This window comes from Acomys russatus, chromosome 19 (assembly GCF_903995435.1).
Source record: "Acomys russatus chromosome 19, mAcoRus1.1, whole genome shotgun sequence".
Classification (NCBI taxonomy): Eukaryota; Metazoa; Chordata; class Mammalia; order Rodentia; family Muridae; genus Acomys; species Acomys russatus.
In genome coordinates, this window is record NC_067155.1 from 41111090 (window position 1) to 41253093 (window position 142004).

At 49.3% G+C, this 142004-nt stretch overlaps 4 protein-coding genes across 6 annotated transcripts in view; 2 read left to right on the forward strand and 2 right to left on the reverse strand.

The window, feature by feature from the left end:
* Positions 1–10482: 10482 nt before the first annotated feature.
* Srrm3 (serine/arginine repetitive matrix 3) lies at positions 10483–79296 on the reverse strand. Its single transcript, XM_051161312.1, has 15 exons — positions 79096–79296; positions 47886–48141; positions 44184–44285; positions 29964–30092; positions 29805–29885; positions 29376–29405; positions 28107–28169; positions 27977–28012; positions 26491–26541; positions 26033–26140; positions 25401–25578; positions 13971–14317; positions 13443–13667; positions 13197–13334; positions 10483–10803 (listed from the first exon to the last, which is right to left on the reverse strand). The coding sequence occupies exons 2-15, from the start codon at positions 48116–48118 to the stop codon at positions 10566–10568; spliced, it is 1959 nt and encodes a 652-aa protein (XP_051017269.1). The 5' UTR covers positions 48119–48141; positions 79096–79296; the 3' UTR covers positions 10483–10565.
* Positions 79297–92006: 12710 nt separating this feature from the next.
* Positions 92007–105411, reverse strand: Mdh2 (malate dehydrogenase 2). The gene is made up of 9 exons (XM_051161286.1): positions 105231–105411; positions 99873–100041; positions 98725–98808; positions 96762–96871; positions 96452–96577; positions 94870–94947; positions 93025–93124; positions 92553–92704; positions 92007–92165 (listed from the first exon to the last, which is right to left on the reverse strand). The coding sequence occupies exons 1-9, from the start codon at positions 105294–105296 to the stop codon at positions 92034–92036; spliced, it is 1017 nt and encodes a 338-aa protein (XP_051017243.1). The 5' UTR covers positions 105297–105411; the 3' UTR covers positions 92007–92033.
* A 287-nt stretch (positions 105412–105698) lies between these two features.
* Positions 105699–138106, forward strand: Styxl1 (serine/threonine/tyrosine interacting like 1). 3 transcript variants are annotated; one of them, XM_051161295.1, is made up of 9 exons: positions 105699–105988; positions 113431–113537; positions 115520–115581; positions 118148–118304; positions 126044–126189; positions 127905–128050; positions 129854–129951; positions 131303–131415; positions 137621–138106. In XM_051161295.1, exons 2-9 carry the CDS (start codon positions 113435–113437, stop codon positions 137750–137752), a joined length of 957 nt encoding a protein of 318 aa, XP_051017252.1. In that variant the 5' UTR covers positions 105699–105988; positions 113431–113434; the 3' UTR covers positions 137753–138106. The 3 variants fall into 3 exon arrangements, with proteins under 3 accessions (XP_051017252.1, XP_051017250.1, XP_051017251.1); XM_051161293.1 differs by lacking the exons at positions 115520–115581; positions 118148–118304; XM_051161294.1 differs by lacking the exons at positions 105699–105988; positions 115520–115581.
* Positions 138107–141459: 3353 nt separating this feature from the next.
* Tmem120a (transmembrane protein 120A) overlaps positions 141460–142004 on the forward strand; it is an 8208-nt gene continuing 7663 nt past the window's right edge. The window contains exon 1 of the mRNA XM_051161285.1: positions 141460–141666. Coding sequence (XP_051017242.1) covers positions 141586–141666 — 81 coding nt within the window. The 5' untranslated portion in view covers positions 141460–141585. The remainder of the gene's footprint in view (positions 141667–142004) is intronic.

Genomic DNA, 142004 nt, shown 5'->3' on the forward strand with positions numbered 1-142004 from the left:
GGAGGTGGGGGCTGCCAGCTCTTGTAGTTGCAAGCTTCCTTCATCTTACTTTAAACCAGGCCAGGGAGTAGTTAGTTATGCTTGATGTCCAGGCCAAGGCAGGTTGTGCAATGTGGGGCCAGCATCTCAGTCACTGTGCCTCATCATCCGGAATCCGAAATACTGAGCCGCCCCTTTCCCCTTCTGCTCCTCCCCGCCCCCTTTATTTTTTTGTAAATTTTGAGACTGGGTCTTATCTAGCCCAGGCTGGCAAATACAGAGTATCAGAGACCGTTCTTTTTCTTTTTCTTTTGGTTGTTTTTACAAGACAGGTTTCTCTGTGTAGCATTGGCTGTCCTGGACTCGCTTTGTAGACCAACCAGGCTGGCCTCGAACTCACAGATATCTACCTGCCTGGGCCTCCCCGGGTACTGGGATTAAAGGCGCGTGCCGCTGCCACCACTGGCTCAGAGACTGGGTTGCTGTTGTTGTTGTTTTTGTTTTTTTTTTGAGACAGGTTTTCTTTGTGTAGCCCTGGCTGTCCTAGACTTGTTTTGTAGACCAGGCTGGCCTCGAATTCACAGAGACCCTCCTGCTTCTGCCTCCCTGAGTGCTGGGATTAAAGGCGTGCGCCACCACCTCCAGCTCTTAATCTTCCTACCGTCCCTTCCTACTCGCTGGGATTGTAGTCATGAACCACCACACCCAGCTTTCTTCTTTAGCAGAGAAACCGTTCCCACCAGTTGTCCTCTCTGTCCCTCCCCCCACACCCCCTCCCATATCCCTGTCCTTCACAAAGGCACCATGGCTTACACACCCACACGTACACACCCAAACACAAGTAAATGTCAAAAGCAAAACTTTAATTATTATTAAGTATATGTATGATTTGTAAGTATGATAGGCCCAGTGTGGAGATTAGAGAACCACTTTAATTAGTAAATCAGTTCTTTCCTCCCACCACCTTTTTTGTTTAATTTGTGTTGGGCTTTTTTTTTTTTTTTTTTTTTTTTTTTTTTTCCCTGTTGTGGTTTTAGAATTTTGTCTATTGCTTGTTTTGGAGACAATTATCTCACTCTATAGCCCTGTATGGCCTGGAATTTGTTATGTAGAACAGGCCGGACTCAAACTCACAGAGTCTGGTTGGGAACTGCCTCCTGAGTTCTGGGATTAAAGGAATGTGCCAGTCAGCACTGGTCACTGGGAGGGGTCTCTCTGCCTCGGTTTCTCTCCCTACCTGTGTCTGGGGCATCCCCTTCATCCATCTCTCACCTCCCTCTCCTGGGTCCCTCTCAGTTGCTCTCTCACTGTCTGTCTGTCTCTACCCTCATGGCTCCCTCAGGCATTAACTCCTCTGCCCTTCCCTTCCTCCATATAATAAATCTCTTCGCACAGACCTGTTGTGTGGTATCTCTCTATAATTTTTATATTACAACAGTGCCAACACGCCAGGCTTTTCTTAACTTTTTTTTTTTTTTTTCAAGACTGGGTTTCTCTGTAGATTTTGCTGTCCTGGACTCACTTTGTAGACCAGACTGGCCTCAAACTCACAGTGATCCTCCTGCCTCTGTCTCCTGAGTGCTGGGATTATAGGCATGTGCCACTGCCCTGGCTTTTAAAAAAATATTTCTTGGACTAGAGAGATGGCTCAGAGCTTAAGAGCAGGGGCTCTCTTCTAAAGGTCCTGAGTTCAGTTCCCAGCAACCACATGGTGGCTCACAACCATCTATAGTGAGATCTGGTGCCCTCTTCTGGCCTGCAGGCATATATGAAGGTGAAAAACTGTATACTTAAATAAATCTTACAGAAAGAAAGAAAGAAAGAAAGAAAGAAAGAAAGAAAGAAAGAAAATGCAAGACACAAGGAAGGAGAGCAAGTTTAATTGATCAAACTTTCAAACTTTATTAGTCGGGCAGCAGCTTTTATAAGGCAGAAGGCAGGGGAGCATATTGCTATAGCAACCCAGCTGCAGGCTTTTCTCAAAACACAGGGAATTCCAGGCAGGGTCACAATGTCCTGCCACACAGGGTATCTGGCTTTGTCTTCATCTAGCTTTAGTCTAACTGTTGACTCACAACAGGGTCGCTCCATCCCTATCTGTCTTTAGTCTAACTGCTGACTCACAACGGGGTCAGCTAGTTTCTGGTGAAAGGCAAGCTCTGGGAAAGACAGAGACTTAAAGGTACAGACTTGGACAGGATGGCTGAACATTGGCCATATGGCCTATTGTCTCCAACAGCAGAGGAGGCGGATTGCTGTGAGTTGGAGGCCAGCCTGGTCTATAAAGTGAGTGCAGGACAGCCAAGGCTACACAGAGAAGCCCTGTCTCAAACAAAACAAAAAACCAAATCAAAACAGCTGACTTATCTCTTGACTCCTCTCTTTTCTTTTCTGAGGCAGTGTGTCCTTACATAGCCCAGGCCAGCCCGGACTTCACCTGGTGTCTAATGTGTTCACCTTTCTGCCTCAGCGTCCTCAGTGCTGGGGTGACTAGTGGCCGTCGGTGTGTCTGTATGTCGGACTTCCAACTCATCTTCAACAGACGAGTTTTACGAGCAACCTGCCCCATCCCAAGGGTGAGGCTCTGGCAGCTCTGTGAAGTCTGAGATGAGAGATAGGTGGGGGAAAAACTGGGTTTTGGGGTCAGACAGGCAGGGCTGGGCTTGAAACTGGGTACTGGTCTGATGGCCTCTTAAACCTACATTTCATGATCTGAAAACTAGGGCTAATTCATTTGCCTATTAAAAAAAAATCTTTTAAATAATTTACCTGTGCCTGTTTGGGGGTGGGGGTGGGGGACACAGATGCCATGGTCCATGTTTGAAAGCCTCAAGTTTTGGCCCTTGACAGGACTCTGCCAGCTGCACCCCAGTCAGCCCCTCCCCTTCTGGCCCAGCCTCAAAGAATTCTCTGGAGTCTTCGGGGAGCTGCCAGGCAGAGAGGCCTGACAGCTGATGGATTGCACCAGTCACCCGCTTTACTGGGCACCCGAAATAAGCATAGTCATCCACATAGCACTCGTGACTTGGGGGTGTCTGGGGTCTTTCCCAGAACATCTCAGTGTGTGGTGTGGCTCTCTGGGAGTCTGTTTCCAAAATGCTGCCTCCAGCCTAGGCCCAGGCCTCTGGTTTCCAGCTGGCCTGGAGGTCATCTACCCCCATGGTAACTGGAAGTGGATCAAGAAGGGGACAGGTGACAGGGCTGGGGAGCCATCCTCTAGGCCCAACTGTTCTTGGCTGTGTGGCAAAATCATGTCTAGCTCAGGAGTCTGGGGACCTGAATGCTTTTTGACCTTGGCCAGAGGCCAGCAAATGTGACTCATTTTCTTCCTATGCACAGTGAGGCCATTGGACTGGATGTTCTGGAAGGCTCCAGGGCTCTGAATCAAGTTCCTCCTCTGCTAGTCCCTCCCCCGCCCCCTGTGCTGCCTGCGCCTTCCCTGCTCTGTAAAGGCTAGAAGGACCGCATGTGATTATGTATATGGGGGGGGGGGGGAGGCGCTGAAAAAAGAGACTGCTTGACCAAACTTGGACTTTTCCTAGGCTTTGTTTTACAGTCCCTTGTCAAATTCAGTTTTAGCAAAAACATACCAAGTGAGTTTTGTGTGGCCCCAGAGCCCCCTCACCTCCCACTGAGAGCTTCACCCTCCACTGCCCGGAGGCTCTCAGGAGCATCTCAGCCTGACTTTAAGCAGGATTCCAGGTAAGGGGCCACTGAGATGGCTCAGGAGGTAAGCACACTGGCCGCGCTGAGCCTGGTGGTGATCTGAGTTCGAGCCCTGGGCCTCGGGAGAAGAGACTCCTACAAGTTGTCCTCTGACTTTTATACGTATGGTATACCCACACACTCACACACATGCACACACAAATAAATATATGTAATAAAAGTAAATTACGCTTTCCTCTTCCTCTATCTTTCTCTCCTCCTGCATGGCAGCTGAAAGCTGCTTCCAATAAACCTGCATTTATATACTTAAAAAATTTAGCATCCTTCTAGGTTAGTTTAGCTCAAATCCCCTTCATTAGTTGGGCGTTTTGGCGCACGCCTTTAATCCCAGCACTCTGGAGACATAGACAGGTGGATCTCTGTGAGTTCCAGGCCAGCCTGGTTTACAAAGGGAGTCTAAGATAATACAAAGAAACCCTGTCTTGAAAAACCAGAAAACAAATAAAATAATAAAATAAAGTAATCCCCTTCATCATCCTGATGTTTCTTTCCTTCTCCCCTGTTTTTATTCCAGCCCAGCCTTGAACTTCCTGTGTAGCCGAGAATGAGCTTGAATTTCTGGACCCCTTGCCTCTACCTCCTGAGTGCTGGATTGAGAGAGACACATTCTACCACGTACCTGCCCCCTGCCCCCCACTCCTGTCTTCTTCTTCTCCTTCTTCTCCTTCTTCTTCTTCTTCTTCTTCTTCTTCTTCTTCTTCTTCTTCTTCTTCTGTGACAGGGTTTCTCTGTGTAGCCCTGGTTGTCCTGGAATTCTGTAGATCAGGCTGGCCTCAAACTCACACAGATCCGCCTGCCTCCGCCTCCTGAGTACTGGGACTAAAGGCATGCGCCACTATGCCCAGTGGTGGTGTGTTTTGTTTAAATGTGTATGTTTTTTCTGGGTGTATGTAAGTGCATTCTGTTCACTTCATGCCAGAAGAGGGTACTATTGGTGCCTCTACACTTGGAGCTACAGACCCTTGTATGCCACCTTATGGGGACTGGGAACTGAATTCTGGGCCTGTGCAAGAGCAAATGCTCTTAGCTACTTCTCTAGCCCCCACCCCTCCCCCCCTTTTAAAATAGAGTCTCTTGTAGCCCAGGCTAGCCTAGCTTGGAACTCAACTCTGTAGCAGATTAAAGGTGTACATTGTCATGCCTGGTGACCTTGAATTTTAATCCTCCTGTTTCCACTTGGGATTATAAGTATGTACCACGACACATAGTTTTCTCTGGTGCTGGGGATCAAAGCCAGGACTTCAGGCATGCTAGACAAGCCCTGTATTAACTGAACTGTATTTCCTGCCCGTTTCTTTCTTTCTTTCTTTCTTTCTTTTTTTTTTTTTTTTTGGTTTTGTTTTGTTTTTTGAGGCAGGGTTTCTCTGTGTAGCCTTGGCTGTCCTGGACTCCTTTTGTAGACCAAGCTGGCCTTGAACTCACAGGGATCCGCCTGCCTCTGCCTCCTGAGTGCTGGGATTAAAGGCGTGCGCCACCATGCCTGGCTTCCTCCTGCCCTTTTCACCTTCAAGTTTGTTCTGAAGCCTTTCCCATCGCTTACTCCAGACCTTGCTCCTTGGCCCATTTGCCTGAATAGTCAAGCTGAGCCTCGTCCCCTACTGCTGTGATGCTATGTGCATCCAGACGACACATTATCCACAGATAGCTATCATGATGTCATATGTTCACCTGACCTCTTCAGGTAGCAGAGGAGGTCTGACCTCCTCTATACACACATGGTCTACAGACATATACACAGGCAAAGCACTCAGACATATAAAATAAGATAAATCTTAAAACATAATAAAAATAAATCTAGCCAGGTGGTGGTGGTTCAGCATCTGGGATTATAGACAGAGGCAGTCAGATCTCTGAGTTCGAGGCTAGTGTGGTCTACATCGTCGGTTCCAGGCCAGCAGGGCTACCTAGTGAGACCCTGCTTAAAATAATATCAGTGACTCTAAGGTCAAGAGAAGAAGGGTGTGGCGGGAGCTCCCCATACCCGCGAGATCAGCAGTCCTCTCTTGAGGTAGACTTGGGTGTCCCCCAAGGCAGCCCTAAAAAGTAACCAGGCAGCAGTTGCCCTGAGCCTGGGACATAGAATAGAGTAGAGGGCAAGCCAATCCTCATTTGGGGGTTTGCTAAGTATATGCTGACTAGAGGCAAGTTTATTGAATGAGTATACTTTGTTTTGTTGTTTTACATTTTATTTTACTTTGTTCGTTTTTTCTTTCTTTCTATCTATCTATCTATCTATCTATCTATCTGAGACATGGTTTCTCTGTGTAGCCCTGGCTGTCCTGGAACTCACTCTGTAAACCAGGCTAACCTCAAACTCAGAGATCCATCTGCCTCTGCCTCTGCCTCCTGAGTGCTGGGATTAAAGTTATGAGCCACCACTGCCTGGCTGAATACAGTTTTTGATGACAGAAGTGGGCTTGGGAAAGGTTGGGATGGGGGTGGGGTCTGCTTCTGGAAGTATCTCAGAGAGACAAGGATTAGGGATAACAGTGGACTCAACCTGATTTGTGCACTGTGATAGTCACCCTAAGGGCTTTGGTTGTAGGAGACTGATTAAAGTCACAGGGACCTGGGGAGACAGCTTGTGTGGGTAAAGTGCTATTTTTGCAAATATGAAGACCTGAGTTCAGATTCTTAGTACCTATGGGAAAAGAAGCCAGGCTTGATGACGTATGTTTGTAATTCCAGCGGTGGGGAGGTAGAGACAGAATACCTGGGTCTTGCAAGGCCAACCGAGGCTCTAGGCCAGTGAAAGGCTCTCTCTCAAAAACTAAAGAGGGCCAGGAGATGGGAGCGCATGGCTTTAGTCCCAGGAGGTGGAGGCAGGCAGATCTACAGACGTTCCAGGACAGTCAGGGCTACACAGAGAAACCCTGTCTTGAAAAAACAAAAACAAACACCTCTGAAATACAACGAGGATGTTATCTGAGGAACGACACCCAAGACTGTCCTCTAGTCTCCTAGGCATATGTAGATGTAGATGCCTCTCCACATACACATATATTTGCAACCCCTCCCCCAACGAACACACACACACACACACACACACACACACACACACACACTCACACTCACGAGGGAGGGGGTCTGGTCTTTTGCTGTGGTGTGTTTGGATAGAAACCACGCGATGCTTCGTGTGAGCCCCATCAGATAGAGGCTGACCAATACCGGAGTGAGTGGCTACACCGTCAAATCCTAAGAGCTAGTTCCAAGCTCCAGAGCCTGGAGTGCCAAACACGCCGACATCCTGGGGAAGGACGGTCCCTCCCATTCTCCTGGCAACGGAGGCCGGGATCGATGTTTCCTGTTTTCGTGCCCTGATCCTGGTCGCGTTTTCTGGGTTCCGCAAGGAATAGAGCAGAGGGCAAGCTAATCCTCAGTCTCGGGCTTAAGAGGCTGTGTTTTCTCGTCATGCAAAAAGCCAAGGCAGGCTCCGAGGGCTTTCCCCGCTCTCTGTCGCCCTCTAGTGCCCTTAGGCTGCAAACAACCTTGTCTTTGATCCCTGGCTTCTGATTGCTCGTGGGTTTTGTTTTGTTTTTTGTTTTTGTTTGTCTTTCATTCGTTTACTCATTCAAAAAGCATCTCAAAGGTACCAGTGACGAGGGTAGCATATGCCTTTAACCCCAGCACTCGGGGAGGCAGACGTAGGCCGCGGATCTCTGTGAGTTCGAGGCCAGCTTGGTCTACAAAGCCAAAGGCTATACACAAAGAAACCCTGCCTCGAAAAAACAAAAAGCAAAACAAACAAACAAAAAAAGGTGAGGGGATCAGCAAACAAACCAATAGCTGGGGGGTGCATTTCGGAAATAACAGTGTAACAATGAGGGGGGCATTTCCTGTTTCCTGTGGCTGTTTGGTCTGGCAATCTGGCAGGATGAAGGTCTCGGTGCTTTCACACAAATTGTGGTAGGGGCGGTAGGGATGGCTCAGCAGCAGGTGAAGGCACTTGCCAAAGCAGGCTTTCACAACCTGAGTTTGATGCTGGGAAGCCATGTATGGGTGGAAGGACAGAACTGAGTCCACGAAGCTTGTCCTTTGGCCTCTGCATGTGCACGGTGGCATGTCCCCATTACACACATACAAACAAAAGGTTAAAACAGAAAACAGGGGTTGGAGAGATGGCTCAGAGGTTAAAAGCACGTACTGCTTTTGCAGAGGACTGGGGTTTAATTGCCAGCACCCATACTGTGGCTTATAACTCGAATTTCAGGGGCTCTGACTCCATGGCCACAAAGCATGTGGTGCACATACATGCGTGCAGCCTAAACACCCTCCTACGGGGAATACAATACATTAAAAAAAATAAATAAATAAAAGAAAGAAAGAAAAAGGGAAAAGAAATAGTAGGAGATAAACGTGTGTGTCTGTGTGTGATTCTTTTTGTTTGTTCATTTTGAAACAGTCTCTATGTGTGTCTTGACTGCCCTGAAACTATGTAGCGCAGGCTGGCCTCGAACTCAGAGATCCGCCTGCCTCTGCCTCCTTGAGTGCTGGGATTACAAGTGTGTGCCACCATGGCCGGCTGTGCTGGGCTTTTAAAGCATGCCTAGCCCATACATGTGATTTTGTTTTGGTTTGGTTTTAGAGACACGGTTTTTCTTGTGTAAAGGATTCCTGGCTGTCCCGGACTTGATTTGTAGACTGGCTGGCTTTGAACTCACAGAGATCCATCTGCCTCTGCTTCCCTAGTGGTGGGATTAAAGGTGTGTGTCACCATCACTGGGCTTTGATTCTTTTTCTGTTTTGTTTTTCTTTTTCCAGACAGTTTGTCTGTGTATTCCTGGCTATCCTGGAACTCGAGCTGTAGACCAGGCTGGCCTTAAACTCATATATTTTTTTGCTTGTGTCTGCTTCTCCAGTGCTGGGATCAAAGGTGTGCGCTGCCACCTTTGTAATTTGTTTTAAAAGATAGCTTTGCTATGTAAACCTCAAATTGGGTTCCCACTCTTACTCCTTTTGTCTCTGCCTTCTGAGAGCAGGGATTATAGGTCTGCATCACCACACCCAGCTGGACCAATGTTCTTGATTAGGGGGCCTTGAAACCCTTCTGAGTGTCCGTGAGATCCAATAAGACCTGCCTGCCACGTGTGGACTAGGGCCTGTTCTGCTGAGACGTCCTCACTCCATCACAGTCCCAGGAAATGCTTGACTCAACACCCACTTACAGTCTGAGGAGTCCGCTCCATTGGTAAAGTGCCCGCTGAGCAAGCACGAGGCCCTGGGTTCAGATCTCTGGGTTCCATATGCTTCTCCACTTGAGTTGCAGAAGGCTAGCTATGCAGTCTCTTGCTCAGAGGCAGAGGGCTGGACATGATGGAACCTGGTTCCTTGATGCCACCTCTTTTCACTGGGCTCCTCAGGAGGAATGTGAACCTCACTCAGCCCTCACAGGGAAGGACCCCAGTCCTCTTCCCTCCTCCCCAATCCTCCCTTGATGGTCGCACTCACAGAGACCCAGTCTACCCGGGCACCTAGTGTATTTATTACAGTCCAATTGTTTTCCCCGCACTGCGGAGAAAGGGAAGGGGAAGCTGAGAGAGGGTGGGAACCCGGATCAGACCCCAGACTCCTCCCCCCACCAGAGCCCAGGGCATCTGCCCTATTGGGCCAAGGAAGACTTTGAGATCCCTGAGGGCCCCAGCAAGGGGGGGGGCAGGGCTGGGTGGCGCAGAAGAGGGCTGGAGGGGTGGCCACCGCTTCTCCAGTATGCTCCAGGCTGAGGGCTTTGGCTGGAACCTGCCACCCCAGTTCTGAAAGCCTTAACCAAACCTGTCCCATCAAAGCCTGGTTGGGAGGCCTCTCCTTGGGCAGACTCTGACTCTGTGCTGGTGACCATGAGCTGTCATGTAGCCCATGACCCAGACAGCAGCTGGTAACTGTCTCCCAGTGTCCCTTGACCTGCTTGGTCATCTGACTGCACTGATTGAGCCCATGCTTAAAAAAATTTTTTTTCTGTTTTCTACCCGTGTTCTTTTTTGTCTTCTGACCTGAATCCCTAGTGTCTCTGTCTCTGTCTCTCTTTTGAGACAGGGTCTCCTCTACTCCAGGCTGGATTCAAACTCACTATGTGGCCTAAGATGACCTTGAACTCCTGGTCCTCCTGCCTCTAATTCCAGAGTGCTGGGATTACAGGCATGCACTAAGCATGCTCGGTTTTAGGCTTGATTTGGGGATGGGACCAAGGACTTCATGCATGCTAGGCAAGCGTTCTACCCACTGAGCTATGTTGCCCTCAGCCCTTGAATCTTGCCATCTTTAACCTCAGGGTTCGGTGCAGATGTGGTATCTGCTACCTTTTGTGCTGACGAAGGCCTGGATGGGTGTGGGCAAGGCAGAGAGATGGGGGCAAGTGTGAACATCTCCTCTTGCCTGGCAATACACCAAGAGTTAGGTGGTCCTTCCTTCCCTCTTAGATCTGGCCAGCTCTGCCATTTTCAGATCCACCCCGTGGGAGATAGAGGTCCCAGGCTTGGCACCTTCCAAGCTGTGCAGGGGTCCACTGAGCTCAGGTAAAGTGACTGACAGCCAACAGTAGACTCTTGTGCCATACACAGGCAATGGGCCCCAGGCTGGTAAGCTGGCCTCCAGCAGGAGGGCATGGTGATCTGATCCTTGTGTTCGCAAAGGCTCTTTGTTCCCTGGACACGTGGGTGGGCAGGGCGTGGGGATGAGCGCACTTTAGGGACAGGAGAATTTGATTCCTTCCTTAGTCCCACCTGCCCACGCGCTGTCCCCCCACCTCGGGACCTCTGTAGCAGTGTGTGTGTGGGGGGGGGTTCAGATCTCTCTTCCCCAGGTCTCAGGGCCCCAGCCTCTCTCTGTGCCAGGGCCTTCCAAGCCCAGATGGGTCCCGTCTGGGCTTAGAAGCCCCCACTCTCAGAGCTGCTGCGGCTGTGGTAGCTGGGACTGCGGCTCCTGGAGGCGCTGCACGAGCGGCTGCGAGTCCCATGAGTCCCATGACTGCGGCTGCTGTAGCTTCCGTGGCTGTGGCCCGGGCTCGGGCTCCTGCTGTGGCTCCGGCTAGAGTAGTCACTGCTCAAGCGGCTGGAAGAAGAGGAAGGGCTGGGCCGGTAGTAGGGGATGGGACGCTTTCGGGCACTGTAAGAGAGGGGAAAAAAAATCGATCCTAGCCCACCCAGAGCCCCAAGCTCTGCCCATTTGTTGGCCTCACTCAAGCCTCAGGCCCCATCCTAGCAGTGGCAAGAGCTTCCCGCCTAAATTTCCCCTGAGTCTTGGCTTTAGGGATAACCCCATTTCCAAAGTTCTGTGTCCTCTGCCAAACTCTTTATATATAATCCCTTATCTGCTTGCAGGGCAAAAAGCCCAAGTTCTCTCCTACCACCCCACAACACAGGGTTTCTCTGTGTAGCCCTGGCTGTCTCCGAGCATGCTTTGTAACCCAGGCTGCCCTCCAACTCACAGAGACCAGCCTGCCTCTGCCTCCCCAGTGCTGGGATAAAAGGCATGGGCCACTACAGCTGGCTGGTTTTTTATTTTTTGGTATTTTGAGACAGGGGTTCTCTGGGTAGTCTTGGCTGTCCCTTGTAGACCAGGCTGGCCTCGAACTCACAGAGCTCCGCCTGCCTCTGCCTCCCAAGTGCTGGGATTACAGGGATGCACCACCACACCCAGCAAAGATGTATATGTTTAAGGCCACTCAAAGGGAACAAGGAGGAGACCCCTGGCCACTGCCGTCTCTGTTTCAGCTTATCCCCCTCTCCCACCTGCACCCCAACCCTTCACTCAGCTACCTCCCGCTGGCCCGGAGTTAGTTTGAAGGCAGGAAGCTATGATCCAGACAAAAGAAAAGAAAGTGGTTAAGGGGGCTATAGTGCCCCAGCACAAAGGTTATTTCTGAGGAAGAAAAACAGGTGTGCATTAATATGGGAGGAGGAAGCAGCCAGAGGACAGAGGAGCTGAGGTGGGTGACCAGTGGAAGATGTGAGGTTCTGGCCATTTTTGGACCCTGGGTATCAATGCAGTAGCAAGGAAGGCTGAGAACTAATTTGAGAATTGAGAGTATGTTGAGGTTTAAAAAGATTCTTACGAATTTCAGCTAATTATGCACATCAGGCCACTGGGGTCCAGAGAGATACATCAGTCTCCCCCAGGTGCCTCAGCGAGGTAGGACATTATGGGGCTTGGACTCTGGCAATGATAATCTATTCATACTGGAGTAATGCTGGGCTTCAGGGTCATGGTTTTGGTTTTTTGTTTGTTTTTGTTTTGTTTTGGTTTATTTGAGACAGGGTTTCTCTGTGTAGTCATGGCTGTTCTGGACTCCTTTGCCCACAGAAATACTCCTGCCTATGCCTCCCTGAATGCTGGGATTACAGGCGTGTGCCACCGCACCTGGCTTCAGGCTCCTGTTTTTTATTTGTTGGTACTAGGGATTGAATCTAGGACCTCACACATACTAGGCAGGTGTTGTACCATGCAGCCCGGTCCCCAGTTACTCACCAGGTCATTCTAGGCAGGTGCTCTACCACTGAGCCACACCCCAGCCCCTCACTGGGGGATTCTAGGCAGGTGCTCTACCACTGAGCCACACCCCAGCCCCTCACTGGGGGATTCTAGGCAGGTGCTCTACCACTGAGCCACACCCCAGCCCCTCACTGGGGGATTCTAGGCAGGTGCTCTACCACTGAGCCACTCCCCCAGCCCCTCACTGGGGGATTCTAGGCCAACATTCTATCAGTCTTTTTCTTTCAAGGCAAGGTCTTGGCCAAGTTCTGAAGGCTGGCCTTGAATTTCCCACCCGCTCTGCTTCAGCCTGTCTACAAGTTAGGAGGAGAGGCTGGAGCCACCAGTCCCAGCTTTTGGGTGAGTTCATCTGCAGACTCAGAGCCCTCTTAGTCTTGCATCAAGTCAGCCACACTCCTCAGTCTGCATGGAGCTCCTCAGACAGCTGCCCCAGATACTAGGACGCTCTGCTCCCTCCACCAATTGCCCAGGGTGCTGGGAGGTTAGTGAGAAAAAAGGAGACGGAGACGACGGACGAAAGCTGCCCACCAGACTAGCTCACATGGGTATCACTTGGGTTGCCTGTGGAGCCCGGTCCACACGGCCCCCAGGCTGGCCACAGGCCACGCAGCAGGAGGTTCCTTGAGATGAAGGAGAAAAGTACACATCACTGAGGGTGTGAGACACAGGGTAGGAAGGAGGAGCTCCCGATGGATGGATGGAATCTTCCAGAGCTGAACTCCATGCCTGTGGCTGGCCACCCACACACCCAAACCAGGTACCTATTCCCTCCCTCATTTCTCCCCAACTCTTTGATGACCCCTGAATCCTCTAGTTTCCTTCACCCAACCCATCTCTCCTTTAGCTCCACCCCCTCCTTGGCAAGCCCCTCCCCTTTTCCTCGGGATCAGAATCATCAGCCCATTCTAGAAGGACCCTAGGCCTGTGAACCTTGACTCCCTGACATCCCTGACCACCAACTAGAGTCAGCAGCCCTAGTCCCGCCTCACCCTCAGTCCCCTTTGTACCTGGTGATGCGTCTCGGTTCCATGAAACTGGGAGAGTCACGGCGGCGCTTTCGGATTGGGGAGTAGCTGCGGGAGCGACGCCGGGTGCGGGCGGCCTCAGCCTCGGCATGCCTCGCACGGCCTTCGCTGTCTTTTTCCCTGTGGGACCCGCTCGTGGTGAGGGATCCCGCCATCTGGGCCATAAGTCCGGGTTCTACGCCATCCGCCCCTTCCTTCCCGCCACCCGGCTCGGGTCGGGGCATTTACCGGCCAAGAGGTTTCTTGGGCGACGGCGAAAGGCTGGGGCTGCGTGTTCTTTTGTCTGGGGAGCGCGAGCGGGATTTGGAGGGCGAGCGGCTGGAGCTCCAGGACCCAGGGTGGGGACCGGGGCTGCGAGATGAGCTGTTCCCCTCCGGGCCGCCTCGACGGCCGTGCGCCCCCGGAGATGGCGAGGTGCTTGCGGGTCGCGGGCGCGGGGGTCGCTCCTTTGCCCTATGGGAGGAAATGTGGGGCTCAGTGGTCTGGGTTGAGAGCCAGGAGAGACAGAGGTTGTGTGTGGGTGGCAGTAGGGATCCCTGAGCCCAGCCCCAGAGGAGATGGGGCGTCGAAGGACGAATTAGGGATTCCATGTGGAGTCATTAACAAGTGGGGGCTCCTCTGGAAGTGATGAGTGGGAGAGATGTATGTGGAATGTTGAGAGAGGAACCCTATGTGGAGTGATCAGTGAGGGGGTTCCATTTAGGGGTGGCCAGTGAAGGGGTATTCCTGTGTAGTGCAGGCAGGAGGTCGGCTCACCTTTTCCCGTGTCCGCCGTGGCCTCGGTCGGAGACCGGTTCCGGTCCAGGGCCCGGGGCGCCGCCGCCAGAATCGCTGCTGGAGTGCGCCCCGCTGAGCGAGCGGGACGAGCCCCGGGGCGGCACGGGCTTTGCGCGCCGGCGCCCCCTGCGGCGGGGCGCATTGGCCGAGGATCGTGATCGTCGTCTCCTCCTCCGCCGGCGCCGGCGCCTGGCAGCCCCTCCCGCGGCGCGGCCCCCGCGGCCTTGCGACGACGGCGCGGAGCGCGGACTCTGGCTGTCCTTCCCACGCGCGGGCGGCGTGGGCGCCGCAGCCGCCTTGTCGCAGGCCCGGGGCGAGCTGGGCTTCTGACGGGGAGAGAGGCAGAGAAGGGCACGGAGGGGCGGAGAGGGGACGAGAGAGGCCGGGAGGGATGCAGAGGGGACCGGAGCAGAGGGAGTTGCAGGTGCAGAGAACAGACGTGGGGGGGGGGGGGGGGGGGAACGACATTGAAGAAGCAGAAGAGGGGTGAGTGAAAACGGAACGGAGAGATGGAGAGAAAAAGAGGAGGGATGGGGATGGGGTGGAGGGGGATGTGAGAGGGCAGTGGGGTAGGGGGAGAAAAGGAGAGAGGGCTTTCACCGGGCCTAGGCCGCGGGCTGTAGCCCCGGAGCATCGCACACACGGTTCCCGCGCCTGCCCTGCCTCTACCTCTCCTGAGTGTTCACCTTCTGGCCTCAACATAGCAGACCATGCAAGGTTCTCGGCATGCATAACACAAGAGGGACGGAGCGGTGGGAATGGGGGCTGCAGGGCAGGGGGGAGCTCCAGGATAGGGCACCAGAGGGGCTGGCATTGTCCCCGCGTAGGGGACAGACGATTTCCCCCCCAGTAGAGAGAAGAGAGGTACGACACTGGTAGGTCAAGCCAGGGCCAGCCCACCAGGGCCAGGCTCCCCCAACCAGGGTAAAGGGCATGGGGGAGGGAGGGTGTCACACGGCACACAGATGGGGGAGGGGCAAGATAACTGAACTCAAAATTCAACCGAAGAAAAGGAGTCAAAAACAGAAATCAAAAAAGAAAACCAAAATAATAAATAATAACGGAAACAAAAACCACAAATGTCATTATATACCCAAATAAAAATGATCTGCTGGGGAGCCTGACTTTATTATTATTATTTTCTGTTAATATTTGACTTTGTTTTTGCGACCCTGCCAAGAGCTCAGGGGTGTTCAGTAGCTGACCGACTGTCTTTCTGTTTCTCTTTTTCTTTTTCTTTCTTTTTTTTCATTTCATTTCTTTCTTTCCTTTTTTATTTTTATTTTTTTAACGTTCTGATTTTTTTTTTTTAAGTCCCTCTTGGTTAACGTCCACTTACCAATAAAGTGGCACTTCCTCCTTTAGTAGGTGAGTTGTGTAAGAGAAGGGAAAAGTGTGGTAGCATAAGTTCATCATTAGAGTCACAAAAATGCAAGAGAGACAGAGAGAGAGAGAGAGAAACGCAACCACCCCAACTCTAGGCCCGAGAGGAGGCCGATTCACCTCTACAGGACCAGCAATGACCAGCTCCTTGGGCCTCAGCCAGTGCCCTTGGCTGGCATCTGCATAGGGCTGTTAATTTAGTTTTTCCAAGAGTGAGTTAGGACCAGAGAGGGAACCTGACATGATCCAAGGTCCTGGCCGGGAGCTAAGAATCGAGCCTGCCACTACCTCAGTACCACGGGGGTGGGGGGTGGGGAGTGGGGGGTGGATGGGGCGCAGACAAGTTAATTTGCCCAGTCTAGACCTTGGTTTTCCCATCCGCACAAAGAGGATTTGTTTTGTTTTGTTGTTGTTTGTTTCATGTTTTTGCTTCCCAATGTCTCTTCCAGGGTAAATAGTCCAGGATTCTCTGGTTGTGCCCTCCCTAACCTCCCCACCCTTACCGGCACATAAGGACCCTCCTGGCCTTGGGCCCCAACCTTGGAAGAGCAGATGCTGCTGTTGTTCTTGCTATTCTGTTCCCAGGTCTATCCCTGACACTTCCACCGTCATTACCCAGCTGGATCTGCTGTCTGTAACCTCAGGTTTGCTTTTTAAAGACAAGACTCTCGATATGTAGTCTTGGCTAACCTTGAGATCCACTTGCTTCTGCCTCCCAGTGCTAGGATTAAAGGTATGCACAATCATGCCAGCACACATTCTTTTATTCTTTCTTTTTTTCTAATTAAAAAAAAAAAAAAAAAAAAAAAGATTATTTATACAGTGTTCTGCCTGCATGTACACCTGCATACCAGAAGAGGGCACCAGGTCTCATTATGCATGGTTGTGAGCCACCGTGTGGTTGCTAGGAAAAGCAGTCAGTGCTCTTAACCTCTGAGGCATCTCTTCAGCCCTTCCCCCACCCCCCCACACACACTTTATTTTTGAGACAGGGTCTCTCTGTGTAGCCCTGGCTGTCCTGGAACTTTCTCTATAGACCAGGCTGGCCTCAAAGGTATGTGCCACCACCGTCCAGCTTGTTTTATTTTTCATAAAAGGTCTTACTGTGTAGCTTTGAACATGAATCCTCTTCCCTCAGTCTCCTGAATGCTGGGATTACAGGCGTGTACCATCACTGTTGGGCATAATCTCAAGTTTCAGCCTAAAACAAGACACTTAAGTCCTTAATACTATTGGCTGAGGAAGGAAGAATGGCTCTACTAAGGGCCAGTCAGACAGTTCCAGGTGCTAGAGGGGTCTGAACTGAGTCCATTCAGCTGCCTTGTCTCCTTCAGGGGATCCTGCATGGTTTCCTTGGCCTGGCCCTCGATGTTTCCGGCGGAGGAGCTCAGGGGCTCAGACCTCCTCAGGGCTCCATGGAGCCCAGCAAAGTGCTAGAGCCAAGAACTGGGCCTCGGTGCTGGTAATGCACAGCCAATTTGTGATAGGTGGCTGAAAAAAACAAGAAGCACTAGCCATAGCAGGTGAGCACGAGCACGCTGTGGGAGCCAATGAGGCCATGAAGGCTTCTCCCAGGAGAGATGGTCTTTCTCCAAAAGCAGCGGCAAGCACAGGTGACTAGACTGGGTATGACCCCACTGAGTGGTCTTCACTTCCAGATCCACTCCGGGTAGGCAAACCGGAGGCTGGTTTTGTTTTATTGTAGACAAGGTCTCATGTAGCTGAAGCTGGCCTGGAACTCTGAACTCTTTCATCTAGTTGAAGTTCTGAGTTTCTCTGTGTAGCCTTGGCTGTTCTGGACTCACTTTGTAGACAAGGCTGGCCTTGAACTCCCAGCCATCTACCTGCCTCTGCCTCCCGAGTGCTGGGATTATAGGCGCATGCCACCGCACCTAGCTGATTAGAGGTGTTTTTAGGCAGTGCTGGGAATCAAATCCAGGGCTTCATGCATGCATGCTTGGCAAGCAGTCTACTGAGTACCCTATTTAAAAAAAAAATCAGACAGGGACTCATGTAGCCTAGGCTAGCCTCAAATTCTCTATGTAACCAAAGATGGCCTAGAACTCCTGAAGATTCCTGCCGCTGCATCCCAAATGCTGAATTACATGTCCAGATTATGCCATGCCCAGTCTGAGGCTGGTTGTTGTAAAGATACTTTCATTCTCAAAATGGTATCCCCAGGAGAATCCTCAGCTCGTCTCCCCACCCCCAACAGACAAGGAACAACGTCTCACAGTCCCAGGCTGTACCAGGGGGTCTCTCACTGAACTTCCTTTTAGGAGGCAAGTGAGAAAGACGTCTCTAGGATCTTCAAATGCATCCTACGCCCAGGGCAGTCAGCTTGTCAAGTAAGCAGAGATATCTGGTAAGGGAGCCTTAGGAACAAATGCATGGTAACTCACAGCCCAGGGTCACCATGGACCCCTCCTTTAAGGCTACTCTGGTCAGGGAAGACAGCAAGACCAGTGGTGATGGACTGCCTACTGGCATGGGAACCACAGTCTGTATCTCAGCCAGAGAGCTGACTCAAGGCAAGGAACAAGGGTCAAGGAAGAAGATAAGTCAGACACGTGGGCAACCCCTCCCACCCTTTTTCCCTGTCAGTACTAGGGATTGAACCCAGGGCCTCATGTGTGCTAGGCAAGTTGCTCTACCACTGAGCTACAGTCCCAGTTCCTCCCTCATCACTTTTAACAGGGTTTCATGTAGGCCAGTTAGGACTCAACATATAGCTAAAGTTGACTTTGAACTTTAAAAAAAATTTTTTTTAAACTAAAAAGGTGGTTGCTTACCCCAGTAACAGTCATGTCACCATTGTGTCGGTGGCCACATTTTGCCAGACACTGAACTTCTGTTCCTCCTGCATCCCACCTCTATCACTGCCGGGATTACAGACATGAACCATCATGCCTTGTTTATGAGTTGTTTGGCTTATAACCCAATGCTTCATGCACACTAGGCAAACACTGGCAGCTGAGCTACATCCCCAGGTCCATGCAGAGCCACCTTGACTTCCCACTGTCTCAAATTGGAAGTGGGGTAGACTATTAGAAATAGGAAGGGTCTGGATTAGATAGCTGAATAACCCCCAATAAGCTTCTGTCCCCAGCCACTGAGGTCCAAGCCAAGACGGTGGCTCCCTACCTTGTAAGTCTTGAAGGCTCATCTTTCCATCATATTCCTCTGATTCCTTTTGAGCCTACTGACCTCAACCCCCACCCCACCCCCACCCAGGAAGAACCCCTTGAAGGGATTCAAGTTAATGCTGGGAACTTATGCTAAGTCTCATACCAGGTGGGTGCTAGAAACCTTGTTGGGTTGACCTATAAAGGAGTTGGTCTGTATGCCTTCCCCCCTGCCCCCCAGACTAAAAAGATCAGAGTAGGAGAAGTCCTGGGGTCAGATGGAGAGGGTCCCCTGCAGCCCAAGGACTCCTTGAAGGCGGCCAGTCCACTTATCCCTCCAGAAGCTTCCAAGAAAAGGTCACCATGATCCTGCCAGAGGTTCTGCCTCATCCTCAGCTTGGCTGGGTCTTATTCTTCCTGGGGGTGGAGTGAAAGCCAGAGTTTATGGGCTTCCTTCCTTCTTTCTTTCCTTCCTTCTTTCTCTCTCTCTCTTTCCTGTGTGTGTGTGTGTGTGTGTGTGTGTGTGTGTGTGTAGAGGGCTACTCGAGGAGGCTGGTTTTCTCTTTCTACTGTGTGAGCCCCAGGAATTAAACTCAGGCAATTAGGGTTGGTGGCAAGCAAGCATCTTTACCCACAGAGCTATTTCAAGGATCCAGGGCTAGTCAATTAAGCCAGGCTGGCTGACTAGCAAACCCCAGGAATTGTTCTGCCTCTGCCTTCCCAGATCTAGGATTAGAAGCACAAGCCACCATCATTGGCTTTCTTTCTTTCTTTCTTTTTTTTTTCTTCCAGAGCTGAGGACCAAAATCAGGGCCTCACGCTTGCTAGACAAGCGCTCTACCACTGAGCTAAATCCCCAACCCCATCATTGGCTTTCTAACGTGGGATCTTGGGGCTTGAACTCTGGTCGTCATGCTTGCAAAGCAAGCACTTTACACACTAAGTTATTTTCTTGGCTGTACTAGTGACATCTCCCCCCCACTTTTATAAGAAAAATTTGAGGGTCAAAGGGGAATAAACATCTAAAGGATAGAGAAGGGACAAAGGTAAGAAAACACCTGGATGATTTGCCTTTGGTCCTCCACGCAGCCCGGGACAGATGGCCTCTATCTTACTCTGTTTGCCCTTTGTTGAGATGCAGGGGACCTTGAAGGCAGGAGCCTCACAAGTCCTCCTCCGCCTGGGACACTTCTCCATTTCAGACTCTCAGCACTCATCCCCCTCGTGAAGACTGACACTGTCATCTCCCACCCAGCAAGCACAGTTTAAGACAGCTAGAGTGTTCTGAGGCATGAGCTGTCCTGACCCTTCCTGGCATAAACATGGGAGAAGCATCTAACCCTTCTCTCTGCAACGCTGAACACGGAGGGTTATGGAGATCTCGCAATGGCTACTGGGAGCTCAAACTTCTGTGACTACTTTCAGGCAGAACCGGGAACTGCTGGAGGAAGGGTGGGGGCAGTGGGGGTCCCTAGGGACCCACTTCTGACTCTGTCACTTTCCATGCAGCTAGCTGGCCACTGGAGTGGCGATCATAAGTCTCATGTGCTATAATGTTCCTTCTACCTCGAGTCACTCTGGCCATTAGCGATTGTGTCTTCTAGGTCACTCTGCATCAAGGGGATACCATTAAACTTCTCCAACTTGGAAACTCAGAAGAAGAAAGGACACAGGAGACTTGGCGGAGCCCCTGTTCTGGGGGTAGGTAAGCTAAGATGTTGTACCATTCTGAAAATCACCCCCAGAGAGTCTTGGCCAAGTAGGTTCTCAACATCCAGTGCCTGCCTGACCTCTGAAGTCACTCCATGGCCACATGTAAGTCACAGAGCTGTGACTTAGTCCCAGTGGTATTAATGCCCATTGGTATCCCAGACCCCTGAAGCTTGCACCTCTGCACTCCACTGTGCTGTGGTAATAGTACTTGGCCTTAGTCTAGATTTCATCCCGTATAGTCAGCCCCAAAGTGTGCAATGGGACTTAACTTTGAACTTGACCCTCAGCTAGAACTTCCTTCCAGATGTGGAGGGCAACAGGCCCTCACAGCCTACTTTTCCACTGCTTACTGTCTAGGTGGGCCCTGGAGGACTAGAGTATGTGTGACCCAAGTCCCTAACTAGAAGCTAGCAAGGATGAAGGGTGAGAGGTTCAGCAACCATTCAAGGCAGTAGTAATCAAATCGGCCCCCCTGTAAGCACACAGTACAGGCAGAGACACGAAGGTTGAATGTTAAACCACATACAGGTGTGCTCAGCCAACGAGATGAGAATGAAGGGGCCGTGGGGGATGGGATCAGGAGGTGGAGAGGAAGAAGCAGAGGTGGGGGAGATGAGAGGGAGAGGATGAACCTGCAAAGTCATCAGGGCTGAGGGCGGGAGAGTGAAAGAAACCAAACCGCAGGCCAGGGCACTGCAGTTCAGTGGTGGCTCGGTTTGGAGAAATGGTTAGTTAGAGAAAGACAGACAGGCAAGAGAAAATAAAAATCAAATCAACTTAGAGCTAAGTGGAGTTGAGAGAGAGAGAGAGAGAGAGAGAGAGAGAGAGAGAGAGAGAGAGAGAGAGGGATTTAAACTAAGCAGAATGGCCAGACTTTTCTGAGATGAGAGCCAGGGAACGAGTGCACAGCTGAGCTGGGATACCTACCTTCTCAGTGGTCAGGGACAGGGATGCAACAATAAAAAAAAAAAAAAAAAGGAAAGAAAAGAAAGTCTCTGCACAGGGAATGCAGGACAATGGTGACTTCAAATGGACCCCTGCTTTGAGCCAGCAGAGGGAGAAACAGCCTGCCCTATGGCTTCTGGGTGCCACCTCAGGGATGGAGAGGGTCACTTGTCAGCCATCTCTATTGGGTTCCTTATTTGTTTGTTTATTTAAAAATCTTTAACCATAGGCTCCAATAGCCAAGCTTTCCTTAATTCTTTACATAACAAACTCCCCAGAGGGCATGCATGCAGCAGCTGAGGATTGCAGAAACCACAGGGTGGATAGAGAAGGGGCAGGTAGCTTGGGAGAGAGGCCCAAATCAGGAGGAGAGAGATGGAAAGGGAAAATAGGGACACACACACACACACACACACACACACACACACACAGAGAGAGAGAGAGAGAGAGAGAGAGAGAGAGAGAGAGAGAGAGAGAGAGAGAGAACAGAAAGGCCAGAGGAAGGCTGGTTAAATGAAGCCACTGGGAAGGATGGAGCGGGAGAGGGAGGAACTGCATATTTAAAAGGAAAAACAACCACCAGTTCAACTTGGAAGAGAATCTTGCCTCTCAGGCTTCTCTCTAATCTTATTTTAATTATTTGCTTTTTTAAGACAGAGACTCACATAGCTCAGGCTAGCCTTGAACCTCCTATGTAGTTGAGGCTGGCCTTTAATACCCAATTCTCCTGCCATCTACCACTCAAGTGCATGGATTCCAAGTGAGCATCAGTACTCCTGAATTTCATGTGGTGCTAGAGGTCGAATCCAAGGCGTCATGCATATTAGGCAGACACTACCAACTAAGCTCCACCCATCTCTCTCTTCCTTTCCTCCTATATTGCTAGGGCTTGAACTCAGGACCTGGCACATGGCAGGTAAGCACTCTGCTACTGAGCTACATCCGAAGCTCTCTTTTTGCTTTTGATTTTTTCTTTCTTTCTTTCTTTCTTTCTTTCTTTCTTTCTTTCTTTCTTTCTTTCTTTCTCAGCTGAATTACCAAGAGAGACCTTAACTGGCCTTGATCTTGTGATTCTCTTTTGTCAGTCTTCCAAGTGCTAGGATTGCAGGTGGGCACCACCAGGCCTGGCTGTTTTTCATATGGAGGATTTCTTTTCTTTTTTCTTCTTCTTCATCTTCCTCCTCCTCATTATTATTTGGCAAGGACACGAATGGCTCATTGCCAAACCAGAACAACATTTTTCTCTAGCCTACAATGCCTAGCTTGGAAAAATTTACCTGAGTTAAATTTGTAGCTACCTTCAGACCCCTCCTCGAGGCTTCTTTCTTTTTTCTGAAACAGGGTTTCTGTTTAGGCCCGGATTTCTCAGAACTTGCTATGTAGACCACACTGGCCTCAAATTCAGATATCCATCTGCCTCTGCCTCTGAGTGCTGGGATTAAAAGATGTGCATCATCACCAACCCAGCTCTCCTCCAGGCTTTCTAAAGAGGTAGGGCCTGACACTGGCTTCTCCTGCCTGTTCCCAGCACCCCGTTAGTAACACAGGATAAGGCCCTTTCTCTGTGTGTGGCCCCTAGCTTCTTGCAAGGTCCTCTGTGGACTCAGAAACACCAGTGTTATTAATTTAAAACTTAGGATAATTCCAAAACGTTTTCTGGGTTAAACAAGAGGCTAACTGCCCCTCCTTACTTAGCAGGTATAGTTGGTATGGCTGCTATTTTTTATTTGGAGTTGTGTTCCCTTTTAAATTCTGATCACAAGAGAAGAAAGTATATAAAGGCATGGGCATGACTAATATAGACTTAAAATTCAAACGCCATCTCCGCATTAGAAGAAAGGCTTCCACAGTAACACACACAAAAGCAAAGTTCTAGAACACAGAAGAGAGAGAAAAGGAAAAAACAAAATCCAAAACAAACCCAGAAAGATAGCTTGCATTTCGGTACATCACAATTTTTTTTTTTTTTTAAAATAAGGAAAAACGAAATACAAACAAAAACCAAAATAACAGGAAAAAGTGACATAAACTCCCCCACCCTCAGCTAAACAAGATATGGAATTATAGTATTACCACGTTTCAAATGGGAGGCTAAAAAACAAACAAAGACATAGGTGGGGTTAAAAAAATGTTGAGCTTCTCTTTTTTTCCGTATCTTTCTTTCTCTTTTTCTTAGAGATAGTGTCTTAAATACCTACCCCCAGCATTTATGCCCAAAGACTTTTTTTTTTTTTTTTTTTTTGAAATGGTGAAGGCTATTGACACCCCAGCCCTCCCTCCATCTCACCTTTCTGGGTACAGGAGAACCAGTCTCTTTAACAACACTCCCCTGCGCCCCCCCCAAGAGTTTTGTTTTTGAAAAAAGAGGATCCTCGTGGGAGAACCAGGTTGTTCAAAGTCTCAGATTGTGCAGGACGAAGGGGTGAGGGGTATAGTCTTCAGAGTTATGCTTTGTGATAAGAGTAAACAGTGTTCTTGGAAAACTCCAATGGCCATGTGAAAATGGAGTCCTGTTTGGGCAGGAGATGCAAAGTGCTTTCTAAACCAGTGCTGACTCCTGCACAAGCCATCTAGTTACTGTTGCCATTTTGTCTGTACCTGCACATGTCTAGCTACTGTAGCCATTTTGTTTACACGTGTACAGGACCCTTGTGCAGGGCAGTGTGCATGGAAGGAAGTCGCTCAGATTTCTAAGACCCCCACATAAGGGATCAGAAATGGGATGGGACCTACTTTCTACTCTGTTTTGGAAAAAAAAATTCCTATGTTTGGAGGTTTCACAGGAGGCCACAGGTGGGAGACTTTGCTGGTAGCTCTTTGTGCTCAGGAAGTTTGGAGAGGGCCATGCTGTGTTTCTAGGTTAGGCCATCAGTTCCAGCCCCTGCTGGCTGCTGTAAGACACCCCTTTGTCCCCTCTCTCATTCCCAAGACAGATGCAAGGGACATCAGTGTCCTTCTTAACTGGTGGTCTAAACACAGCCCCAGGAGTCAGGCCAAGAACCTGGCATCCTTTCCAGGCAGCACGGTCTGTCTGGAGGCAGATTCTTCCATAGAAATCCTGAGGATGAAAGCTTTGTGCCCGCTTCCCTTCACCTTCCTCTCTGACATCACAGGAGGAAGAGTATTTCAGAAAAGGAAGGGAGTGAAAGAAAACAACCAAAAAGGAAAAAATAAAAAGAAACCGACAAGTACAGGTTTGTGTTGGCTGCTGAGACCTGAGGTCTGAGGAGAGGCAGCTCACCGCTTGGATGAGGCATCTTGGACAGTGCATTGTGGGAGTGGAAAAGAACCCGCCCCCCCCCCCACTATCATACCCCAAGTTCCTGAGCACGCGCAGTGGCCCTGTCAGCCCGACAGACAACACTCCCGCTGAGGGGCCTCAACCTCATGCTCCGATTGACAGACAGAGGGAGGTCCACAGACCCTCCTATGGTCTGTGGGGGGTGGGCGTGGGGTGGGGTGGGGTGGGGTGGGGGGAGTCTGGTGTTTTGTTGCCTTCCTATGATCACCTCACTTGCCGGCAGATCTAGAGGTAATTTTGTCCCTCCTGAGGATGGGTGGGAACAGTCTGTGGTAGGAGTAGTAATGGTAGGAGTGTTATGGCTGTCCCAGTAATGGCACGCCTGGGAAGTGAGGCTGACGGGTTTGAGATACCGACTGGTCCAAGTAACTTGGGCCAAGTAGAAAAGCAGCACATTGCAGGGTTCCAAGAGAGAAGTGGAAAGGGCTAATGGAGGGAGTTAGGCGAGGGAAGGACTCAGTGAAAGGGTAAGTGCTTTGGTGTCACATGTCACATGACACCCACTGGAGTTTGAGTCACTGCTCTCTAGCTCCTGACTAATGCGTTTATAGTCCATGCCTGCTCCTGGAAAGCAAGAAACCTCGGTTCGCCCCACAATGGCCTACCTCAACTATTCCTAAGGTCAGGCCTTCTCTGACCTTCACTTTGCCAAGCACGAAAGTAGCCTAGGCCTGCAAGTGCCCACCCCCAACCCCTCACCAGACCACCAGGCCCCGGTGGCAACAACAGCCAAACGACATCCGACCGAGCAATCCAGGCGACTCCTGGAACCCGGTGCCCCTTGCGGAGCACAGGTCGGAGGGCTGGGAAGGGAGAAAGCATCTGTGGGGGTCACCCAGTGACCCATCACGACCCTGCCCCTCCAGCTACCCGGCCCCACCCTGCACGGCGCAGCCCGTGCAAGCAGCGAGGAGAACCCTCTGCAAAGCCAAGCGTACGTACATCGAGCGGGCTGTGCGCCGAGCCCGAGCGGCCCGCGTGCGCTCCGCTTCGCTGCCTGCTGCCTCCGTTCTGCTGGGGCGACCCCCATCCGCTGCCGCCCGATGGGGACGGCGACCGGCTCCCGCTGGATCTCTGGCTGCCTGTCTTCCGCCCGTCATCTCGATGCTTGGGGCTCAGCCTGGGAGAGCGGAGGAGTGGGGGGAAGCCGGCGTGGGACGCCCCTCTGCAGGCGACCTGGTTCCCAGCCCGAGCGAGCCAGCCCTGCACTGCCTCGACTTCCCATTTAGGCTCTTCCTCCAGGTGTGCATCAGCTTGCCTCTGGCTGATGAACTTTGGTTCTGAGCACTGGCCCTGCACCTCAGCCCTTAGGGTCTCAAACTTCTCTCCATCCTCGTGTTAAACTAAATACTTTTTGAGACAGTCTCGTGCAGCTTAGGCTGGCCTTCAACTCTACAGCTAGTCTAGAATGACCCTGAATTTCTGATCCCCGCCTCCTTCCATCTTTAAAGTGCTAGCATTGTAGTGTGTAGGGGGGCGGAGTTTCGGGGGTGTGTGTGCCAAACCCAGAGCTTAGTGCTCACCAGCCTGCCGCGAAGCATCACCTTTTGAACCCGCCCCAGGGTTCAGCCTACCTGCTGGGTGATCCGGAATCGCTGTCGTGTGAGGACATGGAGAGGCTGTGAGAACTGACGCTGCTACGGTGGTGAGACCTTCGGCCCGGAGGAGACTCAGTGTGAGGCCTGGTGTGGGCAAGGAAACGGAGGGGTGTGGGTGAAAGGGTCAAAGGGCAGAAAGGATGGATGGCAAGGGGCACGAGCTCCACCAGTCCTAAGTGGCCATTGGCTCACTGGGCTTCCTCGGCGAATCTTTTGTTGTTGTTGTTTTGTTTTTTTTCGAGACAGGGTTTCTCTGTGTAGCCTTGGCTGTCCTGGACTCACTTTGTAGACCAGGCTGGCCTCGATTCTCTCCTAATCTTAACTTGTCTGTCTAGCACGATTAGGGAGCTACCCTTTTTGGTTTGAGGTTAAGTTTAAAGAGGTTAGTTTTGGGGTGCTAAAGGCCAGGTTTGGAGGGCAGAGGGTGTGCTTACCTCTTGCGCTCTTTGTTTTTTTCCTTTCTTTTGCTCTTGAGGCTTCGAGATCTGCAGGAAGCAAAGATCCCAAATCTGAGTACAACGGAGGACCCGAGAGTGAGCACAGAGCGCTGGAGCCCCACTGAGCTCAGGAGCAGAGCTAGGGTTTGCTCTTTCTGAGCCCTGAACCTCCCTGGCTGAAAGGACTCTAACCATCTCACCCCATAGGGTACAGCCAGGCTTCAGGAAGAGGGGTGTGTATGCATGTGGTGCTGGGGGACACTTAAGCAGGAGCTTTGCCACCGAGCTATGACCTTCCGCTTTTCGTATCAATATTGTGTGAGCTCACTCCACCTCCCATCCCCCTCTGATACCACCAAATCCTTTCAAATCCGGAACAAATATAACAAACACCGAAATGTACTTCCTACAAAAGAAAAGGAGAAAAAAAAAAAAAAAAAAAAAACCGAATAGGAAACGATGGGGGTGGGGGTGGGGTGGGTGGGAGCAGCTCGGCTTGTTTTGGGCTTCAGTTTCGCCAGTAGTTGATGTTGCAGTTACAGTCCTGGTCAGAGGGGCTGTACATAGGGCAGTGGCCACTAGGGGGCAGAAGAGGCACACGCTGCCCATCCATCTTGGGAGGGAGCGAGGAGGGCAGAAGCGGGAAACTGGGGGAAAAATATAAAGTGTAGAATGGGAGAGTTGTTTAGATTTTCTAAACAAAAGGCCTTCCGTAAATTCCACCAAGGCAAGGGCCCGCAGCCTCTGCGCCTGCTCAGGGCTACAAGGAGGGAATCTGGCTCCCAGGGTAAGGGTGCAACTGGCTCACATCTTTTGATGCGTTTTTCTACTAGCTTATGCCTGGGTCCCCTTTTCCTCCAGGCATCCCTGAGGCCAGCGCCATGGCCTGGCAGTCAGGCCTGTAGAGGGCTAGCAACTTATATGCCAGAAACTCCATCTTAGCCACAGCCTGGCCATCCTTTCCACCCGCCCCTTCCCCTCCGCTCCCCCCCCCCTTCTACACACTGAGGCACCCCAGTTCACAGAGATGCTTTGGCCTGGCACGCCCCTTTCCCTGCAATTCAGGCTCCCCGATGGCTTCCATCTTCCAAGAGGGCACCTCCAGACACTCTCTCTGGACACAGGACTTGCAGTTCTTTCTGGAAATTCTTGGGGGCTTTTACATGGAAGCTGAACTGAGGCAGGCAAAGGCTAGAAGCATCGCGAAAGACCGGGCATGGTGGCGCACGCCTTTAATCCCAGCACTCGGGAGGTAGAGGCAGGCGGATCGCTGCGAGTTCGAGGCTAGCCTGGTCTACAAAGTGAGTCCAGGACAGCCAAGGCTACACAGAGAAACCCTGTGTCCTGTCCCCTCAAAAAGCTTCTGAAGTGGAGGATAGAGCCAGACTGGACTCTGGGAACCCCCTCCCCCTCACTTCGGTGGCTTTAGTCCCTAAAGGAGACCAGGAACCTCTGTGTGACTGCCCAGAAAAGCACGGCTCACCTGTATCGTCTCTTCCTCCGGGACCCAGAATCAGACCTGTGGGGGTGATAAGTTCTCCATGGGAAAGGGCTCCAGGGAGCACTGGCCAGGGTGCTGCCGGCTGTGGGGTGGGATGGAGAGGGCAAAATACCTGTCTCGACGGTGTTTCTTCACACTCCTCCTCTTCTTGCGCAGGGGAGAAGCGCTGCCACAGCTGTGGATATAGGGGTGGGCACTAGTGAGCTGGGCATGGAGGGAAGAGGATGGGTATGGCTGAAGGGGCTTGGGGTATGGAAGCTGGGAAGGGGTCTCAAGCTATGAAGCCCAAAGCCCATGGGATCAGAGTGGCAGGACCCCTAAAATTGCTGCCATTGCCTGTCCTTTTAGCCACTTTTTTTTTTCTTCATGTGTGTGTGCAGATGCCTGCATGTCTACAGATAGGTACTATCCACATAATATTTATTTCTTGTTCGTGTGCACATGGCAGGGTGCATACACGCAGCTCAGAAGTTCTCTTCTCCCACTATGTAGGTCTTGGGGACTCTGCTCAGGTCATCAGGATTGGTTGCAGGTTTCTTGGCCTGCTGAGCCACCTCCCCAGCCTCGGTGTTTTCTGAGTCAAGATTTTTCACTGGCTTCCAGAACTTGTTGACTTGGTTAGGTTTGCTGGCTAGTGAGCCTTGGGGATCCACCTGTGTCTGCCTCCTCAGTGCTGGGATTAGAAGCCTGTGTCCCACACTTGGCTAGTGTGCGTGAGTATGAGAGGGGGTGGGGTGGGAGGAAGGGAGAGAGAGAGAGGGAGAGAGAGAGAGAGAGAGAGAGAGAGAGAGAGAGAGAGAGAGAGAGAGAGAGAGAGAGAGAGAGAGTTCCAGGGGTCATACTCAGATCCTTAGGCTTTCAAAGCAAGCGCTCTACTGTTTCAACTACTTCCACATATCCTTTATGTTGTTTGCTTGGTTTTGATTTTTTGTTTTTTGTTTGGGGGGGGTTTTGTTTGTTTTATGAGATAGGGTTTCTCTGTGTAGCCTTGGCTATCTTGGACTTTGTAGACCAGGTTGGCCTCAAACATACAGGTACTTGGTTATTTTTTGTTTGTTTTGGAGACAGGTCTTGTTGTATGTAGCTCAGGCTAGCCTTGCTCTTAAGATCTTCCTACCTCAGCTTCATGAGTGGTGGGATCACAAGAGTGAGCTCCCCTGTCATGTATAGAGGAAGGGAAAATGGCTTTTTTGCTTGGTTGGTTGGTTTTCTTACAATGGCCTGCCCTCAGGATTTCTGGGCTGGGTATACAAGTACAGGCAGAGAGTCCAACCCTGAGGTGCCATGTCTTGTCCCTGGAAGATGGCTTTGGGTTCTTTCCCACCCACAGATGCCCCCACCTTGCACCCCAGCCCCTGTTAGCCCCACCCCCAACACTGACCTGCATTCTGACTCTAATTTCCTCTTTTTGCTGAGGGTGGATGCCAGAGAGAAAGGACAGACAGATGGACCCGGTTAGCTAGTGGCCCCAGCTTGTACCTCAGGACAGAGGAGGGGGGGACACAGAAATGGGGGAGTTGTAGTTGAGGCCAGGTAATGACCCCCTTCCCAGAAACACACACTTGGGATGATGTTTGCATGAACCTTGGGAGGATTGGTCTACACACTGGGGCGGGGCTTAAAGCGGGGAGGGGCTTAGCTAGTGGGCGGGACTAAGGTGGAGGGGGTAAACTGCAAGAAAGGGAGAGGCGCAGCTTTAAATTTGTGGATCCCAAGTGTAGCGTTTGTGCCCGTTTGTGCCCGTGTGTGCCCAAGATGGGCACCCCAACGCTCCTCCCCGCTTCTCTCTGGGGCCATGCGCCGCTCTCACCGGCTCCTCCGATGACTGCCTTTCTTTTTCTTCTTCTTCTTGGGAGGGGGCGATGCGGAGCTGCTGGACCAGTGCTTGGTCCTGGGCGAGAAGGGGCGGCGGGGACGGTGAGGGAGGCGGCCCCGTGTTGCCCTCCCCTCCGCCACGGCGGCCGCTCACCTGTACCCTCGGTGTCCGCGGTAGCAGGCGACCGGGCAGTCGCAATCCACCGGGCCATCGTCCTCATCGAACGGTGGGTACTCCAGGCCGGGCTCTAAGCCTTCCATCCGTCGTGGAGTCTCTGCCACGCTAAGGAGAGACATAAACGTTGCCCATCTGCCTCTAAGGGTGGCCTTCCCGCTGCTGCAGCCAAGGCATGGTGCTATGGCCTGGCCTGATGGCCTCTGGGTTATTTGAGGCTGGGGAGAGGGGGCTGTGTTTGGGACCGGAGGGCTTGCCATCCTCAGCCCTTGAAGGGTCTGAGGAAGACCTGAATAACCCAAACTCCGAGGCAGTGATTTCCAAAAGAGAAAGAAAACCTAAGCTTAGCTCAGGCCAGTTATATCAGCTATTAGGAATGCTGAGGCAGGAGGAGCTCAAGTTCAAGGCCTGCCTGATCAACCTAGATATGGATGGGTGAATGAATGAATGAATGAATGAATGAGGACGCAACTTCGAGGGCACTTGCCTAAAATTATCCAGGAAGGGCTTAGCTTCCTGGTGTCAGTTGTATAGTACCTGACCTTTGGGAAAACCCTGAGTTCCATCCCCAGTAAAACACACACACACACACACACACACACACACACACACACACACACACACACCGTCCTCAAAACTAAAACAAAACAAAAAATTGGGAATGCAAAGTTGGCAAAGTGCTTGCCTAGCATTCATGAGGTCCCGGGTCCCATTTGCAACATATAACATATAAGCTGGCTGTGGGCAGGGCACACCTATATATCCAGCACTTGGGAGGTATCGACCAGATCAGGAGTTCGCGGCCAGCCGGGTTACAAGACAGCCTGTCTCAAACAACGAAACAGCTGGATCTATCCCGTTCATCAAACTCCTCCTTACCTCTCATCAAATCTTCTCGCTAGGACGGTTAGCCCCTTGTCCTATCCTGGTTGTCCCTACTGGTGCGCCTTTCCCTTACTTGATTCCTTACACTTTCAAACAGCCCCTCCCCCACCGCTGACATCTGCCTTTCCCCATCCCTGTGCGCCCCCATTCCCTTGTACTTCCCCTCCCTCCTCCTTTCCTTCAGCCTCAGCCTCTGAAATATTCATGGCCACTCCTCACCCTCCCTCCCCTCTGAAGTCTCCAGAGGCCTTCTGCACTTCGAAGCTCCAGCTGCCGGCTGTCTCTATCAATCACGGCTGGCGCCGGAGGGGGAGGGTGGAGGCGTCAGCTCTCTGCCAGCTCCTGCTCTGTATCTCAGGACTCTCCACTTCACCCAGCAGGAGCCAGCCATTTCCGGTCCCTATTCCCAGCTCCTCTGCCGGCCGGCCCCCACCCCCCCAGGCATCCTCAGCTGCAGATGTCTGGTTTGTTGATGGTGTCTGGTCCTCAGGGACTCACAGGAGTCCTTATCTTGAGGGCTCTGTCCTTAAGCCTCTGTGTGACCTAGGACCGGGTTAGGCCCCTGGCCTCTTCTTCAACATAAGAATTCTTTGGCAAGACCGCCTAGCAGGCCCACAGAGGAAGGGGACGCAGGCTGTCCTGATGAGACCTAATAGGTTGTCCCCAGACAGTAGGGGTAGGAGGGGCCCCCATCAGCAGTCTAGGGGGAGGGGAATAGGCAGAAGAGGGGGGAGGGTGGGAATGGGGAGATAAAAGGGAGGGGATAATAATCGGTATATAACATTAGTAAATTATAATAAATAAAATATACATAAAATTTTTTTGGTGTTTTTTGAGACAGAATTTCTCTGTGTAGCCTTGGTTGTCTTAGACTCGGTTGTAGACTAGGCTAGCCTTGAACTCACAGCAATCCACCTGCCTCTGCTTCAGTATGCCTACCTGTCATGTCATTGCCTACCTGCCGTGGGGGTGTGGCCCTGCCCAGTATATAAAAGGACAGACCTACCTTACCTCTCCCTCTCTTCCTCTTCCTCTGACTCTTGTCTCTGTCTCCCTCTCTCTCTCTGGGGGTACCCCTCCCTCTTTCCTTCTCTCCCCATGCTCATTTAATAAACCTCCTATAATCTAATATCTGCTGCCTGGTATCGTATCATTTTCTCATTATTAATTATAAAATTGGTGCCGTGACTCGGATACGAAACCCAGAGGACCATTCTGTTGTCTAAATTTCTTTTTCTAAGTACTATCCTGCTCCCCCACTTCCCACTGCCTGCCCAGAGCCACCTGTAAGGAAGCCAACCCAACCATCTTTTCAAGACTGCCACTGAGACTGTGATTCTAAGCTGAGGTAAATTTCTAAGGCTTTGCTCTGCCCCGCCTCCCCCCCCCCCCCAGCACAGAGCGCAGGTGATTCACTCTGCCCCATGGCTGGGCAGCACCCCGCTACAAGTGGTGCTGTTCGTGGTGAACCCTGGTGTGTGGACTAGTGGACTTGCCAGACTGTCTACTACCGGTAAGGCAATGCTCACCGCAGAGTGTGATCAATTTTTGGGACCCTCTGGTGCGAGTGACTTTCAGCTGGCTGAGTTCTGCCAGCCACTTGCAGGTACCCTCTCTGTTGCTATTGCTATGCTTGCTGCACAGGCTCACACCCTGCCCCCACCCCATCCCCAGGGTACATGTGGGTAACCCTCCGGGTTTGGGTTATTCCTGCCTCGCTAGAGCTAGACCGGGAACACTGAGCTTAGCCACCCTGAGTCACTACAGCCTGGTAGCATTTAAATCTGCCCACCACCGGTTCCTCACAACACGTGACAGTCATCATGTTGGTTCCAGATGGAGGGGGTGGAGCATTTGCCTTCCGTGCCATCTTTGAGGGCAGCCACATGACTGGCCACTATCTTTGTTAAGGACAACCACATGACTAGACTGCCACCTACTTCCTGCCGCGGCCCTGGCCCCTCTCCCTTTCCCACAGCGGATCGCCAGGGGCTGTGTGCACCATCTCTACACTTCCTAGGTCCTGTCTGCCCGCAAGCGGACCAGGGAAGGCCAGGGGCGAAGTCAACCCTCTGCACACAGTGACTGGCTCCAGGCCTCGGAACCAGTGCTAGCTTTGCTAGTTCAGTAAATTGTGGGCTCAGAGAGTCAAATATGCCTGGCTCTCAACAAAAAATACAAAAATTGTCTCTGATTTTTTTTTTCTGCTCTCAAAAAAAAAAATCATACAATTGTTTATTGGGTGTGATGTTTGGATGATATATAAAACTTAGCATCTGTTTATTTCCTTTTCGATTAAAAAAAATATTTTTATTGTACCCTGGTTCCAAGTGTTTCGTATTTCAAGATTATGTTTTTACCCTGATCCAAAATGCTTATATCTCTAATTTATGTCTTTACTAATACCTAGACAGCTGCCCTGGATTCAGCTATAGGCTTCCTGGCTAATGAGTTTGATATGTTTTTTAAAAATTATTTTATAATGTTCTGCTGTATTAACGATCATTTCTTTACAATGCTAAAACTTGATTTGTTATGCTCAACATTCATTCCCAAAGCCTAAAAATTACTGCCTGAAAACATGTTTAACTCTATTTTCTAAAGAAACTGTCCTCTTTTTATGAACTGTGTTTATGTTTTTTTATTTAAAGATTTATTTATTTTATTTATTGCATATGAGTGCTTTATCTGCAGAAGAGGGTATCAGATTGCATTACCCTCATGGTTGTGAGCCACCATGTGGTTGCTGGAAATTGAATTCAGGTCCTATGGAAGAGCAGGCGGCGCTCTTAACCACTGAGCCATCTCTCCAGCCCCTGTGTTTATGTTTTTAAGGCTCCAACTTAACAGAGATAAAATGTAAACTCCTAGCTTTAATTATTGAGGTCTTATAAATGATCAAGTCCTTTAACATGTATTTTTAGTCATGCTAAGAACCAATGTGATTAATTATATTTTCTAGGTCAAACATAAAATGAGGTTTTGTGTTTACAAAGTATAGTTTAGAGCAGATAACTAGATACAAAGATCGCTTAACTCAACTATTCTTACCCTCAAACTTGTCAGAGATCTGTTGAATATGGCATTTAACATGTGTGAATTTATTATTAAAAAACAGAGATTCCCAGATCATAACAGTAGTTCCCCAAGGTCTCAGAAGATTTGGACACAGTGGCAGGTGACTTCGACCCTGGATTGTGGTATCCAGAAATTTGAGCAAAACTGCTCCCAACGTCTTGCCCTCTGCTATGACTCAGTCTTACTGTGGACAAACTGGACACCCAGAGAGTCTCATGTTGCTGAATACAAGGTGAGTTCAGTCTCTTCCATGTTCACCTTCCACAGAAACAGCCTCTCATCCTGTGTGCCTGATACAAGACTGTCTCTGCCCATGGTGCCATGCTGCCACAAGAGACAATTGGGAATACTGTCTATTTACTGGAATATGACTAACTAGTCATCTCTGTCATTTTTATTAATACAGGGTTACAATTTATCCTTCTCAGGTCTCTGATCACATTGACAGCTAAGCTGATGTTAGTTTGATATTTAAAAGGACAAATAGATTTGCCTTACTCACATACCTCAGGTTAAAGAGAAACACGCTTCAGATTCCATCCCATTCTTTTAGCTAAAGGACAATGACTATTCATAGCAATTTCACCTATCAGAAGTTCAAATTAGAAAAGAAAGCTTCTAAGAAAATATCGGAGGGTCCAAGAAGGTGTTTTAAGGTTGATACATGCAAGTTAAGAATGTTAGAAGGTCAGCTGGGCATGGTGGCACATACCTTTAGTCCTAGCCCTTGGGAGGCAGAGGCAGTCGGATTCCTGTGGCTGTGAGTTCAAGGCTAGCCTGGTCCAAGACAGCCAAGGATACACAGTGAAATTTTGTCTTGAAAAACAAAAAACAAAACAAAACAAAAGAATGTTAGGAGGGCTAAAAAGAAAAAAGTGTTCCAAGAAGGTGTTTTAAGGTTCGTAAGTGCAAGTTATAAATGTTGGAAGGTTTAAGAAAGTGTATTAAGGTTGATACATGCAAGTTAAGAATGTTACAAAGTCTAAGAAAGTGTTTCAAGTTGGTAAATGCAAGTTATGAAGGTCAACGTGTCTAAAGGGGCACTTTATTTCTTCCTGTTGCTATGCTGTTGTATTAACTGTTCAGAGTGTTGACACTGATCGCTGGAGCTCTGCTTTACTAATCTAACTATGGCAAAACATTCCACTATACAATCTTATCATAGGTGCAAGATTTTAAATTTCCTTTTGTTTGTCTTTTTCTTAATATGTCTCTCACTGTGCTTAAATTATAAACCTCCAAGCCGGGCGTGGTGGCGCACGCCTTTAATCCCAGCACTCGGGAGGCAGAGGCAGGCGGATCGCTGTGAGTTCGAGGCCAGCCTGGTCTACAAAGTGAGTCCAGGATGGCCAAGGCTACACAGAGAAACCCTGTCTCGAAAAAGAAAAAAAAGAAAAAAATTATAAACCTCCAGTCTTCTAAACAGAGGGAAGAAGCCCCTCTTTCATGATGTGGACTGATGCTAAAATTCAAGATCAAGTGAGCCTTTGCCCTTTTGCTCTACAGGAGACTTCTGTCCTCCCCATGTCACTGTTCCACAGATGTCAGGAAAGTGCCACAAGGCTTCTGCCTTCCCTAAGCTCACCTCAGTATTTTGTGGTGTTTTTTTTTTTTTAAAAACAAAACAAAACAAAACAATTTATTCATTTATTATGTATACAATGTTCTGCCTGCATGTACACCTGCAGGCCAGAAGAGAGCATCAGATCTCATTATAGATGGTTATGAGCCATCATGAGGTTGCTGGGACTTGAACTCAGGACCTCTGGAAGAGCAGTCAGTGCCCTTAACCTCTGGAGCCATCTCTCCAGGCCCTGATTTTATATGTTCAAAAGCCATGTATGGTGGTACAGGCCTTTAATCCCAGCCCTTGACAGGCAGAGGCAGGTGGGTCCCTGTGAGTTCAAAGTCAGCCTGCCTATGCAGTGAGACCCAGAATAGCCAGGGCTGCATAATAAGATCCTGTCTCAAAAACAGATGGACAAAGAAGAAAAACAAACAAACAAAACAGAAGGAAAAAGGAGAAGAGTAACCCACCAATGATGAGGTGAGTTAAACCTGAGGCCAACCTCAAGACTGATCCAGAGGGGAAGTAGCTCAGCTGTCACCCTGCTGCTCAAGAGATAGGCAGGGTGGTCACAAATTACAAACACCATGCTGTCCCTGACAGCCTTGGAGCCAGCACACAGAAATTTGGCGGTGATAGAGAGACCAATATGATCCTCTTGCCTCCACAGAACCAAGCACCCCCATCCATCCTTTAATCCAAACCTCTCTGCTCTTCTTCATCCTGAAGCTAGTGGCTTCCTCCCATCTGCCTCCCTCCAGTGACACGTCCAGCCCCCTTGAGTTCCATCACCTCCCACACAGCTCCGCAGCCACACACATGCCTGACGTGTAAAACACAGTCTTTAGGGAAACTTGTAAAATGTAAGGACATTACAAGTGGCTTGTGGGTGAGCTGGTGGGAGGAGGGAGTCTCAGTTGATGCAGACCTGAATGCCGCCATGAAGGGTATTTGCAAAATCAAGTTGCTCCCTTTGGACAACGCCTAACACAAGATCTTCCTGGCATTTGTAACTGCCCGGTTAGGTTGGACACTAATATCCCTTCATGCACCCCTGGCTCCCCGTTTCTTCCCCATTTCTCTGATGGCTCCATCTCTAGGGCAACTTCCTCTGTAACTCTTGACTTTACTTGAAGTTTATTTCATGTGTGTGTGATTGTTTTGCCTGCATAGGCTTATGTGCACCATGTGCATGCGGTGCCTGTAGAGGCCAGAAGATGGCGTTAGATCCCTGGCATCGGGGTGTGTGTGTGTGTGGGGGAGTGGAGTGGGTGAGGAGTGGGCGGCGATCCTGCTCCGGGAGAGCTGCAACAGTTCCTCCCACAACTCAACTGGGTGCCAGAGACAGGATCTCTCACTGAACCTGCCTCTCTAGTGCTTAGCTTGCAGATGCACGCCAGCACACACGGCACAGATGGCTTTTATGCCACTGCTGAGAATCCAAATGCAGCTTGTCCCACCTTGGAAACAAGCATTTGACCCACCGAAGCCACGGCCCCAGCCCCGATTTATTATCATCACGTTTAAGCATTTACTTTTTGTGTTGTATGGCCTCATGTTCTGAACACCAGACTTCATTAACATTTTTTTGCTCTTAAATCCATGTCTGTTACCCAGTTGATGGTTCGTTGTGTCTATGGGATAGGGGACTGGGTATGGGAGGATGAGAGTGTCTTTCCACTACAGAGGTGACCAACATAGGCATAGACAATTGGCTATGAAGTAAAAAGGTATATTGAGGGCAGATGCAGTGGCACTCACCTGTGATCCAGCATTTGGGAGGTGGAGGCAGGAGGATCAGGAGTTGAAGGTCAGCAAGCTGGAGGCCAGTCTAGGCTACATGAAACCCATTCTCAAAGAAACTACAGAGGGGAAATGGGGAGATGGCTCAGTTGGTAAAGTGGTTCCCGTGCAAGCAAGAGGACCCAGGTTCGATCCCAGCACCCATGTAAAAAGCTGGGTGTAGGAGTGTGTGCTCATGTGACTCCAAGCATGGAGGAGAAAGAGACAGGGCAGTCTTTGGAATGTGCTGGCCTGCCAGTCTAGCCTAATGGTGAGCTCCCAGCCAGTGAGAGTCTGTTTAAAAAAATAAGGTAGATGGGAATTGAGGAAGATACCTAGTGTAGATCTCTGGTCCCACGCATATGTCCACACACACATACACGTACATACACACACATGGAAGGTTGCTCCTCACTGGCTGTTCTTCATACCAACTTTTTTTTTCCTAATCAAAAAGAGACTTTGGGGGGTAATTTTTATTACACAGTGATCTGCCGGCCTCTGCCTCCCAAGTGCTGGGATTAAAGGTGTGCACCACCACGCCTGGCTTATTACACGTATTTATTTATTTATTTATAGTGTGTGTGTGTTTGTGAGTGCATGTGCGTGCATGCACGCATGCATGTGGTGTGTGAGCCTGTGTGCTACAATGTGCCTATAGAATCAGAGGATGGCTTGCTGGGTTTTATTCTCTTTATCTGCTATGTGGGTCCTAGAGATCAAAGTCATAGCATCAGGCTTAATAGCAAACACCTTTACCCACTGAGCCGTTTCCATGACCGGTATGCTGACACTCTGGTTACTTAACTGGCTTTCTTTTCATTTTTTCAACTACTTATTTATTTGTTTGTTTGTCTATATGAGTGTTCTATTTGCATGTACGACATAAGAGGGCATCAAATCCCATTATAGATGGTCATGAGCCACCATGTGGTTGCTGGGAATTGAACTTAGGACCTCTGGGAGAGCAGACAGTGCTCTTAACCGCTGAGCCATCTCTCCAGCTCCAACTGGTTTTATTTTCCATTAGCCAGGAGCATATTAGTTCAACCAGCAGGTGAGTGAGCTGGGCCTTCTTTTATGCCCATCCACTCAGCCATCATACCGCCTGGCCTTACAGTGGGCTTGAGTGGTGGTAGAAACAGGGATGGATGGGGCCTGCATTCTTGTATCCCGTGCTCCACAGTGCAGGGCAAACATTGATCCTATGTCTATTATGATAATTGCTAGTGCGGGTGCCAGACAGCATTTTGAACACTTTCCATGTATTTATCTCATTTAATCATTGAGTATTCAGAACAAGCCTTTGACATGGGAACTGTCATTAAAATTCTATCTTACAGATAAAATGATGAGGTTCAGAGAGGCCACACTACGTCTAAAATTAGACGTGTTGAGAAAATGATGAGACTTTGTTCACACTGTGTTGGGAAGTAGCTTGTAAACACTGCCTCTGTGAGCCTGCCTGCCCAAGCACTTTGCTATATTGTATAACCACGAAACTTTCCTTTGTTTTGTTTTTTGTGGGGGTTTTTTTTTGTTTATTTGTTTGTTTCGCTTTTCTCCATTTTTGAAACAGAGTGCCTGGTTGGTGAGATGGCTTAAAAGGTAAAGAAGGCGCTTGCAGCCAAGTCTGGCGGCCTGAGTTCAATCCCTGGTGCTCAAATGGTGAAAAGAGAGAGTTGATACCTCCACATGCATGCCATGGAGCATGCACATTTACACAGACAGACAGACAGACAGACAGATGGAGCATGCACATTTACACATACGTACAGACAGACAGATGGAACATGCACATTTACACAGACAGACAGATGGAGCATGCACATTTATACATACATACATACATACATGCATACGGAACATGCACATTTATACATACATACATACATACATGCATACGGAACATGCACATTTATACATACATACATACATACATGCATACGGAACATGCACATTTATACATACATACATACAGACAGACAGACAGACAAATGGAACACTCACATTTACACACACACACACACACACACACACACACAGAACAAAAAATCAAAATATGAATAGGTAGGCTATGGGAGGAGGTGGACCTTTGGGAGGCGGGGCCAGTTGAAGGAATGTCTTTGATGGACATATCTCGTCCTTCTCCCTTCCTGTCTGGCAGTTTCTGGCCTCAGTGATGTGTGCCATCCATTCTGACATGCTTCCTCTGCCCCAGTGAGTTAAAGCTGTGATATCTGTGTCACAGGACCACAGGTCTGGAAAAGTAGCAAACACACTGTGTTCCCACCCCAGCCAGCCATCTTCTAAAAGGAATCGTCTCCAAACAACATTCTGCTTTCTGCCAATATCCTTCTCCTGGCTTCCAGCTTTTGTCAGGCCAGTTCTGGACATGGCAGTGGGTATAGGGCTCTGACAGGAGTCTGGAGAGAGGACTGTCACAAGAAAGGACCATACACGTCAACACAGGGGGCCAAGAGGGATCGCTTTCTAGGGGTGATTTCCCCCCTCTGTTGTGAAGCCAGTGTGAACTCATAGTAACCCCCAAACATGCAGAGGGTGGAGCCGCTTCAGTCTGGGTCTGCCTTCATTGTTTAAAAATTCTTTAAAATTAGATTTATTTGTTTTATTTTATATACAAGTGTCTTGCCTGCCTGTTTCTATGTGCACTGTGTACATGATTGGTGCCCACAGAGGTCAGAAGGGGTCATCAGGTCCCCTAAACTGGACTTAGGGACAGCTATGAACCACCACGTGGGCACTAGGAATGAAACCTGAGTCCTCTGGAAGAGCACCATGTGTCCCCCAACCACTGAGCCAACTCTCCAACAATCTACGAACAATCTACTCCTGTTTAACCACGGGACCTTCCAAATTTGGGGGTAGGAGTATATTTATGTTGTAGAGAACTTACCTAACATGTCCCTAAAACACTAGTCTAAAATTCATGGAAAGTCAAGACTGGAGGGCAAGGTATAAATGCAGGGACTCGGGCCTTTATACAGCCTGAAAGAAACCTTACAGTTGGCTAGCAGAATGGAGGTAGCCCGGAAGACAGGAATAAGTCAAAGACCATCGAGCATAGCAGGAATGTGTGTTTGCTGTGGGCCAGCTCTTAATCCTCAAATTTATGTTTGTTTATGTTTTTCTCTTGCTGGGGGACAGAAACCAGAGTTTCCTGCATGCTATCCATGGGATGTACAGCTGAGCCACACCTTCAGAGCCTTACTGGGGTGAGGAGGTGGATTCCAGGCAAGTACTCCACAGCCGGTTCATACTCCAGCCCTTCGCTGGGGGATTCTAGGCGAGTGCTTTACCACTGGGCTAGCCTCCAGGCCCAACAAGCCTATGAGGTGGGTATCGGTACCTGCATTTTAACTGTAATGGTAAGAAGAGTCAGAGAAGGTCAGGGTCTGCCCAAGTCATACAGCCGGGGTTGTGGTGCAGCAGGGATCCAGAGACCAGGATGTTCACTTTGGACTTAGAGATTTTGACAGATGGATGGAGCATCTATTTCTCTTCCCTACACACCAAAGATGTGAAAAGTGGCCCAGACGCTGGGTCCCTAGGAAGGTGTGTGGCCAAACAGTAGTGGCAATGCCTTTCTCATCCTTGTCCTTTAGCAATAGTGGGCCTCAGACTCAACAACAAACTCGCTTTCAGCACCACGGACAGCTGACAGTCTTTGGGCGGCTCTGCACATCTTGGTGTGTGTGGCTGTTGCAGTTCTATTATTAATGCCTTTATCACTGTTTTATGTGCGAGCATGTGTGGGGTTTGTGTACACGTGTGGGTGGGTGCTGGTGCCCGTGTGCACGAGCGCAGTGGTAGGAGGAGGACAACGGTGTCTTGCTCTATCACTCTGTCTTTTCTTGAGTCAGAACCTCTCACTGAGCCTGGAGCTAAGTTGGCAGCCAGCAAGGCCCCCAGAGAACCTCATGTCTCTATCACCCATAGCACTGAACTTCTGATTCCCCTACCTCTTGCCTCCCAGGTGCTGGGATTACAAGCATGTGCCATCACACCCAGTGTCTTTAATAAGGCCTTTATAGGCACCTTGCTAGAAGGCGTTTGGTTCGACCCCATCATTACACGAATGATGAAACTGAAGGTTTGCGCAAAAATTGGGGGAACTACACTGTATCCAGGAACACAGGTAAAACCAATAATGACTGCGTTGTCAGGCTGGGGGTGAAAGTCAAGTGAACTGAACACATGTTTGCCTAACATGTACAAGGCCCTGCATTCCACTCCGGCATTGCATAAACCAAGGGTGGTGGTGCACACTCACAATTCCAACACCCTGGAGGTGGAGGCACGAGGATCCTAAGTTCAGAGTCAGGCTGGAAAGATGGCTCAGTGGTGAAGAGCACTTGCTGTTCTTGCACTGAGGCCGAGTTTGGTTCCCAGCATTTGCGTCAAATGACTCACAGCCACTGGCAACTGCAGTTTCAGGGGGATCTGATGCTCCCTCTGGCTTCCTTGGGTATCGGTACATGATCGTAGCTGTGCATGCTTGCTCTCTCTTACTCTTGGAGATAGGCTCTCACTATGTAGCTCTGGCTATCCTGGAACTCACTAGGTAGACCAGATAGACCTTGCCCTCCTGCATCTGCCTCCTGAGTGCTGGGGTTAAAAGCATGTGCCACTGTGCCCAGCTGTAGTAGTAGTAGTAGTGGTGGTGGTAGGAATAATAATAATAATAATAATAATAATAATAATAATAATAATAATAATAATAAGTTCAAGGTCAAGCCAGGCCTTTCAAGACAAAGAAATCCTGTCTTGAATAAACCCCAGCCCTCCCAAAAAAGAAGTTTAAGGTCATCTTCAACTACATAGCAAATTTCAGGCAATCTTGGGATACATGTCACACACATACAAAGTCACTCTGTTTTATTTGCTTGCTTGTTTTTCAAGACAGGGTTTCTTTGTGTAACAGCCTTGGCCATCTTGGAACTCACTGTGGACCAGGCTGGCCTTGAACTCACAGAGATCCGCCTGCCTCTGCTTCTCTAGTGCTAGGATTAAAGGAAGGCTTGTGGTGCCACCCCTCCCCTGCGTCAGAAACCATTTAACAATATTTGTTATTTATATTGATGTGTATAAGTGTGTGTGTGCATGCGTGCATGTGCACACACATGTGTACAAACATATGCCACATGTGTGCAGGTGCTTGAGACTAGCAGGGGGCATTGGATGTCCTAGAGTTGGAGTTATGGGCAGTTGTGAGCAGCTTAACACGGAAACAGGAAACAGAACTCTAATCCACAAGAGCAGTTATGGCTCCCAACTGCTGAACCGTTTCTCCAGCCTCTGAGCTCTGCCTTCTTTTGGTGACCCACTGTGTTTCATTAATGTTGCAAACAGTACCACGGCCGAGGAGTTATTTACAGAATAACTTAACAGTGGCCAACCCATTAAAGAAAATGCCCCCTCAACCCACCACATGACCAGCAAGATGAGTGAACACCCTTGCTGCCAACTCCGATGACATCAGTTCAATCTGCGCCATCCACCTAGTGGAAGGAGAAAACTCACTCCCAGAAGTTGTCCTCTGACCTCCACACACACACCCTGGCATGCATGTACACTCTCACACACATGCACTCACTTTGTAGACCAGGCTGGCCTCGAACTCACAGTGCTCCACCTGCCTCTGTCTCCCCAAGTGCTGAGATCACAGGTGTGTGCCACCACACCTGGCTAAGTAAATAAATATTAAACCAAAAAAAGATCTCTCTCTTCTCTAGCAACTTTTAACTATTCATAGAGCCTTGGAGAGGTTTTCTTTTTTGAGACAGAGCCTTTTTATATATCCCAGGCTGGTCTGGAACTCACTACAGTATCATTGATTAGGTTTTTGGGGAACAATAGTGAACAGAAGTTTGGGGACTCAGGAAGGTCTCTATCTGCTGTGAGAAGGACCAGGAGCCTTTCCTCCCCCTGCCTCAGTGCTGGGTAGGGAATGGACCACTAGCAAGGGGACACCCTCTGAAAGTGTCCTGTAGGATTTGCTGAGTCCATTGCCAGGCTGGGCTACCCTTTGCCATCTCTCCAATTCAGCCTGCTTTGTTTTCTACACTTTTGTTTTGTTTTGATTTTTGTTTTTTGTTTTTCGAGACAAGGTTTTTCTGTGTAGCCTTGACTGTCCTGGACTCAATCTGTAGACCAGGCTGGCCTCAAACTCAGAGATCTACCTGCCTCTGCCTCCCGAGTGCTGGGATTAAAGGAGTGCGCCACCACGCCCAGCAGTCTACACATTTTTTTTCTTCCCATGTTGGGGCTTGAATTTAGGGCCTCCAGCATGCTAGGCGAGTGCTCTAACGCTGAGCCCCAGCCCCACACTGGAGGGTTCAAGGCAAACACTACACCAGTACACCACACCTGCAGCGCCTCACTGGGGGATTCTAGGCAGGTGCTCTACCGCTGAGTCACACGTTAGCCGTTCACTTGTGTATTCTAGGCAGGTGTTCTACTGCCGAGCCACGCCCTCAGCCCGTTGACATTGGGTTTCTACAATCTAGGGTACATCATATACTTATTCTAGAGTTCATTTTACAGGTGGGATTAACCAACCCACAGACTAACTTGTAGTTTGCCTATGGTCACACTGTCAGTCAGTGACAATACTGAACATTCTGAAGTCTCCTGGCTTGTAGCCCATAGTCAGGACCTGGGTGGGCAGCAAATGATCCTTAAGGATCCTCAGTTGTCTGTATCTTGTTCTCTGGGCCAGTCCGTGGCCTTCAGTGGGCAGGATCCACGGTCTCTCCTTCACTCACACCAGCCCCTAATGATACATCTGGGACCAGCCCCCTCCCCCCAGGCACCCCACATCTCACGCTGCACCCTCCCTTGCCGCCACTCAGGCTAATACTCACATGTGGGCCCCAGGTCGGTCTTCCCTGGTCAGTACTCCCTCCTTCTCCATCAGCATCTGCCGGAAAGTCCCCACCTTCTGCCGGATCTCCTCCTCCGAGTACCTGTGGGGCACAGGGAGCATGAGGGCCTCGCAGCCAAGTCTGGGTCACTCCTTTAGCTCATTCCCAGCTGCTCTCCTGGCCTTGGTCACAGCGCATGCGCCAGTTGGCAACTGCTTTTTAAAAATTCTCTCTCAATGTATCCTCTCCCTGCCCATCTTCCTCCTGTCCTCTTCTATCTCTGTATTTTATATTTCTCTGTCTCTGTCTCTCTGTCTCTGTCTCCGTCTCTGTCTGTCTCTGTCTCTCTGTCTATCTCTCTGTGTCTGTCTGTCTGTCTGTCTGTCTGTCTCTGTTTGCTATGTAGCCCAGGCTAGCCTGTAATTCACTTGTAATCCAAGCAGCTGCTCTCTACCCTTTAATATCAGTGCCACAGCATCCCAGTGTTGGAAGCACAGGCTGCCCCTCGTGGCTATGCACACACGGGTCATGTCTGATGTGGCACTAACAGGTCTGCAGCTGTTAGTGAATGAATCTTGGGTCATGAGCTGCAAGGTTTTCATTCTTCTGACTGGTTTTGTTTTTGTTTTTTTGTTTTTTGAGACAGGGTCTCTCTGTGGAGCCCTGGCTGTCTTGGAACTCACTCTAAAGACGAGGCTGGCCTCGAGCTCACAGAGAGGGCTTTCATTCTTTAGAATGGGAAACATGGCTTTAACACGAAGACTTGACTCACTGTGTGTTGATGGAATGATGGATAGCCCCTAACAGGGAGGGTGTCGGCATCTGCACTTCCATAGTAACCTATACCTCCTGGGTCCTGACAGCGGTTCATGCTCTAGTAATTATCTGCTAACTTGTCTGTGTTTTGCATGCATTGTCTCAGAGTTTCTTAGAGTGGAAGTCTTAACACACACACACACACACACACACACACACACACACACACTCTCTCTCTCTCTCTCTCTCTCTCTCTCTCTCTCTCTCTCTTCCCTCCCTCCCCCCTCTTTGTCTTTAATGTCCCCAGGACCTGCTACTCTGTCTGCCTTGCTTGTTATGGCATCCAAAACATAAATGTTCAGGTTTTTTCTTTAAATGTGTGTGTGTGTAGCAGGGCATGGTAGCATATGCCTGTAATCCCAGCACTTGCTTGGCAGGGGCAGATGGATCTCTGTGAGTTCAAGGACAGCCTGGTCTACAAAGTGAGTCCAGGACAGCCAAGGCTACACAGAGAAACCCTGTCTCAAAAAATAAACAAACAAAAAATGTGTTTCTGTGTCTGAATGTATGTACGCCTGTGTGTGCAGGTGCCCACAGACGCCAGAAGATGGCGCTAGACCTCTTGGAGCTGGCGTTACAGGCATTTGTAAGTCTCTGAAGCGCAGGTTCTGAATTCTCTCTTCATGACTGAGCATCAGGTGTTTTGTTTGTTTGTTTTTGTTTTTTGAGACATGGTCTCAATATGTAGCTCTGGCTGTCCTGCAACTCACTATGTAGACCAGGCTGGTCTTGAGTTATCAGAGATCCACCTAGCTCTGTCTTCTCCTCCTCCTCCTTCTTCTTCTTCACAGGGGACGGGGGCGGGGGGAGAAGGGGGGTCAGGCATGATTGCCTTTAATTCCAGCACTCAGAAAGCAGAGGCAGGAGGATCTCTTAGTTTGAGGCTAGTGTGGTCTACATAGTAAGTTCCAGGTTAGCCAGGGCTACATAGTAAGACCTTGTCTCTAAATTGTTATTACTCAATATGTATGTATGTATGCATGCATGTGTGTGCACCCATGTGTGTGCATGTGCACTCCCATGTCTTTGTGTGCATGTGTTCATGATCAAGTGTGTATGTACATGTACATGCGTGAGTGGGTGTGTGTGTGTGATTGAGGACAGGAATAATTTCTGAGCCCAGTGCCATCCATTTCAGTGACTAGATTAAGGGGGAAATCTCAGTTTGCAGTGTCCTGATGACTTTGCAGAAGCTGCAGGAAGCCTGGCCACTTAGAAGGACTCCTGTGTTTTCTTTTCTTTTTTGTGGGGGTCTAGGGGAACGTTCGAGACAGGGTTTCTCTGTGTAGCCTTGGCTGTCCTGGACTCACTTTGTAGACCAGGCTGGCCTTGAGCTCACAGAGATCCATCTGCCTCTGCCTCCAGAGTGCTGGGTTTAACGGCGTGCGCCACCACTCCTGGCGGCCCCTGTGTTTTCTTGCCTGACTGATTAGCTTGCCACCTCTATCCGTTTTATAGATCGTGGAAACTGAGGCCTGGAGTTGTCACTTATATCTGTATGTCTTTATGGTTCTGGACATTGGGCATATCTAGGGCGTGGTGAATGAATCCTGTGGCTTCTGCGAGTTGGAGCCTAATCTTGAGCATCTGAGATGGCTTCTGGTTTGTCTGAACTAAGGAGTGCATGAAAGGCAGGCTGGGCTTGTGGCTCCACTTAGCTGGTCCAGACCCCACTTCCTTGCTGGGTGAGGCTGCTGGCTCCTGGTGCTCTTCAGACTCAGCACCAAGCTCCAACCCAGGCTCCCAGGTCTCCCGGGACATCCCAACCCTATTCCAGCCCCGCCCACACCAGCACTGCAGACTAAGATTGGCCTTCAATCGGTCTCATCAGACATGGGACCCGCCACAAGCCTGATCAGGTCCCGGCTACGTCCCAGACTTGCTTCTTGATCCACTCATTCTATGCCAGGCCAAGTCCTGGTCTCTGCCACGCCCCACCCTGCTGCTCCAATATCCGGGTCACAGCTCCACCACATCCAGGTCAGGTCCCCTAAATTAGACCAGCCATGTCCCGCAGCCCCCCACCCTCTGTTGGTGGACCAAACTCCAGAGTGCAGCCCAAACATTCCCATCCCTACCCTGGTTCCATTCTACCCGGTCCCCACCCTATGTTGCCCAGCTCTACTCCAGTGCTGCCACACTAAGTCCCTGGGCACAACTTTATTACTGCCAAGTTCACAAATCACACCCTTCCTTGTCCTGGCCCCACCACATCACACTCTAGCCACAGTCCCTTCCAAGTCTCCCGCTAACAGTTTTAGCACTCTTCCAGGGGGCAAAGCTTGACCATTACCCGCCCACGCCCTCCCTCGCCGGGATGGTTTAGCCGCACCCCTTACTCAGCCCTTCCTCACCAAGCTCCAGAGCACAGAACAGCCACGCCTCCTCACCTCCGCCCACACCCTTGCTCGGGCTTATTCCTACCTTAGACCCAAGCCAGACACTGCCTAGCCCTCCCCTCCCTCTGCACCCAGCCTCTTGGCACGCCGGACCATTACTTAGTTAGAGCCCGTGCGTAGACTGGCATTGCCCATCACAACCACTTAACAATCATACTCCCTTGCCTGGCCCTGCCCTTGCTCAGAGCACATCCCAACCACGCCCCTACTCAGACTTCTCACCAGTTAGTCTCCATCCTGGCCCCGCCCCATCCTGCTGATACCTCCTACTATATCCGACCACGCCCCTGTCTGTCTCTGCCCCACCGTGCTGCACCAGGACCCAGAACATAGCATAACCAGGGCTCTACCCCCTCCTTGCCCTAGCCACGCCCGCCATGCCCGCGCCACGCCTCTGGCAGATTTCCCCACCAAGTCCTGAATGTTGCCTGACCTCGCTCCACCCACTTCACCCCTGGCCCCGCCCCTCCGGTCACGCCCCACTCACCCCTGTTCTTCCATCATCTCCTGCAGTTCCATGCATTTGAGCTCTACACGCCGCTTGCGTTCGTGGTCCAGGATCTCCCGGTGTGCGCGCTTCACCAAGCTGGGTTCGGCGGCGCGCAGCTCCTCCTCCGCGCGTGGCCAGGCTCCGGACGAGGCGCCGGGCTGCGGGAAGCCATTGGCGGCGTCGGGCGGGGATGGCATGCCGGTAGCCCCGTTGTTCACAGTGGAGGACATGACACAGGTCCTCGATGGTCGGCCTTGAGGGACAGGCAAAACACAAGGTGGTCATCTCTCAGCCATCGGCTAAGATCTCTCTCTATATGACTTAATCCTGGAAGTTTAGGGCCCACGCCCTCGGGCCTCTAATCCGCTTGCTCTAACGCTGTGGAGGTAGGAGCGGGTGACAGCTTGGCACCGTCACTTCAGGATATGGAATATATTCCACGCTAATATTTCCCATTCTGTAAAGTGGGTGGGTGCAGGCCAGATCCTTTTGTTTTGTTTGCGTTTCCTTCATTATTTTCTTAGACCAGGTCTCCTATATAGCCTAGGCTGGCCTCCAGCTCGCTATGCAGTCAAGTGTGACCTTAAACTTCTGCTCCTCCTGTCTCTCTCTGTCTCTTAAGTGCTGAGATTGCAGGCATGCACCATTACACAGGTTTAGGCTGGGGATAGTACCCCCAGGACTTTGTGCGCGCTAGGCAAGCGCTCTACCCACTGTGCTCCAGCCCCTCCAGCCCCAGCTGATTTTAAAGAAGATCTTATATGGAGCCTGTGAGTTGGCTCAGCAGGCATAAAGGCACTTGCTGCCAAGCCTGATGGCTAGAGTTCAGAGCTCAGAAAGTACGCCTTGGAAGGAGAACCAACTCTTGCAAATTGTCCTTTGACCTCCACATACCTGAACTCATGCACACAACCCAGCATATAAATGAACCCAAAAGGTGGTTTTTTGTTTTGCTTGATGACAGCATTGGGGAGTCAGAAACAGGCAGATCTCTGAGTTGGGGGCCAGCTTGGTCTACAAAGAGAGTTCCAGGACGGTCAGGGCTACACAGAGAAACTCTGTCTCAAAAAGAAACAAAATTTAAAAAGATATTAAGAAAATTCCCTTCTTTCTTTCTTCCTTCCTTCCTTCCTTTCTCCCCCCCTTCCTCCTCCTCCTTCTGGTTTTTTGAGACAAAGTTTCTCTGTGTGTAGCCCTGGCTGTCCTGGAACTCACTTTGTAGACCAGGCTGGCCTCGAATTTACAGATATCTGCCTGCTTCTGCCTACCAAATGCTGTGTGCCACCATGCCCAGGCTAAGACTTACTCTTTTTATGTGTGAGAGTTTTGCCTGCATGTATGTATATATACCACATATGTGCTTGGTGCCTGAGGAGGTCAGAAAAAGATATCGGATTCCCTGGAACTGGGCTTATGGGTAGTTGTGAGTCACCATGTGGGAGCTGGGAATCGAACCTGGGTCCTCTGCAAGAACAACAGACAAGTTCTCTTGACCACTGGGCCATCCCTCCAGCACAACTAAAGCTGTTTTGTTTGCTTGCAGTGCTGGAATTCAAACTCAGGGCCTGGTACCTGCCAGGTAAAATACCTAACATCTATGTGGCATCTCCAGCCATGAGCCTCAGTTTAAACTGGTCATAGCCCAGGGAGCTGTTCTGGCTTTGTTCCGTGGATTTCTAGCTTCCAGTCTGCAGTTCTGCAGAAATGGGGGTGTCTCCAGGTTCCATTCCCTTCCTGCTCTGCGTGCAGCTTCAGTCTACACAGCATCTGGCTAACTTTTTCAAAGCTAACTTTGTAGGGGTTACCTCTTCTTTGTTCTGGAAGTACTGCCTCCAAGGACTGTCTAAGGTGACATGAAAAATTAGCTTTCCAGGCAGCCATGTCCTCTTGTGAGCTAGGGGTAGAGTGGAAGTCAGCATGGTTAGGAGGCAAGAAGCCTTGGCACTGTGGCACACACAGACACACAGAGACACAGACACAGACACACACACACACACACACACACACACGACCTCTATCTTAACAGAGGGAACTGCCTCCTAAGCTATTTCCGGGTCCTTTCTCCAAGGCTCTGCTAGTTGCTAAGCAACCGAAGGCCTCATTCTCAGGGTGTGGGATGTGAAGGATAGAGGGAAGGGTGGGGCATGTATAGATTGGAGCCACCTCAGCACCACTCTTCCCTCTCACCCCACTGGGGATGAAATTCAGGGCTTTGCACATGCCAGACTAGCACTGTACCAACCGAGCTAAAACCTCAGCCCCAATGGGCTTCTTTAAAAATGACCTGGCCAAGCCAGGCATAGTGGCTTACGCCTTTAATCCCAGCACTCAGGGAGACAGAGGCAGGTGGATTGCTGTGAGTTTGAGGCCACCTTGGTCTACAAAGCGAGTCCAGGACAGGCAAGGCGACATAGAGAAACTCTGTCTCAAAAAAAAAAAAAAAAAAAGACTTTGACAATTGTCCTGGACAGATCTCTCACCAACAGGGTTCTAGGCCAGGCTTCTCCACCATTTGCTGTGTGACCCTGAGGATATTACTGTCCGTCTCTGAGCCTCCAATTTCCAACTGTGGCTAGGAGCACCGTGCACGTTTCTCAGGAGAGGCGAGTTCCTGGGGACTTAGAGAAGGAAGCTGCCTGTAATGGGTTTAGTTGTCAATTTGACATAATCGGATATAATCTAGAATCGCCTGGGAAAGGAGCCTCAGTGAGGGACTGTCTGGTTTAAGGTGGCCTGTAGGCGAGCATGCCTGTTGGGGGTTGTCTTGATTACATTCATCGAAGTGGCAAGAAGTGTCCACTGTGGGTAACATCTTTTCCTAGGTAGGGAATCCCCAAACTGTTTATGAGTGGACAGTGCGAGCTGAGCGCTGGCACTGACTGTGTGTGTTCATTCACTGCTGTCTGCTCTTGGCTGTGAATATGATGTGACCAGTTGCTTCAAGTCCCTAACATCACAACTTCCCTGAAGCGAAAGGATTGTGACATTGAGTTGTGAGCCAAATAAACTCTTTCCTGCTTGAGTTTCTTCCATCAGAGTGATGCTTTTTGGGCAGGGCCTCACTATGGAGCTCTGACCTGGACCTTGCTTATGTAGACCAGGCTGGCCTCAAATCTAGAGATCTGCCTGCCTGTGCCTCCTGGGTGCTGGGATTAAAAGCGTGCGCCACAACTTCTGGCCCTCGTCAGAGAATTTTTATCACAGAAACAAATTAAGATGCTATCCCAATCCTTCTCTCTTCATTCTGAACCTTGTCATGGAATAGGCCTAAACCTCAAACCCAGTTGTGCTCAGTTACACACACACACACACACACACACACACACACACACACACACACACACTCCTTACCCACCTATATAACACACCCCTCACTTTGACCCCTCACCTCTCTCCTCCCTATGGGTCCTCTCTGTCACTTATACTCTTCCCCTGACATTGTCTCCATCTCCTGGCCTCCCCTCAGAACCCCATCTTCCACGAACAACCTGGAAGTTCAGCCCAGGACCACACAGCCTCAGTCATGTCTTGGGTTAGAGTCAAGGCACCCTATTATGTTGGTGTGTCGCTGTGACACAGCCCTGCCTCATGGTCTAGTCACATTTATCTTCTTTCCTCTCTCTTACCTCCAGGCCTGCCAACCTGCAGCCCACTCTCCCATCATGCTCTTTGGTTTTTGAAATGGAGTCTTACGCCATAGTCCACAATGATCTTGAACTACCGTGTCTCCCTGGTTGGCCACCAATTCACTTTCCTCCTCCCTCAGCCTCCCCAGTGCTACAATTTCATGCTTTAGCTGCCATGCCTGGTTCCCCAGATGTCCTCCCCCAAACTCCTAGTCAGTACTCACAGGGACTATCAACTTTAAGAAGCCTTTCTTTATCCTGCTGGCTGGTGTCACCTTGCCCAATCTCTTGTCACTTGCTGCTCACACTGTGGATTTACAGTAACCTTGGAACTTCTTCTTCTTTTTCTTTTTTTTTTAAAAAGATTTATTTATTATGTATATAGTATTCTGCCTGCGTGCCAGAAGAGGGCAGCATATCTCATTATATGATGGTTGTGAGCCACGATGTGGTTGCTGGGAATTGAACTCAGGACCTTTGGAAGAGGACCTTTGGAAGAGCAGCCAGTGCTCTTAACCTCTGAGCCATCTCTCCAGCCCAACCTTGGAACTTCTGAATCCTACTGTCAGCCGAGTACCTACATAAGTGGAGCTCAAGAAGCAGGACTGGAACAAATCAAAGACCATCACAAAAGGTTGGTGGGACAGGACCATATGGCGGCCAGTCCTGTTGTCTCTACACTCTCTCCTTGTTCTGTCTTCTCCTTAAATTATTTTTGCCTATGCTGGGAATGGAATCCAGGGTTTTCCTCATGCTTGGTAAGCTATTTACTGCTGAGCCACACCCCAGCCCCTCACTGGGGGATTCTAGGCAGGTGCTCTACCACTGAGCCACACCCCAGCCCCTCACTGGGGGATTCTAGGCAGGTGCTCTACCACTGAGCCACACCCCAGCCCCTCACTGGGGGATTCTAGGCAGGTGCTCTACCACTGAGCCACACCCCCAACCCCTCACTGGGGGATTCTAGGCAGGTGCTCTACCACTGAGCCACACCCCCAACTCCTCACTGGGGGATTCTAGGCAGGTGCTCTACCACTGAGCCACACCCCCAACCCCTCACTGGGGGATTCTAGGCAGGTGCTCTACCACTGAACCACACCCCAGTCCCTCACTGGGGGACTCTAGGCAGGTGCTCTACCACTGGGCCACACCCCAGCCCCTCACTGGGGGACTCTAGGCAGGTGCTCTACCACTGAGCCACACCCCAGCCCCTCACTGGGGGATTCTAGGCAGCTGCTCTACCACTGGGCCACACCCCGGCCCCTCACTGGGGGATTCTAGGCAGGTGCTCTACCACTGAGCCACACCCCGGCCCCTCACTGGGGGATTCTAGGCAGGTGCTCTACTACTGAGCCACACCCTAGCCCCTCATTGGGGGACTCTAGGCAGGTGCTCCACCATTGGGCTACACTGCCATCTTGAAACTTCATCTTTTGCCACATTCTATCCTAAACCAGTCTCCAGCCCCCAACTCCACCATTTGGCCTTTTGCTCAGGTAGCTCAACTGGGTTACATTCTCCGTTCTTCTCTTTTCCACCCAGGGAGCTTCTGTTCACCCTCTGGAGTCCAGCCCAGATGTTCCGTCCCTCTGGAAGTCTTGCTCTAGGTAAGAAGTTTGAATCACTTCCCCACTGTTTTGACCCACACGTCTGATGTGACATTGGAACACTGAAGTTCAATGCATTTGTGTCTGGCTACCATGCCTGGCTGTGAACTCTTGTAACTGCAGGGCACTGCCCTAGATTCTCAGAGCGGATCCCACACTCATAATGCAGGAGGGTCCTGAAAGCTGTAGAGAGAAACTTTTGTGGCTTCAGTCCCTGGGAATGTATCTTTCCTTTTATCTCTTTTTGGAGGGTTGAGGTGCTCGAGACCGAGTCTTGCTCTGTAGCCCTAATGGGTCTGAAATCCTGTTTGGAATCCAGGTTGGCCAACTTCCACTGATCATCCTGCCTGCCTCACCCTCCCATGTGCGGGGAGGACAGGCATGGTCCGTTGCGCCTGATTGACAGACATAGTCACACCCCCTCTGCAATGGCGTCTCATGTAGTTCAGACTGCCCTTAAAATCATGTGTAGCTGAGGGTGACTCTGAACTTCTCGTTCTCCTTCCTCTGCATCCTGCGTGCTGGGATTATAGGCGTGTACCACCATGCCAGATCGACATCATCTTTTACAACGTCACATGAGACTCACAAGGGCAAGGTCGCACAGTGATGACATAAGCTAAAACACCTTCAATAGTCCTGACCCTAAAATCTATGATGTGCAACTTTTTTTCTTTTTTTTTAAAATGAGATTAGGTTTCTCTGTGTAGCCTTGGCTTTGTAGATCAGGCTGGCCTCCAACTCACAGTGATCCACCTGCCTCTGCCACTCTGGAGTGCTGGGATTAAAGGCCTGTGCCACCAAGCCTGGCCAGAGATGTGCAACTTTTAAAGGGAGTCAACATGACCTTTATACCTAGAATCATGTGATGGACCTCAGTATAAACATAGAGACACTAAAAACACTGTTTAGAATCACCTACAGGGTGCCAAGATGACTCAGTAGGTAAAGTGCTTGCTGCCAGACAGATGCTCTGACTTTGAGCCTTGGTACAGACATGGTAGAAGGAGAAAGCCTGCACTGCTCTCAAACTGTCCTCTGACCTCCACGTGTGCACTGTGGCTTGTGTGCATGGGCACAGGCACACACAACTTAGATGAACTCAAAACGGAGAATAACCCATGAACTATATGAGTAAGGTCTACATAAAACATAAATAGCTGGGCATGGTGGTGCAGGTCTTTAATCTCAGTTTAGGAGGCTAAGGCAGGAAGCTTGTAGGTTTGAGGCCAGTGTGGACTACCTAAGTACATAAGACTACACGGCTTGTCTCAAGCAAGCAAATACTCTACCAACTGTGCTTGGCAATAACCCAGTGGGCAGAGTGCTTGCTTCCCAAGGCATGACAGCCTGAGTTGGATTCCAGAAATCATATAAAATGACAAGTGTATTGGTACGTACTCCACCTCATGGGGAAGGTAGAGGCAGGTGGATCTCTGGAGTTCACTGGCTTACTTGATGAGCTCCAGGTGAGAGACCCTTTCTCAGAAAACCAAAACTGATCCAACCAATCAACCAAAAAAACAACAACTAACCAACCAACCAAACCAAAATGGACAATGCCTAAGAAATGACACAAAAGGCACATGTGGCTTCCATTACACATGTATGTATGCACACACACACACACACACACACACACACACACACACACACACACACGCACACACACACACACACACAGAGTCTCTCTCTCTTCCCAAGTCTGGGAATGGAGGTGTGGCTTGGTTGGTATAGTACTTGCCTAGCATGTGTGAAACCCTGGTTCCCCAGCACCCATAGTCAAGTATTGGGGTGCACATCTGTCATTTTACCACTTGAGAGGTAGGATCAGGAGTTCAAGGTCATCCTGTACTACCTAGTGAGTTCTAGGCCAGCCTAGGATACATGGAATACTGTCTCCAAAAAAAAAAAAAAAAAAAAAAAAAAAAAAAAAAAAAAAAAGAAAGAAAGAAAGAAAGAAAGAAAAGGAAAAAGAAAAAGGAAGATGGGTTGGGATATAGCTCAGTGGCAGAGTGCTTATGTAGTCTGCATAAGGCCCTGAGTTCAATGCTCATGCACACAAAATTCCAAAATCTGCAAAAATACAATTGAAATTGGAAGCATGTCTGGTCTCTAGCATTTCTGATAAGCAATCCAAGCCCTGTCATTTGTTCTATAATACTCAGTTGATTCACCTGTACTCAGATGTAGGTGTCTAGTGGGGGACCACAATGCTCTGTCCTTTCCCAACATGCTTGCTTAGTGAGTGGACGGACCACTAAGGTCCTGAAAATCAGATTCAGTGAAGACACGGTCTGGAAGAGCTTACAAATATAGCCACAGCCGCAAAATGACTTAACAGATGGAAACAAAGGAAGGAATGTATGAAGGTAAAAAAAGAGACTTTGAGAAACAGAAACAGCACATGTTGAACTGGGTCCCCCAACTAACTGTCTAAAATTGGAACGGGTTAGGTAGCATTTAGATTATTTAGGAAGCATTGAGTATTTTCAATACCTATACACCCAATTTAAGTCAATATGACAAAGAGGCTGCCAGAAGTCCGAGCTATCTTCAGCTACATCAACGAAAATACGATGCTGGGAGGGAGGGAGGTTAGAAGACACAGGGTGGCTAGAATCCTGGTCTTTACACAGTTGAGGGATCGCAGAGGATTCAGGTCACACCTGGCTGAGACCTCTGCTAAGAACTCTGTGAAATGTTGTCAGACTTGGCAAATAAAAACATGAGCTCCCCAAGCTAAGTGGAATTTGAATTTCATGAAGTTCGTATTTGGGACAGGCTGCTAAAAATTATTCACTGTTTCTCTGAAGTTCAGATCTAATTGGGTGTCCTATATTTTATATGTCAATCAGCTTGTGATGTATCTGGGGTTCAAATCTCTGGAGGTGAGATTATTATAGTTCCCTAGGTGATTGGTTTTCTTCCTTTCTTCCTTTCTTCTTTCTTTCTTTCTTTTTTCTTTCTTTTTGACAGAGCCTCACTGTGTAGCGAAGCATGGCCCCAGACTCTCTCTCTTAAGATAAAAAAAAAAAATTGAGACAGACTCTCATGTGCCCAGTTGTCCTTGAACTAAACACTGTAGCCAAGGATGACCTTGAACTTCTGGTCCTCCTGCCTCTATCTCCCAAGTGATAGACAGATTCCCTCCTCTCCCTCCCTGGAACTCTTGGCCTTCCTTAGACTTCCTAAGACTTCTTAGGGATTCAAACTAGGATTGTTGGAACACTGGAGTCTTCCAGTGAGGGGCCATGTGCAAAATTCTGAGTTCAATCCCCAGCACTGCAGAAAAAAGAAAAAAGAAAAAGAAAAAGAAAACAGAGTTTTTGAGATACTTGCTTCAAAGGTAGACTCTTCAGCAGGCATTACAGGTGCTGGGATTACAGGTGCAAGCCACTGCCCCTTGCTTTTCCTTCTAAGATTCAGGCATGGATGAAGGCTTGGGGAATACTACCTCAAGACCTGAAGATGCACATGATGCCTAGCAACGGGTACCAGCTGTGTGTCATTATTAGCAGTCAATGGTATTTCTTCTGTTTTGAACATGAAGGGCTTAAGGAGCTCTCGGACATCGAGGGAAGATTCTCCGAAGGCATCAATATTGGCCTAATTATGGAGTCCCATTACAGAATGAGAGCCAAGGATGTGGCCCAGTGGCTAGAGTGCTTGCTTAGCATGTAGGGAGACCTGCCTTTGCTCCTCAGTACCACGCAAGCTAAGGTGCTGTACTTGTTTCGATGCACACCTGTTATCCCCGCACTCAAAGGGTGGAGGCAGGAAGACCAGAAGTTTAAGGTCATCTTCAGAGGTACAGAGTGAGTTCAAGTGGGTTTGGGTTACATGGGACCCCACCCCCTACACCCAAACCCCTACCCCACCCCCTGCATCTCAAAACAACACAGGGGGGTAAGGGGGGGGCGGGAACCGCTAGAGTGAGCAAAGTCGTTGAGTGTTTGAGGAGGGAACATGGAGACAGAGGCCAAATCCAGGGTAGGATAGACAGACAGACTTTGGGAGAGTTTGTAGAGAGATTCCAGGCCACGCACCCCCCTCCTTCCCACTCCCCTCCCTCCCACCCCCGCTCTTTGCTGCTCTCAGCAACAGCTCTCTTCTTCCACATGCCTCCCACGAGGACTTCAGAACCACGGACAGTGCACACAGCAGCCCGGCAGGCTCAGGGGGCGGTTTTTTGTGCCCAGGCTTTTGTACCTAGGTTTTTGTGCCTTTCCCTGCCTCTGCCTGCTGAAGATTCTACCTTTGAAGCAAGTATCTCAAGACCCAGCATCTCTGCACTCTCAGACGTACATGTTTCCGTGTTTGCTTCGGCAGCACATATACCAAAATCGGGAAAATAAAGAGAAGGTTAATATGGCCCCTGCCCTGAGTTTTTAGCTCAAATTTTGTTTCCTTTTTTCTTTTTTCTGCAGTTCTGGGGATTGAACTTGGGATTTTGCACGTGGCCCCTCACTGGAAGACTACAGTGTTCCGACACCACGTCATATCCCAGGCACTGCAAACGTTAGCGTGAATTTTAGCATGGCTTCTGCCTGGGTGAGGAGGGGAAGTCATCAAGTCGTCCTGAGCTGTACTCTTTCCCTCTGTAGAATGAACCTGGTCCTTGTTACATTGTAGTTGGGTGGGATCCTTCCTTCTTTGGTTTTTATTTGTTTTTAGATTTGTTTATTATTTATACAATATTCTACCTGTATGCGCACCAGAAGAGGGCACCAGTTCTCATTATAGATGGTTGTGAGCCGCCATGTGGTCGCGGAATTGAACTCAGGACCTTTGGAAGAGCAGCCAGTGCTCTTAACCTCTGAGCCATCTCTCCAGCCCCTCCTTTGTTTTTTTTTTTTTTCCCCAGGGATAAGCTTCTGAAACAAGAAGGTAAGGATGCCGTGACCTCACCCTCTCCTCCTAGCACTACGGGAAACACCATCCAGGAAGAAGAGCAATTTTTTCTGGAATGATCAGGGAAGATGTTACCAAAATGATGATGATGATATTTAAAAGGACTCTTTGCCCAAAAAAAAAAAAAAAAAAATTAAGTGGGCGTGGCTGTAATCCGATAACTAGAGAAGCTGAGAGGTTACAAAGAGTGAAGAAACTAGGAAGGACAGCAAGTAGCCAAGAAGAGACTTGATACCCTATGAGAATATATAGGGGGACGTAATCCCCCTCAAGAACAGTCATAGGGGAGGGGAATAATGGGAAAATGGGGGGGGAAGAATGGGAGGATACAAGGGATGGGATAAACATTGAGATGTAACAAGAATAAATTAATTAAAAAAAAAAAAAAAGAGTGAAGAAACTAATACATGTATAATTTCTGTTCCAGCTAGCTTGGACACCTATAGTCCCAGCACTTGGGAGGCTGAGGCAGTAAGACCATGAGTTCAAATCCAGCCTGTGCTGTATAGTGAGTTTCAGGACAGCCTGGACTACAGAACGGTGAGACTTTGTCCGCCTCTGTCGTCAAACAAACATGCATACAATTGCTGGGACTGTAGCTCAGTCCCACGGATAAAGCCCTGGCTTGGAATTCCCAGTGCTGCATAATTGGATTGTGGTGTCTGTCACAAACCTGTAATTCCATCACTCAGGAGGATCAAGTGTTCAATGCCATCCTCAGCTACAAAGGGAGTTTGGAGTCACCCTGGGCTACATGAGATCCCTACTTAAGGAGGAGAAGAGGAAGAAGAGGGAGGGGGAGACACCCCCACAATGAACCACAAGAGCTAGAAGTCAGTAGGAGCCTTCTGGAGGCGAGAGGGTTACAGCGGCTTCCTCCAGGCCTCCTTGGAGTCTCTGGGGAAGAGCTGAAGCAGATGTATGTTACCCAACACTCCAGAAGATGCTGGCGCAGCTGGGAGGAAAAGAGCCCAAACGGCTTCCTTTCAATTATTCAGTGGCTGGAGATTCCTGGGGGCCCAGCTGGAGCCAGAGAAAAACCTTGGCGGAGGCTCTTATGCTAGGGTTACCTGGTCTGGAGTCAAGGTGGGAGCCTGGGGGAGAGAGTGGCAGCCCGGCTTGTGCTGTGCTGGTACCTCAGTGCTGTTCCGCCAAGCACAGCATGACTCATGGTCCCTTCTACTGTCCCCTCCTGTTCAGTCTAGAGCTCTCTGTCCAACCACCCGGGCCAGGGCGTGGCCTGATCCCTTCTCTGCAGCTTCAGTCTGTGCTGTTGAACAGGAGTGAGATGGTGACCCAAGGCAGGCAGACGGGAAAGGTGCTCGGCCCAGGAGAAAGCACAGGCTGTTTTGATAGCCTGTGGGTTTAGACAACCTGTCTAGCCTCAGGCCAGCTCCCGTTTCCCCTGCTCTGGTCTGCTTTATTCTGCACACACTATACTATACTGTTCCTCCTGTCTGGAATGCCTTACCACCCCATTCATTTGGCCGGGAGGGACAAGTGCCACCTCTTCTGTGCAGCCTCCAGTGACTTCATAAAGTATGTCCTCCTAGGGGATATGCCTTTGGGGGTCACCTTATCACTTTAGCTCTAGTTCAGCTATATTCCGTCTTGGCCTGAGTGACACAGTTAGGTATTGTTCATTTAGTTATTGTCTCATGTAGCCCAGGCTGGCCTTGAACTCCTTATGTAGCCAAGGATGACCTTGAACTTGTTCTTCAGCCTTTACCTCCAGAGTGCTGGGATTACACAGCATTAGTCAACATGCCCAGAGTCTGCTGTACTCAAGATCAAACCCAGGCATATGTGCACCAGTTAAGCCATATGCCCAGCCATGTTTTTGAGGCAAGGTCTCACTAGGTAGCCCTGGCTGCCCTGGAGCTCACTATGCAGACCAGGCGGGCCTCGAACTCTCAGAGCTCCACCGGCTTCTGCCTCTCAAATGCTAGGATTAGAGGGTGTGCCATCATGCCTAATTTCCCATACTGGAAATTGACTCATGAGTTTTCTGTCTCAGCCTTTTGTGTGCTGGAATTACAGACACATACCACAATGCCCAGCTTAGCTGGTGTCTCTCTAAGGAGAGCAGTTGAGTAACTCTATCTTCCCATCCTCGGTGTCTGGTATATGGGCCTTCACACTGAGCAGCCATCTATCTGTGATCCTCTAGGCACTTGAAGGTGGAAACAGGAGGATCAATAGTTCGAGGTCATCCTTGGCTACATCGTAAGTTCAAGACCTGCCTGTGCTGCATGGGACCTTATGTCAAAATAAACAACAGCGGCAGAAATTCAGCCTGGGGCAGGCAAAGCCTGAGGACCTGAGTTCAAACCCTGGGAGGAGAGGACTGACTCCCACAAGTTGTCCCCTGACTGCCACATGCTTGAGTCACGGCACACACCCGTTAAGTAAGTAAGTAAATGAACAAACAAATGTTATAGAAATCTAGCCTGTGTTTGTAATGGTGCAGAGCTCATCTCCTCTGTTGTACCACTGTCGACTTCAGGGACCTCCATGGAACTGATCCTTAGTCCTTGCTCCCAACATCCAGTCTGGGTCCTTTTGTCATTTGCATAAACTACATTGTTGTCTCTTCGCTGGAGTCAGCTCAGTCTCTGTATGACACGGAAAGGACTTCTAGCCAGGACCCTCCCCCTGTTCTAAGAGTTCCAACTTGAATTCCCATACCAGAAGCCTGGAAGGTAGGTTCCTAGAGCCAGGGATGTCTCTGCTGTGTGATTGTTAAGGAGGAGCCACAGTCTAAGCCTACAGGCCAGGTGACATCAGTACAGACCACTGAGGTCCAGAGCTGGCTATACAGAGCTTTGTATGGGACAGACCCCATCAAGCCAAGAGTTGAGACTAGCAACACGAACCAAGGGTGCCCAACCTCCAGTACTCCAGGCTCTGGAATAGACCAGAACAGGCAATAGTGGCTCTCAAACACCATATAAACCAGCCCAAATCAGCACACAGCTACTGAAACCAGAAGTGAGGTCTCAGGATGTGGCTCAGTCGGTACAGGGCTTGTCTAGTGTACACAAAACCCTGGGCTCCACCCCACCCCCCAGCACTGCACGAGATCAGAGGAATGATGCGACTTGGGTGCTGGAGGCAGGATGGTCAGAAGTTCAAGGTCATCCTCAGTAGGCAGCCGAGAAAGCTCAGTAGCTAAAGGCATTTGCTGCCAGGCTGAGTTTGGTCCCCGGAACCCCACACACACACACACACGGTACAAAGGAGAGAAATGACTCTCATCCTCAGACCTTCACATGTGGGCCTTGGTGTGTCATGAGCACCTGTGTGTGTATGCACATATTCATATATGCACACATGCCCACGCATGGCATAATAAATACATATAAAGTAATATTTTACCATATTTTACCATCATTCTCAGCTATATATCCAGTGCAAGACCAGTATGGAAAAATGAGATACCCCCCTCAATCTCAAAAATAAAATAAAGGCTGGAGAGATGGTTTAATTGGCAACAGTCATGGCAAGCCTCAGTGTGTTCTTTAAAAGGCAGGCATGGAGCTAGAGTGATGGCTCAGCAGTTAAGAGCATTTCCCGCTCTTCCAGAGGACCAGAGTTCTGATCCCAGCACCCTTTAGAGTAGTTTGCAACCACCTCTAACTCCAGCCCCAGAGGATCCAGTACCTCCAAGTACCCAGTATCTTCTGGCCTTCTAGGGCACCCACACACAAGTGAACACAGACCCATACATACACACAAACACATTTTTTAACCATCTTAAGGAGAAAAGCTGGACATAGCTGCTGGTTTTGGTGGCGCACGCCTTTTAGTCCCAGCACTCGTGAGGCAGAGGCAGGTGGATCTCTGAGTTTGAGGCCAGCCTGGTCTACAGAGCAAGTTCTAGGAAAGCCAAGGCTACACAGAGAAACCCTGTCTCAAGGGGAAAAATCAAACAAAACAAGTGCAACACCGGACAGGGTAGTGTAGTGCTCATTTGTAATCCCTGGTTCTTTCTGGTCAGCTGGCCTAGGCGAGCTCCAGAGTCAGTGTGACCGTTTTAAAAAATAAAATAGATGCCACCTGAGGAACAAAACTTAAAGTTGCCTTCTAGCCCCATAAGCAAGTAAGTGTGCATGCACTCATGCCCCACCTCCCGAGTGTGTGCACATATGCGTGCACACACACACACACACACACACACACACACACACACACACACCAACGTCCCAGAACACAAACCAGTTGAGCATATCAGTGCTTCCTCATCTGCGCTCTCAGGAAACAAAGGGCTCTGTCTCCCTTGAGTAGCCAGTTTGGCACTCCTTAGAGATCCCTGTGGCCTTCAGGGAGGCTGTCACCGTCTAGATGGGGATCTTCCCCATGATGGCACCAGAAGGGAGATTTGGGGTGATCTGGTAGGGACCAAAGAGCAGCTTCAACTCAATTGGAGAAGGGGCTGTCTCGTGTCTCGGCTGCCCCGAAGGGCTGTTGGCAGGTCATCTTTCTAAGGATCAACCTATACTGGCCTCTGGAGCTGCCTCTAGCATGACACCAGAGAAGCCTTCGTATTCATGACGGCTTCACCATCCTCCACCCCAAGAACAAGAAAATCCCAGACGATATCCAGACGCTGGTTAGATGGGAAGGTGGGTCTACATGGGGTTGGTCTTTTTGTCCCTGGAGAAAAGTCAAACTTGGGAGGAAGCTGCACATGGTGGTTGTCCCTGGAGAAAAGTCAAACTTGGGAGGAAGCTGCACATGGTGGTACCTATGTATGACGCCAGCACGTGGAGCCTGAGGCAGTAAGATGAGGCGTTAGAGGCCAGCCTGGGCTACTGCGACGGTTTTTATTGTCAGTTTGACAGGGTATAGGATCATCTTGAAGACAAATCTCTGGATATGTGTATGAGAGATTTTTCTACATTAAGTTAATTAAGGTGGGACAACCTACTCTAAATATGCGTGACACTGTTCTATGAGCTGTGGCTTCAGGCTGAATAAAAAGGGAGCTCCAAACACCAACATCTGAACACATGTGCATCTGCACACACATCTGCACATGTCACACACATACCCGCATACACCACACATACACCTACCTGCACATACCATGCACACACCTGTACATACTGCATACACACCAGCACATATCACACACACACACCTGCACATACCACACACACACACACCTGCACATACCACATACACACCAGCACATATCACACACACACTGAACAAACAAATAAGAGTTGGCAGGCCATAGGTCAACTCAGAAGCTATTGGTAGGAGCAGTGAGTACTGGCCAGACAGCTACTTTCTCCCACAGGGGAGTTGGTGGAGTCTGGGGCAGATGCCTTCTCTGCCCACATAAACCTCATTATGGAAAATTCCCTCTATTGACTTGGCTCTAATCAGGCAGGCCGCCCTGGGCATCCCTGCCTCATGTTCCTGCTGGGCCAGCTGAGATCAAAGAGATAGCCAAAGAGAGTCGGGCTGGGGGCTGGAGCATCGCCTGCCTTTCCATCGATCCAGATGTGCCTTTCGTTGCTAGGCAACAGCCTCCAGTCTCTCCTGGTCCTTCCTCCCCCGGGGGCTGCAAGACTGGGCAGTAAAGGGGATAAGAGACAGAAAGAGACACCACATTCATTCCCTGTTTTTCCTTTCCACACTAAGATCTCTGTTCTCAAGCTTGGAGTCTCTTTTCCTGATGGGGAAGCACTCTTGTATTGGGAACTCCACCCTCACACCAAACGGACACCCTTATCTTGCATACATTTACACGCATTTATAGTTTACTAAAAATATCCACACATCCACTGCACAAAAGAGGAGTATAGCCTCTTAGGAAGACAGACCAGAGACTTACCAGGAAGGCCCAGAGACTGGGAGGGAAGACAACCAAGGCAAGACTCACGGCTGACGCAGCGGGTGGCAGCACACATTTGTGATCCCAGCACTTGGGAGGTGGAAGCCAGGTCAATAAGGCCAAGCCCACAGAAAACTCACAAAAAACAAGACCTCGGGCTCCTGAGTCCCAAGTCTGCTCTGAGCTTGTATCTGATGTAGGAGCCATTTGATTTAGGGGGAATTTGTCGGTAAAGACAAATTCACACTCATATTTTTGAGTGGGCTGGCTTTTCCTTTCTTTCTTTTTTTTTTTTTTTTTTTTTCTTTCTTAAGACGTAGGATGAATTTCATAGTAAATTTTCCTGTTGTTGTTTCAAGTGCTGTAATCTAAAACAGTAAGTCATGTTTTTTCAACAGGCATTGAAATGTATTGCAAGCCAGTCCCTCTCATCACAGCTTCTTATTTTGCCTGTTTTATCAGCCCTGCCCTGCTCATGTTTCCTGGGCTTTTTTTTTTTTTTTTTTTTTTTTAATCTTTTGGCTTTTTGAGACAGGGTTTCTCTTGGAATTCACTTTGTAGACCAGGCTGACCTTGAACTCAGAGATTGGCCTACCTCTGCCTCCCAAACACTAGGATTAAAGGCATGCGCTGCCACTACCACACCCAGCAATTTGGTTTTTATTTTTTGTTTGTTTTTCACTCTTCTGGGTTTTCAAAAGGTTGTCTGTGTGTGTGCCGTGCCACACCCAGCAGTTGTTGTACAGTGACCTATTAACACTACAACATATTTAGAATTCGGTCTCTTTTCAGGAGGACTTCCCTTGTGGGTGGAGGACGGTCAGTTTTCTTCTCTCCCTTGGTTTTGTTTTTTCTTTGTATGCTCAGGTGAAGGTTTGCCAATGGAGGCCAGAGATCAACCCCAGGCACCTTTCCTCAGGAGTCATCTACCTTGGTTTTTGAGATGGCTCCTCACTGGGACCCACAGCTCATCAATTAAGCTAGGCTGGCTAGTGAGCTCCGGGAATCCTCCTGTCTCCACTCCTCCCATGCTGGGATTACAATTGTGTACTCCCATGCCCATGATCACTCATGTGCAGCAGGTACTTTACAACGGTTCCACTCCCCAGAGCCCCCTTCTTCCCCGTTTCGAACCATTTCTTTGAGGCACTGTCTCCTTCTGCAGCCCAGGCTAGCCTCAAACTACGTATCCCAGGAGGCCATCAAACTTGTGATCCTCCTGCCTCAGCCTCCTAACCATTATGCCCAGCTGTCAAACCTTTTTTGTTTTGTTTTCTCTGGAGCTAGAGGGCAATTTTATTACTGTTCTGAGAGAAAATAAAAACCATAACAGGGTAAGCAAGCTCAATGGCTCAGCAGCTGCTGGGCAGGGGGTGGGGGGTTGGAGAAGAGGAAGAAAAAGACCATGCCTTCATGAGTTTGGGATCAAAAAAGCAAGCAGCTATGAAGTAGAAGCAAGGGACGGGGCTTCAGAGAAAGAGGGCTGGGGAGGTGAGGAAAGGGCAGGGCCCATAGAGAGCATGCTCAGATGAGAAAGAGAGAATGAATGAAGGAGTTACACTTTTTTGAGTTAGAACTCCCAAAGCAGGCAGGCTCAGCCCTGCTGCACGGTGGAGGCACCATACACAGCTGCCTCAAACTGTTGTAAAAATTAAATCGATTGGCCGGGTGTGGTGGAGCATTCCTTTATCAGCACTAGGGAGGCAGAGGCCAGCCTGGTCTACAGTGTGTGTGTGTGTGTGTGTTGTGTGTGTGTGTGTGTGTGTGTGTGTGTGTGTTATGGCAGACACATGGCTGTCAACTGACAACTTGAAGGAGTTGTCCTTCCACTCTGTGTGTCCCAGGGGCTTAACCTCTGGCCATTTCAGGCTTGGTGGCAAGTGCTTTTACCCGCGGAGCCATCTTGGCAGCCCCCAACCCTTTTCTTAATGCATCCGAGGAAGACAAAGAAGAGCTAAAGCGCTTAGAAGCTCAGCATGGTAGACAGAGAGACTCAGGCCCAGGGTGGTTTCTAGGAGCCCTTGGTCCTGGCCTTGCCTGCCACCTGCTCAGTTGCAGCTCTGTATAGCATGATGCCATCTTCTTCCGAGTCCTCTGCCCAATGCCTGACACACACACTTCAACTCTGAGAGGCTCGGCTTTCCAGGGTCCTTGACAAACAGTAACAAATTAATGTCAATTAATCTGATTATCCTAAATCGTTATTTAAGCAGCTAATTAGCAATATCATTGACAATAACCCATGGATCCCTCAGGGATGGCAAGTGGAGAAGGGATGAAGGAGGCCCTCCAGTCTCTGGGAAGGAAGGGGTGAGTCTCTTGGTGTTGCTACTCATGCCTTCCCATGTGTGCCTTTCCATGTGTTTTTCTTGCTTTGCCATCAGCATGGAATCCACTCCTGCTATGAGCTCTGCCTAGACTCTGGCCAGGGTGGAAAGCGTGATGTGAGCTGGGTCTGTTAGCATAGGTCTGTCATCTCCAGAGAACTGATAACTTCAAATAAAAAGCAAAAAAGTGGTGTGTGGGGTATAGCTTAGTGGTAGCGCTCTTGCTTCGTGAGGGGCTAGAGATGTTGCCCGAGGCATATCGCTCACGTTGCCTGCACACCATCCTGGGGTCAATCCTTAGGAGAGGAGACCCTCTGTGGGAGAGAGGCTAGGAGAGGAAGGAAAGTTGCATCTGTCCAAAAGACTGCTCTAAGGTTCCTGAGCACATCCCCTGTATCCACAGCCTCCCAGGTCATGTGCCTCAGGGCCTATCACCTTCACCAAGGCCATGGGCATCTCAGGCTGCACAGCAGGCCTGGATGGGAAGGGCCGGCCTCCGCGCCACTCTGAAGATGATGGAATGATGGAATGAATGAGCCTTTCCCATGCCAGCCCAGGCAGCGCGGGGACCCTGACAACACGGGGCACAGGACCTTGCCCTTCAATGGCAACACGCCTGGACACCCAGGAACAGGACAGCCTCACGCACAGCGGTTGCGTTTCCTGAGCTGAGGTCCGCTCCTCGGCTCCCGGCCTACTCCGTTGGGTGTTGTGAGGCTGAGAAAGACGCGCGGATCTCAAGCCCCAGAGCCTGGTGCCTGGGAGATGGCGAAACAGAGAGCCAAGAGGGGTGAGAGCAGAGGGGAGGCTGAGCAAGGAGCCTCGAAAAACACACAGGAGACAGCTCGACTTGACACAACTCACGGGAGCTGTCTGAGCAGAGCCTGGAGATGAAGGAGGCAGAGGAGGAGGAGGAGAAAGAGGAGGAGGAAGAAGGGCATTTTGGGTAGAGGGAGCCACATATGCGAGAATAAGATACTGGCTCTCAACTCCGTGCAAAAAGAACGTGTTTTTGGCAAGGCAATGCTGGGAATGAAACCCAAGGCCAGATGTGCGCTAGGTGGGTGCTCTATTGCTAAGCCACTCTTCCAGCGTCTTGATTTTTATTTCAGGACAAGGTCAAGGCTGAACTTGAACTCCCTACTATCTCAACTGCCTAAGTGTTGGAATCATTCTTTTACATTGTTGATTTCTTAGTGTTCTGGCGTTGGGAACCCAGGGTGCTGCTATGCTAATCAAACGCTCTACCACTGAGCTCCATTTTCAGTACCTCTGCTCCCCAACTCTAGTGTGTCCCGGCATCTGGGTGCTTTGATATTTGACCCTCGCACCTCACCCTCAGATTCTGAACCCACGATCCAGGTTGGGTCCTAGGAATTCTCTTATCACAGACTCTTCTAGAAGCACAGAGGCAGGCATACTGCATACTGCATCATCAGATCATGCTGCGGTGAATTTGGATGTCCTGGGTTGGCCCCGGGTCATGTGACTCATGTCCTGAAAATACATCATTGCCCTCCCAGTTTCCATCTGTCTAAATCATGCCTGCCCGTCTTCAAACAGTTCTGTCTGGTGGGTCCCGCTGGGAGCGTCCTTTGTGTCCTATGCTGCCTGCAGGAGAAAGACTTGGAGCCTCACATCTCACAGTGTCACCTGGCACTAAGTCTCCACAAGCTGCCTATGTCTTCTGCTGAGTCCCAAGCTCCTTGGCCCTGGCTTTTCTTCCTCTCTCTTCCTCCTTCAGAAGTGTCCTTCCTTCTGGCAGACCTACATGGGTTCTGTGAGGTCTATCTGAGATGCTGGCTCTAAAGCCACCCAGCCAAAGCAACCTTGTCTTGCACCAGAGCCTGGGCCACCCTCAGACCCTCCCATCTAAGCCACGTCACTTGCAGAGACATTACCAACTCGAGGCAAAAAGGACATTTTTGTCTTTGCGGTGCCGAGGATGGTACCTGCAGCTGGTCCAGACTAAGCAAGCAAGCATTCTACCACCTAGCCGTGCCCAGCCTCTCACTGGGGGATTCTAGACAAGTTTTCTGCTGAGGAGAGCTTTGGTGCTAACATGGTTCTGCATCTTTCTTCACCCAATGTCCAACATGGGGTGGTGCATAATAACGATTATGCAGCTTCTCAGAGAAGAAGCGCACCAAGCAAGGTTTGGTGAGTGACTGAATGAAGGTAGGAACGGGCACACCTGCTGTCTGATACGCCAGAGAAGGGGGGTAGAGGAAGGAAGAATTTAAAAGCCGATGGACGTCAAAGTGTGGCTGGGCACATCCGCGATCCCAGCACCTGGGAGGCAAGGGCAGGGTGCTCAGGAGTTGAAGGCTAGCCTTGGCAATGCATGAAACTCAAGACCAGCCTAGCATACAAAAGACCGTGTCTTCAAAGCAACAAACAAACAAAACTAGAAAAATTAACAACAACCGTACAGGGCTGGTAAATGGTTTAGTGTAAAGGCACTTACTGCCAAACCTGGTGACCTGAGTTCTATGCTCAAGATTCAACCCCTGTGAGTTATTACCTGCCCCCCACCCCCCCTCCCCCGCTTTCTACTGAGGCATGTGTGCCCAAGTACAATAAATGTAAATAAAAATATTTTTTTTAAACCAAACAAACAAACAAATAAACAAAAAGCAAAGCAAAACCAGGCAACAGGGCCGGAGGGGATGGCTCAGTCAGCAAAGAGCTTGCCACGCAAGCTGGAGCATCTGAGCCCAAACCCCAAAGCCATTTTCTTTTTCTGAGAAAGCATGCTTAAAATCTTGGTGCTAGAAAGTAGAAACAGGCAGATCCCTGGGGCTTCCTAACCAGCCAGCCTCGCCTACTTGGTGGGCTGCAGGCCAGCGAGAGACCCTGTCTATAAATAAGTAAATAGATACATAAGAAAGACGGCGCCTGGCATTTCCTCTGCCCTTCATATGTGCGTGCACATCTGTACACACATATAGCCATGTTCACTCACATGCAAACATGCATGCACACTTGCACGTGTGTGTATGCACCCCCATATACATACTTACAAGGAGCAAAGAGAAGTGGTCTGCACAGGATACTGAGTGAGTGAACAGGACCAGCTGAGTGTCCCTGCTTCAATCTCTTCCAGAATACTTCCGGTGACTCTCTGGGGTGGCTCAGCTACTCTACTAGTCCTGAGCTGACTCTGCTAACCAGGGGTCTTTGTCGGGTGCTGAGGGCCATGCCATCAGCTGGGGATAGGCTGAAGGGTCTGTCCTTGGCTTTCTCCCCACCCACTGACCTCCTTCTTTCTCTAGAAGATTCTAGTCTGGGTACATGCACACCCATCTCTGTCAAGTCTCCTGGGGGACCAGGACCTGTATGAGGTCTCTTAGTGCCCTGGTGGATGGACAGCAGCTTCCCCTTCAATGGACAGCAGCCCCTTATTGGCCACAGCCCTTAATGCCTGATATATTTGTCTTTTCTTCCTCCCTCCCTCCTTCCCTCCCCTCCCTCTTACTCTTCCTCCCTCCCTTCTCGCTCTTTCGGATTTTTGAGAAAGTCTCCCTATGAATCCCAGCTGGCCTGAAACCCTAGCTCAGTGCTTCTCAACCTTCCTAATGCTGCCACCCTTTAAATAGAGTTCCTCATCTTGTGGTGACCCCACCCCACCCCCACCCCCATCCTGCAACTATCCAGTTACTTTTATTGCTATTTCATATCTGTAATTTTGCTACTATTATGAGTCATAATGTAAATGTTTTCCAATGGTCTTAGGCAACCCCTGTGAAAGGGTTGTTCGACGCCCTTCCCCCCAAAAAGGGGTTGAGACCCCCAGGTTGAGAACGCTGCAGTAGGTCCTCCTGCCGCTATTGCTAGGACAGCAGTCATGTCCCCACTCTCCCTGGCTCACCCTTCCATGTCAATACCCTTGCTATTCTGGGTGTCACTCCTCTGCGCCTTCTTTATCAGTCTCCAGGGCCCCAAAAAAAGCATCGGCTCTCTCGGGGGGCCTCCTCCTATAGCCCACATCCCTGTGGATAGCTTCTACCTAGCTGAACCTCCAGAAGGGCATAATGGTCAGTTCCCACAACTGCTCTGGGGAATTCTTCAAGGTCAAGGCCAGGGTCAGATTGACCTCTGTGTCCTCAGGGCTCACAGAGTGCCCAGGAACAAAGAGACATTCCCCCGAGTATGAATTATATTGAGCCACCCACCCAGATGGTGACTGCTGTCTCAGATACATATTGGATTTTATTCTATTGATGATGATGATGATGATGATGATGATGCTTTTCAAGACAAGGTCTTTCTGAGTAGTTCTGGCTGTCCTGGAACTAGCTCTGTAGAGGAGGCCAGGCTGGCCTTAAACTCAGAGAGATCCTCCTGCCCCTGCCTCCCGAGTGCAGGGATTAAAGGCATGCACCAACACCCAGCCTGGATTTTATTCTTAAGGACTTGCTGTCAAATCCATCGTCTATCACTTCTCCTTGTGCACTAGGAGAGAGCTACGCACTTTGGGAGCCTGTTGTAAGGATGGAGGGTGGGCCCAGCTGAAAGCAGAGCCCAGGAGACGGCTGTCACTTGATTCCAGCTCTGAGCTCTTTCCACTGAAGTCTTGCAGGATCCATGCTCTCCCCTGGGAATGTGTGACCTACTCAGACTATCCCATGCCAGCAGCTATGGCTGCTCCCTCCTGCAGTCCCTGGCATAGGAAACTGACAAGACAGAGCTACCTCACTCTCAGGCTCATCTGCCCCAGGCCCCATAGTCATCCCTTTCAAGAAAAACACATAGCCCCCAGACCCTGCCTGAGATGGGTGGGACACAGGTCCGGCTTTCCCCTCTGCTATCCTTGGCTTGCTGGGAAAATAGCCTCACGCACACCCAGTCTTTCTACAGCCTCCCAGGGGCTCACGCTCCTCACTGGGGCAAAAGCTCAAGTATATTTCTGAACAAGCTCTAAAAATGTCCAAGGATGCTCAGACTGGAGAAGGGGGAAAAAAAAAAAAGAAAAGAAAAGATGTAGAGCCAGGAGTAGTGGCGCATGCCTATAATCCCAGGACTTGGGGAGGCAAAGGCAGGTGGATCTCTGTGAATTTGAGGTCAGCCTGGTCTACAAAGCAAGTCCAGGACAGCCAAGGCTACACAGAGAAACCTTGTCTAAAAAACAAAACAAAACAAAAAGCCAAACAAACAAACAAAAACTACAAAAGAACACAGACGTCTCTCAATAGGACATTTCCAGTGATTTAATTTCATGTAGCAATGAGCATGTAGGAGGAAGTCTGCAAGGAGGTACCACAGTCTTAGACAATCTTAGTGCTTATCTTTGGGTGGTAAGAGTGTTTGTCTTTGTGTGTGTGTGTGTGTGTGTGTGTGTGTGTGTGTGTGTGTGTGTGTGTGAGAGAGAGAGAGAGAGAGAGAGAGAGAGAGAGAGAGAGAGAGGAATGAATGGAACCCAGGACTTTGTACATGCTAGGCAGATCTCTAACCACTGTACCACACTCCCAACCCCTCACTAGAGGATTCTAAGCAGATGCTTTACCATTATGCTGTATATCTGACCTCATTAAAAATTTTAAATTGCTACGTAGCAGTGATGGCACACACCTTTAATCCCAGTATTTGGGAAGCAGAGGCAGGGGATCTCTGAGTTTGAGGCCAGTCTGATCCACAGTGCAAGTTCTAGAACAGCCAGGGCTACACACACACACACACACACACACACACACACACACACACACACACACACACCCCTGTCTCCAAAAAGATTTTTTTTTAATAAATTTCATTATCAGTGCATGTGTCTCTGTGCATGTGCACATATGTGTACACATGTGTGCAGGTATGCACATATGCATACCACAGTGTGCATGTGGGCGACAGAGAAGTCAGTAGTTCTTTCAGGAATCAGTTCTATCCTTCCACCATGCTGGTTCTGGGGATCAAGTTCAAGTTGTCTGGTTTGGTGGCAGTGCCCTCACTCACCAAGCCATCTCACTGGTCCCAGGGGTGATGGTTGGTTTGGGTACATTGTTGTACAATGAGACTTCCCCGACCCTGTCCCGTGCTCCCTGCCTCTCTGTGTCTATGTCTCTCTCTTTTTGACATGCTCTCATTCTGTTGCCTAGACTGTCCAGAAACTCACTATGCAGCCCAAACTGGTTTCAAATTGCCAGCAATCCTTCTGGCACAGCCTTCCAAATGCTGGGATTACAAGCAAGCGTTCACGTGTGACACCATTCTTTTTGTTTGTTTGGTTTTGCTTTTTGTTTTTCAGGACAGAGTTTCTCTGTGTAGCCTTGGCCGTCCTGGACTCACTTTGTAGACCAGACTGGCCTCGAACTCACAGCGACCTGCCTGCCTCTGCCTCCCGAGTGCTGGGATTAAAGGCGTGCGCCACCACCGCCCAGCTATAACGTCATTCTTATTTACTTCTTTATTTATGTTTCTGTGAGTCAGGGTCTCACTCTGTAGCTCGAGCTGTCCTGGAACTCACTCTGTAGACCAGGCTAGTCCCTTGGATTACCAGTGTGTGCCTTTGCCAGCTGGAAAACAGGTTAGTTGTAAAGATCAAAGGATTCCTCACATTCTAGGCATATGCCTGTCAGAGGATAGCCACAAGTTTAGGCTCAGTCTAGGCTAACCTGTGACATATATTGAGAGCCTGCTAAAGAGAGAATTCAACACAGTTTGTGTTTGTCTGTCTGTCTCTGTCCTGGGTCATTCTGGGAAATAGTGGAAGGAAGGGACCCCACCCCACACTCAAAATGAAGAAGGGGTCTGCACTCCAGGATCAGGGAGCTTGGCCCAGCCTTCTCATAGCTTTCGGTGGCCCCAGCAAGGTGCTGCGGGATCCAGGCTTGTCTGCCAGTTTTGCCTGGCACAGCAACCTCTGCAGTGGGCAGGAGGCCAGGGCGAGGGCGGTGGAGGCTGAAGCAAGGCTGCCTGCTGAGGAAACATTGCCGCAGGCTGGCAGCTTTTAATATGGTGGGACCCCCCTAGGGGCTTGGTGGGCTTCTCTGGAGCCAAGGTCTACATAGCCATCGAAAGACCTTTCTGTAAGTCCGGTAGTTAGCCCAGATCTTGATCATCTGCCCAAATCTCCCGAGAGCCCCATTTTGGATGACACAGGACTAAGAGGTCTGGGGTGCAGGTGGGACTATTGTCCTCCTTGTGCCCAGAAGAGAGGGAAGGAGTGAGAGACACAGGCACCGGCATAGGATGAACAAGGCTGGACCAGACTGCAGTTGCGATTGCTGCTAATAAATTTCTCCCTATCAAAAGGATTCTAGGCCTCTCACCCTCTCTCTATCCTCCCCACCTCCATGTGTGTGTGTGTGTGTGTGTGTGTGTGTGTGCCATAATACATTTATGGCAGTCAGAGAACAATTTGTAGGGGCTTGGTTCTCTTCTTCCACCATGTGAGTCCCAGGCATCAAACCCAGGCAATTTGGCAGCAAGTACCTTGATCCACTAAATTATCCAGCCAGCCTTCTCCACCTCCTTTTTGTTTGTTTGTTTCGAGACAGGGTGTCTCTGTGTAGCCTTGGCTGTCCTGGACTTGCTTTGTAGACCAGGCTGGGCTCGAACTCACAGCAGTCCGCCCGCCTCTGCCTCCCTGAGTGCTGGGATTAAAGGCGTGCGCTAGCACGCCTGGCTCCACCTCATTTTTTGAGGCAGGGTCTCTTCTTTTTACCTGAGGCTCCAAGTTGGTCTAGGCTAGGCAGAGTCCCAGAGTTCTACCCATCTCTGCTTTCCTAGTGCTGAGATTACAAGTGAGCACCACCTGCTTGGCTTTTTAAAACAAACAAACAAACAAACAAACAAAAAACAACTGAGCCATCGCCCAGCCCTGTTGTTCACAACTCGTGGATCAGGACCCCTTTGGAGGTGGAATGACCTTTCACAGGGATCACCTGAAACCATCTGCATAGCAGGTATTTACATTATGATTTGTAACAGCAGCAAAATTACAGTTACAAAGTAGCAACAAAAGTTATGTTATGGGCTCAGCACAACATGAGTAACTGTATTTTTTTTTTTTTTTTTTTTTTTTTTTGAGGCAAGGTTTCTCTGTGTAGCCTTGGTAGACCAGGCTGGCCTCGAACTCACAGCAATCCGCCTGCCTCTGCCTTTCGAGTGCTGGGATTAAATGAGTAACTGTACTAAGGGGTCACAGCATTAGGAAGGTTGAGAGCCCCTGACACCTTCCGTGTTACAGCCAAACTCCCGCCCTCATCTAACTTCTTGTTCACAGATTACACCAGGCCTTCAGGGTCACCTTCATGAACCCCCCTTCTCCTGGCCAGCCTCCTGCCTCTCAGCAGGTCTCACTACTGATCCCCTCCCTCTTCTATTTCCTGGCTTTTCTCTGGACGAAGGTTTTTTTAGAACCAAGCAGGTCTCTCTTCCCTCCTGCATTCGTTTCCCTAACAAGACACTCCTGTTCGGGCCTGGGCTTCTCCCTATAGAATTCAGCTGCCAGATTTCTTTCTCGCCCTGATTCCCCAAGGCACTCTCAGCCAACATCTCTTGTTCTCTCTGTCCTGTGCGTCAGGTGCTTGGGCCGCTCCTGGCTCTGGTGAGCGATTCTGGTAGGTAGGTATATGGAGGGCATTTTTGGTGTCCTAGCAGGCCACCCCAGACCTAGGCTAGAGGGGTGTCTAATCTTGGCTCACTGTGGTATCTGGGACCCTGGTATTATTCCCACCCTCCACCCCCACCTTGCCCTTGGAAGTTGATTCAGCTGTCAGGGGGCTCAGGTGGATTTTGAAATCTCAGCTGCAGCAGCCGATAGGTCAAACCTTGAAACACTGGAGGTGATTTCTGCTTCAGTGGATGGAATCACAGGCTTCTGGACAGCCTCTCTCTCTCTCCTCTCCTCTCTCTCTCTCTCTCCTCTCTCTCTCTCCTCTCCTCTCTCTCTCTCTCCTCTCTCTCTCTCTCTCTCTCTCTCTCTCTCTCCCTCTCTCTCTCTTGTTTGTGTGTGTGTGTGTGTGTGTGTGTGTGTGTGTGTGTGTGTGTAAATGCATGTCTATTTATATGTACATGAAGGCCAGAGGTATAAGTCAGGCGTCTTTCTTAGTTGCTCTCTATCTTATTTTTTTGGATCAGGTTCTCTCACTAAGCCTGATTAGCTAAGTTGGCTCCAGGGATCCACTTGTTTCCACCTTCCTAATGGTTGGGTTATGGATGTATACCACAGCACCCAGTTTTTATGTGAGTGCTGGGGATCCGAACTCAGGTCCTCAAGTTTGAGTGACACTCTACTGACTAAGCCATTTCCCCAATCCCTGGGGGGGGGGGGAGAGAGAGAGAGAGAGAGAGAGAGAGAGAGAGAGAGAGAGAGAGAGAGAGAAGAGAGAGAGTGTAGGGATTGAACCCTGGTTCATGAACTAAACAAATCATCTACCACTGAACTGTAACCCAGTCATCTTTTTACTTTGACATGGACTCTTGTTAAGTTGTTCAAGATGGTCTTGAACTCATTCTCTTGCCTAGACTCGCCTTGGCCTCAAAATCCTCCTACCTCAGTCTCCCAACTGATTGGGATCACAGGCCTTCATTTTCAGGCCTGGCTCAACACACAGATTTATAGAGTAGAGAGCTCTTTAAAATCCTGGTGCTGGGCATGGTGGCACATGCCTTTAATCTCAGCACTTGGGGGGCAGAGGCAGGCGGATCGCTGTGAGTTTGAGGCCAGCCTGGTCTACAAAGTGAGTCCAGGACAGCCAAGGCTACACAGAGAATCCCTATCTTGAAAAACAAACAAATAAACAAAACTCCCAATGCTGAGGGGAACTTTGGGTGGTCATCTGTAAGACTATCACTTTATATACAGAGACATGGGAGACTTGTTGAAGGTCAGAAGAATTCACAATTGGAGCTGCCCTCAGAAATGCCCTTGGACTCACATGCCCAGTCCTGCAGTTTTCTTACCCCACGTTACCCCTGACTTCTGCTAGTCCACAGTGCTCTGGAAGATGGTCAGCCAGGGGAGCAAGGAGAATGGAGGGCAGCAGAGAGTTCTGGAAACCACTCTGGGACAGTAGGCTTAGACTGCACCAAGACCTTGGTAAAAACCATATCACACTTCCAGGCTTTGTTTGGGTCCTCTGCAAAGGGAAGACAGCAGCACTTCTTTTGTTTGTTTTGAGAAAGGGTTTCTCTGTATAGATGACTGTCCTGGAACTCACTCTGTAGACCAGGCTGGCCTTGAACTCAGAGATCCACTTCCGTCTGCCCCCAGAGTGCTGGGATTAAAGGTGTGGGCTACCACCCAGTTCTCCCCACCACAGTAGTACCTCTTAACCAAGTCATATGAAGATGTGATGGTGTGTGTGTGTGTGTGTGTGTGTGTGTGTGTGTGTGTGTGTGTGATGGTCATGTGAATAGTTCAAGGTGTAGGTTAAGGAAGAGACACAGGCTCCCACCCGGCCCTGGAGTGAATAATATGTTGGGAGAGGAGGAGATGTGGGCAGGAAGGGAGGCTGACTCCAACAAGGCTGATGGCTGCTATGACCATGGGCTGCATGAAGGGGTGGGAGGTAGCCACTCAGAAGGCAATGGGCAGCCACTAGCTTTCTAAGGTCAGCAAGAGCCTGTTGGGGTGGAGCAGGTGGGATGAAGGTATGATAATGACTGGATGGGACTTCTCCTGGGGGATGGGATCATGATGGGGGGGGGCAGGTTGCAGTAGGGGTGCACAGATGCCAGTCCAAAGTACATTCTACCATCAAATGTCCTAGTGACCTTGGGGCAGTCATCTCCCTACTTCACTGTGTATGCCTCAAGCCCCACACCTGTAAGCTGACATCACAGGTCAAGAAACTGACACTTATCCAGACCTTGACAGAAAGAGGTTGGGACAAGTCATCAGCAATATTCTGCCCCAGGGAGGATAGCTAAGTGGCTTTGTGACCTTGGAAAAGTCAGTCTAACCTCACTTCTCAGCTGTGAAAAAGGACCAATGAGATCTTCCTTGAGGAGCATTGGTGAGGACTAGCAGGGTCCATTGCAGCCGCATGCCAATCATGGAGCCTGGTGTGATAGTCTCAACTAGCATGGTTCTCTAAGAAGCTGACCTTTGGGAATCAGAAGACATACTTCAAGTACCTCTATGAATCTCTGTAGGAAACATTTACTTGTAATCTCTTTATTAATATTCATCTAGCATGTGTGCCTGTGCGCGCGTTGTCCTGGAAATCACTCTATAGACTAGGCTGGCCTCAAACTCAGAGATCGACCTGCCTCTGCCTCCTGAGTGCAAGGATTAAAATCATGTGCCACCACCTCCCAGTTCATTTACATTTATTTATTTGTGGGTGGGGAGAGACAGGAGTGACAGTGCACACATGGAGGTCAGAGGACAACTGTGGGATTTGGTTCTCTTCTTCTACAATGTGGGGTCCAGGGGTTGAACTTAGGCTGTCAGGCTTGGTGGCAAGTGCTTTTTACCTACTGATCCATCTCACTGGCCCTAACATCCTACTGTGTAAATAGTGTCCCGTTTGTTATATAGATGACCCCAGTAGTTTAACCACGAAGCATTCTGCCCACTCTCCCAGCAAGTGCCCCTGTCACCCTCAACAACAAAAGAGATCTCCGTAACATTCCACCTGTTCACACAGTAGGAGGCAAGCTCAGAAAGGTTAAGAGGCTTTACCTGAGGTCACATAACCTATATTTGACTCCGCGTTTCTTGACTTCAGAGTCTGTGACTCTCAAGCCACCCCACCACTCACCTCTGAAAACCCAATCCACTCTCTTTAGTCATCCTTGAAGAATTGCTCCTCCACCCCACACAGGAGCGTGGGATAGGATATAAAGTTAAGGAACCCCAAATCTAGTGTTCTGTGGGAGCAATTTCCTAGTCAACATAGTTCTATTTCTGGATGGGGTGAAGAATCCGGGGCCAGCCCAGGTCATGACCTCAAGCCGACCCTCTAGATAGAGAAACCCTTACTGCTCATCACCATAACTGCTTTTTTTTTTTCTTTTGATACAGGACAGAGAGCCGGTCCAGGTGTGACAACACCACAAGCAGGTGAGTGGAGAGGTGTTGGGGAACTGAGAAGTTATGGCTGGGATACAGCACAGATGTTGGAGTGCCACATCTGACACGAGTGGCCTTTTTCTAGATCTCCCTGATTTGTCCTTATGGGAACAAGCTGTCAAAAACAGGAACTGCAGGAGACCTTACTGTCCAGGCAGGAGACCTTGAAAGAAAGTGGGAGAAGCTGGCAAACTAGAGGCTGCATCTCTCTCCACCCTGTGTGCTTTATCATAAATCTACCACAAGGCTGGACCTACCCCGAGCCTTAAAAATTCTTGCAGAGTGCCCTTCCAAACTCCCAGGGGCTATTTTCACATCTGCACCCTCCATCCTCTTCCCAGTGTGAGAATAAATGCCAGCTTGTGAGAGACCCAATTCTCACTGCCAGCTCCTACCTCCCCCAGGCATTTGGGTAGCTGGGAAAAAGGCCAGACTGTCCTTTATGCAGGCACCCCCCTGCTGGACAGAGGCCCAGCATCCAGACTTGGGGGGGGGGTGGCCTGTTCATTCCACCTCTGCAAGTGATGGGTGTCTACAGTGTCCCTGCATCGGGGTATCCTTTCCCTGGGGAGCAGGTGCTTCTCCTAAGCTGGGGGGAAGGGCGACTAGATGATGGCCTTCTTGGCATTCTCGTGGGCTGGACCATGGTTAATTTATGTCCAGGAGAGTCTTCCCCTTGACCCTTGAATTCACACTTTCTCCATCACTCTATAATACTATCTCGTCTGACTCCTCAGACAGATAACTTCAACAATCAACCCCTCAACCCCGATCCTTTGCACATCTGGATCCTCTAGCTGGGGAGGCCTGAGGTCCAACCCAGCCCAGCCCCTCTGGGGAAACACCCCCGCCCCATCAGAGGCTCTTACCTCCCCGCTGACCTCTGCAGTCTTTTAGATTCTGGAGCCGGGACTCCAGGTCTCGTTTGTTCCTGGGTCTTTTGCTGGGCAAGGAAGCTCTGTGGCCTCCCCCACGTCCCCGCGCCCCCGTCCTCCCGCGGGCGCCGCTGCCGATTGCTGAAATGCTGGACAGCGCACCACCATCGAGGAGGCCTCCTGGTCCGCCTGGTGGCTAGAGCGTCCCGGAGTCCGCGGCTCACAGCGCCCTCTGCAGGCCTGGAGTACCTAACGTTGCGGCTGCGGAGCCAGCAGGAGGCGAGGCATGTCTATTCTGAGAGCGGCCTTAAGAGCAAAGAGCATTAATTTGGAACTGGGCATAGTCCTTGCTATTTAGAGTCCTTACCAAGACTTTCCTTGAAGCCTGCTTGCAGCTGGAGAACTAGGGGACACATCCAAAGATGTCCTTGTCATTATGTCCTGGTGACGGACCAGGCAGGCTGTGTAGGGGTGTAAAGCCCACTGGGGAGAGAATTGTTTTTCTTATCCTGCCCACGCCTTCTCCTCTCTCTATTTCTTCTTTTTTGGTAGGGTCTCGTGTACTCCTGGCTGGAGTGCTTAAGTTCACTATGTAATTGAGAATGACCTTGAACTGATCCTCCACTTCCTCAATGCTACGACTATGGGCATGCACCAGCCAACATCCATGATTTATGCAGTGGGTGGGCTTAGTGAATAATAGACAAGAGCGCTCTACCAACCAAGCTCCATCCTCGCCCATGGTTCTGTGAGATGGGATGTTGCCGCGAGTCCCAGGCTGGCCTCAAACTCACAGCAATCGTCATGCCTCTGCCTCAGGCATTACAGCTGTAGGCCACCACGCCAGGCTCCGGTAAAGGAGCTTGAGACGAGAGAGCTGGGCTTTTGGGATTTCTAGGCTGGAGGTCACGGGATCGTGAGTTTCAAGTCACTATCTATGTGTGGCCTTGAGCTGTTTTGTCTGTACCAGCGACTGTCCTTATTCCAGTCCTCCCACTGAGCATGCTGAATAGGAGAAACTCAGTGACAGCCGTGAAAGGATCCCAGAGATTATACCCTAGTGTAATCCAGGAGTGCTGACCGCTCCTGCTTCATTCTCTCAAGGGGCTCGCCACTGCTCCGTCCGAAGGCAGTGCTAGACATGCCAGAACAGTCCAGTAGTGACAGGACTAGGGTGAGGAAAGCCACAATGTAGAAATTAAGAAAAAAAAAAAAAAAAAAAACTGGAGGTTTGGAGAAATGGCTCAGCAGTAAAGAGCACCTGTTGCCCTTCTAGTGGACCCAGGTTGTTTCCAGCGCCTACATGGTAGGTCACAATCATCTGTAACTCCAGTTTCAGAGGCTCTGTTGCGTTCTTCTCTTTGTTTTCTTTCTTTCTTTTTGTTAATAGTTTGAGATGAGGGTCTTACTGTGTAGCTCTGTCTGGCTTGGAACTCACTATGTAGACTGGCCTTGAATCCACAGAGACCTGCCTCTCAAGAGCTAGAATTAAAGGTATGTACTACCAAAAGAAAGAAAGAAAGAAACAGAAAAAGAAAGAAAGGCTGGGCAGTGGTAGCATGTGCCTTTGATCTCAGCACTTGGGAGGCAGAGGCAGGTGGATTGCTGTGAGTTTGAGGCCAGCCTGGTCTACAAAGCAAGTCCAGGATAGCCAGGGCTACACAGAGAGACCCTGTCTTGAAAAAGGAAAGAAAAAGAGAAAGAAAGAAAGAAAGGAGGAAAAAGCCAGGTGTGGTGTGATGGCCCATGTTTGTAATCCCAGCACTCAGGAAACAAAGGCAGGTGGATCTCTATGAGTTCAAGGCCAGCTTCGTCTACAAAGTGAGTCCAGGACAGCCAAGGCTACACAAAGAAACCCTGTCTCAAGAAATCAAAAAGAAAAAACAACAACAAAAAAAGGTGTGCACTACCAAGCCTGCCTCCCGTCACCCTCTTCTAACGCCCGCCCCCCAGGTACCAAGCACACAGGTATACAACACACACACGAGAGAGAGAGAGAGAGAGAGAGAGAGAGAGAGAGAGAGAGAGAGAGAGAGAGAGAGAGAGAGAGAGAGAGAGAGATCTGTAGATCTTCATATATTTCTGGTGAGCCTGTGAGTCTGCCATGCCAGTCTGTGAGCATATGCAGCCATCTGTGGTGCCTGTCTTACTGGAGCCTGTTTGTGTGTGCCCTCCTCCCCGTCCCTCCTCCTTCCCACAGGTTTCCTTGCCTGTGGTGTGGTGAGTGTGTGTGTGTGTTTGTGTTTGTGTGTGTGTGTGATCCTTACAGAACAGAAGTCGGGAATAGGTAAGACAGCAGGCTACAGCTGCTGCTGCCAGCTCTGCCACCCCAGAGCCCCAAGGGTGAGTCCTCAGCCAGTCTTCCACCTTCCTGCTGAATTAATATTTCATCATCTGGGGCTTTGGGCTGGCCAAGCACCAGTCGTACTGCTCCCTCCTTCCAGGGAGAGTCTGCCCTTCTGTCTGGCTGGACTTTCTAAGGCAGAGCAAGGGGGCAGCAGGCAAACCAATCTCTGGGAAAGGACCCTCAGAGGGCCAGCAGCAGTCTCTCCTTGTTTGAAGAGTCGTAGCTGGGGGTATAGAGAGGACTGGAGGAAGGCCAGGGGAGGTACAGGGGTGAGGTGTCCTCCCATCTCAGCACAGAGACCATCCCTAAACAAGGTTGACTTTATGGCAGCTTGCCACTGAGTCTTGGTTCCTGACCAGCCCTGGCTTTGAGTCTTTTTTTTTTTGGAATTTGAGACTGGGAACCCTGCCCTGACTGAGCATCCCTCCCTGTCCTTCCTTTGTCTATTTCTGCAGCAACTACTTCTTTGGCTTTGATGGAGCAGCACACAGAGGGGTAGGGGGCTGCTTCAGGGGGAAAGGCAAACTTGGACATGCACACAGTCTTCCCCAGCTACTTCAGAGCCCTTAGATCTCTCCATCTCTTCCTCCCTCTCCCTCCCTCTGTCTTTCTGTCTCTCTCTCTTTCTCCTTCCCTCCCTCCCTCTGTGTTGTGGTTTGAAACTGGAATGCGCCCCCTACAGCCTTAAACTTTGAAAGCTTGCTTGCTCCCCAGCTGATAGATGCTGAGGCCGCTCAGCAGATAAAGGAGAAGAAAACTGACCCCCACAAGTTGTCCTCTGAACACTTCATGCACACTGTATACACACACACACACAGAATTACTTAAGATTTTTGTTTTAAATTTCTCAAAATGTGCCCCATAGCAGAAAGATTAGGCAGCAGAGAACAAAAGGGTCAAGATTGAGCTAGGTATGGTGGTGCATGCTTGTAATCCCAGCACTCAGGAGGCTGAGACATTGAGGCAGGATCGTGAGTTCAAGGCCACCTTGAGCTACAGAGTGAGTTCTAAGGAAGTCTGGGTTGTAACAAGGACCTGAGTAAGATAAAATAAAATGATTCAACGGCATGGCCAGTAGAGGGTTCAGTGGGTAAAGGTGCTTGCCGCCAAGCCTGACAAACTGAACTTGGTCTCCAGGAGGACTTACATGGTGGGAAGAGGAAGCTGCCTTCTACGGGTTGTCCTTTGACTACCTCGTGGGTGCGATGGCATGCCTGCACCCTCGCACACTCCCACCCCACCCCCACTCCTGCAGTACAAGTGTGAGGACCTGAGTTCAGATCCCCAGAGCCCGTCTATACAGCTAGCTGTGGCAGAGCACGCCTGCAATACCAGTACTTAGCAAGGGGAGACAGGAGGCTCCTGAGGGCTCCCTGTCAGCCAGTCCAGCCAATCAATGAGCTCTGGGTTCCAAGAGAGATCCTGTCTCAAAAACCAAGATGGAGAAAGATAACCAACATCCATCTCTGGCCTCCACATGCATACCAGGTGCATATATGCACTCCCCCATATACACACACATGTACGACACACACACACACACACACACACACACACACACACACAAATTAAAAGATAAAATAGAAAAGAATAGGCTGTGCTGGAGAGATGGCTCAGCTGTTAAAATCAAGTGCTAGTCTTACAGAGGACCTGAGTTTGGTTCCTAGCACCCATGCCAGACAGCTCACACCTGCCTGTAAAATAAGCTCTAGGAGATCTGATGCCCTCTTCTGGCCTCCTTGAGCACTGCACTCATGCAGTGCATATACATATATATGTATATATGCATATACATACAGAGAGACATGGAAACACACATACCAACCTGAGACAGAGAGAAAGAGAGAGACACACAGAGACAGAGACAGAGACTAGAGCAAGGTGAAAATGAAAGGGCAACGTGGGGCAAAGGGAAGTGAATATAAGTAGCCAACTGCTTTAATTGTTGCTCTGGCCTGGAGCCACTTCCCTTAACCCTTGACAAGTTCTTACAAACTATGACCGGCACCCCACATTTCTTCGACCCCACCCCTCCCCCATCCTGCCTCTTCTATGTATACATACTGAGGCCTAGCCTTGGGATGCTCCCTTGAGGAGATACGCAGTGATCCCTCCCTGAAGGTCCGGAGTGCACACCTGAGTCCATGTGTTCCCTTGGGGACACAGCAGTCAGGGGAGGGGCGGTGGGGCTAGCAGCTGGGCTGCCTGGGAGTCTGTGACCCAGTTTCATCCCCAGCATCTGTCTGCTAGCAGGACAGATTTTAGTCACCTGAGCTCACTGCATACTCCCGCTCCCGACTCGAACTCGCACGTGACAGACTCACAGACATCAGACACGTGTCCTTTTCTACATATCATATATGTGGCTCTCACACACATGCTCCACCCAGGCCTCTGAGATACACACTCTTCCAATATCCCATTTCTCCTTGCCTGTGGTATGTCTGTGGATGTATTTAGACCATCTCCTTGTACCCAAAACTCATGCCACATCCTTGTAGTCTCCTACATACATGATATCCCAATACCACATGCAATGGGCACCCACCCATGTGCACAGTGCCCATCCTCGCAGCAGGCTGCTGAGAGGGACACCAAGTGAGGGACATCCCAAAGACAGTCTCTTTTTATGGTTTTCTTTTATTATATTTATGTCTGTCTGTCTGCTGTGTATGTGCGTGGGAGCCAGAGAACTGCCTGTGGACTTGCCTTCTCTCCTTTCATCTCGTGGGCCCTGGATCTCACTCAAGCCATCAAGAAGTGTTAAGCCACCTCACCAACCCCCCCCCACACCCCCACACCCATGAGCCAGCTTGCCAGCCCAGCTCTTCCTATTAACTTCCTATCATGAGCCTCCATGCTACTGGTGTAGAGCTGGGGCTCTGAGAGGGAAAGCAATGTCAGTAAAGCTCCACAGCAGTGCAGAGTGTGGCCACTCACACCTGTAAGCTCAGCATGCAGGAGACCAATTGCCATGGATTAGAGGCCAGCCTGAGCTATGCCCATGCATGCGCATGAACGTGCATGTGGGAGTGCCAATGGCCAAGGAGACCAGAGTCTGGCATTGAATCCTCTGGAGCTAGAGTCACAGGCAGTTGTGAGCTGTCCAGTGTGGGTGAATTCTGGCCTTCTGGGACACCACTCTGCTCTGCCATCTCTCTTCTACCTTGTTTTTGAGTCGGGGTCTCTTGCTGAACTTGGAGCTCATGAGGAACTCCCAGGATTATTCTGGCTCCACTTCCCCAGTGCAAGGATTAGGTGAGTGTCACCATGCCTAGCCTTTGTTGTTGTTGTTACTGATTGGTTGATTAATTGATTAGGAGTTTTGTTTTGTTTTGAGACAGTTTCTCTGTGTAACAGCTCTGGCTGTCCTGGAACTTGCTCTGTAGACCAGGCTGGCCTTGAACTCACCGAGATCCACCTGCCTCTGCCTCCCAAATGCTGGGATTAAAGGTCTGCGCCATCGCCACATCACCACCGGGCTACACCTGGCCTTTTATGTGGGTTCTGGGGATCCGAACTCAGGTCACCATGCTCCTGCAGCAAGTGCTTTTCCAGCTGAGCCCTCTCCTCAGCTCCCGCCCATTTTGATGCTAACAACCTGCACATTTCTTTCCAAGGGTAAGCGACACTCCTCAGAGGCCTCCCTCAACACTGTGGGAAAGCCAGACAAGGACATTGCACAACACCGCTTCTAGAGATTATTCTGAATGGGCAGCAGTCATGGTGTGGAGAGACCCCAATCCTACAGTCCCAATTTGCCCAGTGCAGGAATTAGAGCTGTGGGCCACCCTCCCTGGTTTGACACTCTGCTGGGGATGTAAGCCAGGGCTTCGTGAATACTAGGCAAGCACTACCAACTGACCCACACCTTTCTTCTTTGTAAGTTAATTGCTTCAGGCATCTTGTTGTCATTCTAGAAATCTGCCCCCAGCACCCTGATACACAGCACATATATAAACATAGGCATCGCATGCATATTTCATAACACACACATCACATATCACACACGCATACACACATACATCACACTATCACACACACACACACACACAGATACACATAGATCACACACATAGACACACAAGTATCACTCATCACACACAGACACTCTCTCCCAAGCCTGTGAAAAGAGCATTACTAATCCCCCCCGCCCCTTGCATGGCCCCAACCAGGCGGCCTCCTTCTGCTTGAAGCTGGAGCAGTGTTAACCTAATTACCATCCTGGGGCTGCCTGGTGCACAGCTCAGCTCCCAGCCTGGCTGGGAGCATATTAAAACCAGCAGGAGTGGGGAGGGAGAACGCTGGAGGAGAGAAGCTATTTTTAGGTAGCAGGTGGGTTTGTAGCAGGGCAGGCACTTGAGAGGGGGAGGGCCCCCCCAAACACTGTGATTGGGGGCTGAAGTCAGGGCATGAGGTAATCTGAAGGAGATCTGTTAAAAACTAAATGGGGACCAGGACAGCTCTGGGGCCCCAGAGAAGTGAGGAGACAGACTGGTCTGGTTCTGAGACAGAGCTGTGCCTGTCGGGCTTGGGGACCAAGACAAACCACCCCTCAAGAGTATCTGGAGCAGGGAAGAGTGTAAATGACTCCAAAATGGGCAGAAGATTTGAATGTGATTTGAGAGCTCACTGCCTAACACCAACCGACAGCTACACAGACACCTAGACATACAAAGGCACACTCAGACACAGGCGCGCACACATACACACTTAGGCACATACACAAACATGGAGTAGAGCTGCAACATCTGGTCCCCAAGAGATGCTAGGGGCTCACCAGTTAATGTGGGAGTGGCTGGTTCTCCCTATTCAGACCCTGATCTGTCGCCTATCAAGGGTCACTAAGACCCCAAGTCCCAACAAAGGGCACAGTGAACTCCACATACACACACTACACACCATAACACTACACACCACACACATATTACACACCACATATATTACACACACACACTACACCATACACATTACAAACTATAACACACACACACACACACTACACCATACACATTACAAACTATAACACACACACACACACACTACACCATACACATTACAAACTATAACACACACACACACAGACACACAGAGGCCACAAGACATGAGAACTTGATTGAACCAGCAACCTCAGAAACCTGAAGGTTTTGTGTTCAAGAGGCACTTGGTTCAAGGGGTGACCTGGTGACTGAGGGGACAACTGGGAAATTCTCAAGAGGCCTAGTACACCGTCTTGAACTTCTCAAAGCCACAGGGCACCTTGTTGGAGTTGGGATGCTCCACAGGCAGACGGCCCTGAGTTCCAATTTCAGCTCCCCTTCCCCACTGTGTGACCCTGGACTCTGTCTCTTAGGCATGGAACCCCTAGCCTGGAGAGTGGAGCTGTTAACTGTACCCACCTTGGTCAGTTGTGATAAGGGTTAAAAGAGGCCCATCTAGGGCTGGAGAGATGGCTCAGCCATTAAAAGCACTTGCTATTCTAACAAGGACCAGAGCTTAGTTCTCAACACCCATGTGGCTCACAACTGTCTGTCACTATGGCTCCAAGAGATTTGATGCCCTCTTCTGGCCTCTGTGGGCACTGCATACACAGAGATGCATACATTAAAAACAAACAAACAAACAAACAAACTTGTTAAAAAAGAGGGATGATGTGCATGGTGGCATACCGCTTTAATCGCAATACTCAGGAGTCAGAGGCAGGAGGATTTCTGTGAGTTTGAGGCCAGCCTGGTCTATGTAGTGAGTTCCAGGATAGCCAGCAATACATAGTGAGACCCTGACTAAAAATCCACTACCCCCCCCCCGACCCCACGGCACACCACCCCCACCACAAAGCTGAGGGTAGCTCAGAGATTGAGTGCTTGCCTAGTCTGTGTGAGGCTCTGAGTTCAATTCTCAATGCTAAAACCAAAACCAAACAAAGCAAATAACGACAGAACAGTTCTATAGGCAGCCCGTCTAAAACCGAGGGTTTAGGCTGGGTGTGGCGGCGCACGCCTTTAATCCCAGCAGTGGGGAGGCAGAGGCAGGTGGCCTGCTGTGAGTTTAAGGCCAGCCTGGTCTACAAAGCGAGTCTAGAACAGCCAAGGCTAACATGGAGACTCTGTCTCGAAAAATCAAAAAAAAAAAAAAAAAATCAATCAATTGATCAATAAAAACAAAACCAAGCACTTAGCAAGGTTGATTCTTTCTGGGAACATCTACCCTTATTCTTGTTTGGTTTTGCTTTTTTCCTGTGTAAAGGTGTGTGGTGTGCATGTGTGCACGCCTGTTCAGCTGCGTGTGCCTGAAGGTGACGTCAGTTGTCTTCTTCAATCACTCTCCCCGTTATTCACGGAATCAGGATCTCTCTACTGAGCCCTGACGTGGCTGGTCTAGTGAGGCAGCCTGCCCCTCTGGAGTGCTGGAACTGAATTTTTCATGGGTGTTGGGTCTGGCCCTCATGTTTGCACAGCACGTGCTTTATTCGTTGAGCTGCCTTCCCTGCTTGCCTCTAACCTCTTCCTAGCGTTGCCTGCCTCCCTCTGCTCGTGGCCCCATGTTCCACCTTCAATGATGGCAGTGGAAGATTTCACATCTCTCCATCGCCTGTATCACTTCTTCCCAATTAGACTCTTACCTGGCTCCTCCTAAGAGCCTTTGATATCCCACTACATCCAGGTTCAGTTCTCAGTCCCTGCCCCATGTGGCTCACAACCTCTTCAACTCCAGTCCCTGCTACGCTCCTGGACACACACGGTGCACACACATACACATAAAATGATGAAAACCAATAAACCATGTCCTTTAAAAAGTTTATTCTGAAGCCAAATATGAGCCAACAGGCCTAAGAACACAGGCCCAAGTTACTACAAATTCCAGGTTCCAATGTAACAGACTCAGGGAATTTTTAAGTGACAGAATAAAGAAAGTAATACATCAAGACAGTTTTCATATACACGGGTGAAGATGTCAGATAGGTGGGTCACAGAAAGGAAGGGAAACTGGGCTATGGGCTATTTCATTTACAAATGCAATTGTCCTGGGAGGACCTTGGGTTTGTTTGTTTGTTTGAGACAAGTTTTCTCTGTATAGCTTTGGCTGTCCTGGACTCGCTTTGTAGACCAGGTGGCCTTGAATTCACAGAGATCTGCCTGCCTCTGCCTCCTTTGAGTGCTGGGATCACAGGTATGAGACACCATACCGCGCCTAGCTCAGGAGGGACTTTGGAAAAGAGAAATCCTTTAATTATTAGATTTGGCTCTGGCCGGGTGTGGCGGCAACACCTTTAATCCCAGCACTCGGGGGAGGCAGAGGCAAGTGGATCAATGTGAGTTCAAGACCAGCCTGGTCTACAAAGTGCATCCAGGATAGCCAAGGATACACAGAGAAACCCTGTCTGGGTAAAAACAAACTCTGACTCGGATGTCTGCAGAAGCTGCAGGGCAGGCCTGGGCCTGTTCCCACTCCTGTCCACTAGGTAGTTTTCTCCTACCCTGGGTTTGAATTATCAGCCCCCTTTCTCCTTTGGATGCCAGCAGGGTCCTTGTCCAGGATCCAGGGCACCCGAGACAGGAGGAACCCAAATTTAGTCTGGCCACACCCTTAAGGCTGTAGAGACTAGGAACCTTGCTTTCCAACCCGGAAGCTTCTCTCCATGGCCTCCCTTTGTTGTGTGCTCTTACTCTGTCGGCTTTCAGCTGGCTCCCTCCCGCCTGGATGAGACAAGACCAGACAGCACGGCTAGCCTGATTTGGCTCTGGAATGCTAATCTCACTCTAGAGTGACCTAGCTTAGGTCTTCACAGCATTGGCTTCTTGCTCCCTCTTTTGGCCCCAGAGGGAACTGCATAGTCTAGGCCTAGCCGCCTGTGTAAACCCTCAATGCTTTCCCACAGAGAACTCATCATACCGCTTTTAAGTTTCATTTGACTGTGGCTCCTTCCCTTGACCCCAACAATCTTCTGCAATTCATTCGTCCTCATCCGGGTCCTCCACTGTCTTAGAGCTGCTGAGGGCTGGCTTGCATGTGCTCATTAACAATTGCCACCCTTGCCTTGCTTTTCTGGCTCCAGAGGACAGGAGTTGGTCCTGACCGTTAACTGAATGTTCTGCAAGAGCAGTATATGCTTTTAGCTGCTGAGCCATCCTCCAACTGCCCTGGTCTTCCACTGACCCCAGACCTCCCCCACTGGCTAGCCTGGCCAGCTAGCAAATGCCGGGAATCCTCCTGTCTCCATCCCACCCCCAGTCTCCCCAGTGCTGTGGGTCTGAGTATTGCCATGTGGCTTTTGTTTCCCATGTGTCCCTCAAACCCAAGTCCTCTATGCTTACGTAGTAGGCACTTCACCCACAGAGGTATCTCTGCAGCACAGCTGAGTTTGTTTGTTTGAGACAAGGTTTCTCTGTGTAGCCAGCTCTGGCTGTTCTGGATTCTAGACCAGGTTGGCCTCTACCTCAAGTGCTGAGAGTACAGGCGTGTAAAATCTTGTCATGTGTATAAAAATAAAAAAAGATCCCAAATTAAAAAAAAAAAAAAAAGGCGTGCACCACTGAGCCCAGCTTTTTTTTTTTTTTTTTTTTTTTTTAAACGGTTTCTCTGTGTTAGCCTTGGCTGTCTTGGACTTTCTTTGTAGACCAGGTAGGCCTCGAACTCACAGCGATCCACCTGCCTCTACCTGGCCCGAGCCCAGCTTTCTAATGTCAATTCCTTTTTTATTTTTTGTTTTTTTTAGGTTTTTTGAGACAGGGTTTCTCTGTTAGCCTTGCCTGTCCTGGACTCGCTCTGTAGGCCAGGCTGGCCTCAAATTCATAGCGATCCGCCTGCCTCTGCCTCCCAAGTGCTGGGATTAAAGGCGTGCACCACCACACCCAGCCTCTAATATCAATTCTAACTGTACTAAATTAACTGTGAGCTGGGCATGGTGGCACACACCTTTAATCCCAGCACTCCGGAGGCAGAGGCAGGATCTCTTTGAGTTAGAGGACAGCAAGGAGGCCAAGAGTAACCCTGTCTTGAAAAACCAAACACCCTCCCCCAAACAAGTTAATCGTGTTGCATGGACTTGAGTCCGGTGAACTTTTGTGTGTGATGTTTTTACTTACTTAATATTTTGTTTTTGAGAGTGGGTTTTTGTGTAGCCCTGGCTGTCCTGGACTCATTTTGTAGACCAGGCTGGCCACGATCCACCTGCCTCTGCCTCTCCAGTTCTGGGATTAAACATGCACACCACCACACCCTGCAGAGGCCATCATTTGAGAGAAGTCGAGGCAGGAACCTGATAGCAAGCCTGCTTGCTGTTCCACACATTACCTCAGACCAAGGAACCTACCTCACAGCCAAATAAGGGTAGAAAGCTCACAGGCTTTATACTCAGCCATATTTCTGAAAACTTTTTGTTTGTTGAGACAGAACACGTAGCTCTGTGTGGCTCGGAGCTCACTATGTGGACCAGGTTAGCCTGGAACTCAGAGATCAACCTGCTCTTCCTCCTGAGTGCTAGCATTAAAGATATGTGCCACCACACCCATTCTATCCTTGATGGCATGTCTACATGGGTATTTCTACCTGTACCTATGCCCACAGAAGCCAGAGGAATCGTAGGAACCCCTGGCCTTGGAGTTACAAGCAGTCATGAGCTGCCAGGCATGTGCTGGGAACCAAATTAGGAGGCTCTACAACAGTACAGGCCTTTAACACAGCCATCTCTCCAGCCCCACAGTGAGCTTTTCTATATGCCCAGGAGCACCTGCCAAGGAATGCTGGGGTCCATAATGGGCTGGGCCTCCCTACAATCATTAACAATCAAGGTATTGCCCCCAGACTTCCCTGCAGGTGGATCTAATCTGGGCAATCCCTTAATTGAAAAACTCCCCTTTCAGATGACTAGGCTATGTCAAATTGATGGTTGAGCTAAGCAGAACAGACCCTAAGTGACATGCCAGGAAACATCCTATCCCAGCCTCCCTGAGGGGTCTCAGGCTAGTGCTCTACAGCTGAGCTTCACCCTCACTGCTCTAAAGCTGAGACAGGGTCTTGCTCCACTGCTCTGACCTCTGTAGTGCAGGCAAGCCTTGACCTTTAGATCCTCCTGCCCCATCCTCCATGGAGTAGCTGGGGCGACAGGCATGCACTAACCAGGCTTGGCTTGAACTTCTTTGAAGCTTCAGAGGTCCCTGCCTAATATGTGACTAGCCTCTAGCTCTTGTAGCAGAGTAACTGCTATTATTACTAAGCTGGCTTGTAGCTCAATATGTAGACCCAGTCTGGACTTGAAATCAGATCCTCTGGTCTCTACCTCGAGTGCTGGGAATAAAGTCGTGCACCGCATGGCCAGCAATAGACTTTCTGACTCACAGTGCAGTGTGGTGCTGAGGCCCTAAGTATGCTGATGGGGAAAAGTACAGAGACCCAAAAAGGAAAATCAAGAGTCTGGTTTATTGTCATTATCAACAGACCAGCCACAATCTGGAAGGGAACTTGATGTTGACACTACGCCCTCCTTCAAAGCAAATCAAAGACTCAAGTGTCTTCAGTAGCATGATGCTGAATAAGTTAGGACACTACTGCTGCTGCTGCTGCTGCTGTGGGCTCAAATCTCCCCTCACTTCATGTTCTTGACAAAGTCCTCGCCTTTCTTGATGGAGGCTTTCAGCTCAGGGATGGCCTCAGCAATCATTTTCTCCTCAAAAGGAGTGATTTTGCCAATGCCCAGGTTCTTCTCCAGGCCCTTTTTCTGGAAAAGAAAGAGTGACATGTGAAACCATGCTTCTAGCTTGGTTTGGCAGCACAAGCCTGAAATCCTAGCACTCAGGAATCCAAGCAGGCTAGTGCTTCTCCACCAAGCCATGGCCCCAGCCGCTCACTGTGGGGTTCTAAGCAGAGGTGGCTGCTGTGCGCCAGCCCAAGTGGCCTTTTCTTTTAATGTTGATTTGGCCTTGACAGCCTTTCATACCTGCAACATTCCCCAAAGCATACTTGTACTGCCCTGTAACGCCCCAGTTCTACATTCTAAGACACACACCCCCAAACCCAAGCAGGCGTGCCAGCAGTGACATGTGGGTGACACAGAGAGAAATTGACAGAAAACACAACCATAGCCACGCTCGCCCTGGATACGCACCCCTAATAGCAAGGGTGTGGAGAAATAAGTACACTCTGTCTCTTTGGACTGAACAAAAGAACACTCAACGACTCCTTCTTTCCCGTTCATGGCGTCCACAAGGGAGAAGACAAAGCGGGCTCCAGCATAAGCCATGGACAGAGTGGCAGAACCTAGGAGAGAATGGTGGGTCAGCACTGCCAGCACCAAACCCCAGAAACCAGGGGTTGTGCTGCCAGGAAATGACCTGCACCCCACAGCTCATGGTGGAGAATCTGGGTCTGCACTTCTACATCTCGTTGTCTCTAAAGTCACCCCCACCCCACGGAAATCTGAGCTGCCTTCTAGAACCTTCTCTTCAGACAAAGGCAGATGCACCATGGAGAGAAGCATCCACTCCTTACCCAGGGAGAAGCAATCTCCTCTCAGACACATTAACATTCCCAGGCCCCAGTGTCAGTGTCCCCACCCCCAGGGACGCCTAGGACTCCACCTGCTCCAGCCTTGGCCTTCACGACTTCTGTGCCAGCCTCCTGAATCCGCCCGGTGAGTGCGGCCAGCTGGTCTTGGGGAAAGTCAACCTTGGGGGTACACTGCAGGGCAAGCAGGAATCTGTGTGAGCAACTTCCTAGTGCAAGGGCCCCTATCCTGCCCCAGGCCTGGCTCAATGCCCCCTCCACAGTGTGTTCCATCATAGCACCACTGCAAAACAGGATCCATTTCTTTTTACCCCCTTAAAACAGTAGTGGTAATGTAACCCAGGACCTCAATCACGCCAGACATGGGTCCCCACCACTCAACCACAGAGACTCCAATGTCTTTTTGTTGTTTTTCGAGACAGGGTTTCTCTGTGTAGCCTTAGCTATCCTAGACTTTGTAGACCAGGCTGGCCTTGAACTCAATGATCTGCCTGCCTCTGACTCACAAGTGCTAGGATTAAAGGTGTGCGCCACCATGCCTGGCCCAATGTTTTGTTTTATAGACAAAGGCAAAATTACTTTTTTAGGAGGCTTGGTGAACTTTTTTTTTGGGGGGGGGAAGGGCTAAGAGAGAGCTTATGTAGCCCAGGCTGGCCTTGAATTCTCGATGCAGCTAAGACCTTTGATTTCCTAGCCCTCTTGCCTCTACCTCCATATGCAGGCACCATGTGTGGGTACCCTAATTACTGTGTGTGTTTATACACATATACATTTCAAGGTCTGAAGTTGATGTGAGCTATCTTCACCACTATCCAGCTTGTATGTATGTTTTGAGACAAGGTTTCTCACTGAACCTAGAGCTCTAACTCAGTGGGGCTCAGTACCTAGCAAGCCTGAGATCCTTCTATCTCCTCCCCAGCACTGGGACTACAGGCTTGTACCTGTCTCTTATTCACACCAGTCCTCAAGCTTACTTGCAGGCTCTTTACTGACTGAACCACTTACTTCTCAAGGTTTTATGACTACATGCAGGAATGTGGATTCATCAGAGGACCAATCAGCACCCTATCACCTTACTTGGGTTTCCCCCTCTCATCTACTGCCCCTATTTGCAGCCAGCTCTCCCTTTTGTGACACTTGCGCCCGCCAATGAGTTTGGAGAACCTGTTTTGGATTTGCATCCACCGTCGCTCCATCCCTGGGCTCATAAACTCCTAACCATAAGGATGAATGCCAGGCTTCCTCTTGGTTCACTTACACAGTTACACATTTTAAAACAGAGTTCCGTGCAAAGGCACCACCAATGTAAGTCCTTTGGCACATCATGTTCAGGGATATGGATCCCACATCAAATGATGCTAACTCTCTCTCCACTTAAGTCGATTCAACCTTTTTCTTTTTCTCTTTTTCCCAAGACAAGGGTTTCTCTGTGTATCCCTGATTGTCCTGGAACTCAGGGATCAACCTGCCTTTGCCTTTCAAGTGCTGGGATTAAAGGTGTGGGCCACCACTGCCCGGCCAATTCAATAATTATTTTGTTTACTTGAGGTAGCCCAGGATGGCCTCAAATTCACTATATAGCTGATGGTAACCCCGAACTCTTGATTCTCTTGCCACCTCCCAAGATTGGGGATTATGGCTGTGCACATCACATAGGCCTCCTACAGTGCTTGCGAGATGTTTCCCAGCTGCTGGAGCCTGCTGCTTCTGACTCCATCCAGCCCAAGCCTCATAGGCTGTAGTCAGGAAAACCCTAGACAGCTGGGTTCCAGACATGACTGGGATCCCTCCATCATACAGACGCCAGTTCCACGTGTCCCAGACTGTTCTGAGGCTTCAAGGCAGCCCTCAGAAGGTATCTGTGATCCTACAGCTTCTTGTGATCCATCCATCCATCTCTCTCATAGTCACTCACATACCTGAGAGACCAAGGGGATGATGGTCTTCCCAGCGTGGCCACCAATGACAGGCACATTGACTCGAGCTGGATCCAAACCCTACTGACCAAAGCAGGAAACTTGATTAATTGTTAACAAGTTCTCTGAATAGAAAGAGTCAGTCACCCAAACTGCACAGACTAGAAACCCAGAATGCTCAGAAACAAACCAGGAGGACTCAGAGTCTGGCCCCAGCTGTACTTAGCACTTGGGTCCTATCATATGACCAGCCACTGTGAGCAGGTGCAGGGAGAGGCAGCTTGTGTAGAGGTCACCACAGGCTCCTCTGTCACAAGGCCAGACTGTGTTGCCCACCTCTCTAGCCACGTGACATTCTCGTGGAGTGAGAGGACAGCAACACTCCTTCTCGGCTAGTAAGTCCTCATTAAAAAGTCCAAACACGTGTCTCCCCCATCTGTGCCAGAGAAAGAATTCTTTCCCATCTCAGAGAAAATTAAAGCTGTCCCCCATACTAGAGCTGGGCAGCAGTACCACAGGCTCAAGGCAGCAGGGCTGCTAGGGATATGCATGCACTTGCAAGTCAAACGACTGTCAAGCAGGCTGTGAAAGGCACCAGACCTGACCCTGGCTGATGTGGCTTGGTTTAAGAGTGCTTGCTGCTCTTGCAGGAGACAGATTTTAGCTCACAACTAACTCTAGCTCTAGGAGGATCTAACACATTCCTCTGGGCACTGTATTCACATGTGCATACAGATTCCATACAGACAGACAGACACACACACACACATACACACACATAATTAAAAATAAGAAATTCATAGGGGAGGGGAGTAAGGGGAAAATGGGAGGAGGGAGGAATGAGAGGATACAAGGGATGGGATAACAATTGAGATGTAATATGAATAAATTAATAAAATATATTTTAAAAAATAAGAAATTTAGCTGGGCGTGGTGGCACACGCCTTTAATCCCAGCACTCAGGAGGCAGAGGCAAGTGGATTGCTGTGAATTCGAGGTTAGCCTGGTCTACAAAGTGAGTCCAGGACAGCCAAGGCTAACACAGAGAGACCCTGTCTCGCACCCCTCCCCTCTAAAAAATAAATTTGTATCTACTCATTTCTATATATATTATAAAAAAAAAAAAAAAAAAAAAAAAAAAAAAAAAAAAAAAGAGCTGGCCTAGGCTCAGGCAAAGAGCCCAGAAGCTGGCAGGATGTGAATCCAGGTAAGCCACTAAGTTACCAGGAAAAGGAGACAGAACTAGCGAGCCCCTGGATGACAGTTCGGCTATTTCAGGATTTCTGGAACTTTCCGAAATCCTTACCACTGTAAATCTAATATTTTAGGGCATGGTAAATTTGTCAGCAGGTTACCATCCAAGAGTGGATTAGATAAAGTCTGAACCCTGATGCAATGGAAGAAGTCAAAGGCAGAGTGCACGCTCAGCCAGTCTGAGCCTGTGGGATCCACTGCCTGGTCTCCTACAAAAAGCACTGAAACTGGTACAAAGACTGAAACTCTCAAGTGCACGTCCCCTGCCATTTTCTGTGCCTGCCGCTGTGAGGAAGGGTAGCTAGCTGAGAACCGCCCACAGGGCCCACACCTTTAGCTCTGCCACAAATGTGTTTGCTCTGACGATGTCAAGGGTTGTCACACCAAAGATCTTGTTGGGGTTGTACACGCCATGCTTCTTGAAAACTTCTGCTGTGATGGGGATGGTGGAGTTAACCTGGAAAATCATGAGACAGATATCAGTTTAGAGTGGAGCCCAGCACAGCCAGGAACTGTGTGTAAGGCACCAGTAAGGCGAGGTGGCATAGCATGTAAACAATGCAGCCTTTACTACAGGAGCCCCGTCGTTGGGAGCCCTTCAGCCACTCATGCACACACCACCAGCCCTGCCCCGTACTCACTGGGTTGGCAATGATGCAGATCATGGCTTCAGGGCAGTGCTGGGCACAGGCAGCAGTCAAGGTGGCCACAATTGTAGCATTGGTGTTGAATAGGTCATCCCGTGTCATTCCTAGAATGAGCCAGAGTGAGAGCGCCACAAAGGACATGATGAAAAAAGATTACTTTTATTTTCTCTTTGTGTGTGCACACGCATCAGTGTGTGTGTGTATAAGGACAATTTGTAGGCGTTGGCACTCGCCTTCCACTGTTGGGGCACAGAAGTCCTTGTGTTCACACACTAAGAGATCCAGAAAAGCTAATCATGCAGGGGCATCCCCTCAATGGAGGAGATAAAATAAAAAAGCTGACTCTGCCTACAAAGCAGGAAGTGAGTTTTGTTACTGACCTGGTGACCTTTTTGCTTCTGTGGAGATAAACCTCACCCACTACTTGTTATAGAGGCAGACCTCCCCCAAACTCCCCCTTCCCTAGATCTGTTGGCCATCCTTAGGGGAGATGTCACAGTACTCTGTGGCCTGCTGACCTCCATACTGTCTGTCAGAGCCCACACTAGATTCTGGGCCTTGGAGATATAGAGCCCACCCTCATGGTCACATGTGACTTGGAAAGACATTCCTACGTAGTCACACCTTAGGCTTCACTGTGCACCTGGAACTGGACTGACTGTTGTCTGGAAACCTTTCCCCAAATGTGCTGTGGTTTAAATATGCCGACAATGATCTGCCTGGCAGGACTCCCCAAAGTCTGACCCAGGTAGACAAAGTGTTAATCTGCATTGGGTTTTTCTCATCTCTTACTACAGTTCACTTCCCCATCTAACACCTGCAGTCACCCCTCAACTGAAGTCCAATGTGGGGCATGAGACCCTCAGAGAAGGTAAGAAAACTTGTTTTGTTTTTCCCTAGAAATTAGGGATTAGGGAAACTGGGTCCTCTACTAAAAGGTGTCGCAACCTTCAAGTGACAGTGTGGAACTAAATATGGGCTCTTCTCAGCTCTCTGAGACAAAGCATTTTGAATAACTACTGAAGTATCTGTTAAGATCCAAAGGAACAAAATAAGCAGAGCTACAGCTCTGCACCTATTAGATATAGGAACAAAAGTAAAGAGAGACATGAAGGGGCTGGAGAGATGGCTCAGTGGTTGAGAGCACTGGTTGTTCTTCCAAAGGACCTGGGCTCAATTCCCACCACCACATGGCAGCTCTGACACCTCACACAGACAAACATGCAAGCAGAACACCAATGTACATGAAATAAAAACAGTAGATTATTGAGGGGGGGGGGGAGAACATGCCCATGAAAGGGGAGATTAAATAAAGTTCTTGTCAATGTGGGTACTAAGGGTTGACTTTGAGGTGTCAGGCTTGGTGGCAAGCACCTTTACCTACTAAGCCATCTGAAGGCCTATCTACGTACAGAGTTTTGAAATAGGTACTAGATGCTAATTATTAAACTCATCATGAACAGGACCCTGCTCCAAGTTAATCTGTCTTACAAAGTAAACACTCCACTATGGCCAATGATAGCAGAGACAGGTCTTGGGGTATGGGGATGGAGTGAGTCAACAAGGACCACCAGGGGTTAACAGGAGGCCCCATCACTAAATAGTGACATTTGCTGTCAACCTCAAGGTTTGTACACAGCACCAGAGGCAGCAAACACCTGTAGGCTTACTGTCAGGCGGACATATGACCTCTACACCAACAGGAGGAAGTCCTTGGAGATCTTTGCAAGGGGAGGGAATAAATCCACACATCCACCCACACATATCGGCTACGTGGACACGTCAGGTGAGGCTTTTAAATATTTATTAATAAATATAAAGACTGTGTTTGTATGTGGTGGCCAACAGAGCTGGAAGTGTGCACTGGGATGTGTGATTAGGTCCTCTTATACTGTAGTAAGTGCCCTAACAGGGGAGTGCTCTGTTCCCCACCCCCCCAGGCAGCTTCCATACACACCTGGCTTCCTGGGCACTCCGGCTGGGATCACCACCACATCACAACCTTTTAGACAGTCTGGCAGCTGCTCAGGTCCGAGGTAGCCTGGGAAGAACACCCCATTACAATGGTGTGACCTTTATGAGCCCAGGGAAGCCACCACATCTGAGGGGAGGGCAGAGTTGGGGGGAGTACCATCTGTGAAGTGACAGCTACTGGCTAAGGGGAAGAGCCCCCTCCTGAGTGGACTAGTTCTACAGTAACTAGCGGGATCCTCCTGTCTCTACTTCCTGAGTGGTGGAAACAAAACCCAGGGCTTTATGGATGCCAAGCAAGCAAGCTACAAAAAAACAAAAACCAAAAAGCCACCACACCCTGAGACCTGTTTTCACAAGGGCGATCTTGAACTGTGACCCTTGTCTTTTTTTTTTTTTTTTTTGGCTTTTTGTTTGTTTGGTTTTTTTCCAGACAGGGTTTCACTGTGTAGCCTTGGCTGCCCGGGACTCACTTTGTAGATCAGGTTGGCCTCGAACTCAGAGATCCACCTGCCTCTGTCTCCCAAGTGTTGGGATTGTGTGCCACCACACATACCTTTTTGTGTGTTTGTTTTTTGTTTTTGAGGCAAGGTTTCTCTGTGTAATAAGCCCTGGCTGTCCTAGACTTGCTTTGTAGACTAGGGTGGCCTTGAGCTCAGAGACCCACCTACCTCTGCCTCCCAAGTGCTGGGGACCCTTCTGTCTTAGCCACCCAAGTGCCGAGGTGACAGGTGTGTATCACCATGCCCGGCTTCATACTTCTAAAACAAATTATTTATTATTATGGTGTGTGTGTGTGCGTGCACGCAATCACAGCACATGCATGGAGGACTACTCTTTGGAATTGGTTCTCTCCTTCAATCTTCATGTGAGTTCTGGGCAATGAATCTAGGCTGCCAGGCTTACACAGAAAGTGCCCACCACCCACTGGGCCATCTTACCAGCCAAGTCTTCTAAAAGACATTACTGCTTAAGTATTTGTAGACCTGAGTCCAAAACAAATAGTCATTTGTGCAATTTCACTCTAAAATGAGCCTGCAGCCCCCAAGTCTGGAACCATCTAGGTTCTACAAGTTGGACCCTGGCTTACTGCAGGGGACAGGATGGAGTCTCCAGGGTAGCCGCACCCAGTACCTTTCACATTTGCTCTGGTCTCGATGTGACTCAGATCCGCTGCCACACCGGGCGTGTGTGCGATATCGTAGAGGGTCAGGCGGCTCACTAGGGGGCTGTTCTTCAGAAGGAGCGAAAGGGGCTGCCCAATGCCCCCAGAAGCTCCCAGAACAGCTACTTTAGCATTGTTCTAGAAAGAAGCAGAGAGATGGCACGTAAGACAGAACAGGCACTCTGCAAAACACGACATGGGGCTGCTTTAGATGACTCAATGCCAAAACCAGACCCATCAGCCTTATCAACTGGCTTCACTAGAACTCTGGACCTCAATCCTAGAGATGTCGGGGTCACACTCCAAATGCCTTTCTACAAGATAAAGAGGCAGCTCCACGCAGGCAGCAGCCAGACCTGTACCTAGCCACAGCCTTACCTTTGATCTATAGTTTAAGAACTATGCATGTTACTGGAGAGCAGTGGCCCAAGGAGGAAATATTCCTGTCACCACAGGGGGCTTGTTCCAGGACCCCTTACCCCACAGGCCAAGCCTCCTAAAGTACCCAGCAGCACTGTGTGTTACTGACACACATCCTCCTGCTTGTTCTTCATTCCCCTCCCCACGGCTGCTTTTGAGGTAGTGGAAATTGAACCAAGAGCTTTACTGCTGTTAGGCGAGTGTTCTGCTACTGAGCTGCATCCTCAGGCCCTCCTCACCTGTCCTCTACCTGTGGGCTGGCAAGATGACCAAACAAGTAAAGGTGCTTGCTGGACAGTGAGGACCTGAGTTCCATCCTCAGGACCCACATCAAAAGCAAGAGAACCAACTCAAAAGCTATTCTCTAATCTTCATGCAAACCCACATATAACAACATTTTAAAATAAAAAGATTACTTGTACACTTAATACAATATAAATATGCAAGGAGCTGTGAAGACAGTACTGCTTAGGGAATAATGGCAAAAGTCTGCACACTTTCATATGTAAGTAATGTATTTTTGAAATATTTTTATTATTCTTTACTTACACCTGTATGTTATGCATGCATCTGCATGAATGCATGCCATGTGTATGCATGCCCATGGAAGCTGTAAGAGGGCATCAGATCCTCTGAAACTGGAGTTACAGCGGCGAGATGCCCAGTGTGGGTGCTGGGAACTGAACTCAGGCCCTCTGCAAGAGCAGCAACTGCTCTTAACCTTTGAGCCATCTTTCCAGTCCCTATTTTTTCCTTTTTAAACATTTTCAGTTCAAGGCTGGCTGAACCTGTGGGTGGAGGCCACATGGATACGCAATAGAAGTGTATAATAGGAAGTAATTAATGCTATAATAAGTAATAATGGGCTTCAGTTATCAAAAAACCGAAGCCCAAGGTTGGGGTGTGGCTCAGTGATAGAGTGCTTGCCAAGCACGTAGGAGAGGACCTGGGTTCCACCCCCAGGATTAGAAGGGAAAAGAAAAAGAGTGGGTACACACCTATACTCCCTGTATTCAGGGTCACTGTTCTTAGGAAGGCAGAGGCAGAACAGCCTGGGTTACACAGGGAGGCTCTGTCTCAAAACAAACCTAACAAGGAAGAACTTGGCCTCTAGGGCCCCTCCTGCCCCAGGCTCCCACCCTCCACTCAGGCACATCCAAGTTGCCCTCCCTAAGCACACCTCCATCATTTCAATTGATCAGAAGTCTCTGGAAACTCCTGGTGCCTTAAAGCTGACAGGGCAGTAGTGGTTCCATCCAGGAAAGCACAAGGCAACCCCAAAGGGGACCAGAAGAATACCATTTGTGTGGTTGCTGCTTGTTCTGTTGCTTTGAGACAGGGCCCGCTGTTGAGCGCTGGCTGACCTGCAACTCTGAGGAACTGGCCTAGGCTCACAGGTTTGTACCAGGACACCAGCTTAAAACTTGTTTTTATCTAACAAATAAAAATCTTAAATGCTATCAAGAAATGGAAAGAGCTAGTGCCCGCCTAGGATGTCTCAGTGCACTGCTCCATACATCTTGGTGGGAACGCAGTGTGGGGAAGGAGGAGGGACAGGTTTTTCTCACTTGGTCCTATGCTTACACTGAGGTACAGTCTTGTTTGTATGGACACCAACAACTTTGCTAATACACATCAAAACCTGGTCCTTGAGTAATGAGATTTTTTTTAAAATTACATTTGATTTTCTATTTAGTCAAGTAGACAACTTGCAGGCGCCAGCTCTATCCTTTCACTATGAGGGTATATGAGTGAAAGGGTTGGGACAATTCAGGTTGACAAGCTTGGGGCGCAAATCCCTTACCTTGCATCACCTTACCAACACCAGGCAGTATCACAGTGGTTCTGTCCAACCCCATGAACTTTGCTGAGAGCCCAGAGTCACTATAACAGCCCACTGCTTAGAAACTATTCTGAGGATGGACAGACTGTAACACATTTCATTCAGAACTTTTGCTTTCAGCATGTAAGTCTGTGGCTCTTTGTTTCAAAACTAGTACTTATGTATTTGGGGGGGAGGGTGCACGGAGCAGGGATACACTGTCCGTTGGCTACATTTTATCAGTGAGACAGAGGATCCAAAGTCTGGAGCTCACACAGGCTTGGTTATAGCTGCCTTTGGACTTACTGTTTTCTCAAGAGCTAGTTGGTTACCCAACTGGCATTTTGTTTTGTTTTTTTAATTTAGTTTCTCTAAATCTATCCAAAGCTGGGTCACTGACTCCTTGCACTAACCTAAACTTGTTCTCTTCCACAAGCCTTTACCACTGAGCCACACACAGATCCCTTCACTGGAGGATTCCAACCAGGCATGCTACCACTGAGTGCTACCTCTAGCAAGCTCTTCCAGAGCTCTTCCTCACCTCAGTAAGTCCCAGTAACACTGCCCCAAACCTAGGCATCACCCATGACTCCACGGTCTCCCTTATCTGAGCAGCAAACTCACTTAGCTCCACCAATTTTCACATCCACAGCTGTCACCTCATTACACTGCCCCCTTACCTGTCTCCATCCGTGTATTAAGTCACTGCTCTGTTCAAAACCTCCCTTACAAGGCCTGCTGAGTTCTCTCTACTTCTGCCTTGATGTTCTCAATTAATTACTCCAGGCCTCCCTGCCCCACATGCTGAACTCTCAGTGACTGTCCACCTGCCTGGAATTCTTTCTACACGCTTTCTTCTGGCCTTCACTGAAATGCCACCTTCCTGATGCTGGGCTGAGATGGCTCAGCAAGTAAAAATCACTTGCTTCAAAAACCTAAGGACATAAATCCAATCTCTAATCTTTCCCACATGGTGGAAAGAGAAAACAGACTCCAGTAACTTGTCCTCTGCACTCCACACTGTGACACCCACATGCGCACACACACACTGCCCGTCCCCCAATCAAAAATAAAACCTCAACTTCCTTCCTTGTCACCCCTTCTCCCATTGCTTCTGGGGCTCACTTCTAAGGGAGATATTTTGTAACAAGGGAGAGACAACGTATCTTAACTATAAAAATCTGGGGCTGATGAGATGCTCCGTGGACAGGAGATTGGTTGCCAAGCTTGATGACCTGAGTTCAACTCACAGGATCTACATGGAAGAAGGGGAAAACCGACTCTTCGGAGAAGTCCTGACCTCTACATGCAAAACACAGTACCATAAAAACACACCGACGACACTCAGCCACATTATTCACTATTTCTGCAGAGCTAACCCTGCTCTATTCCTCTGTATCCATCTTCAACTCCACCTACCACAGATTAACTTACTTCTAGCCCAATCCAGGCCATGGCTCACTCCTCTTTGTGCCTCCGAGCATCCAGGGCCTTGTCCATGCCTAGTAATGTCTACCACTGAACTATGTCCCTAGCACTTTGTTTTCTTTTCAGAGTCCTCCTAAACTACCCAGGCGGGTCTCAAACTTTGAATCTTCCTGCTTCTAACTCTCTAGTAGCTAGTACTACAAGCCCGCACAACCATACTCTGTGTGCAACTATTTTTAAGTTTGTTTTTTCGTTTTTTTGTGTTTATGGGCAGGTACCCAAGGAGGTCAGAAGATGGCTTCAGATCCTCTGGAGCTGGAGTTACAGGCGGTTGTAAGCCTTGGGTTCCGGGAACCAAACTCTGGTCCTCTGCAAAATCAGGAAGCACTTTCTGACTGCTGAGCACCTCTCCAGCCCCGTCTCTTAAACAGGAAGACATGACCTAAATCAGCAGAAATTTGGAGTTCCATTGAATTACCAGCTCCCTTTTGGAGCATGGTAACTATTCCGCAAGCCTTGGCTCGATCAGTTTTACTAGAGATTCATAAAAATACTGACCCTACCCTTTGGACGCGTTCCTGGGACTCCTTTCTTTATTGATTTTTGGATGATTCTGACACGCACTAGTTAAAGAGCCATTGTCCCAGTAGAAGATGACTAAAAATAGCTTTGCTGTAGGTGTCCAAAGCCAAGTCTACCCAAAGCGGAGATGATCCTCCAAGGAGTTATTAAAGAAAGAAGGCGCCAGTGGAGAGGTCTCGGTGGGTAAGAGCATAAAGACCTGAATTCAAATTCCCAGTGCCCCTCCCTGGCAGGTTCAGTCAAAGACCTTGTCTGGAAGAAATAAGGTCTAGAACAGTGGTTCTTAACCTTCCTACTGCACTCCAAAACTGTACTTTTGCTGTTATGAGCCATAATGTAACTACCTGATACGTGACCCCTGTGATAAAGTGTCATTCAGCCCCAAGGTTGGGAACCGCTGGTCTACAGTGATGGAGCAGGACACCTGATGTCCTTTTCTCTAGCCTCTGCACAAACATGTGCACGTCCACCACACACACAAACACATAACAATAATTTTTGAAAAACGAGGCGTGATGGTGCACATCTTTAATCCCAGCACTGAGGACGCAGAGGCAGATCTCTGTGAGTTCGAGGCCAGCCTGGTCTAAATAAATAAATGTAAAGAAAGCAATCCCTTAGCGGGAAGGCCACTATTCCGCAAGCTGAATTTGGTCAGAAGTGCTGAATTTCAAACCATTCTGTCAAACATACTGTAACCATGACTCAGTTCTCTACCCTCGGCTCAGGCTCCCTGTACTACAAATGTTAATATTACACGTAATAATCTTCTACTCATGCATAACTCACATGGACGCCACAAGGAGAAAATTAGTTACATGTCGAGCAATGCAAAGGTGCACATAATGCAATTTGCTTCAGGACCGTGAGCCTTGGCTTCTGTACTTAAAGGGAGCTCAGACTCTCTGGACCGGCTTTGCCCCTCTTTAAGGTTTTCTATACAGAATGTTGGTCGGGACATGAGCCGGGGGCCGCCCAGCCGCCCAGGCTGAGCCTGGCAGGTTAAGAACTCGTGCGATCCTGGGATGCACATGCCGCCCCCGGAGATCCCCGCTAGGCAGGCAGCCCCACCTACCTGGACCGAGGTGCTAAAACTGCGGCGGAGGGCAGCGCTGGCAGGCCGGGCGAGAGCGGACAGCATAGCTACGGCGGGCGGGGCAAGGACCTACAGGAGCAGGAGCTAACAGTAGACAAGTGACTCGAACGACCTCCACTATGCGCAGGGCCCGCCCGGTCCAGATCCACTTGATCTCGCGAGAGAAGCCTAAGAAGCTCGGCTACGCGCCACCAAATATCGCGAGACAGACTCGGCTACGCTCTGCCCCGTCTCGCAGGAAAGAGCCGGCCCACTTCCTAGATCTCGCGAGGGAAATATGACGTCACTCAGTTCGGTCGCTCAAAAGAAACCCTCTCTCTGGGGCTCCGCCCACTTTTGAAATCGCGCGAGAGAATATCGCTTTTTTTTTTCTTGTTAAATCTTGTTTTCCCCTCCCCTCCCCATCACAGACTAGGCGTTAGGCCTTGCCCACTTCCGGGATCTTCCGCTAGGACGGTTGCCTGGTTTAGGAGGCAGCCCGGGAACGCCCCTAGCAACCTAGAGCTTGGAGGGTTTGGGGGAGCGCCCCCGTAGAAGTCCGAGGAGACAGGCGCTAGGTTAGAAGTACCTCACAAGAACTGTTTCCCTAGGTGGGGCTCCAGACAGCCGTCCTGCCGGGGGAGCCCGACCGAAGTCGCGCAGCCGGTCAAGCGGCCCCCGAGCCCCTGACCTCAGCCAGGCCCAGCTTTCCAGTCCCCGGAGCCAGACTGGAGGGGGTCGTGGAGAGCCGAGAAAAGGTTGAATCCCGGGGCGGGGCGGGGTAGGGTGGGCAGCATTTCCCCCGCTGCACCGGTCAGAGCCGTCCTTTCACACAAGTTCCACCGCCTGGTTGAGTGTCCAGGCTGTGCACGTAACGTACCCCTGCTGGTAAACAGCAAGTACCGCTGCCTTAGCAACCGACGCGGTGCCCGAAGTACCGCGGTCCCGTGGTATGGGGGAGGGGACGTTTGGAGACCGTGGCTCGGGCTTTGGTCCTGTCACACTACCCCTCAAACTCTCCAGCAGTGCAGGGAACGCGGTTCCACAACTCTTTCTTTTCCTGCTCTTTTTCCTAATCGAGTGTATGTGTGTGCGTACCACACACAATTTTAAAAAAAAATTCTAAAAGTTCGGGATGGGGCTGGAGGAGTGACTCGGTGGTTAAGAGCACTTGCTCTTGCGATGTAGGTCTTAGGACTCTAGCAGGTGGCTCCTAACCTCCTCTAACTCTAGCTCCAGGGCTAGCCATCACCTCTGGCCGCCCCAGGCACCTACACGCATGTGTGCACACACCACGGAGACACGACAGAATTTAAAGTGATAATAATGTAAAGTTAAAATGATAATAATGTAAAATTAAGGATCAGTAGCTAACACCTGAAGAGTGACGGCAGAAAGTGACCTCTGGCCCATACACATACACATGCGCACATGCACACACCACACACACACACACACACACACACACACACACAACAAACACGTGCCACACACATAAAAAGACATTCAGGAGGCTGTAGCTGGAGGGTTGATGTGAGTTTGATGCCAACATGCAACCCTCTTCAAAAAGCCCAGAATGACAACACAAACAAAAAAGTTCAGGATTTGGGGAACTGGAAGGGAGGGCCTGGGGTAGGTTTAATCCAAACACTTGGTATTTATGTGGAATTCTGAAGCAATAAAGTGTAATTCAGGATCCCAGCTCTGCTTGAGCAGGCCTATAATCCCAGGTACTTGAAGGTTGAAGCAGGATGGTAGCAAGTTCAAGGCTTGCCTGGGTCAAGTAGTGTGAGACCTTGTCTCAAAGTAGGAAATAAGAGGTCGGCTGGGTGTGGTGGTGCACACCTGTAATCCTAGCATTCAGGAGGCAGAGGCAGGCGGATTACTGTGAGGCCAGCTTGGTCTACAAAGAGAGTCTAGGACAGCCAAGGCTACACAGAGAAACCCTGTCTCGGGGGAAAAAAAAAAATCTAGCCCGTAGCTCAGTGGTAGAGTATTTGCCGGGCATTCCATCCTCAGTCATATAGACACACATAGCAGTTCTAGTTTGAGAGGTAGGTAGTCGTGCCATAGGCTGCTGCCTCAGTATAGGACTATAACACGCACACGTGCATACACACACACATACACACACACACACACACCTCCGCCCCCCCTCTTTTCAAGACATGGTTACTCTGTGTATCCTTGGCTGTCCTGGACTCACTTTGTAGACCAGGCTGGCCTCAAACAACTTAAAGAGATCTGCCTGCCTCTGCCTCCCGAGGGCTGGGGTTAAAGGCGTGCGCCACCACACCTGGCTTGACTATAACTCTTAAGTTAATGACTCAGTCTAGCTGGGGACAATGACAGAGAAAGCAAGAGTTGGGGTAGCAAATGGCCTGAGAGCTAAAGAATGTAGCAATACATCAGAGTTCACAACGGCTGTCTTGCTCTCTTCCTTGGCCTCCACCTCTTTGCTGGATTGGTCAGGTGTACTACTTGCCCAGTCTGCGGTTGGGCCTGCCCCTTCTGGTTCTTTCCTGCTTTTGGAGAGCTGAATCTAGTGGGAATCTGGGCAACAATTGGAGAAGTGATGCAGTACTATGTAAACCTGGGAAACCTGGGTTTGGAATGGAGGTCATGTTAAAGAACCTTCCAGAAGATGAGCCACGTAAACTGAGACCTGCCAGAAGAATGGGTGGGTCTCAGTGTGACCCTTGGAGGAAGGAAATGCCTTCTAGAGCTGGTGGGCTGGTGAGATGGTCCAGTGGGCAAAGAAGCTTGCTGCCAAGCCTGACAACCTGAATGCAGTCCCCAGGACCCACACAGTGGAAGGAAAACAATGTGCTGTTGATGTCCAGTAGTGGAAGCATGTAGGCAAGGGAAAGGAGGAGGCAGGAAAATGTAGACTTGTATTCAGGGGGACACAGCCCTTCTGGTGGGGTGGCGGTATTTGGGTCAGCACTGCCCTCAATCTTGTCTCCTGAGTATGTGCTCTGGTAATTGTTTAACTTTCAGATGTCATCTAAGGGTCAGGGGTTATGTCTTTATCATCATCATCATCATCATTATCAATTTTGGTTTTATTTGGGGGTTTTGGATTTTTGGGAGTGTTGAGACAGGGTTTCTCTGTGTGTAGCTCTGGTTGTGCTGGAAGTCACTCTGGCTCATCTGATGTTTTCAACCTTCTCAAAACTCACTCAGCAGGCTGGAGAGATGGCGTAGTGGTTAAGAGTACTGGCTGCTCTTCTAGAGGACCCAGGTTCAATTCCCAGCACCCACATGGCAGCTCACAACTGTCTGTAACTCAAATTTCAATGGATCTGGCCCCCTCACACAGATATTCATGTATACCAAATGTCAAATGTACATAAAAATTAAAAAAAAAAAACAACTCTCTCAGCTCTACCAAAATTCACTGAGGCTCACGATCAGAATGGTTTGGAACAAGAGATGAGCTCAGTTTTTGCCTACTGTTCACAGGCCCTGGAGTCCATCAGCAGCATTGCATAAACTCTGCATAGCAGTGCAAGCCTATAATCCCAAAACCATGGAGTTTAGAGGCAGAAAGGCCAGGAGTTCAAGTCCTTGGCTACCCAGAAAGTCTGAGGATAGCCTGGAGTACATGACACCCTGCCTTAAAATTAATAAGCAGGCAATGGTGGCAATGTGTCTTTGTCCAGCACTCAGGAGGCAGAGGCAGGTGGATCGCTGTGAGTTCAAGGCCAGCCTGGTCTACAAAGTGAGTCCAGGCCAGCCAGGACTGTTACACAGAGAAACCCTCTCTCAAAAAATCTTAAAAGAAAAGAAAGAAAGAAAACATCAGATGATTCAGGGCCCCTAAAAACTAGCTGAGAAACTTGGATCTTATTTCTTAGGATGTGTCCAGAAAGAGCTTTTGAGACCACCACCAGCATGTTAGAAAGAAACAAGACTTGATTTTTAATGCAAAGGATCCCATGGCCTGAGAGTACGGGGAATGTAGTGGCTAGGAGATTTAGGGGGGTCGTGACTATACAGTGAAATGTTTGAGATGTGAAGGATGGAGGTTGGACCAATGCAGGCAGGTCACAAGGGCAGGGAAGAGTTGGTGGCTAACCAGGTCTGAGGCATGAATGGCAGGGATGTGGAGGGGTCTGGGGTGTATATCAGTTGGTAGCGTACTTGCCTAGCATGCATGAAGTCCAGGGTTGGTTCCTCGGTACTTCATGAATGAACGTGTGCATGGTGGCGCCTGTCTCCATTCCCAGCACTTGGGAAGTACAGACAGAATAGGAGGATCAGGAACTCAAGATCGGCCTTGACTCTATAGAGAGTTTGAGGCCAGCCTGGGCTACACGAGACCCTGTCTAATGATAACAAGAAGGGATGTGAGTGGGACAGAAAGATGGCTCGGTGGTTATGTGTTTGTGCTGCTCTTGCAGGGGACCTGAGTTCAGTTCCACTCTCTTAGACCTAGATTGGAACAGGAGAGACCAACACTCTTCTGAATAAAACACGCCAGCAAGACCATTAGTCTTTTCCCTTTAGGCAGTATCACGCCTCCCCGGGGGGGGGGGGGGGGCTTTGTTCTTTCCTTCCTCTATATGGATCCTGGGACTCTGGGTTGGTGGCAGGTACCTTTACCTGCGCATTCTTTGAATCTTTGCAGCTTTTGGATTGTCCCTGGAAAACAGGCTTATTGTAGCAGCCTAACATCTTGTTAGTAAACTCAAGTTAATTCAACACTAAGGCTCTGGCACCTTACCCTTGGGTTTCTGTTTTTCTATGAGTGCCTGCATTTGGGAACTAGAGTATCTGACTTCACTGCTTCCTCATCTCCCTCCCTCAGTTCTCTTCCCCACCCCAGGTAAACTGTGGCGTCTGCACCTGTTGTTGGAGTGGGGTTAAAGTAGAGATGGGGCAAGAAAGTTCCCATGGGGAATTTGGGCTAACTCAGTTTCCCACACAGTGCTCTCCTAAGTATTTACTGCCTGCAGTCCCCCTGGCTGAGCATGATCATGTCCCAGTCTTCTGTTTTCAAAGCCCATGGTTTCCCAGCACTTGGGAGGCAGAGACAGGAGGATTGAGGGGTTGAGGCCAGCCTTGGCTTTGTAGCAAAGCTCTGGCTCAAACAAAAGTGTTCGGCCCTGTTGTTTTTTGTTTTTGCTTTTTCTGAGACAAGGTTTCCTTGTGTAGCCTTGGCTATCCTGGACTCACTTTGTAGACGAGGCTGGCCTCGAACTCACAGTGATCTGCCTACCTCTACCTCCTGAGTGCTGGGATTAAAGGTATGTGCCACCACACCCGGCTTTTGGCCCTGTTGTACTTGAGATATCCATCAGACATGTTAGGGGGACTGTGGAGTCTAGAGGTCATGGCGAGGGAATGTAAGTGATTCCATTTACATTCAAGGGGCCAGCTGGATCAGAGATCCTGTGTCTTGTATTGATTGGTGATATGAATCTGAATTCTATGTATTTTTTTTTTTTTAGACAAGATCCCATGCAGTCAGGTTGGTCTTGAACTTTGTAACTGAGAATTACCTTGAACTTCTGGTTGCCCTGACTCTACCTCCCATGTACAGAGATCACAGGTGTGCACCATATACCCTACCTTGTGACAGTGTTACTGCCACATGGAGGTAGAGGCTGAGGCATAGAGAAGCCAGTCATACCCCCAGGATAATATACAACCAAGAGCAGGAGGCAGAGCCCAAATTCAGACTTAAGAAAGACTGACAATGGAGGTGAGGAAGAGGAAGCAGTGAAAAGATGTCACACTCTTGGAAGCCTTGCCCGAAAGAGACACGAGGCTGGGAGCCGGCCCAGTTGGTAAAAGTGCTTACCTTGTAAGCATGGGGACATGAGTTTGGATATTTTAGAACCCAAATAAAAGGCCAGGCACAGTGCACAGTGGCACAGGCCTGGAACTCCAGGGCTGGTGAGGTGGCATATGGAGACAGGCAGCTCCCTAGAAGCTCATTGGCTGGTGAGCCTGGCCTATTTCTTGACTCTCCAGACCAATGAAAGAGCCTGTCTCAAAGGTGGGAGGAGCTTGAAGAGTGACATCCACATGCACATATGGTGGTGGGGTGTTCAAGGAAGAGAGGTATGAGGCAGGCACAAGAATGTGGCTGTGTGCTCAGGAAGGACCTATTGCAGGTGTGATGCTGGGGTTGGGATCTGGGAACTGAAGTCTTTGATGAAGAATTGTCTTTTAAAACAACTTTTTAGATTTATTTGGTTTGTATGAGTGTTTTGCCTGAATGTATGTAGGCGCATCGCTTGTGTGCCTGGTGCCAATGGAAGTTGGAAGCCATTGGATCTCCTGGTACTAGGTGCCCACAACTGAACATGGGTAAGAGCAACAAATTCTCTTAACCACTTAGCTATCTCTCCTGCCCCAAATACTGGCTTTTCTCAGAGCATTGTATCAGTGACTCAAGTGGAGACTGTTTTGAACAAGGTTGCCCTGGACTCAGTTTATTTTCCACCTTACCCTGCTGGTCTTCTTGATGAACTCTTCTAGAAGGTAGCCTCTCTACAGAAAGCTGCTGTGTGCATCCAGCCCTTCCCGGAACAGTGTGCCTGGGATTCAGTGATCCAAAAGCAGCCCTCCCCACAGGAGCCAAAGCCAGCTCTGTACACATCAGCTGTTCCTCACTTGACTTCAGATCCTTACCACAGTCCGCAATGCTGTCCAGTAGCCTCATGTTCCTTTCCAGCTGAGCCACATCAGACTGCTCCCAACTCTCCCATGTACCTGCTCGCGTCTGCTCCCATGAAAAGAATTGATTTTCTCCTTCACCCTTCCTCCATCTTGTCCAGCCTCCTGTCATCTCAGTTGAGCAGCTACATCTTTAGATAGCCCTGGCAGCTCCAGCTGAGGAAGGAATATTCAAAACGTGAGCCAGGGCAGACGTTTCATTTTCAAACCATAATATTAAAACATTTGGCTGGGCATGGCACACACCTTTAATTCCAGCATTCAGGAGGCAGAGGCAGGCAGATCTCTTGTCAATTTGAAGCCAGCCTGGTCTACAGAATGAGTTCCAGGACAACCAGGGCTCTGTTACCCAGGGAAACCCTGTCTTGAAAAAAAATTTTTGAAAGGCCTATTTTATCTTAAACTGTGTGTATGCATGCGTGTCTGTGTGTGGGGGTATATGCACATGTAATGCAGGTGCCAGTGGAGGCCATAAGAGGGTGTTGGATCACCTGAAACTAGAGTCACAGACAGTTGTGAGTCACCTGATGTGGGAATTGGGATATGAACTCAGATCTTCTACAAGAGCATTACATGCTCTTGACCACAGAGTCATCTCTTCAGCCTCTATTTTGTTTTATTTTATTTTAATTATTAGGTAATGGAAAGATGGCTCAGTAGCTAAGAGCATTTGTTGTTCTTGCAGAGATTCCTAACACCCCCATACTGTGGGTTCCAGGATCAAACTCAGGTCATCAGGGTTGCACAGCAAGTGCTTTCATACACTAAACAATCTTGCCTACTCCATAGCAAATTTTATAGTATACCTCCGTTAAGTTAGTATATATTTCATTATATGTTCCATATGATTATATCTGCATTCCCTGTTGGACTCAAACCTTGATACGGTCATCTTGTTCACCTTGGTTATTTCTAAGGCTTGGCATAAAAGGTGCTCATTGTTTGCTGATAAAAAAAATAGAGCTGTTGAGGTAGCTTAGGAGCTACCTAACATGTGGGGATTCTAGGCTCAATTCCAAGTTTGTGCATACACACACACACACACAGGGGGAGAGATAACAAATGAAATAGTAAATGTCTATATAATATCTCCTTGGTATTATATGGCTTCATATGTTCTAATACATATCTACATATTCATGTTATATTTGCACATTCTTTAAAAAAAAAAGATTTATTTATTATTATGTATACAGTGTTCTGCCTGCATGTAACACCTGTCTGCCAGAAGAAGGCAGCAGTTTCATTTTAGATGGTTGTGAGCCACCATGTTGTTGCTGAGACTTGAACTCAGGACCTTTGGAAGAGTAGCCTGTGCTCTTAACCTCTGAGCCATCTCACCAGCCACTATAATTGCATAATCATGTGGTTTACACATGCTAGACAAACACAGTCAATTGAGCTACAGCCCGAGCCCCTGACTTCCAATTTTTGAAGTATCTCATTTTCTGGTTATTTGTCTTAAATAGAGAGATGTGTGTTAAACTTGGACATTGGTGATTTTTCCCAGTAGGATGGCTGACTTGCTTTTCTGTGAGCCAACAGAACTCTATAACATCTTGAATCAGGTCTCCAAGCTGTCCAGATTAGCTGAACCCAACTACCTCTGTTTACTGGGTAAGTAGAAAACAATAACAACACACCAACCCAAACATACCAACATACACAAACACACCAACATAAGACACTAGATACACGCAACAACACACACAAACACATCAACCAAACACACATAGGGTTTCATTGCTATGAAGAGACACCATGTCCATGGCAACTTTTGAAAAAAATATATTTATTTATTTATTATGTATACAGTGTTCTGTCTACAGGCCAGAAGAGGGCACCAAATTTCATTATAGATGGTTATGAAATACCATGTGGTTGCTGGAAACTGAACTCAGGACCTCTGAAAGAGCAGCTAGTCCTCTTAACTCCTGAGCCATCTCTCCAGCCCTTTAAAAAATTTTTTTAAATAAATGACTTTTTATGTATTTATTTATACAGTATTCTGCCTGCAGGCCAGAAGAGGGCACCAGATCTTATTATAGATGGTTGTGAGCCACCATGTGGTTGCTAGGAATTGAACTCAGGATCTTTGAAAGAACAGACAGTGCTCTTACCCTCTGAGCCATCTCTCCAGCCCATCCATTGCAACTTTTATAAAAGAAAACATTTAATAGAGGCTTACAGTTTCAGAGGTTTAGTCCATTATCATTATGGTGGGGAACATGGCGGTGTCCAGGCAGACATGGTGCTGGAGAAGGAGCTGAGAGGTCTACATCTTGATCAGAGGGCAGCAGAAGAATGTGTGCCACATTGAGCCTCGCTGACTTGGCTCCTAGCTGAGCACAGGACCTCGGAACCCACCACACTTCCTTCAGCAAGGCCACACCTCCTAATAGTGCCATTCCCTATGGGCCAAGCATTCAACCACACGAGTCTATGGGGGCCATTCCTATTCAAATTACCACACATACCAACATACAGACACATGATACACACACCAACACAAGCATCAACACACGGTGCTGCAAACCTTCCTCTTGAAGGTCAGCAAAGTTGCAGGGGGGGCAATGAATGGTTGGTTCAAAATGCTGCCTGTGATTAGGCTGAGAGATGGCTCAGTGGATTAGGCACTTGCCACGTGTACGTGAATACAGGGGCTTGCTCCCTAGCATCCATATAAAAGTCATATATAGCCTGGCATGGTGACACATGCCTGTAGAGGCATGAGGGAGGCAGAGCTCTGAGTTTGAGGCCAGCCTGGTCTACAAAGAGAGTCCAGGACAGCCAAGCCTACACAGAGAAACCCTGTCTCCCCTGTCTCAAAAAAAAAAAAAAAAAAAAAAAAAAGCGAAAAACCCCAATAAAATAAAAAAAAGTCAGGGGCTGGAGAGATGGCTCAGGGGTTAAGAGCTTTTTCAAAGGTCCAGAGTTCAATTCCCAGAAACTATAGGGTGGCCAACAACCATCTATACTGAGATCTGGTGCCCTCTTCTGGCATGTAGGTGTACATGCAGGCAAAAAAACTGTATATACATAATAAATAAATAAATACATCTTTTTTTAAAAGAAAAGAATGTTTTTAAAAAGTCATTGCCGGGCATGGTGGCGCATGCATATAATCCCAGCACTTGGGAGGCAGAGGCAGATGGATTGCTGTGAGTTCTAGGCCAGCCTTATCTACAAGTGAGTCCAGGACAGCCAAGGCTACACAGAGAAACCCTGTCTTGAAAAAAAAAAAGTCATATATAGCAGCCTGCCTGTAATCCCAGAACTCAGGATGGGGAAGCAGGAGTCACCAATCAGGCTACTACTACAGGTTATCCTCTGACCTCCACTTGAATATGGCATGTTAGAACGTACATTATGTATGTGTACACACATATAAATATAGAAATTATTTATTTGAAGCAAGAATTTTACTATGTATCCCAGGCTGGCTTCAAACTCACAGTCCTGCCTCCATTCCTCTCTACACACACACTCGGGGCTGAGATTACAGCTGTGTTTTGGGTGGAGAGTTATTTGCCTTCCTAGCAGTGTTCTCAACATTCCTTTACAACTGCAGTTCTGAGTTCAGCCCTTTTCTCTGCCAGACGTTCGGTCCAAAAGGCAGTATGACGAGAGCCACGTGATCACTGCCCTTAGAGTGAAGAAGGTATCCGGCTGAGCCAGGGCCCCCGGGCTGGGAAGGGGCGGAGGCTCTGCCTGGGTCCAGAGGGTGCCAGGGCGGTGCATGTCCCGTGAGTCCCTCCCACATCCCCTAGAGCTCCTCTTGGTACCAGTCCCTGTTCCTGCTGTTACTAGTGGGCCACATGCCCTCAGGCAGCAGTGCCTGTGATCTGGGAAGGAAGGTGCAGACAGCCTCTGTACACCTGCTCTCGGCCTCCAGGACGTGTCTGTGAGCTTGTTGGTGGGTCACCTTGTGCTTTAGTCTCTGGCATCTGGTAGGTGGTCAATACAGATTGTTGGCAAGTTCCGGTGACCAGAAAAAGGCCTTTCCTCTGCCCAAATAGCTTCCCAGCCTTTGTTTACCTTGTGTGTTTGTGTGTGTGTGTGTGTGTGTGTGTGTGTGTGTGTGTGTCTGTGTGTCTGTGTTTTATGTGATGTGTGTTCTGCCTGCAGGTACTCCCACATGCCAGAAGAAGATACCAGATCTCATTATAGATGGTTGTGAGCCACCATGTGGTTGTTGGGAATTGAACTCAGGGCCTTAAAGAGCAGACAATGCTCTTAACCTCAGAGCCATCTCTCCAGCTCTTAACATTATTTTTTAAAACTTATATGTGTATGTGTGTATGTTTGTACACATGTGTGCAGGGACCTGTGTATGTGTGTGCACATGTGTGCAGGTACCTGCAGAGTGCAGAAGACAATACTGGATCCATTGACTCCCCTAGAGCTAGAGTTACAGGCAGGTGTGAGCCACCCAAGGGAGGTGCTGGGAACTGAGCTCAAAGCTTCTTCAAGTGTAGCGAGTACTGTTAACTGCTGAGTGATCTCCCCAGCCTCCTTTATTTTTTTTTAATCTTTATTTATTATTATGTATACAGTCCTCTGCCTGTATATACACATGCAGGCCAGAAGATGGCATTAGATCACATTATAGATGCTGGGAATTGAACTCAGGACCTTTGGGAGCGCAGACAGTGCTTTTAACCTCTGAGCCCTTTCTTCAGCACCCCCAGCCCCCTTTATTTACACCTCTCTCTCTGTCTCTCTCTGTGTGTCATCCCTTTCTCTAGGGGTGGGGGTCAGGGTGGTCAGGCCACGTCACACGTGGGCATCAGAATATAACCACTACACCCTCAGCTGTCATCTAGTTAGGAATCCTGGAATTCTGCTGTTAGGTTCCTGTAGGTGTCTAGTACTGTGAGATTACACCCCCTCCCCAGGTAACCTCACTCCCTCCTCAGGTGATGCCACCCCCTCCCCAGGTGAGCTCTTCCCTCCTCAGGCGAATTCATCACCTCAGTATTCACTACCTTTTGAGTTACTTTTCTCATTCATTACAGTGACAAAGGCAATTGCGGGAGGAAGGGAGAGGGTATTAGTGCACAGTTTGAGGGATGTAGTCCTGTCTTGGTGGAGAAGCACAATGCAGGCATGTGAGCCAACAGGTCACATTTCGTCCATAGTCAGGAAGCAGAGTGTGGACCAGAAATGAGGCAAGACTATAAAACCTCAAGGCTCATCCCCTGTGATTTACTTTGTCTGACAAGGCTTCACTTGCTAAAGGTTCCACAACTACCCCAAATAGTGTCATCATCTGGTGATACTTGTGCCTGTGGGAGACATTTCACACTGAAAGCACACAACATCTTGTTTCCACTCTTGGGACCTACATTATGGTGACCCAGCCACTGATGACTCTACCATGCACCAATACCATGCTGCCTCATGGTTTCTGCTTGCTGTGTGTCCATATGTCTGACGTCTATCACATGCCAGAGACTCTAGAAGTTGAAGGTGCATTAGTGTAATGGTTTATAGTGGCCACATGGTAGGATCTAATATTATCCTTGGAGACAAAGCTCTGGGCATGTCTGTGTAACTGAGGTGGGGACATTCACCCCAGAGTATGGTCAGTACCACCCCTGGGCTGGATCCGGACTGAATAAAACGGGAAAGTGAAGCTGGGCAGTGGTGCACACTGTTAATCCCAGCACTTAGGAGGCAGAGGAGGAGGAGGAGCTCTGTGAGCCAGAATGAACCCTTCCTCCTGGGAGCTGCTCTTGTCAGGTGTCCTGCCACAGCGGTGACAACAAGCAGTGATACAGGTAGAGATTACACAAAAGACCCAAGCCCCTGCTGTCCCGTAACTTGCATCTGAGCTCATGCTTTTCCTGGTGACATTTCCTCTCTTGGGGCTTCGGTACCCAAGCCTTCTTACCCTCTTCACGAGTGGTTTTAGGTTTGGTTCTCCTGCTGACATCTCCCATTCATCCAGTCACAGCGACTCTGATGGGCTGTGAGTCCAGTGATGGGCCAGCCATTTTCCAGCCAGGCCAGTCACATGTTGCCGTCCTTCTTAGTGGTGGGCAGCAGAGACCCCTCCAGGATTCAAGAGACTCTCCCTTCCATTAATGGTGTTTCCTGGCTCGCGATTCACCAGAGGAAGGAGGGCAGGGCCCCAACCGCTACCTCAGGCTCCTCTGGGATGCTGTATAGGGACAGCGTGCCCAGCTGAGCTCCCTGGCAACACCTCTTTGTGGTTTCCTCAGAAAGATAATCAGTACCTCATCCCGGAGTCCGTGGATCTGGACTGTGTGAGATACTGCATCGTGTACGACAGCAACACAAGTTCCTTGGAGCTGCGCATACGGCGGCATGAGGAGGGGGAGGAGGAAGAAGAAAGAGAGGTCGAGGATGATGAGACTGGTAATCACACCCCAGGAGAACTTTCTTAGTCTTTTTGGTGTTGTTTATTCCCGGAACTCAGGAAACAGACAGGCAGATCTCTCTGGCTTTGATGCCAGCCTGGTCTACAGAGGGACACCCAGGGCCTCCTGAGTGTGGCTTACAGACATTACAGATATGTGCAGTCATGCTTGGGTCACACAGTGCTGGGAATGGAACCCAGAGCCTCAAGCTTGCCAGGCAAGCACTCTGCCAGTAGAGCCACAACCCCAGCCTTCTCAGGTCTTTAGGTCCACAAGAATAATAATGGGCCGGGTGTGGTGGTGCATGCCTTTAATACCAGCAGCAGCAAGCAGATCTCTGTGAGTTGGAGGCCAGCTTGATCTACAAAGTGAGTCCAGGACAACCAGGGCTGTTTCACAGAGAAACCCTGTCTCGAAAAAGAAACCCCCCCCCAAAAAAGAGTAATAGTGGACAGTCACTCTATTTCTTTATTTTTGTTGGGTGTGACCGTATTAGCTGAGGGAAACAAGGGAAATGATCTATTTTACTTTACAGTGTGTGTGTGCATGTGCGCACAGGCCTGTGAAGACTAGAAGTCAGCCTCAAGTGTCAGTCCTCAAGTGCTGGAATGACCTTGTGTTTTGAGACTGACTGCTGGCCTGCAGATTGCCAGGAAGACTAGGCTTCCAGTGAGCCACAGGGATACACCTGTGCAGGTGCAGGCATTGCAAAAGTATGCTGCTGTTCCTGCCTTTTTTACACAGGCTCTGGGGGTAGAACTCAGGTCTTCAATTTCCAAAGCTAACACATTACCAGCTAAGCCATTTTCTGTGCATGTGTGCAGCTCCACACATGCAAGAATATGCATACGCGTGTGTATCTCATATATACACATGAAAGATAGAAGGAGGAAGAGAAGGTGAAATCACTCACATGCCTACTGGGTGAGCTGTCTGGTTGCACTTGATCTAAAAATCAGTGGTCCCAAATGTCAGAATGTAAATATCATATTTTTGGGTCCAGAATTCAGGAGCCACTCATCCAGGAGACCCAGGGGTTATGATCAAGGTGTCAGCTGGGGCCAGGTGTGGTAGCACATGGAAATAACCTTTGCACTGGGGAGGCTGAAGCAGGAGGATTAAGTTTTAGGATAATCTGGGCTGCAGAGTGAGACCATGTTTCAAATGAAACCAAACAACTGGACTGGGACTGCGGCTTAGCGTGCACACCTAGCATGAGTAAAGCCCTAGGTCCACCTAGCACCACATGAGCAGGGTGTGAAGGTGCACACTTGGGGTCTGGAGGCAGGAGGGCAGAAGCCAAAAGCTGTTATCAGTTACACAGCAAGTTCAAGGTCAGGCTCGGGTCCATGAGGCCCTGTCTCTAAGTAGTCAAGCATAATGGTGCACACCTTTAATCCCAACACCTAGGAGGCAGAGGCAGGCCGATCTGTGAGTTCAAGGCCAACCTGGCGGTCTACAGGGTAAGTTCCAGGACAGCTAGGGCTACATAGTGAAACTTTATCTCAGTAAATAAATAGATAAATTGGGCTAAAGCTATACAGTGGTGTAACATTTGCCTCCCATGTATAAGGCCCAAGGTCCAATCGTCACTATTATGCAAAATAAAATAAGCCACTAGGGTGACTCAGCAGGCAGATGCACTTGCCACCAAGTTTAACAGCCTGAGTTTGGTCCCCAGGACACACATGGTGGAAAGAGAGCTTTTACTCCAACTGACCCCAATGTGTGTGAAGATACACATGCACATGTATATACACACACAAATGAATAAATAAAAATCAAACGACTCCTCAAAAACATATGTAGTCAGTTCTAAGACATTACAAAAAAGGATTTATGTATACAGTGTTTTGCCTGCATATAACCTGCACACCAGAGGACACCAAATCTCATTATGCATGGTTGTGAGCCACCATGAGGTTGCTGGGAATTGAACTCAGGACCTTTTCAAGAGCAGCCAGTGTTCTTAACCTCTGAGCCATCTCTCCCTCTCCCTAAGACATTTCATTATAGTTTTAACGCTGGTTTATTCTCTTTTTAGCCCATTAGGTTTGCAATTATGGGCTGTGCTGATGTGATGAGTGTGGCCCTTGACACTCTCTGCCACTGGGTGGCGCTGTGGCTCCACCTTTAACAATTGTAATGCCATTGCGCATTCCCAGGTAGTCTTTGGCTTGGAATCTTCTACCCTGTGTGGGTTCCTTTGAGCTACAGTTTGTAGCTTTGAATCAGAATCTAGTGTAGCCCAGGCTGGGCTCCAACTCACTGCAGAGGTGAGGGTGGCCTTGAACTTCTGGTCATCCTTTCTTCACCTTCTGAGTGCTGGGGTTATAGACATGCCACCATGTCATATGCAGTGTGGGATGGACCGTGGGCATGCAAGGCAAGATCTCTACCAGTTGAGTTACATCTCCAACCCTTTTTGTTTGCTTGTACATTTGGGGCTGGAGGATGGCTCAGTAGCTAAGAGTATGTTCTGTTTTTGCAGAGGACCTGAGTTTAAGTCCCAGCACTTTATTTTATTTTATTTTTTAATTTTAATTTTAATTTTTTTGAGACAGGGTTTCTCTGTGTAGCCTTGGCTGTCTTGGACTCACTTTGTAGACCAGGCTGGCCTTGCACTTACAGTCATTTGCCTGTCTCTGCCTCCCAAGTACTGGCATTAAAGGCGTGTACCACCATGCCTGGCTTTATTTTATTTTAAAGATTTATATTTATTTATTTTGTATATGGTGTTCTGTCTGCACACCAGAAGCGGATACCAGGTCTCATTATAGATGGCTGTGAGCCACTATGTGGTTGCTGGGAATTGAACTCAGGACCTTTGGAAGAACAGTCAGTGCTCTTAACCTCTGAGCCATTTCTCCAGCCTCTATTTTATTTTTTTAAGGATTTGTTTTATTGTGTATACAATGCTCGGCCTGCATGTACTCCTGCAGGCCAGAAGAGGTCTCCAGATCTCATCATAGGTGCTTGTGAGCCACCATGTGGTTACTGGGAATTGAACTCAGGACCTTTGGAAGAGCAGCTGGTGCTTCTTAACCTCTGAGCCATCTCTCCACTCATTGTCCCAGTGCTTTATGTAGGGTGGCTTACAACCACCTGTAACAACAGCGTCAGGCATCTGACCCTCTGCTGTATGAGGCTCCTGCATTCATGTGCACACCCTCCACCCCAGACACACTTAATCAAAACTTTTGGAAAATTATGTATGTGTGTATATATATATATATATATATATGACACATATGTGTATGAGAGAGAGAGAGAAACATACCAGACATATGTGGATCCTGCCACACAAGTCCTAGGGATCAAACTCAGGCGATCAGGCTTGGCAGCAAGTGCCTTTACTCTCTGAGCCATCTCTCTGGCCTCACCTTTTTTGAGACAGTGTCTCATGAAGCCGAGGCCAACCTCAGCATCACTGTAGCTTATGATTCCCCCAGTGCCGGAACTACCACATGTTCAGCTTGTTCATAGCCAGGCCTGGAGCCTTAAGACCTGAGGCTGGGGAGGTGGCTCTGCAGTGAGGGCACAACCTGCGTTTCATCCCTGGGACACACAAGGAAGGAGAGAGCCATCATCCACCAATTGTCCTCTGACCTCCATATACATGCTATGGCAAAAGCATGTCCCCACACACAAGTAAGTAAATGTCATAAAAAAAAAAAAAAACAAAAAACAAAACACTTGTACTGTCTGAGAGGTGTCATTGTGCTATTCAGTTTCTCACTCAGAAAGAGACCACAGCCAAATGTCACATTTCCACTCTAAGCAAATTTTCCTCAGTTAAAATGATGTCTTTTGGGTTGGGCCTGGTGGCAAATACCTTTAAATCACAGCACTTAGGAAACAGGTAGATCTCTGTGAGTTCAAGGCCAGACTCATCCACATAGGGAGTATGTAGGCCAGCCAGGGCTATGTAGTGAGACTGTCTTTTAAAAAAAAGAAAGAAAAAGAAAAAAGAAGAAGAAAAAAAACAACAACAACAACAAAACAAAGCAAAAAGATAACCTTTGCGAAGCCAGATGTGCTAAAATGATGTCTTTCAGCCAGGTGTGGTAGTGCATTACCTGCAGTCTCATCATTGGTAAGCTGAGGCCAAGGGGTCAGGATCCCAAATCTGTCCTTCTCCTGCTTCAGCCTTTTAATGCTAGGATTGCAGGCATGCACCAGCACACCCAGCTACTGTTCTTCACAAAAAGCCGTTTCTGAAACACTAGGTGTAGTAGCTCTTGAAGCTGCTTAGCAGGTTGGCTGGGTTCTGTGGGAGACCCCAACTGTCTCTAATGCTGACCCTGTAGTTATGGAATTGCAGTGGAAAGGCAGATATCTAGGCTAAAGGTAACAGCATCGAGGTAGCCTGGGAATTCTATCCAACTCCCCTGTGGCCTCTGACCCACTAGTCTCTTGCTCAAGAGAGACACGGCTGGTGCCCTGTAATCCACTGTCTGGACTCTGGGAACTCTGGGCCAGGCCCCATAGGGAAAGGGGGTGACCTTCACTTGGATATCTGCAAGCTCTCTCCCACCATGGTTTGCAGACCCAGGTTCATCCTCCAGATAGCTCCCTATTATGTCCTGAGCAATCCCTTTTGGAAGTGTCCTTGGCTTCAGGAACAGGTCAGTTGATTTAATAAAACAAATTTTTCCTTCCCTAGCTGATTTGATTTTGTGTGTATATGTGGGTGCACATGTGTGGGTACATCCATGGAAGCCAGAGTGTTGATCCTCAGGTCTAAAAAGTTTTTTGTTTTGTTTTTGGTTGGTCGATTGTTTGGTTTTTTCAGACAGGGTTTCTCTTTGTAGTCCTGGCTGTCCTGGACTCACTTTGTAGATTAGGCTGGCCTCAAACTCACAGTGATCCACCTGCTTCTTCCTCATGAGTGCTAGTAAAAAGTTTTTAAAATTACATTTATCTAATTTATTGAGGGTGGGGGTGTCACAGGTCTTGTATGGAGGTCCTGGGTTAAGGCCTGTCCATCTAACTTGGTGACAGATATTTATACACTGAACTGTCTTCTTGGTCCCACCTTACTTTTTGAGACTTTCTCATGTATAATTCACTGGTTCAGCTGGGCTGGCCGGCCATGGAGCCCCAAGGATCTGTCTGTCTTCATTGATGAGGTTATAAGCACACACCACCAAGCCCATTGTTTTTATGTGGGTTCTGGGAATGGAACTCAGGTCCTCAGGCCTTAATGACACTCCGCTATCTGAGCCATCTCTCCAGAAAGTTGGTTTGGGGGACAGAGCCCATGCCCTTCTCCTGCTGCTGTGCTCTTGAGGTCTGCCAACCAATTTTCCTGGGCCAGAGTATCTTGGCCAAGGCAGGATTATGCAGGATCTCTGTTGAAGGCACATGAGGTGTATTAGTCACTTTGATGCTGTGACAGAATACCTGACAAACCGCCTAAGAGAGCAAAGATTGACTTGGCTCACAGTTTCAGAGGGCTCGCTCTGCAGTCACTGGCCCTCCACTTCCTCTTTTCATTGTGTCTCAGTCCCAGCCTGTGGAATGGTGGTGCCACATTCAGGATAGATCTTCCCTCCTTGTTTAAATTCTCCCTGGAAACATCCTCACATTTACACCCAAAGATACTTCTCCCCAGTGTCCTAGGTGACTTTAAGCTCAGATAAATGAATAGTGAATATTAACTTATATAGCATAATTATGATTCATGAAGGCTTTAAGGTTTAAATTGATAGCAGACCATAAAAAGATGGTCAGTAAGATAATCCCTGGGACCCACATGGTGGAAGACTGATTCCACATATGCACCATGGTATGAGTGCAAACACATTTATAGTCTCTCTCACACACACAGTCGCCGTGTGCACACACAAAACAGCAGGCATGATGATACCTGCCTCTAATCCCCACTCTGAGGAGGCTGAGTCAGGAGGACAGTGAGTCCCAGGCCAGAATGAGCTACATAGATCTTGTCTACATACGAACAAGACTAAACTACAAGGAGACGCCACTTCACACTCACTAGGGTGGGCACAATAGTAAGACAGACAGACAGTAACAAGTGTTGGCAAGAATGTGGAGACTGGAACTGTTGTACACCACTGACCACAGTGTAAAAGGGCCTGGGCATGGTTGCTCACAACTGTAGTCCCAGCATTGGAGAGATGTAGTCCGGCAGATTTCTACAATTTCAAGCACAGTCTTGCCTACATACTGAGTTCTAGGCAGGACTCTGCTACAGAATGAGCCTCTGACTCACAACACAAAACCAGAGTCAGTAAAATGGTAGAAAGTGCCTATGAGCAGCCCCACAAGCTGAGTTCCATCACTGGATCCAAAAGGGGCCCAGGAGAGTACCGACCCCTATGAGCTGGCCTCTACTCTTCATATATACATTGTGATAGATGTGTATGCCTGCACACACACACACACACACACACACACACACACACACACACACACACACACACACCACTAAATAAAATCTTACAAAAATTAAAAGCTAACCCAGAGCTGGGCAATAGTGGCAGAGTGGCAGACACCCTTAATCTCAGCACGCAGGAGGCTAAGGCAGATCTCTATGAGTTCGAGGCCAGCCTGGTACAAGGAATGATTCCAAAACAGCCAGGGCTACACAGAGAAGAAACCCTGTCTCAAAAAACAAAAATCAACCGAACAACAACAAAACTAACCCAAACAAAGCACAGCTATAAAACCAAAATATAAAATGATCTAGTGTAAAGACTGCAATGGTGAGTCCTCAAAGTGTTAGTACATGCTCCAAGGAAATGCAGACACATTACACAAAAACTTGTACCTATGATGACACAGACATCATAAGAAGCCAATGAGTGGATGCAATAGCATACAGTACATCCACATAATGGAATATTATTCAGCCACAACAAGGTGTGATGTGGGGCCAGAAAGGTGGTCAGTGCTTAAGCACACATGCTGCTTTTATAGAGGACCAGAGTTCAGTTCCCAGCACCCATGTCAGGTGACTCACAACCACCTGTAACTCCGGCTCCTTGGGAGCTGGTACCCTGTACTGGCCTCTATGGCCACCTGCACTCGTGCACAAAACCACAACCACACACACACAAACACATAACTAAAAATAATAAAAATTTGGAGCTGTCCTGTATTGGCCTCTATGGCCACCTGCACTCGTGCACAAAACCACAACCACACACACACAAACACATAACTAAAAATAATAAAAATTTGGGGCTGGGGAGATGTCTCAGCAGTTAAGAGCACTGACTGCCTTTCCAGAAGCCCCGCGTTCAATTCCCAGCAACCATATGGTGATTCACAACTATAATGCAATCTAATGTGCACTCTTTACATAATAAATAAATAAATCTTTTTTTTAAAATAATAAAATTTTGGGACTAGAGAAATGACTCAGTGATTAAGACACCAATTGCTCTTCCAGAGATTCCCAGCTCACAAATGGTTGCTCACAACTGTCTATGTAACTCCAGTTCCAGGAGATCTGCTGCCCTCTTCTGGCCTATGCAGGCAGTACACAAATGTGCACAGATACACATGCTGGTGAATTAAAACCAAATAATGTTTCTCTTATAGCATTCCTCTTAATCCTTGACTCAGATTTTTTCCCTAATTTTATTTTATTTTGTGTGCCCCTTGGCTTGGGTTTCTGAGTAATTGTTTTCAGATGGAAGTGGCCATCCATCCTAACACTAGGTAAACGCTAAACACACCTTGGACCTCTTTGGTCTCCACCTGCAGAACTCTTACCTGGACCTGCTGTAGAATTTGGACAGATGCTCACCAACTTTACCCGGCAACCTGTCTATGTCCTCAGAGGGGGCTACGAATGCTTCTCTGGCCTATACCACTTCTTCCGGACCCAGAAGATCATCTGGATGCCCCAGGTGAGGCAGGTGGATGAGAATAGGCCACTAGGAAGTGAGGCTGGAGACTGACAGGTAAGTGGAGGTGGGTGCTGGCATACTTTTAACCAACTATTTTTCTTTTTGGGTTCCTCAAGTCTCTTTCTCCCTACTCGACCCCAATCCTTTCCAACACCCAACACCAGGTAGGAGGGAAAGAAGGTTAGTGGGGAGAGGGGGCGTAGTTGTCCTTAGCTGCTTCCTGCTGTTTAGGGTCGTCGGGTTCTTTAGGGTGAGTCCAATCCTGTCTCCCACTTCTCATCTCACTGCATCAACAGCAACTAGGAGCAGCAAGGGGAGCACTAGCAGCCTTCTTTCTCAGAGCTGCCTGCCCCTCCGCCCCCACCGCTGTCTCTCTCTGGGTCTGGCTTTTATCCCACTGACAAAGATGCCCCCGCATGAGGTAATTCAGAGTTGACAAACATCACGTGCCCTCTCAAGAGGCAGTTATCAGCTGTGGGCAAATTGGAGCAGCCTTCATATCCCACACCTGGGATTAAAACAAAAACATGTTTACACATAGCCCAAAACTTCCACAAGTGGAGAAAGAGAAGATGGGGATGAAGGACATGGAGAGACAGAGGTGGAGAAATGAGCCTGGAATGACTCGGGGATTCAATCTGTAATGACATTCAGAGCTAATACGTTATGAGGAGGCCAAACATGGGGCTCTAGGGCAGAGTCTGGTTTCTGTGTGGGGCAGTGTGCTAAATCAGACAGTGTACGGTTTGACTCTGAAATGTTCCCCCATAACTATATGCTTTGAGCACTCATTCCCCCTGGCCAGAGTCCCTCCTCAGATGGCCGCAGAGCCTTTAGGAGGTGAAGCCTGGCTGGTGAAAGTAGGTCCGAGGGATGGGCCTTAAGCAGTATACTCAGCCCTGGTTCTAGCCCGCTAACTCTGCTTTCTGCTCTGTGCTGTGCACCTTTCCTCGCTGCCATGGACAGGACGCCATCACTGTGGCTTCCCCACCATGATAGATGAACTGAGAACCTTCCTGGCCGGGCATGGTGGTGCACACCTGTAGTCCCAGCACTTGGGAGGCAGAGGCAGGCGGATCTCTGTGAGTTCGAGGCCAGCTTGGTCTACAAGAGAGTCCAGGACAGCCAGGCCTACACAGAGAAACCCTGTCTCCAAAAAAAAAAAAAACCAAAAAACCAAAACAAACAAACAAACCTTCCTTTCTCCAAGAATATTGTTAGGCTTTTTTTTTCTGATAACATTGATTTGTTTTGTGGTGGAGTGTGTATGTGTCCGATGTGCATGTGCCAAGTGCCATGATGCATATGTGGAAGCCAGATTCTCTTCTTCCAACATGTGAGGCCCAGGGATTGAATTCAAGTTGCTTGGCAGCAAGCACCAACCTCAACCAGGCAAGTTTTGGGCCACCGATTGTCAATTCTAACCTTTGTCTGTATGGCCAGGTACAAACAGGTGCCGTGAGGGAAGGGACATCAGCAGGGAGACCCCTTCACGTACTGTAGTGCTGTGGGCCAGTCCTTGTCTACACCAGCCTCTGACTTCTCATGTGACGTATTCATTGTCAATGTATCTGAAACCCAAGCTCTCAGTTTCCATCACTGTCTTGGGATTGCTCCTCCAAGCTTGCCTTTAGAGCCACACCTCCCGAGAGAAACCTTCCTTTTCTCTTCAACAGCCATATGCACACAGCAGCCTTCTTCCTTCCCTACCCCAGGAACTGGATGCCTTCCAGCCATACCCAGTTGAGATAATTCCAGGCAAAGTCTTCCTGGGCAAATTAAGTCAAGCTTGCAACCCTAGGATTCACAAGGATTTGAAAATTAAAGTGCATGTCAATATTTCCATGGAGTCAACACCCTTGTAAGTAAAAGTGTTATTATGGGTGTGGGTGTATGTGGGTGTGTACGGTATGCTGGTGTTGGTGTTGATGTTGGCATCTTTCTCTGTCACTCTCCACTTTTTTTGTTTGTTTGTCTTGAGACAGGGTTTCTCTGTGTAGCCTTGGCTGTCCTGGACTCCCTTTGTAGACCAGGCTGGCCTCGAACTCACAGTGATTGGCCTGCCTCTGCCTCCCGAGTGCTGAGATTAAAGGTGTGCACCATCACACCCAGCTCCACTTTTATTTTTTAAGACAGTGTGTCTCACTGAACCTGATGCTCATAGATGGATAATCTGGCCAGGCAGCAAGCTTGGGGGATCTGTTCCTGTGCCCCAGCCCTAGGTTTCCAGGTGTGTACCCCCCCCCCCCCAATTAACCCAGCTTCTCATGCGGACGCTGGGGACTGTGACATAGGTTCTTATGCTTGTGCAGCATGCATATTGCTGACTAGGCCATTTCTCCCGCCCCTGGTTTTTGTTTTAGGTTAAGAGTCACATATTTACACACGTTTCCTACTGCTGTAGTTTGTTGTGGCTGGGTTTTTGTTTTCTTTTCAGTATTAGGATTATACCCAGGTCTCCTACACACTTGCCAAATGTTCTTCTGCTGAGTCATGCCCCATTCCTTCAGTGGAGGATTCTAGCAGAGTGCTTCAACCACTGGGCCACACCTCCAGCCCCTCACTGGCAAATTCCAGGTAGATATCTTATGTCAGGCATTCTCTGTGTGTGTGTGTGCATGTGTCTGGCTGTATGTGCAGGCCAGATGACAACCTCCAGCCTCACTCTGCAGGAGCCGTGCACATTCTTTAAAAAGACACGACCTTGGGGCTGGAAAGATGACTCAGAGGTTAGGAGCACTGACTGCTCTTCCAAAGGTCATGAGTTCAAATCCCAGAAACCATATGTTGGCTCACAACCATCTATAATGAGATCTGTATACATAATAAATAAATCTTTAAAAAAAAAAAAAAAAGACAGGACCTCTCACTGGACTAGAATTCACCAAGTAGGCTAGGCTAGTTGGCCAGTGAGACCAGGGATCCCTCTGCTCCACTTTCCCATGTTCGGATTGCAAGTGCAGGCCATCAAGCCTGGCTTTTTTTTTTTTTTCTTAGTAGGGGTTGGGGATCAAATTCAGGTCTTGATGCTTGCCCAGCAGGCACTTTATCAACTGAGCCATCTCCCCAGACCCCAGGTACTATTTCTACTAGTTCCTATAATCCTGATGTCAATGTCAGCCCCTAAACATTCCCCTGTGGTTTCTGTGCTGTGGGCAAGAGACACCACAGTGGCGCTGGCTGGTCACCCAAGTGTTGTGTGACTTTCCTGGGGAGATGTGAACAAGCATCTGTTCATCCCAGATAGGACACTGGTGACAGTCTAAAAGCAAGATAATCACTACCAAAGTCCAACACAGATAACCAGTAAGTTTACTGTGGTTACTTACCAGGTGCATGTGTATGGGGGGAGTACTGACAGGAACTCCTGTGGGTGACGCACACAGCTGAGTCAGAATTCACGGTAGCTGTGACCCTGTAATTCCCTTCATGACTCACAGACAGCTCCTCAGGCTAGAGTCTCCTCTCACCTGTGCCTCTTACTGCCTGTACAGCTCAGGGAGGGGCCTTGTGAATCTTGTAAATTTCAGGAAGTTGCTGGGGTTTGCAAGTTGCTCACTTCCTGAGCCTTGGAAGTTTCCTGAGTTTTAGGAAGCCTCTGTCCTGGAAGGGATGTTCCTGTAAGGAGGAAACGGATGCTCAACACCATGGTATCTTCCTTAAGTTTTGCAGGCGATGAAGACAAACTCTTGCATATCAAGATCGAGGATTCTTCAGATTCCAACCTTTTCATCTTTTTCCGCCACATCTGTCACTTCATGGGTAAGGAGAACTTTCAGATTGAGGACACCCTTCTTGCCCGTGCAAGTGTCTCTTTGTCAGAGACTCTCAGGACTTGGGAAAAAGTACAAAATCTAGTACATTCAGCTGCCAAGAAGCCCTCAGCCACATGTACATGAGCAGCTTAGGATGGGTGCCTCCCCCACGGTAGCACCACATTGCATCTAATTGTCCCTTAGCTACATGGCCATGCCTTCTGAGCCAGTTGGACAGTGAAGATACTGGCAAACATGGGTGCACCATGTTTTGGGTGCCTGCACTTCTGTGGGGCCTGGGGCCTCAGAAGCGCTCCTCTTTCTATTTTTGTACTCAGTGCTAGTCAGTGGAGTCAGATAAGAGAAGGAAGGTTCCTCCAAATCCATCGAGATCTGATTCCCATCGTGCTTCCTGTGTCCACATGGCTCTGTTCTGGCCTCGTACTGTTACAGCAGTGCCCACCAGCTGCTTAGCACAATAAGCACACATCTTTCAGTCAGTCCCAGAGTTGACCAGGAAAAGCAAAATTCCTGGGCAGAGCTAGGCTGAGTCAGATCAGGGATCTCTGCTGCCAATGTGGCACCAACATGGCCCCAGCCCAAGCTGCTACTTAAATGGCTAAGGGTGGAATATTAGTCTCCACCACCCCTCCTTTGCCCAGCAACTTAACCACTTTCACTTTTTAACTTTTTTTTTTCAACTTGAGGGGTACAACCAGAGTGGAACAAATGCTAGGTCAATGCTGTACCTCCAAGTCATGCCATAGCCCCTCACTGGGGGATGCTAGGCAGGGGCTCTACCACTGAGCCACACCCCAGCCCCTCACTGGGGGATGCTAGGCAGGGGCTCTACCACTGAGCCACACCCCAGCCCCTCACTGGAGGATTCTAGGCAGGTGCTCTACCACTGAGCCACACCCCAGCCCCTCACTGGGGGATGCTAGGCAGGGGCTCTACCACTGAGCCACACCCCAGCCCTCACTGGGGGATTCTAGGCAGGTGCTCTACCACTGAGCCACACCCCAGCCCCTCACTGGGGGATTCTAGGCAGGTGCTCTACCACTGAGCCACACCCCAGCCCCTCACTGGGGGATTCTAGGCAGGTGCTCTACCACTGAGCCACACCCCAGCCTCTTCTCTCTCTCTCTCTCTCTTTTTTTTTTTTTTTCTTTTGACAGCATCTCCATGGGTTGCCTAGGTTGACCTTGAACTTTTAGTCTTTTTTTCCTCTTAGTCCCTGAGCTTGTAGGATTCCAGGCCTGTACTACTAGGCCTGGCAAGGATGGTCTTCTAATGGCCTCTGAGGTCTCCAGGGAAGAGTGCCATGCACAGCCCCTCTTACTCCTTTCCTTTTGCAGAACTTCACCTCCGGCTCCGCTCTGTCATCCTGGTCTTTTCCACCCAGGGCATCAGCCGCAGCAGTGCTGCTGTTGTGGCCTTCCTCATGCATTATAATGAGGAGACCTTGAAGGTATGTATTATGGGCCTGCGGCCGGGGCTCTGTTAGTAGAGTGCTTCTCTGACTTGCAAAAAGCTCTGGGTCTAAGCCAGGCATGGTGGTTTGTTTGTATTTTTAATCTCACCACTCAAGAGGTAGAGACAAGTAGATTTCTGTGAATTTGAGGCCAGCCTAATAATCTATAAATCAATTCCAGGACAGCCAGGGCTATGTGTTGAGATACTGTCTCAAACAAACAAAGGTCCTGGGTTTAGTTCCCATCAACACATGAAGCAAGTGTGTAGGGACATGCAATTTTAGGACTGGGACTGGAAAGGGAGGCAGGAGAATCAGGAGTTCAAGGTCATCCTCAACCACAGAGCAAGTTTGAGGCTACCCTCAGGTACACTCCCCACTCTTCTGTGTGTGTGTGTCTGTGTGTGTGTGTGAGTGAGTGGGAGAGAGAGAGAGAGAGAGAGAGAGAGAGAGAGAGAGAGAGAGAGAGAGAGAGAGGGAGGGAGAGAGAGAGAGAGAGAGAGAGAGAGAGAGCGCTCCCCTACACCTGGAGTTATAGGCACCCAGGAACTCAACTCCAGCCCTCTGCAAGAGCCGCATAGACTCCTCTTAGCTGCTGAGCAATTTCTCCAGCTCCTAGCTTCTTTTCCTGTTGTGATCAAAATACTCCACAAAAGCAACTGAAGGGAGAAAGGGCTTGTTCTGATTCATAGTCCAGGTATAATCCAAAGTGGTGGGTAGGTCAAGGTAACAGGAGCTTGAAGCAGCTGGTCACATTGTATCACTATTAGGAAGCACAGAGTGATGGATGCACACTGCATCTGTGCTCTGGCGGATGCACACTGCATCTGTGCTCACTGGTGCATGCACACTGCATCTGTGCTCACTGGTGGATGCACACTGCATCTGTACTCACTGGTGCATGCACACTGCATCTGTGCTCATTGGTGCATACACACTGCATCTGCGCTCACTGGTGCATGCACACTGCATCTGCGCTCACTGGTGCATACACACTGCATCTGCGCTCACTGGTGCATGCACACTGCATCTGTGCTCACTGGTGCATGCACACTGCAGCACTGCAGCCCAGTTCACTTTCTCCATTTCTACAGTCAAGGATGTCAGCCAGTGAATGATCCTGCCCACCTTAAAGATGGATCTTCCTGCATCAGTTGACACAATCAAGGCAATCTCCTTCAGACAGACCCACAGGCCAGTCTATCTTACATATTCACTCATCGAGAATCCCTACTGGGTGATTTGAAACCCTGCCAAGTTCAGAACTGAAATTAACTACCAGTTTCCAAGTTAGTTTGGGTTTGTCCCAAAGAGATTTTCATGAAGGCACAGCCATGTGGCTTCAGCCAGTCAATTTCCTTTACCTTGAAAACAGAGGCATAGAAAATCAGAAGCTTGAATAGCAACACTGGGGGAGGGGGGAACACACTCATGACTGATGGCAGGCTAGAGCCTGCCCTGGCATCTTCCATGCTAAACTTTGCTAGTCACAACCTGCTTGCGGGGTCAGAGGGCATGGACAGAATGAATCTAAAGAACCTCCAGATTTCAACCTGGGGTGTGGTTCAGTGGTATAGCACTTGCCTAGAAGCCCCCAGCAGGGCTGTGGCTCAGTGGTATAGCACTTGCCTAGAAGCCCCCAGCAGGGCTGTGGCTCAGTGGACGAGTGCTTAGAGTCTCCCAGGCATGGCTGAGTGTTCTTTCCTACAATACTCAAGTGAGCAGCCTAGGGTGTGGTTGAGCAAGAGTGCACTTACCTGGAATCCTAAAGGCCCTGGGTTTGATCCCCACCTAGCACTGGGAAAACAAAACAAAACCCCAAAAGCTTGTGAGCCATCCAACTGTGACAGTGTCAGTCCTTTATAGCCACATCAAAGCAGAACTCACAGGCTTCTAGCCAGGGTGGGTTGGGATGAGGGTGAAGTGAGCCTTCTTCTGGCTTGGCTCCTTTCCTAGCTCAGCTAGGGCCTGAAGGCTGCACAGCACTTGCTGCCTGGTTTGCTTGTCCCTGGCAGTGGTAGATGCTGGATTCCCCCCAGGTCCAGGTGAGACATGGCACTTGTTTCTCGAGTGCCATCTTTGTCCTTTGTAGGGAGTGCCAACCCTGGACACTCTTTCCAGAGAGCCTTCTAACTAACTCTTGGCCAAGAAGAGCTGTGAATCTTATTGGCTGTGGCCAGGAGGCTGATTCTTGCCGTGGTGGGTGCCTCACTAGCATAACTTGGCCATGGAGCTCGCGTACTGGGCAGGCTCTGTCTATGCAGCAGGCAGGTTGAACCCTCTGGTATCTGTGTCCATTAAGGATCTGTAGAAAAGTGGCTGGCACGGTGACTAAGCAGGTAAAGCCTTCGAACCTGGCACCTGAGTTTAATACCTGAAACCTAGGTAAAGTTGGGGAGAGACTTGATTCCACATCTGGCCTCTACAAGTGTGCAGTGCCACGTGTACCCACCCTATACATAGCATGCACACACAATGATAATAAGTAAACTTATTTGTTTTTAAAGATTTGCATTTGTTTGTTTTAGTTTTTGTTTTCAAGATTGGGTTTCTCTGTGTAGCCCTAGCTGTCCTGGAACTGACTCTGTAAATCAGGCTGGTCTTGAACTCAGAGATTCACCTTCTTCTACCTCCTGGGTGCTGGGATTAAAGGCCTGCACTACCACTGTCAGACTGCTTATTTTTATTTTTTGTGTGCTGGTGTTTCTCTACCTCTGTGTTGTGCACAACATGCATGCAGTGTCCCAGGATGCCAGGAGAAGGAGTCAGATCCTCTGAAACTGGAGTTGTGAGCCACTATATGGGTGCTCTTCTCCTGGAAGAGCAACAATTTCTTTTAACCCCAGGGCCATCTCTCTAGCCTTCATTTGGTGCTTTTATTTGTTTGTTTGTTTTTATCTTTTTTTTAAACACATTTTTATTGAAAGATAAAATAATTCATATTACATCTCATTTTCTTATCTTTTGTTTTTAAAGACAGGGTTTCTCTGTGTATTTTTGGCTGTCCTGGACTCACTTTGTAGAGCAGGCTGGCCTCGAACTCTCGGAGATCTGCCTGCCTCTGCCTTCCTGAGTGCTGGGAGTTGTTTTAATTGAAAATCTCTGATTGTTCTATTTTACCAATAAAGACCCAGAAGCCAGATGCTGTGGTGAAAAACCTGCTATCTCAGAGAGGCAGAGAAAGCAGCCAGCTGACCTTCCTACTCACCTCATGTCCCAATGGAGAAGGCTCAAAAGGCTCACTAGCTCAGCTGGCAGCCCAGGAGGAAAAGGTCAAAAACTCCAAGGCCAAAGGCTTGCTAGCTCAAAGCCAGAAAAGCTAAAAGTCAAGGAGCCAAGGAGCTCTAAGAGCCAAGCTAAAGTCTTAAGCCCAAAGAAGTGTCAAAGACTAAAGACCCACAGACCCCTTCTATTTCTACATGCTGTCTTAAATACCCCTCAGCTCAAAGTCTCCTACTCTTGAATCCCTGTCAGCTGTTTTTTTTGCTCTGCCTCTTGGCCTAGGGTTAACTTTATTAAATCCTGTGTACAGATAGCTCTAGGATTAAAGGTGTGTGTAACGCTGACTGAACCACACCTTATTCACCTGTTTATAATAAACAGAAAGTTATTGGATTAAAGGTGTATTAGGGTTCAGCCACAGGAAACAGGGATTTACAGTCCAATCTCAGGGATCACAATGGGAGCAAAGACAGATTGTTTTGGTTTTCGAGACAGGGTTTCTCTGTGTAGCCCTGGCTGTCCTGGACTAACTTTGTAGACCAGGCTGACCTCGAACTCACAGTGATCCACCTACCTCTGCCTCTCGAATGCTGGGATTAAAGATGTGTTCCACTATTCCCGGCTCAAAGACACATTTTTACAGTTCACAATCTCAGGGATCACATTGGGATAAGAGATCCTGTAACAGCTGGGATTACAGGTGTGTGCCACTGAGCCCAGCTGCTTTTTTTTAAAGATAGGGTTCACTATGTTGCATAGATTTTGCAAATAGTATATGTTGGGCTGGAATTCAGTAGATAACCAGGCCCATCTACCACTGGGTATACAACTCAGGCTTACAGGGAATTCCTGATGCAACCCCAGGCTGGAGCTCACAGTCCTTCTTCCTGCCCCGCCTCCTAAGTGCCGGGGTTCTAGCTGTGTCCCACTGCCCCTGGTCCTTTTAGATTTTTATATTTAATGATACATTCACAATGACCAGCAGCTTAGACACCATTATGCGCCCCATCTTTTTTCCAGGTGTGATAAGTCCAGGTGCTTTCCCTGAGGCTGCACAGCTGCAGATAGTACAGCTGACCTCCCAAGCCCATCGGCCCAGGTGCAGCACCCGTACTCCCCACAGGGCCCCAAGGTAACAGGAAGAACATGGCCTCGCAGCCTTAAGACACGGGCCTGCTGACTCTCACCAGGCATACCCTGGCAGGTGCTTCCCATTTCACCCAGGGTGGACAGAAAGAGACCTTCCTGCCCGTGAGACCCAGCTGCCGCGTTAGGAGCTGAGGGCTGCAGTGGCTGCAGGCGCCATGTTCTTGGCCTGTCCTGACACTTGGCACAGGCCTTCTTCACTTTATCTTTTGAGACAGGTTCTCACTCTGTAGTTTAGGCTGTTCTCAAACTCAGGCCTCCCATCCTCCATCAGTTTCCCGGATGCTGGAGTTACTGGATATTCCCTCTTTATCATCTCAATGTCTTTTATTCACATGGGGATCCGTGTAACCCAGACTTCGAATTCAGTGTACAGTCAAGCAAGACCTTGAACTTCTGATCTGCCACACGCCAAGCACTGGGACTGCAGACCTGTGCCAGGATGTCCAGTTTTGTTTTAAGTTGATTTAGAGTGTGTGTGTGTGTGTGTGTGTGTGTGTGTGTGCGCGCGCGCGCGCGCGCGCGCGCTCGCTCGAGTGTGCGCGCATGCACGCATAGAGAGTGTGGAATCCTCTGGAGTTTTAGTTACAGGTGGTTGTGAGCCACCCAGTGTGGGTTCTGGGAACTGTCTTCTATAAAAGCAGCAAGCAAGCACTCTATTATTTTGGTTTTTCGAGACAGGGTTTCTCCGTGTAGTCATGGCTGTCTTAGACTCACTTTGTAGACCAGGCTGGGCTTAAACTCACAGCGATCCGCCTGCCTCTGCCTCCTTGAGTGCTGGGATACAGGCATGCACCACTGGGCCTGGCTTGCAGCAAGCACTCTTGTGTCGTCTTTCCAGCTCCCATGCCCGATTTTATATGGTCAAACCCAGGGCCCCATGTAGGAAGACAAGTACCCTCCCAGCCTGTCAGCCACCACTGTGCTGGTAGGGGATTGCCTACATTCAGTATCTCACACACTTGACGTTTCCTTCTGTGTGTGTGTGTGGGTGTGTGTGTGCGTGTTGTACGTGCATATGAAGGTATGTGTATGTGTTTGTGTTGTGGGTGCATATGAGGAAGTGTGTGTGTGTGTGTGTGTGTGTGTGTGTGTGTGTGTAGGTCACAGGACAGCTTCAGGTATCGCTCCTCAGGCATCATCCACCTTGGACTTTTGAGACAAATTTCTTCAATGGCCTTGAGCTTGCAAGTGCTAAGTGCTGAGAGTAAACATGGCTTCTGGGGATCAAACTCAGGCCCTCGTGCATGCGCGCGCGCACACACACACACACACACACACAGTAGCGCTAATAAACACAGCTAAACAAATGCAAGGTAATAAATTAAACACGTAACTCTCCATTGTGGTTCTATGTGCTAATGATAAACAGTCAAGGGGAAGGAGAAGTGGGGGTGGGGGAAGAGGAGGAGGAGAAATAAGAAACCTGGAAGGATGGAGACCATATGGGTCACTAGGGTTGAACTCAGATGATTAGTCTTGTGGCTTCCCTTTTCCTCTCCCTGCCCCCCCTCAACTCAGCCTGGATCTCCACAATTAATCTAGGCAAGCTGGCCAGTGAACCTGAGGAATCCCCCTGCCTCAGCACTATGATTATAAGAGTGCCATCACAGTTTTCTTAGATGGGTCCTGTGGACTAGACCTAGTTCCTCATGCTTGCTCTGAAAACACACTACCAAATAAACTGCCATCCCAGCCCGTTTCTTCATCTAATCGCAAGCCATCATGTGGGCTTCTTGGTAGGGATCTCCCGTTCCCACCTGAGCTGGCTGTGATCTACCCTGGAAGGATCCAAACACCTGTCCTGAAGCCTTCTTTATCTCTGCACCCACAGAGGTCCTGGGCCCGCGTAAAGAAGTGCAAAAACAACATGCGCCCAAATCGGGGCTTGGTGGCTCAGCTGCTGGCTTGGGAGAAAGTTATCTTTGGGGAATGTATCACAGACATCTCCAATCCTATCTACTGACCTTCACTTGTGGCCCAGCCATGGTCGATGAGGAGCCTTGTTTGGGACTTTTGGGTGTTGGAGGGCTCGGGTACACACTTGGAGTGGTCCAGAAAAAGAGCCTTGCTGCCTGGAGTTTCATGTTTGTATCCTAAGACTGGTTCTTTTGTTTGTTTGTTTGTTTTTCCCCCATACTAGAGATTGAACCTAAAACAGTGGTTCTCAGCCTTCCTAACATCATGACTCATGTCGTGGTGACCCCCTATTAAATATGAAAAATAAGATGCCAGGCAACAGGTATAATATGAGGAAGCTTATTGTAGAAGCGTGGGAGAGAAGGAAAGGAGAAGGGGGCACCCCAGAAAGAGAGAGAGACATAGATGGCAGAAAGAAGAAGAGGAAGAGAGAGCAAGAGGAAGAGGAAGAAAAGGAGACAAGATAGGTTTGTCCTTTTTATATCCTGGACAGTTGGCCCACCTAGTGGCAGGTAGGTGATGACATCATAGGTTGCTAGGCAGACTAGGGGCAGGTATGCTAACATTCTCAACCATAAAGTTATTTTGTTGCCACTTCAGAACTGTAATTTTGCTACTGTGATGAATTGTAAACCTCTGTGTTTTCCGATGATCTCAGGCAACACCTGTGAGAGGGTCACCCAATCCCTCAAGGGGTCTTGATCCACAGGTTGAGAACCACTGACCTAGAGCCTCTTAGGGTTTAAGCAAGCCCTCCATCACTGAGCTATATCTTCAACCTTTCATTTTTTAACCCAAGGCCTCATGTCGTCCAGGATGACCTCAAACTCTGTGGAGCAGAAGAGGACAATCTTGAACACCTGCTCTTCCTGCCTCCGCCTCCTGAGTGCTGAGATTACAGTGTGGGCACTGCTTCTGTTTATGTGCCACTGAGGATGGACTTTGCGTCCTGCATGTTAGTCAGCCGCTCTGCCCACTAAGCCACACTTCCAGCCCTGCACTGTTGTGTTTTGTTTTCCCAATCCATTCCATATACCCCTTTTAAATTTATTGGTTTTATTTTATATATAGAGATGTTTTGCCTGCATGTATGTATATGCATGTGTGCCTGGTGCTTACAGATGTCAGAAAAGGGCATGGCATCTCTTGGAACTGGAGTTACGGATGATTGTGAGCCGCCATGTGGGTGCTGGGAACCTGGATCCTCTGGAAAAGTAGCCAGTGCTCTTACCCACTGAACCATCCCTCTACCTTAAGAACAGAGGCCTCTGGCTGGAGAGATGGCTCAGTGGTTAAAAGCACTGTCTGGTCTTCCAGAGCTCCTGAGTTCAATTCCTGGCAACCACACAGTGCCTGACAACCATCTATAATGAGATATAATGCCCTCTTCTGACATACAGGTGTACATGCAAATAGAGCACTTATATACAATAAATAAATAAAATCTTGGGGGAAAAAAGAGCTGAGGTCTCTTTATGTACTCCTGGCTGCCCTTGGCCTTGCTGTTTTCCTGCCTCTGTCTTCTCAGTGCTGGATTACAGGTGTGTTACATAATGACTGGGCTTCTTAGATGCCTTTCCATCCAACAGAACAGAATCCCTTTTCCTTCTGGCTCCCCAGGAACTTCCACACCTGGAGGCATGCTGCACCACCCTGCCTGCACTCCTGCAGCTGCCTTTGGCTGCTAGAGCAGCTGTTGGACACCCTGCTGACTCGGACCCTTCGGAAGTTAGCTGGGCTTGGGGTGCTCAGCAGATGCGTTGTGTCAACCCATCCAGAGAGTATCCCAGTGTCCACCCCAGGGTGAACAGCCTCCAGCCCAGCCTTAGAGATGCTCCAGACTTCAGAGGCCTCAGAATTGGAGTCTTTGCTGCTTGCCCAGAGCCAGCACTCTGACCGCTGCCTCTGGATCCCTGTCTCTGTTCCCAGCTCAGCAAAAGGAGACGCTGCCCTCCCACCATACACTACCAGGGTTCTAGAAACTCTAAGTCCATTTCTTTCTTTCTTTTTTGTTTTTGTTTTTTGAGATAGGGTTTCTCTGTGTAGCTTTGGCTGTCCTGGATTTGCTTTGTAGACCAGGCTGGCCTCAAACTCAGCGATCCGACTGCCTCCCGAGTGCTGGATTAAAAGTGTGCGCCACCATGCCCAGCACCATTTTTTTTTTTTTCTTTTCCTTTGAGATAGCATCTCATGTCGCCCAAGCTCGCCTGGAATTCACTATGTAGCTGAGGATGATATTGAACTTCTGATTCTCTTGCCTCTTCCTCCCACGTGCTGGGATCACAGGCCTGCACCACCATGCCAAGTCTGTGGTACTGGGAAGCAAGCCCAGAGCTGCCTGCATGCAGGCATTGTGACAACTGAGTCACGTCCCTCAGCCCCCAAAATTCCACAAGTCTTTACAAAATTTTATTATACCTCATTTTACATTTTGTATCTTCTGTGCATTTTTTAATTTTACCTGCATGTATATTTGTGCACCAAATATGTGGCTGGTACCAGCAGAGGCCAGAAGTGAGGGTTGGATCTCCTGGGACTGGAGTTACAGATGTTTGTGAAACACCATTTAGGTGCTGGGCATTGGACCCCGGCCCTCTGTAAGAGCAGCCAGTACTCTCAACCACTGAGCTACTGCTTCAGCCTCCTACACTTTATACGTATATGTAGGCCTGCCATGGCAAATATGTGGAGGCCGGAGAACAAGTTGCTGAAATAAATTCTCTTATTTCCACAACGTAGGTCATGGGATTGAACTAAAGTCATCAGGCTTGGCCCCAGCCACTCTTACCTGCTGAGGCATCTCAAGGGCTCAAATTCCACAAGTCTCAAAGGGAACTGTCCATATGCACTTCCCCAGACTCTCAACTCTGGGTAGAGGGTGCTAACAAGGGACTGCTGAAGAATGCAGGGTGTGAATCATTTAGAAAACATCCTCAAGCCAGGCATGGGTGGTGCACCTGAATCCCAGCACTCGGGAAGCAGAGGCCTGAGGATCACTGTGAATTCAAGGCCAGCCTGGTCTACAAAGCAAGTTGAGGACAGCCAAGGCCACACAGAGAAACCATGTCCCGAAAAAACAAAAAGAAGGGGAAAAAAGGGGGGGGAGGGTGGGTGTCCCCATGAGGATGACCTGGAACTTCAGTTCGTTCTACCTACAAATCCCAAGTTCTGGAATCACAGGCATGTGCCTCCGCATCTGGTTCATTATGTGGTGCTTCCTGCATGCTGGGCAAGCACTCTACTGACTCAGCTACATCTCTGCACCGGTAAGGCTTCAGCAGGAGCAGGTGGGGAGTTAAGTTTGTACTTGAGGAGAGGCAGCCTACAAACTTGGGACAGGGGAGGTGAGTACCTAGGGCTCTGGGCCAGGAAAAGGGTGTCTGTAGAAGCTGTGAGACAAGGGCTAGCCCTAGAGAAGCTCTGCTTCTCAAGGACAAAGTATTTGAAGCTTCTAATCTCGGCACGCTGGGAGGCACAGGCAGGGGTATTTCTCGGTTCCAGACCAGCCAGGGCTACACTGAGAGACGCTATGCTAAAAAAAACCCAACAACCTTAAAATGTTGGAAACACGTGTCGCCTTGCTTTGTGAGTGGTCCAAGGAAGCGGACCCTGCAAGTAGAGCGCGAAGGTCCGGTCACTGAAGGAGGAGACGCCCTGCGGGCACGTGGCCCCGCCCAGTTTCCGTCTCTGACTCCGATTGGCTGCTCCTAGGGGCGGGGCTCGCGCGCGGATTACGCCGGGCCTTTTCCCGTTGGCAGCTTCGGCAGCGCGAGCCCGGAAGCGGACGGGGGCGGTGGCGGAGGCGCCTCCGGCCGGCCGGGGTTGCAACTCCGTCCTCCCCACTCGCGGCTCCCCGCGGCCCGTGGCGTGGACAAAGACATGCAGTCCCCGCCCCCAGACCCGCTGGGCGACTGCCTGCGCAACTGGGAAGATCTGCAGCAGGACTTCCAAGGTATCCAGGTGAGCGTCCCTGCGGCCATCCACGTCCCGAGCCACGTCTCTCTGTCGCGGGGACAAGGGTCGGGCAGCCCTAGGTCACACATAGGGTAGCTCGGAGGGGTCAGGGGTCGAAGCTCTCCCCCCACTTTTCCTCCTTATATGTTCGACTGCCCGCGGGTGCCCGGCGTGCCTGGGTGGGAACCCTCTGTACCGGGCCATCTCAACTTTGTGCAAAGGCCTGGAAAACAGGTCTGAACTCCTCTCTTGCCCCTCCCTCCGTACCGCTACCCGCTCTGGGACCCCGCTCCCTTCCTAGAGGGACAGAGCGCAGGCGGGCCCAGCCTTTTAGGTCAGTCACC

Coding starts and splice junctions, on each gene's coding strand:
- Srrm3 (XM_051161312.1), bottom strand. CDS start 48,118: ATGTCCTCCACTGTGAACAACGGGGCTACCGGCATGCCATCCCCGCCC. Junction 29,886..29,963: donor CGCGGACACCGAGGGTACAG/GTGAGCGGCCGC, acceptor CTTCTCGCCCAG/GACCAAGCACTGGTCCAGCA. Junction 28,170..29,375: donor AAATTAGAGTCAGAATGCAG/GTCAGTGTTGGG, acceptor CTATATCCACAG/CTGTGGCAGCGCTTCTCCCC.
- Mdh2 (XM_051161286.1), bottom strand. CDS start 105,296: ATGCTGTCCGCTCTCGCCCGGCCTGCCAGCGCTGCCCTCCGCCGCAGT. Junction 96,872..98,724: donor CGGAGTGCCCAGGAAGCCAG/GTGTGTATGGAA, acceptor GGCTCATTCTAG/GAATGACACGGGATGACCTA. Junction 92,166..92,552: donor CCACACCCTTGCTATTAGGG/GTGCGTATCCAG, acceptor TTTCTTTTCCAG/AAAAAGGGCCTGGAGAAGAA.
- Styxl1 (XM_051161295.1), top strand. CDS start 113,435: ATGGCTGACTTGCTTTTCTGTGAGCCAACAGAACTCTATAACATCTTG. Junction 129,952..131,302: donor CCACATCTGTCACTTCATGG/GTAAGGAGAACT, acceptor TTCCTTTTGCAG/AACTTCACCTCCGGCTCCGC. Junction 131,416..137,620: donor ATAATGAGGAGACCTTGAAG/GTATGTATTATG, acceptor CTGCACCCACAG/AGGTCCTGGGCCCGCGTAAA.